This window comes from Corvus moneduloides, chromosome Z (genome assembly GCF_009650955.1).
Source record: "Corvus moneduloides isolate bCorMon1 chromosome Z, bCorMon1.pri, whole genome shotgun sequence".
Classification (NCBI taxonomy): domain Eukaryota; kingdom Metazoa; phylum Chordata; class Aves; order Passeriformes; family Corvidae; genus Corvus; species Corvus moneduloides.
The window spans coordinates 28,467,949-28,586,626 of NC_045511.1; the positions used below are offsets into that span (position 1 = coordinate 28,467,949).

General features: G+C 45.1%; 2 protein-coding genes across 6 annotated transcripts; both read right to left on the reverse strand.

Annotated features, from left to right (window-relative positions):
- Window positions 1-33,200: 33,200 nt before the first annotated feature.
- CORO2A (coronin 2A) lies at window positions 33,201-90,992 on the reverse strand. Its single transcript, XM_032096810.1, has 12 exons — window positions 90,918-90,992; window positions 54,958-55,158; window positions 49,756-49,872; window positions 44,849-44,998; window positions 44,117-44,296; window positions 43,167-43,283; window positions 40,815-40,919; window positions 40,378-40,474; window positions 38,456-38,568; window positions 37,284-37,374; window positions 36,739-37,004; window positions 33,201-35,468 (listed from the first exon to the last, which is right to left on the reverse strand). Exons 1-12 carry the CDS (start codon window positions 90,936-90,938, stop codon window positions 35,337-35,339), a joined length of 1,590 nt encoding a protein of 529 aa, XP_031952701.1. The 5' UTR covers window positions 90,939-90,992; the 3' UTR covers window positions 33,201-35,336.
- A 3,353-nt stretch (window positions 90,993-94,345) lies between these two features.
- On the reverse strand, window positions 94,346-117,779 carry TBC1D2 (TBC1 domain family member 2). Of its 5 annotated transcripts, none has more exons than XM_032096825.1 (15): window positions 117,740-117,779; window positions 117,221-117,390; window positions 115,061-115,548; window positions 114,292-114,424; window positions 113,245-113,386; window positions 111,441-111,577; window positions 110,668-110,852; window positions 109,210-109,596; window positions 108,256-108,366; window positions 105,374-105,561; window positions 103,949-104,419; window positions 102,685-102,805; window positions 100,507-100,692; window positions 99,758-99,879; window positions 94,346-99,070 (listed from the first exon to the last, which is right to left on the reverse strand). In XM_032096825.1, the coding sequence occupies exons 3-15, from the start codon at window positions 115,466-115,468 to the stop codon at window positions 98,869-98,871; spliced, it is 2,793 nt and encodes a 930-aa protein (XP_031952716.1). In that variant the 5' UTR covers window positions 115,469-115,548; window positions 117,221-117,390; window positions 117,740-117,779; the 3' UTR covers window positions 94,346-98,868. The 5 variants fall into 5 exon arrangements, with proteins under 5 accessions (XP_031952716.1, XP_031952715.1, XP_031952717.1 ...); XM_032096824.1 differs by lacking the exon at window positions 117,740-117,779 and adding an exon at window positions 117,470-117,696; XM_032096826.1 differs by lacking the exons at window positions 117,221-117,390; window positions 117,740-117,779 and adding an exon at window positions 117,435-117,696.
- Between the last annotated feature and the right edge of the window lie 899 nt (window positions 117,780-118,678).

Consider the following 118,678-nt stretch of genomic DNA (forward strand, 5'->3'; position numbering starts at 1 on the left):
CTTTGGTACCACTGGATTGGTGCATTTCTTAATCCTTGTGCTGATTGGTCCCTTTCCTGTTTGCTGGTTGGTCTGTACCTCTGTGCATTCCTAACCAATCATTTTCAAATAAGTCCACTTCATTGGTTGGCTCGTTCTCCAATCACAGTCTAGGGTGTCGTCCTCATCCCTTGTACCCTATGAGGCAATGTGCTGGAAGGTTCCGTCTATTAAACCCCTTCGGTCCTTGTTATACCCCATCCAGTGGTTACATTCCAGTATTGCACCCGTACGGTCTCACAATCTCTCTTCAGTTAACATGCCCATTTATTCAACTTTCAACTCCCCTCTTTTATATCCTATCCAAACAGTAACAACCAACATCCTGAAACCGATTCATTTACATCCAAACAGTAACGATCAACACCCCGAAACTGATTCATTTATTACACCTGGTGCTTTGCTGCATTTCTCTGGAGCTTCAGAATATGCTTTCTACTGATATGCTGCTAGTGAATTAATGCTTCTTCAATGGAAAAGAAATAAAGAGGTAAATTAGCTAAACTTTTTCAATACCATTCTGCTTGTGTCTCCAAGAGAGGGCAAATAAGGTGCTGGACAGAAGACGGAAATAAATGTAGTGAGGTTCTACAGCATTAGTAAAGCTCTATGTTTATCACAGCTGAAGGGAAAAGTGCTGGCAATGTCTCTAAACCGGCTAAAGCTGGAGAATGTAATAAGTGCATCAGGATTGTATTTTGCTACTTTATCATTGGTGGAAGACAACGCTCTGTGAAAACAGGGAACAAAAATGGTTTTCTTCTGTTCTTGTGGATTCACTGTGAAGAATTACTCATTAATTGTGAAGGATACAGAACAGAGGCATTTTGTGAAAAAAGTCATCTATTTTGTAATGATGCCTGAGGTGGCCACCTAAAAACAAATACTAGACAAGAATAAGGGAATAAAGATAGGTATTTATTTGAAGGGCCTTCAAAGGTGCACCCAGGGCAGTCAAAAGGCTACACCCAAGATGAACCCCGAGCCATGAGTTCTTCACACTTTTATAAGTTAGGTCCATTTGCATATCAGCATTAATTGTCCAATTATAACTTCAGTTCATTATGTAATTACCCCAAGTTTGCCCCTCTCTCAAAGACTTCTAGTTTACGCATTTTGGAGCCTGGTGTCCTTGAGGTGGAAACCTAGAGAGGTTTGTTATGTCTAACCAGAATGAGAGAACAGCAGGTAACAGGCCACAAGAAACTTCAGAGTTACACACTAGGCAGCGCAGTATCTGAAAAATATAAAAGTTAAAACCTTTAAGGCATAGCTCTCGAAAGATTACAGGTGGGACTACAATCTGATTCACTGGTGTAACAGCCTGTCTATTTTCTGTGATCTCAGCCTTAAGAAATTTAATTAAATTTTGGTCTGCTTGATCATACTTTGGGGTGAACCCTGACAAATCAATCTCTTTCTGTGGAATTATTGTAAGAAACTTTTTTTTTGCAACTCCCTTTGCTGTTTCATCAGCAAAGAGATTTCTCAATTCTGGAGTGGTTCTTCCTCTCTGGTGATCCCTAGAATGCATAATGGCTACTTCTGTGGGTTTTCTGATGCTCTCCAAGAGGGCAAGGATTTGTTCAGCATGCTTGATTTGATTACCTTGGGCGTTCAACAGTTTTCTCTCTTTCCAGATGGTGTGGACAACACTAAATGCATATGTAGAGTCAGTCCATATAGTTACTTTTTTGAGCATGCTTTTGATGAAAGTCTGTTGCATTCAAATGGTGTTACAACATTTTGCACCAGTGGAGGATTTATCCCACCCTTTTTATAATTTTCTCTTTTTTTTTCTTTTTTTATGTATGTTATTCAGCATCTTCCATCTGCGCAGGTATTTCATCCATTCCGTCCATTCCATTCCATTCCATTCACAGGTATTCCATCCTCCTACAGTTATTTTAGTACACCTATATATTTCCACTGTGCTTTGTTGAGGTTTATTCTTCCCTATATATTTGGTCTTGACTTGCAAAATGCCATAGAAAGTTAAAGAGCTGTTTACAGGTACAGTGCCATCAGCCTTGAGTTGGAGTCAACTGCACCACAGTGTGAAGTAGGGACAAGTATTTCCTTTCAATATGTAGAGCAAATCTGGAAGGAAAAGGCTTCTCAGCCAAAGGCAAGTCACAAATTGCATTCAGGATCTTTGCCTTACTAAGCCACCAAAGCCCAACTAGCCCATCTAAAACACCAGGTGCCACATATTAGTCTCTGACTGATATTTGAAGGAAGAGAACTGGCACCGAATTAGGAGAATGAAGCTTTTCTAAGAGTGGCACTAGCAATCCTATGAACTCACCTTCTGCTTGAGTTTGCCTAATAATTTTGTGTTGTCTTTATCTAGACACAGCTGTGTGCAAGGTTTGACTTCTTCATTGACACATAGGGGTGAAAGCTTGTACGTACCTTTGTACATCAGTGCATGTAGAGGTGTCCCCACAGATACTTTGCAACATGAGTGGATGCATACTCTGTATATTTAACAGAAACAATGGGAGGCTGATGTCTAGGCACCAGGGATGGCTCTAATCCAGTAGAAATGTGTGGAGAATCCAGATGGTGAGTTAGGAAGAAGCAACGGGATGTTGACACCAGGCTTGGGAAGAATTACAGGTCATCCCAACAAAGCACGTAAAAAAACTTCTGCACTTAGGCAGAACTGGAACTTCTGCTATTGAGGAACAGTTTTTTGACCCTTGCAACACCAAAAGTTATATACCCATTTCAAAACCAGCAACTGAAAGCACTACACTGACCTGCAGCTACCTCTCAACTCTTTTGTCCAAATAAAACTCAAATTCTTCCTTTTTCCTACCTCTCATAAAAATCTAACCTCTTTTTGTCCCACCTTATATGATAATTTCTTCTCCATGAGCTAACCAGTTTATAACCACAGAATGTACGAATTTCCACAGTTCATGACATACAGAGAAAATTAATATTTTGCAAAGCATAAAACTGAGCTCACAAAACATTTTCTCTTAGTCATGTACTTTAATATGCCACCTCTAAGCCATCTCAGGTATATGAATGCTGGGAAATGGCATATCTGGGAATTGTTAAGGGCCAAATTCTGCAATCAGTCACTACAATGTAAAAAGTATGTGCAGATGACCTCTCCTAGACTAACACAGCCATGATCTCATCAAGACCTTTGTTGTTGCAGTATTTCATTCTCTCCAGAACTGCTCTGCCACACAATGCACAGTTCTTCAGCTGCCTTGAATAATCTATATGCACAATGCCTGCTGCTTATTACTTTCCATAATCTTTTTCTTTTTGGTCATGGGCAATGAAGTCAATGAATCTGCAGTGTCTTTCCTAAGTGTTTTATAAAGATACAACAGTGTCACAGTTACAGTGAGCAAGTAAAAAAATTGTGTGTATGCACATATTATATTGCTTACAACAGCTTGCAGAATCATCAGTTCTCTCTATTTTCTTTCACTACCTCCTCTTTCATCTCTTCATTAAGTCAGTGAGCTTCTTATGACCCTCTTCACCCTTCTGCTATGAATAAATGGTAAACCTCTTCAAAAGCTTGGTACTGACAAATTCTGTTTTCTCAAACACTAATGTTCATGTAACCTGCTGGGCAATGTTTTGTAGAAATAATGATGAAATATTCATGGGAGCATGATGACAACAAATAAATGGAGCAAAGAGAGTCACAAAGCAAGACAAGAGGTCATTTATCACATTATTCTAAGCCAAAAAATGAAATAACAAGCACCCTTCTGAAGCCTGCTGGGTGAAGCATGAGCTCTCAGATAGGCCTATCAGTATCAGACTCCTCTCTGTTGCCACAGCAAATCAATCTGCTGACCTGTGCTTTCTTCTTAGTATGATAGCTACCACTGTAAAATCTCCTGGGTATACCAAAACAGATAGATTTTGCACTGTGGAAAAGCCTCTGTGTAGATAAGGCTGAATAATGAGATATGCAGCAAGACTGATAGCTCAAAACCAAAATATGAATGAGAAAATATTGCCATGGAAATTACTCAGAAATCAGGGCAAAGATGCCCTTGCATCTTTGGCAAAGTCTCAAAAGAGAGGAGTGGCTAGTTTCAGAAAGACATTCAAAAGTTGATTCACCCATACTTCTTTCAGTTTGGGGAAAGCAAAAAAAATGCCAACAGGGTATTCTTTCCTAGAAATTGCTAAAATTTCACAGTTGCCAGAGAAAAAATGTGGGACTCCAGTTTTATGTATTGATTTCCACTCCCCCAATGTAGATTGAAAGGGCTGAGCAATCAGGACGATAACAGTTTTACAGTGGAATTACAGAGGTGTAAATGAGCTTAAGCAAAGACCATGACACCTGACGTGCAGACCGCAGAGAGCAGGTTGCCCTTGTCTTCACTACTGCAAAGTCACAGCATTTTGATCATGGATTTGATTCATCCCATTTACTGCCTAAAATGATAAAATGTTTTAGTAAAGCAAAGACCTAAAATTCCATCTACTGCATAATCAGAGCTATGCTGATGTGAAACCTTCAACTGCACTTTAAAAAACAATGGTCTATTGTTCTCTGCTTCATAAAGACATAGTGCACTTCCCAGAACAGTGGTGGGAAATGTGGGCCCCAGAGGGCCCCTTATTCATCACCTGCACAGAGCAGTAGCTCAGCTCTAGGTTTGCAGCCTCCAAGAGTGGAGACCTCAGGGCACACAGGGCAGCTCCTCCAGGGCTTGGCTGTTATCCTTGGAAAGCAAAAGTAGTCTCTTGATTGCAGCCAAACACTGCTATAAAGAGCTTGTCCCTGTCTCATTGATCAGCACTGAGGTGCTGCTGGGTGCCCTGAGGCTCCAGACAAACTAACCCGACCCACAGCCTTGGTGTTGCTGACCAATCTGACAGAGTGTTCTTGTGACTTCCCCTGTTCACCACTAGAAATGGTAACCAGAAAAGGCCCCAGAGCAGATCCTGAAACACTCCATAGGACATGAGCCCCCAGGCAGATTTGGCCCGGTGACCACCACCTCTCATCTTGACCAGTCAACCAGGTGTTTACACGCCCAGACTCCAATCTCTAGCATGGATTCAAGGACCTTGTAGGATACTGTTGGAAACCTTGTCAAAGCTATATCCAGTGTCCTCCCCTTGTCCACAGACACTTTATCACACCAGGTAACCGGCTGTCTCAGACTTGATTCACCCCCGGTCAATGGTGCTGGCATTCCCAATGACCTTCTCTTTCATGCAGCAACGAATGTGCTCCAAGTGAATGCATGCCATGATTGTCTCAGGAAGCAAAGTGAGACTTGACTGCCCTGAGGTTCCCCAGATCATCTTTTCTCTCTTTTTGTGAAGACAGGTCTGATATTTGCCTTTCTTCAGTTGCTGGGATTCTCCCCAAACTCTCCACAGCCTTTCAAAAATGCTTGAGGATGACCTTACATAGGCATTGGCCAGCTCTCTCAGCAGCCTTAGGTGCAGCCTCTGGGGTTCCACAGCCTTGTAGGTGTTGAGCCTGTGTAAGTAATCCCTGACTCAGCCTTCATCCACTTGCTGGTTGTTGTCACTCTCCTTAAGTCCTGTCTCTGGGAAGTCCACCAGCAAAGAGTGAGGAAAAGACAGCATTGAGCACCTCTGTCTTTATTTATGCCTCTTTTCATAAAAACTGTCTGCCTTATTCAGCCCATATTTTCCTTGTTTAGCATTTCACTGTTGATGCAGAGGCATGACTTACAAGATTGAATTTTGATATTCGTTTTGCCCAAGATGAAACAGAAATGACTGCTGTAAAAATAAAGAACGACAAATTCATAGGTATTATCTGACAATGACAAGTTTTAGATTACACTGAGAGTCCATCATGCACTTATATCACACAACAATTATTACGGAACTGTCCCTTCAAACTGCTCTTTAATGAACAAAGAATCACTTTTCCTATAGAGAAAATATTTCTGCAGATTTACAGTTTATTTAATGGGAAACTGCTTTACCATTTTCATTCTTTTTCCTTATTTTCATTCCATTGGGAAGTTTTATCATATCATACCTTTCTTTCAATTGAGATCCCAGGAGATGCTTTACCAGGAGATTGCCATACTTAGACTTGATGCTCCTAGGAAAGCACATCAATGTAACATTTCTGAAAGGCCAAGTTGTTTCCTGTTGTCCCTTAGGAGACAATATCACTTCATCCTATCGTTGTTTAAATGTACCAAGAGCTTTTTGGCGCTGTGCCTGAACAGAGCTGTCAAGATTGTAAATTCAAGTTATAACCCAAGGAGTGTTCACAATTTTATCTTATCCTGAGCTGTCTAACATCAAAAGAAATATTGAGAACACAACCAGCCTTCTGCATCCCTGAAATACGCAGCTGCAGAAGCCTCTGATTTAAAGGAGTTGAAAGTACAGCAGCTGTTTCAGGGAAAGTTGTAAATGAAACCCTGCTCCTTGCAGTCGTGAGCCAAGCAAAGTCCACACGGTAAGTCAAAAGGTGTCGCTCTAAAAGGCAGAAATGGAGGTGTATGCATAAAAAACATACCCTGACAGAGGACACTGCAGCACTCAGTTCCTTATTGCTGCCATTCCTCCTCTTCAAGCATCAGTGGGCTGAAGCTGTATCATACTATCAATGATGTTTGTAATCCAAACTCATGGAGATGGATCTGGCACAGACATCTAGTAAACTGAGCCCAAACCTCTTGAAAATTTAGCAAGCCCTCTAGAGTCTCAGTTCATGGCTTGACCTATTTAATGGAAAGAAAATTTGAATCATATTTTGAGTAGCCATGCTTAGACACTGTTGCAGACATTTTGTGGTGTATAACTTACTGTCCATCATTTCTCATAAAAATTCACTCTTTTAATTACAATTTTCACATCCCAAGGGCTTGAGCCTACAGTAACTGAAAACCATCCCAAAAGTAAATAAAAGCATAGAGGACAACTGACCTCTGGATAACAATTCCATTCTGTGGCATACACAGTTTTGAAAAGGGATTTTGGTCCCCTGCTGAATAACAACTACTCAGAATCTTCTTATAAACACAGAAATGTGCTAAAATGCATTCTTTTAAATTGGATTTTCAGGTTTTCCAATTCAAGTATGCATGTCTTTGACTGGGACATAGGCCAAGCTTGGAAAAGTCCCAAATGGAGGACTCTGTCTGAATCTTTCATGTCAGATAGCTCTGAATGAGATAGATGAGGGATATAAATACATTTTCTGTATTTCATATTTGCAGTCTTACTGCAAAGCTGTTGAGAGGCAGTATCTCCTGGTCTTTTCTTCTTCCCTGCATTAACATGAAATAGTATCCATCAGAGAAATATCATTTGGCCATAAACTTACTACCTGATTCTACTACTCCCTGTGAATTGTAATGTGTAAAATACATATGTGCAGGAACCAAGTAACTTTATGTGGGTTTTGCAAATGGTGTCATGGCAAAGGCACAGGTGTATAACCTAAAACATTCCTCATGAGGTGCACCTCTTAAAAAGCCACAGAGGGGTGTGTGCCAGTTACTAGAGTGCTGGGGTTATCTACGGTGTCCTCAAAGGTGTGGCGTGAACAAGAGTGTTGACACCCATCTCTCACCCCTCCAGTAGGCGTGAAGGAATGTCCACAGAACATCGTAGAAGTGTCCTGAGAATTCCCTAGAGGTTATATGGTTTCACCAAAAAGTCTTCCAGGCTTCGCCTCCCCCCCCCAGTAAAACCCAGTGCTCACTGTTTCACAGGGAACTGGGAGTTTGTGACTACCCAGTACAGCACTGTGAGTCCTGCTGACCCCACAGCCCAATACAATACTAATATGGTGCATGGGAAAGAATCTGCAAGTTTTGCAGAGCTGGCCCACACCTGCTTTCACCATCTGCTGTCCTGTAGTGCTGGTTGTGCATCTCGCATGGTACATCTCCACCATCTGCATCCAAAGAGCTGGGCCCACTCATGCCCCACACAGCAGGTTTCTAACACCAAAGTTCATCTCTACAAGGGATTTCCTTTTTAAGGATTCTGTCAAAGAGCCTGCATCCATGTATTGTATTGTTAAATCCAGTGCCTTAAGGTTTCATTATGAGGAAATGTGCATGGTCATGATGGGCACTGTTTCCAGAGATGCTGACTATTCTCATACTTCTATGACCCCAAGAAGTTAGGAGCGTTTAGTGGGTCTCTGATTAAAGATAAAAGTACACTTACAAATAATGGATTTAAGTTCCACGAGTCCCCATGCTTCAGATTTCTTTCATCTCTCTAAATTCTATATTCCTGAAACTCTGACTTTTTCAATACAAAACTTTTGGCCTTATCATATACCACTGTCGCATTTACAACTTATATGACTTCATGCATGATGAATAGAAGGTAAGATGTAAGTAGCTATACCAATGATAAGCATGGTTTTGATGTATGCTGTGCTGTTTACTGTGTCATAAGGACATAATAGAAAAAAATAACTGAATGGCTATAAGGCCACAGTTACAAGTAACTCTACAACAAATAATATTGTCCAAGTCTCTATTAATTGCATTGCAAACCTTCATACACTTTGAGATCTTAATTTAAAGGAGAAAAAAGCTAAAAGCTATTTATTTAATGATGTTTAATTTTTGATTTTATTGGAACCAAAAGTAAAAATACTCTAGTTTTTAGGTACTGCCAGACCAGTACTCCTTAAAAATAGTATGCTTTGTCTCTCATTGGTTCACAAATTTCATGTAGAGATGAAAAAGATGTATTTCAGCTCCAGAGTGATTAGCAAAAGGTGTACAGATCCACAGCCCTGTGTCAGATCCCTCTCTTCAATCAGTTTCTTATCATATTTCTGTTGAGTTGACAGTAGGACTGTGATCCCAGCAAATAGGTCTGCATAATGCCAATGCAGAATAATGATAGCAGTGTATATGGAATGTAAAGCATGGTCTTAAGATTTCCCAGCGGGAGAATCTGTCCACCTCCCGGCAGTTCTGTACATTGGAGCAGTCCTGAACATACTTAAAACAAACAACACATTTAAGAAAAGGTCACAGGGCTTCACCACATTGGTGGGTGACCAGATTGGACAAATTATAAACTGGATTAATTTTGCAACTGTTCCTTCCCATTCCTGTTAGCATGATGAAGCCGTAAGCAAACCTTCTGCTTAAATAATGTCTGTGTAAAAGCATATCCCGTGGAAATTAAAATGCCAGATCAAAATAGCATTAATTTTCCTTTTATAAAAACAAAGAGGTAGCAGAAATATACAAATCCAGTGCCACAAAATGGATCAGTTGCTTTAGAATACACAAATTATCAGTAGCTCTGAAAATACCAGGACACAAAGCTGAAAATGGGATTATAGATCAAATAACTAATTTCACAGAACTCTTCAAGTTGGAAACCTGACTATCCTAAATTAGAATATCTCATGCTGAACTTTGTTCCTCTTTATGTCTCATAAGTCAAATTGTAAAAAAACACCAAGAAATACAGATTAATGAAAATACACCCCTGCTGCCAAACTCACTGTCGGAGAAACAAATGTCATTACATCCAGAAAAATGATAAAACCACAAAGAGAACTATACTTCACACATGTTAAAACATGAAAAAGCTTCACATGGTGCGGCATTACAAATATGCCCCACCCTTGGGCACAACTGACCTCTTCTGACAGATAGATCACAATTTGAACTCCAGGTCAGTTCAGTTTAGGGAGTACAAGTGAGTAAAGCCAGCCACTGTAGTTTTTTTCCAAAGCCCTATTAGTTTGACTTACTTCAGATAAGTAACAACTTAAAATCAGACCACAATGAGAGGAGCCCTTCTCTAGTAGCAAAGTTCTGGCTGAGGTCACTAGCTCAGCGGCACAAACCACACAAAAGGTCATGGAACAGCTCTTCTGTACAAGTGCCAGGACAGGGTACACACCACACTGCTCAGGGCTACTTACATCTGAATTACTGCTCTCATTAAATAGCAAAACTAGGCTCCAACCCAAAGATGATGCAGATCTTCACAGACAGGTAAGTCTTTGTATGCTTCAGTTATTTGGGAGAGAGCTAATCAAAGAATTATAGAATGGTTTGAGTTGGAAGGGACCTTTAAAGGTCATCTAATACAAAATCCCTGCAATAAGCAGGGACATTTTCAACAAGATAGGGTACTCAGAGCCCCATCCCATTTGGCCTTGAACTCTTCCAAGAATGTGGCATTGACCATTGACCATCTCTCTGGGCAACCTGTGCCGATGTTTTACCACCCTTATCATAAAAAATTTCTTCCTTAAATCTAGTCTGAATCCATCCTCTTTTACTTTAAAATCATTACCCCTTGTTCTACCACTACAGGCCCCGCTAAAACTTATGTCCCTGTCTTTCCTATAAGCCCCATTTAAGTTTACTGAAAGGCCATAACAAGGTCTCCCCAGAGAGAGAGAACAGAGAGACCTTCTCTTTTCCAGTCTGAACCAGCCCAACTCTCTCAGCCTGTCTACAAAGGAGAGGTGTTCCATCCCACTTGTCATTTTTGTCTCCCTCCTTGAGACCCACTACAACAGATCCACATCTTTCTTGTCCTGAGGGCCCCAGAGCTGGACACACCACTTCAGGTGCGGTCTCACAAGGGCAGAGCAGAGGGGGAGAATCCCCCCTTGACCTCCTGGCCATTCTTTCTTTGTTGCAGCTCACAATGTGGCTGGCTTTCTGGGCTGCGAGTACCCCTTGCTGGGTCATGTCCAGTTTAAATTCTGACATTTACTTCAGCCTGCTTAAACTTCAAAGTATATCAGATATTATGACACTTGAAAATAATTATTCTTTTTAGAATACCCATTTCAAGGAGCTGATTTTCAGTGTGTGATCTGCACACCCTTTAAGGCCCACAGACTAAGCACACATGAAAAAAAAGTAATTAAGGGAAACAAGCCTATATTTGTTGACTTAAATTTCCTGTCTTAAATTCAGTATACAGTTGTCTGCGTCTTCAATCTCCGTATACTTTAGGGATCTGAAAACTGAAGGAGGTTGAAAAACAGTGGTTTTACTGCCCTAATTTTACTTCATGAGGAAGACTCGATTGGCTGAAGAATCCCCATTTTCCATGTCTTATACCACAGGAATCTACACTTCAGTTGGAGGACCTTTCACACTTGTGAATATCTCTTCCGCCAACCACATGCTGAACCACAACTCAAGCCACTCAAGCCTCAAAAAACCTGAAGAAAGCTTCCTCCACAGAGTACCTGGACCTGTTTCAGCTGGACTGCCTTGTAAGAAACCATGGTGAACCTGGTCCTGGGAAGGCTCTCAGCAGGACAATGGCTGTTTGGAGCCTTACTAGCAACTCCTCTGTAACCCCACTTCAGCCACTGGACTGAGATAATAAATTTGGAACCATACACTTCCATATCACAGCTCACTTTGTCTTCCTCTTTGCACTGACTTCAGGGCAAATAAACAAATACTTAAGTCCTAATTTGGATATTTCGACCCCTTTCCCAGTGTCAAGAGTGATGGATCCAAGCAGTGGTCTGATCTGTGCCATCTGTGCAGCTGTGTTGATTGGCCCCTGCTCACGCCATAGGTATGTGTTTTAAGGGAAGGGGATGGTGAAATTATTAACTGACCAAGATCTGTGTCATGTTTTGGCAATGTGCTCACTTAGTGTGCATCTTATAAAGCTAGTGTGCTCAGACAATAGTCCCTGTAGAGAAACATGCGCTTTCACTGTTCATGCTCTGCTGACACTGGATAATCAGCGTTGCTAATTCGTCTCATAGCCACTCAGCTTACACAGAGCCTGAGCAGAAAGCAAACAAAAGCCTTGCCCTTGACTTCAGCAGACTTCCAGCTGGGCTGTCTCATTGCTCTGTTTGTGTTCCTGGACCAAACTGTCGTACAGCACCTTTCAGGCCAGAGTGAATGCTTTCATTGCAGTACTATATTATCTGGAGGAACAAGTTTTATAATGAAAGCACTGACTGTGACCCTTAACTAAAACACAGCTTTAGATGCTGCTACTACTCTGCCTTAACAAGTCTCCTATCAGCTTCATAGCAATAAAGAAGAAAAAGCCAAGTATCATGGTGCTGTCAGGGAGCATTTCACTTATGTCCTGCACATATTACTTTTATTCAACCTATCTTTGCCAAATTTTAAAGTCTATTTCACATCATCTCCGAATACGTCTGCTGTTGTCATGGCACTGTAACTTCACTTGGTCTTTGAGCTACACCAGCCATTAGATTTATGTCATCATTAACTTGCCTATCTGCGTACAGCTCACAGACTGATTTATAGCTTTAAATAATCTCTGGTCATCAGCATCTACATTCAGGCCAATTCTATTCCAAATGCAAATCACAGAAAACTCTGGCTTCTCCCACTGTCCTAAGTAACTGCTCTGCATCTCCGTATTGACTTCAAACAGCTGAGTGGCCAGGTCCTGAAGAGGTCTCGCCTTCCCCACTTCTGCCACAGGTTTTGCTATTGTGCACATCTGAAAATGAGAGAATTGTGCAGATTTAGGAAAATTATCCCTGCACAGGATCTCAAGGCTCAAGCCTATAATTCATCACACTGCCTGTGCTTGTCCATTATGCAGCACGAATAAAGCATGACAGAGAAGGTAGACTTTGAAAGCCCTGGATGTTTCAAGTGCCTCCTGCCAGCCAGCCCTCATTGCTGATCCATCATTTCACAGATGAAGCACTGCAGAGAGCTGTCAGTATTGCTGTCACTATGATGAATGAGGCAACTAGCTACAACTTTCTCAAGCAATATATTGAGCCCATCTATTGTCAGCATTTATAACATCCCTCTCCCCAGACACTCACATGCAGCTACCACTTTACCAGTTGCTTTGTTTATTTGAACTTGCTGGAGGGGTTCTTGGAGTAAACAGTCTATGATTAGAAGTACAGGGAGTGGCTCGCAGATGTGAAAGTAGACATAAGCCTTTTTGACAGTCATTGAGCTACAAAGAAAGATGCTTAGAGATCACGTTCTCAGCCATTTTAGCCATTGCAAACTATATTCCATTTTACCTAGTAATGACACCTTGCATTACAAAACATGTTAACTACAGAATTATATACATGACTGGGTTTTCTATCTCTCTCATCATTGTGGTATCTGTTTCTGTAATTTACTAAAGTATTGTCTTCACAGTAGGACAGGCTTAAGGCTTTTCCACTATCTTATCATCCACTTCTCTCCTATGTCCAGTTGTGGAATATTTAGTAAGCTGGAAGAATAAACTGATCCCAGTTTTAACCAAGGGAGTTTCCAAGCTGAAAATAATTGGACCCTGGAGGACATTTTACATATGTTTTCCCTGGTCCTAATTTCCTCTACATACCTGGTTCTGATTACAACTGAATAAGGAATCCTGCCTTAGATAGATCTTTGGTCTAACTCACCATGACCATTTTTATAGCCCTTGCAGTGAAGAAAGTTATCTGTTTCTCTGCTAACTTACATACTAGCTTTTGGGGTATATGTGTATCCATTTAAAATTTTACGGTGTTATCAAATGACATAATGATGCACTGATAAACTCATCAGCACAGCTGAAATATTGAAGTGTTTCAAGTTTATGTGAAGAGAAATTTTTTTTTTAAGAAGTCTTATAAAATGATTTTCTGCACATGTTTCTCCCTGAAAGTTTGTTGCAAGACACATACAGGAAACCAGGGGATCAAACCCAGCCAGCATGGGCTTAGGAAAGGCAGGTCCTGCCTGACCAACCTGGTCCCCTTTTATGACCAGGTGACCTGCCAAGAGAATGAGGGAAAGGCTGTGGATGTTGTCTACCTGGACTTCGGCAAAGCCTTTGACACAGTCTCCCATAGCATTCTCCTGGAAAAGCTGGCAGCCCATGGCTTGGACAGGTGCATCTTTGCTGGGTTAAAAACTGCCTGCACAGCCAGGCCCAGAGAGTGGAGGTGAATGGTGTCACATCCAGCTGGGGGCTGGTCACCAGTGGTGTCCCTCAGGGCACAGTATTGGTGCCAGTTCTGTTTAGTATCTTTATTGATGGTCTGGAGAAAGGGGTTGAATGCACCTCACGAAGTTCCTAGGTGACACTAAGTTAGATGGGAGTGTTGATCTGCTGGAGGGCAGGAAGGCTCTGCAGAGGGATCTGGACAGGCTGGATCAATGGGCCAAGGCCAAAGGTATGAGGTTCAATAAGGCCAAGTGCCAGGTCCTGCCCTTGGGTCACAACAACCCTGTGCAGTGATACAGGCTGGCGCAGAGTCACTGAAAATTTGCCCCAGGAAAAAAGACTTGGAAGAGTTCGTCAATGCCTGACCATGAGCCAGCAGTGTGCCCAGGTGGCCAAGAAGGCCAATGGCATCCTGGCCTGTATCAGCAATAGAGTGGCCAGCAGGACCATGGTACTGATTGTCCCCCTGTACTCGGCACTGGCAAAGATGCATCTCAAATTCTGGGTCCAGTTCTGGGTCCCTCAACTCGGGAAGGACATTGAGCTGCTGGAACATGTTCAGAGATGGGCAATGGAGCTGGAGAAGGGTCCAGAGAGTAAGAGCTGAGAGAAGCGGCTGAGACAGTGGGATTGGTTCAGCCTGGAGAAAAGGAGACTCAGGAAAGACCTTTTTTTGTCTGCAGCCACCCAAAAGGAGGCTGTAGCCACATGGAAGTTGATCTCTTCTCCCAGCCAGCCAGTGATAGGACAAGAGGACGTGAAAAGGTTCAGGTTAGACCTGAATTTCTTCACAGAAGGGGGTGTCAAGCACTGGAAGAGGCTGCCCAGAGAGGCAGTGGAGTCACCATCCCTTAAAATGTTTGAGAAAGGACTGGATGTGGCACTTAGCACTATGGTTTTTTTGACAGGGTGATTTTTGGTGAAAAGTTAGACTTGACTGTCTTGGAGGTTTTTCCATCCTTAATGAATCTATGATTCTATGATCCTGAAACATTTTGTTCAGGTAAGCACAGTTACATATTTATTACTTCTGTTTATAAATAATAGCTTCAGAAACAAAACTGAAATCATTTAGTGATGTAATTCCAAGTACAGAGTAATATTTTGTTGCATAATCCTAGGAGCTCGATAGCAGATCTCAAGTCCCTTGACTCCACTGTAATGACCTCCCACAGCTGCTCTGAGGTGCAGTCATTATCCACAAGTACAGAATGTGAAGTGATATATTTTGTCTTTGCTGTGGTTATACGGGAGACAGAAAAAGAGGAAACTGATCCACAGAAGGCTTCATTTTCTGGTACTGGAGATTAATGAATTATAACAACAGCAGTAGCTAGCCTTCATTACTCATCAGTTTGTTGGTTTTTTTAAGAGAGGGATGTGTTGAACTTCTGCTCCCCTGTATCACAGTACTGAATATCTTGTTGGAAAAATTCTGTCTCTGGAGATGAGACATGAGGGTGACAGTTACCCCTGCTCAGGCACATCTCTAAGTCACTCCTTCCTGTCCTGCTTCAGACTACATTCATGTCCTTGTCCAAGCAGAATCAAACTTCTGTAGCTGGAAGCAGGAGGATGTATGGGTCCATCCTTCATGAAGAAAGGAAAGTGTAGCTACCTTTTTTTGATCTTCAGAAAGATATGAAAAGCACATAACAGCAAATACAGCCCAGAAACCCAAAACCCTGATCTGCCTCTATATGAGATCAGCTGCGTTCAGGCTGGGATCATTGTCGTTTTGTTTCAATTTGCTGTAATCTACCTGTCCCTGACCCTGGGCAAGCAGGTGGAAAACATACTGGCTATCCTCCTACCTCTGCAACTGCTGCTGGTAGCCAAGGGTTACTACATCTTACACACCTCTTGCAAGAATTGCCAGAGTTTCTCCAAAGGCATCCCTACAACCATAAATAAGGCCTTTTCAAAATGCTGAGAAAAAAACTTATATAGCAGGCAAAGAAGCGCTAATGATGAATATCTGTAGCAATGGGGATGTTGCAACACGCGTATCAATCAACGAGGCTTGTGGAAAAGAAATGTAAGGACCGACTCTTGATAGATGTTTATTTCTCCAGCCGCATGGCCAGGGCTCTGCCAAGGAACTGCTGCAATCACAGGACCTGAGGGTCCTTGCCCGTGCAGGGGAACACAAAACAACCAATGGGGAACGAGGCTGAGCAGGGGCAGGGAAACCCCGTGCCTCCCCCTGGGGCCCCTCTCCCAGGGCTACATGGTGGGGGGAAGGGACCCGACACCTGTTTACTTTTAACAAAAAGAGATTTAAAACTTAACATTGAAAACAACTGGATAAACATAACAAGAACAGTTTCAAGACAAGACAAGCCACCCTCCTGAGTCTTTAAATGTCCAAACAGATTCTCTGGAACATCTTAAGGCTGACAGAAGGGAGACAGGACTCTCCAGGCATGCTTCGTGGGGAAACTGAGGCAGGAGAGGGTTTAATTTCTTCCCTCCCCCTTTTCATTCCCCCCTCAGCATCAGAGAGGAGTTGTAGGGAAAGGGAATTGTATAGGGAAGCCATGGGATGAAAAACAGATTAGGAATAAATTTAGGATGGGATAAACTTAGGAAAGGGTTCATATTGGGTATAGGGTAAAAGGGGAAAGTAGGTTGTGGGTAGGGAAGCTGCTGGGATGGATATTGTTTATAATTTTGTGCATAATGGCTGCCTTTGACTGGAATACTCCCAGGCCCAGTAACATTCGCTGCTTGAAAACCCTTCTTTCCTTGCACTATATCAAATTGCACAACTTCCCCATCTCCTACACTTTGCAGGTAAATTTTAGGGTTATTCCTTTTAATGGCAGTTCTATGGATGTATAAATCTTCCCCTGTATCATCTCGTGTTATAAATCCATAGTTGTTTTTTACACTGTACCATTTCACAATTCCTGTGATTTTCATTGCTATAACTTCTCCTATCACGTGCTTGCGTGTTCATTGTGGCTGCTGGTCCCGCGTGGCCGCCGCCTCGCCGACTCCGACGTCTCGGCCGGGCCCCCGCGTTGCGGCTGCTCCGCGCTCTCCGAGCGGCGCTGCTCCGGCGCGTGTCTGGGCTCTGTGCAGCCCCGCGTTGCCATCGCCGCTGGCCCCGTGCCCTGTGAGTGGTTCCACTCTGCAAACTCCACGCTGCTTTGAGAGCGGCCCCATTCTGGCTCGGCGCTGCGCTGCGCGGCTTCTCGTGTCGCTGTGGAAACCGCTGCTTCTCCCTCTGCAGGGCTCTCCAAGCCAGTCGCTCAGAGTGGGCTTCCACGACGACCCCCTGTCCCTGGCTGCTCGTGGGGGCCGCCTCTCTGCTGCACGTGGCCCACAGCACCCACAGCACCTGCGGCATCGCTCCCTCACTCGCGGCCACGTGGCCGGGGACCCCGAGACAGGGATGGGGTCCGCGATAAGGCGCGCGCTCCCGAGGGGGCCGGGCGCATCCAGCGCAGGCACCTCTGCTGGCACGACTGCAGTCACGCACTCCTGAGATGGCCACCACGTGGTCTCGGCCACGGGATTACGGCCATCCTCTGCTCTAGGGGTAATGGGACCATACAAATGCTCCTGAAGAGCTTCAGTGATTACAAGGCATCCACGGAGAGGTTCTATCACTAGTGCATGTTTTGTTTGAGTCATTATTTCTTCCAAGATCTCATACCAGAAGTTCCAGTTACCAGTTCCAGAAGGATCAATATCAAAAAGCAAGTCTCGAGAAATATAGAAGAAACTTTTGAAAAGCCAGTTAAAAAAATGTTCTAGATCTCCCGGAACAAATACTATCCTGCTTTGTTGTTCAAGGATTCCTTTAACTTCTAGATACATTTCTTTCTGTGACTCAGAGAGCCACATTTCCCGTGATTCTTCCATAGTCCAGAGAAAATATCCAAACCAAGGTGAGAAGAGAGAGATCTAGAGTGGTTTTTACTCACGAATTTTCTGTCCTTAGGGATTGGTGTCTTGCCGGCATTTCTCCACCATATGTAGCAATGAGGATGTTGCAACACCTGTGTCAGACAACGAGGCCCGTGGAAAGAAATATATATGGACCGATTCTTGATAGATGTTTATTTCTCCAGCCACATGGCCGGGGCTCTGCCGAGGAACTGTTCCAGTCACGGGACCAAGGGTCCTTGGCCGCACAGGGAAACACAAAACAACCAATGGGGAACGAGGCTGAGCAGGGGCAGGGAAACCCCGTGTCTGTGCCCTCAGGGCCCCTCTCCCAGGGCTACATGGCAGGGGGGAGGGACCCCGACAAATATCTGCCATGCAGCTGAAATGAGGCCACAGGAATGAATGCCCCAAAAGGTGCTCTAAGAAAATAACAAAAGCCAATTAGTGCTGCACATGTCTTTTCACAAGGTTTTGCAAACCTGAAGTACCTACAGCTCCTTACTGTGTGATAGCTGAGCAGCAACAGTGTCTTTGCCCTCAATAACTTCCTTTGCGATAGAGAAAGAAAACTTCTCCAGTTTTAAGACTAAGACAGATTAAGGCCAAGAATGATCTCTCTAACTGGCCCCTTTGATGAATCCCTTAGGATCACTGGGACATTGTGTTCAGGGTCCCTGCACCATGCACAGATTTCACCATTCTGAAAAACTGACTTTTCCTACCTAAGACAAAATCCTCCTCCCTTAGAAGCCGGCTGCTCCTCCACTAACTTCATAGTTGTGTGTCTGGTCTGGAGCCAAATATAGGCACACCAAGTGCCTACATCTAAACAGGATGAAACCCCATACCAGATGCTGGCCCAAAATCACATATCTATAGGGACAGCAGAGTAGAGAGCAGTGATATGGCAGGATCCTACCTGCTTATTCATTGTCATTTCTCCTCAGCAAACACCGTGCCAATTCTCCAGAACAAAACCTACAAGAGAGGCATGTAAGATCTCTCCCCAGAGGTGGAAGATTAACACTTCTCTAAGAAATGTTTAGCTAATTTTCCAGGTAGTGATATATTAAATGCCCCTGTGCCTTTTTAAATGTTCTGAGCCTGACAGTTACCACGCATACCTCATCCACCTGCTTGCAGTCACAGGCACTGTTTTCTGCTCTGGCACACAGCTTGGGTTTTCCTTTTCAAGTCTATGGTGTCATCACCTCCCTACAGTTTGAAAAGTACCAGCACCACTTCCACTCCTGAATAAGCCCGCGGTTGTTTGGGCACTGGCTCTTTTACAGATGCCAAGGAAAGAATGCTCACAGCCCCTCCCTGAGTCCACTCACTTCTCCCCTGGCTGCGCTGAATGTTGGCATGGCCCTGCCCCAGTGCTCCTTCACAGCAGGAACAACGGCCGACTGTCCGCTCTTCAGCTTCATCCCTTGATGCTTTGTCTGTAGGCCTGTTAGGAATTCTATGCTTTCAAAAGGAATGTGTCTAGCATGTTTTTTGCTTTTCACACTTAAGATTATTTCTTACTTTTTCTTTCATTATTTTATCTGCCTTCCACCTGCAGTTTCCAAGCTCATATTGATAGTTGTGATATATGAGGCCCCTCTTTAAGAGTTAATATGCAATCCACCATTATCTTGTGTGGCAAGATTTAGGTTAATATCTCAACAGGTAACCTCTTCTGCATTTTTCTTATGGGTCTTCAGAAAAAAATGTTGGTATGCTGGTCCATTAGAAGCTCTCTAAAAGTGACCAATTGTTTTCTCTGAGAGCTTCTTGCCTTCACTGACACAGTGGCTATTATATATACAAGACAGAAAAGTAATTACAACCCGTACATATAACATGCAACAATGTTTTCTTCTCTCATTTCTCACCAAAAGGTTAGATGCAAAAAGTTTCTTGGTCTCCTGCTTAAAGCAAAGAGAGCTGACATTCTCTTCTGTGTGCTGTACATGCACTTTCACTGAAATTTAAATCTTGTTGATGTGCTTCTTTTAATCACACCTTTCCTCACTATACATAACCAAATCTGTGGTAGAGGGATCATCAGCAGTTTGTAAAACAGTCCTGCTCCAGGCACAAACCCATTTACCATGAAGAAAAAGCCACCGAAGAGTTGTCTTTCCCCAGCACTGCACTAACTCCATCTGTCTGTGGCTACTTGCCAGTGGCTTACACAAACAGCATGTTTGCATAGGGCAGTGTGCAGTAAGGCAGATTATAGCCAGATCTGCCTCTTTTCACCACCTGTCTTCTCCTATATCCTGTGTGCTTGCACTTGCTCTCTAACTCATCCCTTCATGTCACCAGCATAACATTCATCTCCCGGCCCCTGTGTAATATGACTGGGATATCTTTATATATCCCAGTTTACCACCCATCCCAACCTTACAACTTCACTTATTTGTGAAGCAGAAAGGAGTAACAAATAAATATCTTTGGCTGGTATCTACACTGCATTTGTAAAGGAGTACTCTAAGGTTAACAAGTGAATAGGAATGGATAAATATTGTTGCAAGAGTAGACTGTGCTTCACATTTCAAAGAATAAGTTCACATAACATCTATCTTCTATTCACAAGGAGTCTGCAGCTTAAGACTGTTTATTGTGTCTTACAGCGGAAAAAATGTGGTATGGAGTATTACAGAATCATCTGGACAGAAGGTCCTCATGTCAGCCCTGTCCCCATCAAAATGACTCTTGTCTTGTTGCTACTGCTGTCATTCTTACATAGTACTAGATGTTTATCAGAGGAAATCAGTGAGGGCTGAAGACGTGCAGTTACTGATGCTAATATCAACATGAGAGAGTATAGGTGCTACAAGTTAATTCAGCCAACAATTTGTTTTACTCTAGTGAAAGGTAATGCACACTAACTGCTGCTCAGGTTCAGGATTCAAATTCCACTTAAAGGGGTTAAAAATGGATCTGATCCCAGAAAGTAGAAATCTTTTTTTTTTTTGCTTGTTGGGACAAAGACAAAACCTGCCAGAAGATGTAGGACTTCAAAAGGCTTTCTGAAACTAAAAAAGTATTCACCTTTTCCTCACAAATGTTCTGCATTTCTGCACAAAGCCCTCACTCACCTGGCCGAAAGAAAGGACAGAACTGTAAGGAACCTCCCCCTTGATGTTTTAGACTGCTTTGTTCCTCCTTAAACATAATTAAGCCTTCTTGAAAGATTTTTAATCAAAGTGTCAGCTGTAATTATTTTCTTGAGGTGGGAGATCAGCCAACAGCCAGCAACAGTGTGAGTAGGTAGGCCAACAAATATGGTATTTTATTCTCCCTTTAAGCTCTAGAGAAACAGGCCTGGACAGTGGTCAGAGCAGTGGTTAGAAGTAAAGGCTAGTTGGGATTCACACAACCAGATACCATTCTGCTTTAAAAAAGTAAATTAAAATGCATAGCTTCCAGGCTCTTTTGAAAGAACCAAACAAAACAAAAAATAAAAACAAACAAATAAACAAACAAAAGTACAAAACATCCTGTTGGTGCCTGCTTCAGAAACAACGTAAACATGACCAGCTGCGCACTGAAAGCAGTCTACTACCAAAGTACTTACATACACGTCAGCAGTGGTGTGTGGTAGTGCACGTGCATGTGAGTATCATGAGAGTAAAATATGTCTGTACACCTGTATTTCTATAGATTAGTCACCCCTTGCACAACCTACTGTACTGAAGCAGAATGAGAATAAAGAGAAACTGAGGTGAGATGAGGTGAGATGAGATGATGTAAACTAGCTCATCAGCTGCATTTTTAAGAGGGAGAGATTGTTCAGAAAGGTTCACATGTAGGGTAAAGACAATGGAGGCCTCACACTCCCTACGAGTGTCCAAGTCAGTGTCACATAGAGTGGTACCACAGTCTCAGTGCCTTCCCTGAGGCAGGAGCTGCAAGGAGTTGGGCTGCCAAGGACTATCAGAGTAGCCTAAGGTTGTTGGCAGAGGAGAAGGTCAGCCAGAGCATAGAGAGTTGGAGGGGTAGAAGTGAGAGGGCATATCACTAACCCTCGAAGAAGCATCCTGGCAAACAAGTCCCAGACTGGTGTTAATGGCTCAGCTCCAATGTCCATGAAGGCATAATAATTTCTGAATAAGGAATCCCCTGAAGTAGGTAACCATGATGGCAGCCAAGTGCTGAACTGAAGTGCATGCTTTGTTCACAGGCACAGTGGCTATTTAAGCCTTTCTTCCCTTCTGCCCTACAGCATCATTGCAAATTAGATTCCTCACCCTGAAACTGCAACAATAAAAGCCTCTGCTTTGCAGTGTTATCCCAAAGAAGATGCAGAGAAATGGGTCGTGACACCTTCAGCTGGAGAGCTAATACATCATAATGCACCGTAGCTCCTACAAATTGCTGCCCCTGGCAGATAATGGCAGACGTTTCCAGTTGTTCCCAGATGGCTAATACGTAGCAATGGTTTGTAACCTACCTACACTGGATCACCACAGCTGCTCCACTGAGTACTTTGCAATATTGATGGATGCCCCTTTTGACCCAGAACAGTGGACATGTTATTAGAGGGGTATTGCCACCAAAATCATTCCCTTCCCTTCTTTTTCTCCACATCCCCGGTTTAAAGGTCAGAAGTAAAATCAAGCTCTGTGAAACCTGTCTGTTTTCCTCATTTTGGAAGAGATATTTGTGCTTTCATCTGACAGCCCAGTTGAAATACTCTGTTCAATGCCAATAGAAAGGATGGCTTTGCCTGTTAAGAGGAAGTACACAAGTGAAATGATTCACACACCCTCCCCAGAAGGTGTATAGGTTCTCTTTGTGATGGAGTACACATCTGCTGATTTCTCTGTCCCAAACCTAAGATCTAGCTATTCTCTGAAATATGATGACATAGCATTTATTTTTTTTAAAGATGCTTCTTAATCTAATCTTTGAGAAAGCCACAACTGCACAGAAAATAGCCAGCTATTATTGACACTTGACACTGTGTTAGTCATAGTAGTGTCTTTCTCTCACGGGTGAACACAATGTCATTTTCAAGTTCTGCCAAATAACCCTTCAAAATTATTTCTAGCAAAACAAACACCCGAATTACTAATGTCTGTGTGTGCATACATGCATTGGTGTACATACTTATGCTTACACATGAGTTATGGACAACTTAAGAGCCCAATTTGTGGACGTTTTAAATCTGCATCAATCTTCCATCTGACTCCTGCAGATGAACTTGAACCTCTGCTTTGTTACTCATTCTGCCCTCTTTAGAAGCCATATTGTGTACTAGTACTGAATTTCCCCCATCTTCTATGTTCCTTTTTAGCCTCCCTTCCTTGCCCTTGGGATTGTTAACAGTATTTTCACTGATCTTTTGCTCACTCAATGATATTAAGGCTGGAGGGACTTTTAAATTGTCTGTTCTGATCTTCCATATTACCCAATCCAGAAAAACCTCACCCAGGTACTTTTAGAAACATTTTATAAACAGTGTAAGAGGAGCAAATTAAAGTAAAGGTTGAGCCAGGTAGGCACTCACACAACTTCACGAATGGTTGAGCAAGAATAGCTGGACAACTGTTCATTGATTTCCAGTAATTAAGACAGCTGAATTTCCAGTTGTTTTAATTCAACATAGCACTGTAACCTCCAGAAAAAAAGAATTCGCCTGCGAGCTCTAAATGGCACAATTTTGAAGTCTGACCTCCCTTTCCTCCTCAGGCACATTTTTATTTCAATATGTTCATAAAATACTTCTACAAAGACACACGAAATACTACACATAAACAGAAAACATAATCTGAAAAATATGAGAAGAAAATAATGTAGCAGCTCTACTGAAAGGGAGGTCAGGCTTACAGTGAATATATTGAGGATGATTCCATGCATTTCTGTAGGTAAACAAGAATTATACAGGCATTCAGAAACACAGCTACAGCCAAGATAACCTTTGAATGTACCCTTCCTCTGTGAGCCTGTGTACAGTGTTGCATCACAAGATTTGAACAGAACCACTTAAAAGAACCCCAAAGATCAGTGCGATGAATCCAATGAGGAAGAAGAGAAGGAACTGAGGGTAATTTCACTGAGGGACTTAGTCTCCAGCAAGGCAAAGTGCAATCACAGAATAAAAAGGAACAGTGTGCTCTACAGTTCCATAAAATACAACAAAAAGTAACAACCTTAATTTACAGAAAGGAAAATCCAGACAAGACATTAGTGTAAATCCTGCTGAGGGTGAAGATGGAAAAGGATTACCTGAAGATGACATACATCTCCATCACTGGAGCTTTTAATAGACCAAAAAAACACCTGCCAGAGTGGTGTGAGTGAACTTAATCTTGCCTTGGGCAGAGACATGGACTCATGACCCCTTTAGTCCTTCCAGATCTGCTCCATACATAACTGGAATCAAAACTCAGCTAAGAAGGAAGAAGCACTGGAGCCAACCACACTTACTCTCCCTGGTGAGTTCCAGATCACATTTGCTTGAATACATTTGTATGCTTGTGTAGCAAAACCCTTTTGTATAGAAAATTCATAAAGAATTTCACATGGTGGCAAATTACAGCTGTAAATGCAAATACAAGTAATATGTGGAGAAAGATTATAATACAGCCTCAAGGTATCGTCTGGAGTCCTATCTACTTAGTTTATTGACAAAAGTTGAGCTACTCTAAATTGTCATTGAAATGTTTTGTGACCTTAACTGCAGATTAAGCTGTGATCTTACAATTTGGAATATCATTTTCAATCATTAAGATTCAAGAGCTGAAATTTTAATTGTTTTGGTTTGGTTTGGGTTTTTTTTGATGGTTCATAGGGCACCATAGTTGTCTTGCCACTGTACCACTATTTCCAGGGAAAATTAAAAAATCAGTGGGAAGGTAAAAGGACTGACAAAGAAGGAGATGAACTAAAGACAGAACACGCAAAATAGATCCTGACACTGCACCGTGCCACAAATCTTAAGAGTGAGAACAAACTCACGTAACTGGCAAAACGTATTTCCTCCCAGATTCAGACTAAAAACAGGCTTAGTTCTACTGCAAAGTGCAGTGTTGACACACAACATATGAAACTCTCTCCTGATGTTTTATGTGGATTCACCTAAAAAACGTATTTAGCCTACTAACCACAAGTCATTCTACTGTGTCATATCCCAGACAGCTATACTTAAATATGGTTCGTGGATTTTGCCCTTTGTCAGCACAATGGATCAGTGATGGCTATGTAAGAGAGCAGAGAAAGCCATATGAAAATAGCCGCCAGCATTAGGCAACACATCAGCAGGACTAAGACAAAGCCGCAGGGCTGATTTTATCACTCTGCATACACTCCCTTGTTGTTTAGTAGTAGCAGTGAGAATACTGCTGTGGTTTGACTGACAAACCTTTAACTGGCAAATTATGGTAGCCCTCCAGTTTCTATTCAAACCCAACCACAGATGCTAGCCAGCATCAGTGCTAGCAGTTCTGCAGACTTGCTTCCCTGTGCTAGTAAACTAGTACTAGGGAGACCACACCCAAACATGTTGTCCACACGTTGTCCTGAAAACAGTAAAGGTACGATTCTCTCATATTCTCAGTCCTAAATTATGTACCCAGTCTTAGGTCCAAATAAGTTGATAGTAGTTCAATGACTTTGTGTTTTGCCTTCACTTGTCATCACATCGCAGTCATTTGCATGATTTTATGCACCATAACAGGAACATGTACAATATGCTGGGATAAAAACGCTATATTTAATGTCAAGCATATAGGCTAAAAACAATATAGTTTACAACGGAAACATACCATCTTCACTGAGGAGATGTAAGAAAGAAGCCCTTTCTCCAAAGACAAACACTAGCTACAAGTGCACTGGCTGTTATATTATCTCAGCATGTACTTACAAGAACTGAATAATACAACTATAACTATAGAATTACTCTCAATAAGTGATTCTTAAAGAAACTGAGGCATTTAGAACATCTAAGTTTGAAGAGTGTTCCCTTAAGTAAATTCTTGTGGGAAGGAAAACACCCCTCCTTTCTGATTCCTGGCAATGGCTTATAGCAGAAAACTGCAAATGAAGAGATTCTTTTTTTAATAGAGTATTTATTGTTCCCCAGAAAGGCTCATGCACTTAAAATAAAATCAAATTAAACCCAGGTACATTACTAAAATAACTCAATTAATATAATTTATTTCACATGTCAGAAAACAAGTGGGATCTCAGGTGCTCCTATTCTATGGTAAGCAGTTCAATTATACTTACACATTTTTACATAAATCACCGTTATAAGAATACTCTAAAACCAAAGATAGATGGCATTTGTATGCCCTGATATTTTGTTGTTTTGGTAAAGTATCTAAATATCTCAATTTTCACACCTCATTTTTATTGTAGCTAGAGAAGACCATTTTCATCTTTTCATCTGCACATTAGAATATGCTCTAAACAATTTGCTTGGACTTGGCATACACGAAACAATAGTTCCCTCTTCTGGACTGAGGTAATGCTAGATTTAGGGCAGAGAAATCTCTGCAGAATGGAATTCCAGTTAACGTTTACTGAAGGTGTGGGTTTTCTTCCCTAATTGAACAACCTTACAATAACGCAAAAAGCCTTAAAGTCTATACACAAAGAAGTCAAGCACATAAAGAAAGAGAGGTGTAGAAATCAATTAAATATTGGATTGTGGGGCTTTGCATTCGATTTCAGCTGAAAGCACTGATAGCTGCAACAGATGTAAGTAAGGATCTGTCACCATTTTGATAGTGAAACATAAATTCTCTGGAATGCATTGATTCCCAAACTCTCAGGGTTTTTTAAAAAGTGGTACAAACCACCAATCTGGAACACAAAATTTATTTTAAACAAGTGTCTAATTCAAGGTCTTGTACTTTTGGACTGGAACATCGATTACATAACCAAAGATCAGCTACAGACTAGATTAAAAAAAGTAACCACCCACCGAAAGAAGAGACAATGGATAGAGGAAGTAAGGCAAAAAAATCACAAGGCCCCATGTTCACAGAACAAAACATGCCCTCAAAGACACCAGTTGTCATCCCCACTTTGAACAAAGCATTAGGAAGCAAATCTGTGAGGGGGCACAAGCACCTAAAACTAACTTTTGTTCTCTCACAAGGTTTTTTTTTTTTTTGTGAAAAGCAGCCCAGTACAGCAAAGTACTGGTATGGAAGAGCTGAAACACTCTGGGTTACCTGCAGCTGGAGATAAATGGCAGGTACAGAGTCAATCTTCTGAACAAAGGGTACCAAACTCTCCTCTGGAACAACACTTTCAAGGAAGTTCACACTACAAGCCTTGCTTCACAGACCTCTATGACTCTTGCCTTGTCTGGCAAGAAGAGTCTGGGAAGCCTGATGGTCTGTGGAGGACAGGGCCTGTATTTGAATCACAGCAACTGTTACTCTTGATCAAAATATCCCTGAAAAGAAGTTGCTCAAAGCACCCTCTCTTTGGAACAAGGCCCCACTGAAAGGGGCAAGACTCTGCAGAGGTTCACAGGGCGATGGGGAGAGTGAAAGCTGTAACTCCCAAGTCCAACTCTAGAGGTGTAATACAGATGATCAGTCTGTCTTAAACATCATAAAATTTTATTCAACACTCTGTGAACTTTGAATGGTCCCATTGGATTAGAAAATTTGCCCAGAGCCTGGGCATACTCCAGTAAGACAGGCAGAAAAGACCAATACACTTAATTTCCATTTCTTCAGTGCTCACTTGGTTTAATAACTGACTGCAAAAAACCAAGGTGAACTTTACCAGGGAACTGGGTGGTGGCCTTCCTGCTCTGATGTCTAAAAGATACTGTTCTAGGAGCCACATACTCCCAAAATTAGTAACCCAATGTTTGCTGTTGTGAAAAGTAATAAAAACTCCTCTCCACACATACGAAGGAGCCTGTGGCTAAAATGGTCCTGTGAGAGGAACATCTTCTATAGCAACATGGTCATGTTTATGGTAGCGGAAGGGGTATACTGACCTGCGCCTTTCTGGTATTGAATTCAAATGAATAGCCAAACGAGTCTGCTCCATTTGCCTTCCAATGGGGAGAGAAGCACATGTTTTGAGTCAGATGTTTATTTGTATGTTCTTTCTATGAAAGTATCTCAGACGCCTGTTCCATCACTATAAGATGAACCATATTTTCATGGACCATGAACACAGTGATTTGCTCCCTTCCAGTGGTCAGTTGAACTAAAATTAAGGTTTCTTCTTTCTGTATGATTGACACTTCCACTGACTGCATCTGACTTTCATCATGCCTTTACAATGATGTAAATTTTTTTTTCTTTTTTTTTTAAGCCTTTTTTTTTTTCACTTCCAGAGCCTTGCAAAGCTTCCTATAGAATTGTGACATATGGGTCAGGGACAAAAGCACTGTAAGAACCTGAGTATGAACTGCTATGATTCACTTCTGCAGCCCTAAAAACAAGGTCCCCAGATGGGCCATACACTTAAGAGCTGGACTCAGAGATCCTTGCGGGTCCCTTTCAACTCAAAATACTCTGTAATACAGGAACTATATCCTTTTTCACCACTCTTCTCAGATAAAGGCAGGCATTCTCATCTGCCCCTCACTTTTTCAGCATGCTTCACTTCCCTAAATGTCTATTTAGCTTGACAAGGATTGCACTTTTAACCTTACCAGCACCAAAAGCAATTGTGGGTTTATGAGCAGACAAAATTTATGGGTGTAGAAAACTGTAACACACTTCAGATCAGAGTGTCTAAGCCTTAAGAACACACTGACAGTCCCTCCCCTGAATCTACTTCCAAGCATTTTCAGCAGCAGTAGAAAATAAAATCAGTTCCTTATTTTGCAGCTTGCTGTAAATGCTGCTACTTTCACCACTTTTCCAGCTGGGACAAAGCATCTTGTGTCCTTGTTCATGAAAATAGTGCTTGAGCAGAATTTCACTTAAATCTTCCCAAAGAAGCTGCCTCACAAATCACAGTGGACGTATTAAACATACCTTTTGTAAAAGGCTCAGGTAAACTCATATGAAAAAATTCTGTAGGAACATCTTTGTGAAAATTGAAGAGAAGAATCCATAGTCCCAGGCTCTGGCAAAAAATATACCTAAGTATTTTGCATCACAAGCAGATACACAGTAACTGACCTAGAAATTAAGCTTTCCAGATTGCATTAAGTCAACGAAGCTGATGTGTTCTGTAAAGGCTGTCAGTAGGAAGTAAGGTTTGATTCAAAATACATTACCTTCACATTTAGGTGATTCCACCCTACAGACTACCCCTCAGGTTTACTCACCAGAATTTTTTGTTCCTTACTCAAATTTGCTCTCATCAAGTCCTGCAGAGATATGGAATCACTGCAAAGATTTAACTTTGGCATGTAAAACACATAGACCTGAAGCTGAGGTAAGGTAGTGGTTTTATTTTCCCATAGACCTTGCAAGATCTGATCAAATATACCCATGTGAGTCAAGATGGTGAAAATACAATGTATCGATCCAACACAAAGCAGAAGAGCTTTGTAGTCAGAAGTGTAGTCACTCTAATACAGAGGGAAGAATATGAGGCAACATTTAAAGCAGACGAAGGCCCAAGCTCTCTACTGTTAAAATAAAATTATGTTTTCTCTGTCCACTTCTAATGTCCCTCACATATGCCTCCCATATCTGATGGCTAAGTACTGGGAAAGATGAAGAACACAGATAACTCCTTCTGCTGTTAAGCCCCTTCCTCTGAGAGTCCTCAGGGGTGTTTATGGTTCAATCACAAGTTATTGGATGTGCAAATTTCTACTGAAGAAAAAACATGCAAAAAAACAAGAAGAGAGAAAATCAGAAGAGGAAACAATCTTCATTTATGCATGCATTCACCTTAAGAAGTTGCTTAAAGAGATTATTGTGCATCATTTTTTCACATACAAGGATTTGAAGAGAACTGGGCATAGTGTTTCCCATGTTGTGACACAGAAAATTAAACTCAGAAACTTTTTTTCTCTAGTTCTGCACAAAGATCTTACTCAGGAGAGATTAATTTGCTGACAGAAGCAGCAATTGCCGGTAGCTCAGAGGTGCAGAATTTTAAGCATCATAGCTCTAACCACGTAGCCTGAGTCCCAGCCTTGTCGGGACCAACAGAAAGGGGTTTCCTAGGTGCATGTGAGCCACTTAAAACAACTGAAAGGAAGTGACAAGTGATAGTTAGAGGACACTGCTGTCCACGACTCTGCTGATCAGATTTATCATTTAGGGAGGTTTGCTTCTGCAGTTTTCACTGAGAATGTTGTGCAGAGGCTACCAAGGCTTATCTGGGTTCCTACTATACAGTGCTGTTTTTTCAAGTCTGTACCAAAGACACAGCCAGGGGTGACCTGAGAGTTATCAAGTGTAACTAGCAGGCTTGAGGGGCATTGCTGAAGAGCATGGACCCCCAAGTGGTTTTCTCCATTGCACCCAAAGAGGAATCAGCAGAAACCGTGTGAACCACTGGTTGCACAGCTGCTGTTCACAGCAGACTTCTGACTCCTGTGAGCATGGCAGCCATGGTGAGAATCTGAAAAACATAACCAGGTTTTAAGGGGAGGGAAAGCTGGCAGAGAAAAATTGATAATGTTGAGGTAGATAAGTAGATACCTGCTGCATACCAGATTAGGGAGTATAAAATACAGAGGACTGGGTTAAGGTATACTTCAACACCCTGCATGTACACAGGTTTGTGGGGCCAGATGGGTTTGATCCAAGTGTGCTGAGGAAAGTGAAGGCTGGTGGCATTGCAAGGCCACTCTCAATGTTCTTTGAAAGGTGGAGGTGAGTAGGAAAGGTTGCAAATGACTGACTGTTCCGGTTTGGCCAAATTTAGAAATATATATATACTCTGAGAGAAGGCACAACCACCCCTCCCCCCCACCAGGTTCGGGAAAAAAATAAATTTTCCTCGAAGGAAAGTGAAGAAGATAAAACTATTTATTTAACAAGCACACGGGAAAGGAAAATAATGTTAAATGGTAAAATCTTTCGCTGTAGAGGAAAAACCTGAGAAAGTGTTCGAGTCCTCCCTTTGGTCTCCTCGGAGCTGGGGCTTGGGCCGGGGCCAGGCCCTCCGCGCCCGGTGAAAAGTCCTCCCGATGTGCTCTGATGTTACAGCAATCAGGCAGTCCAGTAGAAAAGGGAGAAAATCCGAAATTCCAGAGAAGGAAAAGTTCAGCTCTCAGCCTCTCTCCAGAGAACAAGGAACTGCAAAAAAACTGGCCAAAAGCTGACTGGAAAAGCTGCCAGCCGGGTGCTTCCTCGCTCCCCCCTGCCCCAGCTGAAAAAAAAAACCTGCTATCTTTATGTGACCTTGAACAAGTTTCAAACTGCTTTGAGAAAGTTTTGCTCAGTTTTTTCTTCCCCCTCTCAGGCTCAGTTCAGAGGCATAGAAAGGCCAATAATTAATTTCTGGGCATAGGCAGCGATATGGGATACACATCATAAGGTCACCCCAAGACACTGACTCTCAGCCCTGCCTTCTAACCATGTAATGAAGAAGATGAATCAACTACAGCCTTATGCAATCCTTTGGAAGATGTTGGAGAAAATGCTCCTGGAGAGCATTTCCAAAGGCATGCAGAATTAGAAGGTGCTCAGGAGTAGTCAGCCTGGATTTCTGAGCAGAAAGCCAAAAACTGTTTACAAAACAAATCCAAAGCTGTTGAACCTCTCCATTAGTGACCTGCAGGATGTGACAGTACAGAGTCAAGCAAGTTTGCAGAGCACATAAAAGTGGGAGGAGAGGAAGGTGCAGCAGACAGTTGTGCTGCACTTTTGTCAAACCTCAACAGAAGAAATGCAGAGCTGGGCAGGGAGAAATGTGATGAAGCACAGCAAGGACAACTGCACAGTCCTGCATTTGAGAAGTAGCTCCGTGCACCAGGTGGGGACTTGTGCAGCTGACAAGCAGCTCTGCAGAGAAGTTCTGTGAGGTCCTGCTGGACAGTAAGGTGAGCTTGAGTCAGCAACACTGGTTTGCTGCCAAAATGACCAACAGTATCCTCAGCTGTATTTAGAAGTACACTGAGAGCAGCTCAGGGGAATTTGTCCTTCCTCTACCCTCAGTGCTACTGACACCATGTGAGGAGTGCCAAGTCCAGTTCTGGGCTCTCCAGCACAGTTAAGTTGTAGACAGACTGCAGTGGCTCCAGCACAAGCTCAGAGATCCCACTCGGAAATGGTGCTGCAGCATGTCCAAGAGGCAATTCCTGATACTGCAACATCACTTCAGTGCCTCCCTGCAGCTTGCAGCCACTCTGTGATAGGGTTGCATGCCATCCAGCCCAAGACCAACAAGGGTGACCTGCTGCTTCCCACTGCAGGGCAAATGAGGGGGCATCATCTCCATGTTCTCTTCTGCTTGCAGCTCCTTGGGCACACCAAGGGTACAGCCTTCCAAGATGAGAAATAAATAGAAAATGACAACTATTGACTAGGTTTTATTCTGCAGTTAGCTGCTGGCCTAGAGTAGAGTGTGAAGATGTCAAGTGTTGTGGCTCTAAATTAGCAGGCAAACTAACTGCAGGGCTGTGTTTTCCTCTCTCTTTGTGATTTAGTAACCATAACACCAGAGTCACAAAGGCACTGCAGGCTCTTCCTCTGCCTCCCACACTAATCTGCCTGCTGCCACCTTTTTCTAGGTTTTGCTCAGAGCAGTGAGACTATGTCAGCCCCCAAGGACGGAAGCAGTCCCTGCTCAGACACTCTCACCAGCACGAGGTTCCTTACAAGACCAGGAGGCAAGGACGGCATAGCACCCTGAGGACATGGCTGGTGCACAAAGTCCCCAGCACAGTCTTCTCCAGCAATTTCCACCATTTTTTCTCCTTACACTGGCCTAAAATATGCTACAAGAAAGATTAAAAATTACATCTTGAATGCAGCCATGAACATTTCCATGCCCAAAGCTGTGACAGATCAACAAACTACTACAGTGAAAGACAGCTCACAGGACACGAGCACAGGCACTGGTTCTTCAGATTTTCATCACAGCTACCGTGCCTATGAGAATCAGAGCAAAACAAAACAAAAACAACAAAATGAGCTTTAAAGAGAGCTACTTGAGACTTGAGCTCACTTCAGCCAACACATTTTTTCCTGGTGATTGGAGATACCCAGCATCATGACAGTAAGCATAATGGGAATTTCGTTTGTATTGTGATCTAGCTGGAGGTTGCAGCTGTTATATTGTGCTTGTATTGTCCATGCTACTTCAGTCTGCTAAATCAAAATCCTGTCTTCAAATAAATAAATTTGGTAATAACACACTAAGCCCTCCTTATGTGGAATCTAAAAGAGCCTGGTCAGAGTGTACTGCACAAGAGAAGAGCCAGGACTGCAAGACAGCAGGAAACACCTCATGACACAGAATGCATCTCCAGCAGGACAGACTTTACTCAAGACAACATACACAGCAATTCAGCACAAAGCAGTGTGAAACTGCCACCCCTTTGTGGCATCAAGGGTAACTGGGAAGGATGTAAAAAAACAGGGCCATCTGCATTAGACTGTGTACAACCTACCTACTAATGTAAGGCCACAGCTTGACGCAAGCAAAAGAGACAGTAGGTGATGCTCCTTTCTGACCTTGATTCAGCTTAAGTTTCAGTAACTTCAGCAATACAATAATAAAACAACAATTTTGCATGTATCAAAAAGTAAACTCTAAATATATTTATTATTCAGTTATATTTGCTTTTCATTGCACAGATTTGGTTTTTATCCCCATGTTCAACAGCTTCTCACAAAGCTTTTAGGAGTCTTAGAAACTGTTAAAATGATCACTCAAGACTATTTAGGCACAGATCATGAATGCATAACTCTATTTCCTCAAGGTTTTTTCCATGTGAAAGATTAGTGGTTGAAGTTAAGCTCCAAATTGAAATACATTTCACAGTCCACACTTTTACAGGCATACTGTCTAAAAAAGAAGTTTTGATTAAATAGTCTCACCAAAGCCTAAATGAAAACACCTTCTTTTCCATAAATGCTGAAATCAACACAACCCTAGGATAAGAACCACAGTGACCAACCATTCTCTATGCTAGTCAGTCACAGAATAACAAAGAAACAGTCCTCAAGAGGATGTAAAAATCCCCAGGAAAAGTTACTTTACCTTGGAAATAATTTAAATAATTTATTTTGTATGGAAAAAACGAGCACAAAAAAATGCAGCCAATAAAACACATCTGGTGACAAGGATGTGTCCTAGACATATCCCCTGGACCTAGCTGATTCTGTGATTGCTGTGTGCCACAATAGAGGTGCAAAGATACAGGTTAAACAGTGTTTGCTCTGCTTGGGTTTAAGACATCTCCATAAGGTCCAGCATTGAGCCAGAGAGCTGGTGCTGAAGGGCACAGATCAGTGTGGCCACAGGGCTCAGGAAGGCTGAGCAGCCTGGGAGGATGCAGGGGGCTGGACAACACAGCTGGCAAGAGGGAACCTGCAGCTGTAGATGGCTGCAGAAATGGGACAAGGTTCTGGCACCTGGGAGCTAAGGAAGCAGCAGCTGCAGGCATTAAGGACAAGTGATACTTCAGCAGCCCCGGAGGGCTGTTCATGACTGGCCACAGCCCTGCGGTCTTACTGTGGTTGACACAACTCTTCTAGCACCATTGCTGAAATGTCTGCAGTGGGTTGGGGGTCCAACTCCCCATTCATCCTTTTAAACCTTCTTGGCAAATTCCCCTGCTGTCAACACTATGCAGCTTTAAATGTTGTCCTCATTTCTCTGAGGACCCCCAACTGACTGCAGCTGGTCTTTGGCAGAAGGAGGGAAAGAAGGCCACTGACTCACAGGACACAGAGACTCTGCAGCTTCTCTGGTGAGAACTAGCCCATACCATCACCCTTTTAAAGTAGGATCCCCCAATGCCGACTCTTCTTTACCTATCACAAAAGTGCCGGCCCTTGGCACCCCCAGTGCAGCCTCCCACTCAGAGTGGGACTATCCCCAGCACCAGGTCAGGACAGCCACAGCCTTCCCAAACCACCTGGGGGCAGAGCCAAGCTGTGAGGTGAGAGGGGTGCATGAGGATCCCTTTGGAGTTAGAGGTGCCTCTGAAGCTCAGCAGAGTGGACTCCCTGGGCAAGAGGACAGGAGCCACATTGCTGGGCCTCAGGGTGAGCAAAGGATCTGGCAGCTGCCCTCAGTCTCCCATCCTCCTGTCACATGGAGGGGCAGCAGAACAGGTTGTTCCTAGAGGTTAACATGTAGCTTCTCCAGGACCAGAAGAGCAAGAATTTCCAAAGTCTCTCACTAGCATTAACACACAAGTTTCTGACATTGGTGAGCAGGCAAGCAAGGAGAGCCTGAAAAAGCACAGCAAATCCATCAAAAACTGTCTGGTGATGATTAGGGAAATGTGATCACCACAAGCCAGGGAAGTCCATGCTGCCTGAAATATCAATTTTACCCCCAGTAAAAAACCTAGGAGGAGTTATCCACAAGAACTGAAGTCTCCCCCATTTTCCACAGATACAAAGAGCTTCAGGCTAGCACCCTCAGTTATCCTGTGTGTCCATTCTGACATTCATGAGCTCCAGCTTCAGCTGTTTAATTTGGACATCTCTCTGGTTTACCAACAGACGTAGTCCACGGATTTCTTCCTGTTGCCGGAAATACATCTGCAAAAGCTGTAAGAAAGCATACATTTTACTTACTTTACACTAAGAAAACACAGGCTTAACCTAACAATGCCACCAGAGCTGTCATCACTTCTGAGAGAAACATCTAAGGAGGAGGCCTTCAACCAACCTATATATGCCTGACAACATCAGCAGTACTCCTGTTGTCCACTAGATTGGGCTGTGACTGCAGGTGTTCCACAGAAAGTATTTGGAGTCTAAATTCCTAGGTATGCCACATCTCCTTCTCTGACCTTGGGCAAGTTCTCTTTTCTTCTTCCAGTTGGGACTAGCATAGTCTTTCATTATGCATGCAGCAGAGCACCCAGGTCTACAAGGGCTGCTTCTGTAACCTTGGGGTGCCAGCTCAGAAGCATGTAGAAAAATACCCTTTTTCATACCACTGGGACATTAAGATGCAGAAATTCCTGCCCTATCAAGGTGCAGATGCTAAAATCTTGCAGAGATGAAAGGGAACCTCAGCACAGGTATGGAAAGAAAATTATTCCAGGGTTCCTAAAAGCAAACACATTGCATGTAGTTGAAAATGTCCCTAAGCTGCCAACAGTGGGAGACTGACAAATCACCAGAGAGATGTACCACTGTGCCAGCTTTGATCACTATACAGAGAGGTGGTCGTCCATGACTAAAGACAAATTATGGAGCTGCCAGGACCTTTTCTAGAGCCTGTCCCAGGTGCATGCTGCAACCTGCAGCCAACCTCAATAGCACTGCACTATCAAGTTGTCCCTCAGTAGTGAGCTGCTGAGCCAGAGGCAGAAATAGACCCTTTCTCATGTCAGGGTTCACAATACAGTCAGGCAGTTAAGACTACATGGATGCACCAGGGTTACACCCACTCCTTTCACAGAAGTCCCTGCTGCCTCACCAGGCTTGCTGACTGCAGCTCTCATCAAAGGGTTGTTCTGCATAAACCCCCCCCTTCTCTTCTCTAGAACCTGGAAGTCAAAAAGACCTCCTTGTACCCAGCCAGCCACCAGGCAGGTCTGTGCCACAAGAATGCCTAGGAAGCGAGAATGCTGACTGCCCCCTCCTTTCCAGACCCCCTCAGCCGGGGTGCTGCTGGGACACATTTCTGCTTCCCATGTGGCAGCCAGGTCAGGCAGAGTTTTTGCCCCCACAAAGAACAAAGAGCTTGCACTGACACAGGCCTGCAAAACAAAGCCTCCCTGAATTGCCACCAGGTGAAAGGCATCCTTTTGTCATCTGGCTTTGGGCTTCCCCCACAGCCCCAACACTTCATCCCAGACATTCGTACCTCATTTTCAGTTTTTGGTGGTGGACACTCAAATATGTCAGAGCCATTGAAGAGGCACATTTTCTTACTGCTTGGCAATTCCTCCTCCGATTTCATCTTTTTTCTGCTATCTCTGATCTCTCCTAGCTTCTGCTTGTCCTCCAGAGACATTCTTCCTCCCTCTTGTTGGCTCAGGTCAGTAACTTTTGTAAATGGCTCTGGGTCAAGAAACTGTGGTAAGGAGCTCACAGCTTCAGAGCCTGGTTTTAGGGATACCAGAAGAGGTCCTAGGGAGGGAGGAGACAAGTTAGCACTCACAAACCACATCCAGAAATCAGCTGTAAGCAATTTATTCCAACAACCTGCAGAGATAAACATGGAGGCACTTGACCGGAGCAGCTTCCAGAATTCACAGCCACCAAGTTATTTTAGATTCCAGCCATATTTACTGTGTCTCTCCTTTTCCTTCTTTCCTCTTTCTCTGGCAGGTAACAGGCCAGAGAGCTGGCAGCATCTTACCCAAGCCCTAGTAAGCTGAAGGGCTGGGGAGCTCTCCATGTGCTGACCTTTGTTAAACCCGTTCAGCCATAGTTGTGCTGACAGTGCCGGTTGGGCTGCTGCAGTCAAGGGGTAGATGTCTTCCTGGTATGATTCCGACTGGAAGCAAACAAAAGTCCAGAGTAATCATGTCAGTGAGATTTTGGCTTAAAGAGGTTATATTGGATTGTGGTGGAGAAATGAGTTTATTCCCCTTCAGCACAGGGAGTGTCATGAGCACTCACTGGCACGGAGATAAAGTCTTTTCACCTGCTCTGAGCCTCTCTGCTCCTCACCCCAACTAGGAGACTTGCATCTGAAGGCCTAATTTAATTCATGCCAGTGAGGTCTTCAGACCGGGGGAAGTTGACATACGCCAACTCAACTCCCATGAAATCATGTTCCTCAGAATGAATATGTGGATACAAAGGATGGACAAGTCACAAAGCATCAGCTGATCATCAACTGACAGAAACTGGCCAAGGAGATTAAGCTGGAGGAACACGCCTGGTTGGGAGTTGCAATGAGCATTAGTTCTTTTGGGTCTCTGAATTCAAGGAACTCATACCTTCTTTTCATATTCTATTTTCTGGAACTAGAGGGCACAGTGCTGCCATTTCCCATGTACCTATGCTCACACAGGAGCTACTTTGGCTAGCTACAGATTCAAGGCCTGTTTCTTTCTCTAATGACACCACCTCTGAGACTTACTTCTACATCACCCTCAGTGCAACGGGTCGTGCCTTACATGCTGCAGAACAACTGTCTGTAACACAACTGTACCCAAGGTGCAGAGACCCATGAATTCATAGTTCCTGTTTTGCCAGGGTGATTCTGCTTCCTTCCACAAGGAGATTTTCATGCCACCCAACATCAACTCCCACCCCTCTCCCTCTTTTGTCATTATGTCAAACAGATTCTATTGGAGAAGTTTACAGACAGCTAGCAGACCTGGTAGCATGTCTTAGAAAGTCAAACATTAAATAGAGACCTAACCACTGAGTAACTCTTGAGTTACCCAGACAGGGTTTATTGGCAGGGCTGCCCCAGAAACTGGCCAGCTATGTCCCTCACGCCAGGAGAGAGAAAATCTCTTGTTCTACCTACTCTCCTGCTCCCAAGAGTCACAGAAAGGAAGCAATGCTCTCATTTTTCCACTGATATTTACCTCAGATATGAACACGACCTGAGGTTGACTTACCCGTCGAGGCACAATCATTGAGATGGGCTCGATCAAGCTTTTAGTTGGGATCAGTTTATAGAAACGGAAAATTTCACAAGCTGCCACATCAAGACCTCTCTTTGGCATCATTCCTGGGGGAAGAGCATTAAAAAATGGAGTATAAATCTCCGTAGGAAAGTTAATGTAATCAACCATGGGAGAAGGGACATCAAACAATGAAAGGAGTCATAGTATCAGCACCATATCAGCATGAAGTCTGCATCCAAAATCGGCTCAGTGGCACAAATTACAAAACTAAATAATTTTTTTTTCTGTCAGACCATGTTGTTACATACAGGGTATGTGGTTTTCATGCTAAGCCTCCTGTTCTTTATTCATTCTAATGAGCTCCAAATAGAGTGACCAGAATGAACAGAACTGGCAGGTGATGCCACAGGATTTGAGTATCAGAATCACCAGGAAGGGATTTCAGGACACCTAAACAACACCACAATAGCTATATATGGCTGAAACACCTTCCAGCCCAGTATCCTCCCCTAATGCTGTCCCAAAACAGAAATGAATATGAGAAGGATGTGAACATCTGTTCTGTCCATTTTTGTTTTAAGGACTGGCTAATCCACACAAGGTCTCTAAGTACCTGATAACCTCAGTGGGTTTCTCTCCCATTAGTTTGTACAGTCCAAAGCTATATCCATGTCAATTCCCTTAACAAAAGATATTCCCTATGCTTCTAGACCTTGTTTCATAGTGCCCAAGCTTAGTTTTCTACTAATACCCAGTGACTTCATTAAGCAGTAGATTTTACATGAAGGCCTGTTGTTCCTTACATTATGCAGTCTAAACTTACAATCTAAACTATTCTAATCTTACAATCTAAACTCCACTGCTCCACTCAGTACTTTATTTTGGTAATATTGAAAAGGAAGTTTTGTGCAATAACCTTAGCAGTACGCTTGATCAGCTGAACAAAGCAGGTTAGGGAAGTAGACGTGATTCACTGAGGCCTTTTAAAAACACTTATACACTTCCTTTTAATGAAATTATTTTTAAAGAGACTATGACAATGAGAAATAATGATGTCATACTGAAGGATTATAAAAACTGAATAATGAGAAGATCCTTACAGTTAAGTTTTAAATAATATATTCCTTTTAATTTTTTTTAAGGCAACCTGCCGGGACAAAATTCAGTGCTGCCAAATATCTGTACTAATTTCCTCTAACAGCAGGAGTGTCCACAGGTAGTGTGGAGGGGTGTTAATGATCCTAGAAACATGTCAGTCTGTAGAGGAATATGACTTACAAAGTAGACCAGAGAAGGTTCAAGAAAGGGCTAACAATATGGTTTGAGGGCTGAAAGCTAAATTCTGTAGCTTGAATTAGTTAAACAGCGGGTAGTACCCAGACAGGTTAATAAGCAAGGGTGTCCAAAGGAGGCGTGGTGACCTAATCACAGTAGATCTATTTCTAAATAGGAAATGTCAGTAAAAAAGGAGGTAGACAACCAATAGACTGAAGGCATTAAGATGTGAAGCATTTGTTACCAGAGATATCACACAGTAGGAACAATGGAAATAGAGTTCAGTGACAAAAATCTTGAAGCAGATTGACAAATGACAAGGACCATTCTCTGCCTTTAAATCCAGACTATCCTCCTTTCCACCTTGACCAGGTATGTGAGAGGAGATGCAGCAGTGAGTGGTAAAACTGCCCAGCCCATGCTCTGCTGGTCCGAAGGGCCCAAGCTCTGACTCTGTAATACCACCTGTGATATATGGGTGACCTGGGCCAAGCTGACTGTAAGCACCTGTAAACCCAGGTGAAGGAATCTGACCCATTCTCTTTTCTAAATGATATTTTGGATAGTCCTAGACTCTGGCAGCCTCTAAAATAAAGAAGCCACAATCCTCTTGAAACATTAGACATGCTGCTACTCACCAATTCCCTTCTGTGGTAAGTGAGAACGATATTCCATCAGGTAGTTCAGGTATGGTTTCTCAGGGCTTATCTCATAGTACCGTATGTTTCCATCACCCTAAAGGCAAAGAAAATCAACATCAGCCAGACTCTGCTGTTCAGCATGAAAGCCTGAAAAGAATTCCTGGCCATGCAGGATCAACAATGAACCAAATGTTTACCCTAAGATTCCTATACGGGAAGGTTAGGACCCAGCTGTGTACCTCTCCACAATAAACATGGAACATCTGTAAACATGGTAAATGTGGCCCAATGCTGAAGCACCCTCTGCCCCCCTCCCATCTGCTCATATCCTTAGGTCAACATGCTTCAGGAGCATCTTTGACTTCAGTCTGTTGCAACGCCAGCTGAGAGCAGAATCAAACAAGCCTGCACTTGCTGATGTGGAAAATACTTACCTTTCCCACCACGTAAAGCATGTGTGTGTCAGAGTCATAGACAGGAAACAGTAGTCCTGAGGAGCCATCCAGATCCTCCTCCAGTAAAGGTACAGAAAGGTCATTCTGGGCAGGACACAGAAAAAAGTCAGCTGCAATCACCTGTCAGTCACCTCAAGTCTGGACACCTCCCCTGAACCCCACCTGGCAGTGGCATGTGAACGCAGCTCTGTGTAATGACCCACAGCCCTGAGGAGGGGGCCATGCACAGACTTCTGCAAAGCTCTGTGGGTGGGAAACGAGTGCTCTGTCCCAGGCCTTGACTGAGGGCAGGACATAAGTTCCTACCACTGTAGCACCTCAGGCATCTGATGGCATTTCAGGGTAGATACGGTAACATTGCCTGCCCCTATGTGGGCCAGACCACAGGAGATGAAGGGGCCTTCAGGGTACACCTGCATTGCTGGTGTAAAATTCACACTAAATTTTACTCATGTTCTCTCAAAACCTCTAGTCAAGGCAATACCTGCACAACAGTGCACCACCCACAAGAGCAGTCTGCATCAGCCAAGCAGCTCAGCACTGCACAGTGGGGAGGTGCCTGTTGCAAGGACAGAATCTCCCACTGGATTTTTGCAGGTAAGCCATGTAGGAGGACACAGCATAACACTCCATATGCAAAGCTGGCATGTCTTGTACAAAGCTATCCCTGCACTGCTGAAGGGAGTGATCTTCGGAGGACCAACAGGGCAGACTATGTTGTCCCATGGCTGTTCATCTGGTGATTCTCACATAAACATGTGTGTAGCAGAGGGTTAACACACATTTTGTCCTGCAGAACTGACCAGCTGCAGGCTGCGGGAAGCCAAAGCTTCTGTTTAGATTTAAAGATGGTATGGGTGGATGTGGACCTGAGAAAGAGGCCTGCTGGGCAGGCCCTGTGCCGATCCCTGTTCCTAAGGAGACTGTACATACCTTGCCTCACAGATCTTCCCACTGAGTTTCTAAACCAAGCATGTGAAACCCTAATGTGACACCCATCATGTGTCACAGCACTGCTCAGCATTGTGGAAAGCCTTCAGACAGCAATACAGTGCTTTGCCTCTCACATGTGAGAAGAAGCCATGTCCAAACATAGCCAAAACATAGCAAATCATAGGCTTGGTCTACCACCTTTGTCTGGTAACAAAGAGTGACAGCACTACAAAGAGACAAAAGATTGTGCTGCATGGCAGTTGATGCAGAGGGACATATTTAGATGCTGACAAAGTAAAAAATCTCACTGCATATGAAACAGTAGATGAGAGCAGGGCTTCACAAGGCTAGCAGCCATCCTGACGGGAGACCATGTCTTGGAAATGACCAATTAAGCACTACCTCAGTACACTACTGTCAGGAATCATCAGAAATCAAAAACACACTACATACTTTTCTTCATTGAGGGCTTCATCTGAGTAGGCTGTGTCTAGAGCTCATTTCTCTTTCCAGCAGCAGGACCAGTTTGCCAGTAAAACCAGTAAGAGCCACGTTAAGTCAGAGCTACAGTAACCACACAGAGGTCCTTTGAACAATTTCTTCTTGTAGTGGGCTGTTGTGGTTTAACCTCAGTCAGCTACTAAGTACCATGCAGCCATTTGTTCACTTCCCCTTGGTGGGATGGGGAAGAGAATCAGAAAAAGGTAAACTCCTAGTTGAGATAAGAACAGTTCAATAATTGAAGAAAAAGCAAAATATAGAACAAAAACAATTGTAATGAAAAGAAAAGGGAGACAGAGGAATGAAACTCAAGAAAAATAAATGATGCACAACACAACCACTCACCACTTGCTGAGCAATGCCCAACCAGTCCCTGAGTAGCAATCCATGGTTCCTGGCCAACTCCCCCCAGTTGAGCATGACGTTCTATGGTATAGAATATCCCTTTGGCCAGTTCAGATCAGCTGTCCTGGATATCCTCCCTCCCGGTTTCTCGTGCACCTGCACACTGGCAGAGCATGAGACACTGAAAAGTCTTTGACTTAGGGTAAGCACTACGTAGCAACACCGCAAATGTCAGTGCGCCTTCAGTATTAAATCCAAACTAAATGGCAGACTTGTGCCAACTACTAAGAAGAAGATTAATTCTGTCCCAGCCAAGACCAGGACATGGGCATAGCATTCTCTTTGCTCTCATAGGCTTCTGTGTTGAAAGCTTCTTCAGAATTCGGTTAGCTCTCACAGCAGTAAGACCTATCACCCCTCAGGAATCTGACAGATCACTTCTGAATTGCTGTTATAAATCAATTCTTATGTATGTGGCAGGTGGAAAAGTTAAAGAGACAGCAAAGAGAGAAAACTGAAGCTGGTATGGTTAAGATTTTTGGTCCAACTCACTTGATCCCATAATGCAATTTGCCTATTATTCCACCAAGATGTTCCAGTAGAGAACAGCTTTTTCATGTTTCCAAGGAATAAGACTTTATTGGCTTTGTGAGACTTGTAGCTTGCTTCCTGTAGAAGAGAAAGAACATTGCATAAGTAAGACAACATCTGTTGCATAGCTACATTTCATGTTACAAGACAACTTTCATTCACTAACATCTGAAAGATCTGCTCAGCCCAGCTGAACTACAGTGAGCAGGATTTCATGGGCATCTGAAAAAAGTGGCCTAAACTCTTCAGGATCATTCCCAAAAGCTGAATGACCAATCACTGATCATCAAATACTCTGAATTGAAGGGGACACACAGGGATCATCAAGTCCAACTCTTGGCCCATACAGGGATTAAACCCACCATCCTGGTGTTATCAGCACCTGCTCTGACCAGCCGAGCCAATCTCTCCTCCCTAACTATTGATTCACATATTTGCAAGACAGCAGTCTCTAGTAGATGCAGGCAGGACTGTCTGTGTACACAAACCTGTGCAAATGGCTACAAAATGCAGCCAGCTTCACCTAGCCAACAAAACCCAGGCAACAAGAACAACCTTGATCATTGGGACAGACGTACACTTGCATCCACCTGTCCACCTAATCTCTACACTCCCTCCCATCATGTCCCTCAGAAGGCTGCAGGAGGTACCTATGAAAATAATGCCATCCAAGTAAGGTTTCAGGGAGCAAGGATCACGGTATCAAGATGCAAAATCCCTGTTTTCAATAATGACAGCCAGCGTTCCACAGAAAATAGAAGGCAGTAGTACCATATAGTGCCTTGGGCAATTCAGGGCACAAGATGCATCGTCCTTTATGGCAATGAAGCTACCCAGCAGAGGAAGCACTCCAAGAGGTGAGATCAGCTGGATCATAAATCATAATAACCATAAATCATAATCCAACCTACCTGTAGGACTGTTCCAGCACGAGGGTCTATCACACGTATCTTCCTGTCCCTGCAAGCAGTGGCAAGGAGACTGCCATCTGTGTTGAATGACATGGAGAGGACCACATCTTTGTGAACATGAATAATCTTCACTGGCTCTGAAAGGACAGCATCCTTGACATCAAGGTTCCAGATCATTATCTGGAGCAAAATTAATAAAAAAAAATCAGTCCTTTGCTGCCTCACACACCAGGGGACTTTGTGCACTCTATTCATTTTGTCATCTTTTCTCTACATGTATAGGTCTTACTATCATAAGTGATTGTTCTCCAGCATTTAAAATAACTAAAATAATTCCTGATACTAACAGCAGTGTATCAGTGTCAGCTCAGAATGTCCAATATTTTAATTTCCTTTGCAACCACATTTTATACATAAAAATAGACAACATCACTGCAGATATTTGCACTAGCACAAACAAAAGTGGATGGCATTGCATACTGTATCCAATTCAGTAAATGCAAAGTGCAGAGTAGACTGAAGTTCATCAGAAGACTGCAAAATTAGACAGTCCTTTTGAACTTGTAGCAATATCCTTGGATTATTGCTACAAGTTCAAAATTTCAATTGAATTCACCATGGAATTTCCCCCTGAAGAAAGCTTCCAAAGTCTTCAGTACCATCTTACAGCTTGAAATTAAAATAAATTTCAAACACCCAGCCAAACAGGGTGCTCCAGGAGCACAGACCCACCTTGTAGTCATAGCCAGAGCTGAAGAGGATGTTACCAGCTGTGGGATGCCATTCAATCAGACCAACTCTTCGATTATGCCCAAGGAGTTCTTTCTTCGGAGTAGTGATGTTTCTTTTTAGCAACTGATTGGGGATGTCCCAGATTTTAACCTGAATGGCACAGGATGGGTCTTTGTGAGTTTCCTGAGCAGAAGCTAATTTGGAATTTACCAATAGCTATTACTGCCTTGGAATTATTATTCCCTTTGTAGTGAATAGGAATGTGCCTGGCTTTTTTGTATGCCAGTCCTTGTCATTTGTGTCTCTACTCTTCTGTGGACCTGAAGACTCTTCTTTACCTTCTATCTTCAGACAGCAGTCCTACCAGGGCTTTTTTTAAATTTGGCAATCCAACCCTTAGACCTGGCCAAGCTGTCAGCACAGTTATGGAAAGTTATTCCCAAGGGGAAGAAGTAAACCACTGATCTTGCAGACCTTGCCTCTTAACAAACTTTGAGCAGGAGCCAGCAAATCTGAGTCCCAAAAGATATTATAATTCTATGAATCTACATTATAGCAGTGATTGATCCAAGCTCAACCCTCTCCTGCTCTCCTGGCCCTCTTCATCCTGGTTCTGAGGATCCATTCAATGCCACCTGGCAAAGGAACTGAGAATTCCTCTGGTCAGACGACAGCTATAGAAAAGTTTGTCTCACAGAAAGCTGCTCCGGTGCTGAACGCTTTGCAAATGACATAGCCATTTGTCAAAGTACACAGAACAGCACACATGTGGCCTCAGAGTAGACACCCTGAGCAGAGAGACTGGGAAGCACTACACTGAAGTCACTCAGCACTGGGAGTGTGCTGTCGTGTAATAGGTCCACCTACAGCTCTGGGTCCTTCTAGAAGGATGCTGCATGACGACAGAAATGCTCTGCCCTCCTGTGGTGGAAGAAAACAGTTGAGGAAACCTGCAAGAAAGGCTGAACCTATGTGGGTATAAAATGAGTCTTTCTCACACTAACCCTACAAACACAAGTATTTAGGATGCTAACAGATGATTAATCCTTTGGCTCAATGAAAATTACTGTGTTTGTCAAAATTTTTCTAGGTCTTAGCTTGAAGCAAAAGTGAAATGCTCTTTGGAACATAGTTTGTGGAAATCAGCCACACCTGCGCAAGTGTTCTGCTGTTTGGTTGATGAGGATGGCTCCTTTTTTAAGCCAAATAAGAAAGGAACCCAAATTCTGTGACCTCCTGGAAAACATCATGAGCACTCTTCTCAGCAGTGTTTCTCCCACTAAGGAATCAAGTCCACCAGAAACATAACAGCTGTAGAGTCCAGCAGTATCCACCTGAACTCCTCCAGCAGTTAGAGAAAAGATTGCACTTTACAGCTTCAACAGCTATCACTAAAGGAATGGGGCTGAGAGAGTAGAAAAGGGAAAAATAGGTTCTGTTCACACTGACAAAAGCTGCCTAGAATGAACCATCCACTCCTCACGCTGTGAAATGGTTGGTGATAAAAGCAGAGAAAAGCACCTGGCTGGAATCTCAGGCTGCATTAAATGGCAGAAATTGCCAGTTCTTTAGTGTGCAGAATAAGCAGGCCTTGGAGTCAGGCCTGCAGGCCAAGCATGAGTAATCCAAGCATGAACAAGCTCTCTACCCTGCTACATCTTGAAGAAAACCTGATAAAATGAAGTAAAAGACACAGAGTTTTCCCTCTAACCAGAGGGGAGAAGATCTTCAACAAGTTGAATTCTTCATGCCTGACGATTTGCCAAGAGAAACAGAAGGGGTAAGATGATAAGCTCAAACTCTCAGCCCCTAGCCATTTGCATTGGCCTCAGTCCTAAGCCTGCCTCAAACAGCAGTGGGAACTGGAACTCAGTGTTCACAGAGAACATACAATCCTTCCCATGCCCAAAAGTACCATTCTACATGCTCCAGCTACGCACCACAAAAGATAGCTGTAGTACTGCCAGATGAAAAATCGTCTGCACCTGGTGGGCTAACACAATGCTTATTCTTCAAAAACCACTGGCCTATGGAACTGCACAATGCCCATTCTGTAAGAAGGAGAACTGGAAAGCAACCAGCCCAGTTGTGCCGACTTTTACCAGTCCACTGGGCAGTCAGGTATGACTTTGGAGGTCACCAGCTACCAGGGACTACCAAAGAGATCCCCAGGACAGAAAAACGCATGTGTAAAGGGAGAGAAAATATGCTACTGATTTGAGGGAAATGATTATCATATGTATGTTTATTCAGGGAAAATCAGTGACTATGTATGTAAAATACAGTATCTAAACAGGAGTTTCTTCTGTTGTCAGCATGCACAATATTTCACAGGAGATATGCCCTTGTGCATCTGGCTGAATAAAGAATGTCTGCTTCTTACTGCTATGTTTTAAGGAATTTTTATTTTTACTGTTTTTTCGTAACAGTGGTACCACCAAGGCAAGCTCCAGAAAGTCTGGTTAATGGTGAAGAAACCTCTGAGAAATGTGAGAGAAGTGAAATTTCCATCATCTACCCAGAAGCTTGTGGCCTCTTCAAAGAGAGGCCCAGCCCAGTAAGCAATTAGATGCATCTTTGCACACAAGCCAGAACAGTGCACAGGATCTGTAGCCTTAGAGATCTTCCCAGCTCATCTGAATGAGGCTTGGAACACCCCAATTCATTCAACTGGCCACCTTTGAGCAGGGCTTGGACAAAGTGACCTCCAAGGTCTAGCTACAAGGTATCAGGAAAGACAGTCACCCCAAGAAACACACTGCTGTCCTCGCTGTCGCTGTTGGGGCAGTAACGACACACATGGATAGTGCCTCAGACAAAGGGCAAAAAGCCATTTATTAAACAAAGCAGCCTCTTTTATACACCTTTTGTATGTTATCATTTGTGTTACAGATTCATTGGCTGCTAAACTACGACAATAGACTCCTTGGCTATTATTAACTTCAATATACTACCATTGGCTACCTATAGCACAAGCATTCAAGCATTCAGTCAAATAACAGGTGCAGATATGTTGCTGTTTTCTCCTTCTACTGTTTAACTTTCATGCTTCTGTTGATAATCCATTCTCATGGGAAAAAACTAATTGTATTTCTTCTCATGAACTTTTCTCACAGTCCTTCTCTAGCCAAAGTAACAGGCCTGAGCCATCATTTTACAAAGGCAACAAGGCCTTCCTTTTGTAAGGTTTTACTTAAATGCCACACCTTGCCACTTAGCAGGTAGAGATGAGATGTCTCTATGCCATGTCACTGTGCAGAGGACCCCTAAGATACCATTTCCTGGTGCTAGGATGAGGATGGGAGAGTAGTAAAAAGAGAGTACAGTCACAAACAGACAAACTTCCTGGAACAACTTTTGTATTGAGACCAGTGACATGCTCCATGTTTCCATTCTTTAGTCTGAGGAGTGATCCAGTGTCAAGTTTCTGTAGAAAACCAGAAAGGAAAGCTGGGGATAGTGCATCCAGCACCCCCCTAGTGCAAGAAAGATGCTGATAAACCTGTGAGTCCAGGAGAGGCCACCAGGATGCTCAGGAGTCTGCAGCACTTGCCCTGTGAGTGGAAGCTGGCAAAGATGGGCTTGCTCAGCCCAGAGAAGAGACAGCTTCCGGGCAAATTGATAAAAGCCTTCAATACTTAAATACTGAGAAAATAGAGCCAATCTCTGTCTAGAAATGCAGGGTAGGAGGACAGGATACAGCAATTAACTATACTGGAAGGAAAAAAATTCCCCATGGGAGCAGTGAAGAACAGGAACAGGTTGCCTGGAGAGATGGTAAAAGAGACCACCCAACCTTGCCTTCAACACAAATGGTTCTGTGATTCTGTAACTGCAGTGGGATGTTTTGAAGCTTGTGTTCGTTTCTCATATGAGGCTCAAAAGAGTGGCCAAGGCGGTGCCCTCCTGCCACAAGTAAGCCATGCCATGCCATGCTTCCTGAGACAGCATGAAAACCTGGCATACAGGTCAGAAGATAAAATAAGATCTTTACCATCAGTTCAGAAACTGAAAGAAGTCTTCAAAAAAAACCCCAGAGGAGTATCCAAACAAGCAAAGACAAGTCACTAAACAGGAAACACAATCCAAAAATCTTACAATCAAGAGTGACTTTTTGGCAGAACTAAAATGGCAAAGCATGTGAACCAAGCCAGGGCCGGAGAAAATGACAGGAGAAACCTCTCTGATGCTGTACGGCAGAGTGAGAATAAACCCAGTAGGAGAAAGCTCATATGGGATCTCTGGAAAAAAGCATGGTAGGTAGTCAGATGTCCTCATTATCACAGAAGTCAACATCACACTTTTTACAAGACCTCTTGAAAATGACCTTCCAGTAGGTAGATATGAGCTAAATTGTCCCTTACAAATATGACTTTAATCTTTCAATTCCTACAGTGGTGGCATCTTAACCACACTAACTTCAGCCAAAGCTCCCACTGCAGAACTGTATGATGCATATTCCACACTGCAACTGATCCAGAATGACTTCACAGAGCAACTGAGTGCAGGAACAAGCTCAGACTTGCTCTGCAGGGAATTAAACTGAAAGAGCTGGTCCAGATTATCTTGTGCTGAAGCTTTTATTCTAAAGTAAAGATGGAGTTTCATAGAGATTAAACTTGAATAGTCATTCCATTTTAAACTCGTATTTTGTTTTTATCATGCAAATACACCACAAAAAGGCACAAGCCCCCACAAAACAGATCTGCCTCATTGCACTGATTTCGTATCACACAGGTCTGAACTCAAGAGAAAGAAAGGAATCTTACCTTACTCTTACCTCACTTCTTAAGTAAGTATGTGCATGTTTTAACATCTCATCTATGGGCCTTTGGTTTCTTTTAATCTCATTCTCCAAAAAGCACATTAGCCAGGTACTAACACAGAGTACAAGGTGGTAAACTTACTGTGGCATCTTCTGAACACGACGCTATTACAAAGTCATTGAATGGGTTCCACTTGATGTCCAGAACATTTCCTTTGTGCCCACATACTTTGGGATAATGTGGATCAAGCTTGCCTGTCTGGAAAAAAAATACAATCAAACCCTAAGGTGAGCCATGGAATTATAGGACATTTTCAAGGCAGCTCCAGAGAGGAACTTCTTTCTGCTTGTTGTCTTCCAAATGCCCTAGGTGCTCTCTGTCTGTTGAGGATGGGTTTTTCCTGTCCCTGCTAGTCAAGTCTTGATGATATCACCATAAAGAAAGGGAGGATTGCCCAGGCCTTCCTAAGTACATGCATGCTGTGCATGCCTACACGCATATTAGAAGACAGTATTAGGTTCAGACACCAAAATAAAACTTGGAGGAGAAACATCTATGAATGAGTTGAATCTTCAACATTTTTTAAAGATCTGGTGATGGGGGGACAAAGAACAGCAAAATCTCCTTCAGAAGACATTTCCTACAAGCAGCAAAAAAAAAAATGGTTTACGTTTTAATTTTAGCCTCACCAGCTAGCATTTATTTAATTTTTAAAGCAAAAAGGTATTTGTGACACAAATTACAAAATTACTAAGTTTTTCTTTCAGCAAGCTATCTATTTCTCTCTGATCGTGTTCAAATCCAGCCATTCACCGAATTCAATCAGCATTCTGGATTTAAAAAAAAAAAAGAAGACGTGTTTAGGTGGCATCTGCAGTGGTAAAAAATCCTGCACAAAGTGCCCTAAGGTGTATTGAGAGCCTTGTGCCACATGGGGGCTGTGTTGCATTGAATAAAGCCACACTGCAGGCATGATCTCTGCTAGAGTCAAGTTCGAATATTTAAACGATAGGAAGGGTGCCGGTGATTTTATTAACATTCAAGCAACACTTGCTTCCCCCTGTAAGAAGCAGAAGAAGTATGGGAAGTCCCCTGACCCACCCCAGGCATCAGTTCAAGAGCAAAAGTCAGTCACCTAAGAAGGGAGACATGATGGCAAGCTGGTGATGCTGACCTGCTTCCCACCTGGAAGGATCTTAGACCAAAATGATGGCAAATGTGTGCTTGCCTAGAAAGCAGACACTTCTGTTGATGTACTCCTACACCTGTCCAGAGGTGGGCCTTAGGAGTGCAGAGCCGAGGGGAATCACTGCTGCCCCTAACCTGGCTGTGGAGAGGGTGTAATTTTCCCAGCTTTTAAATTTTGGGGGGTTTTTGCAATTTTGAATGCAGAACGGGACACTGGTGTGTGGCTTCACTGGAAAGTTTGTTGCATAAACTGGGACTAACCTGCTTTAGACTGAACATCCAAAGGGCTTTGAAATGTAAAAGACTGTGCTTTTTTAGACTACAAAAACAATTCCCTTTCATAACAGCAACAATGCAAAAAGATTTGGGAAGGCAGAAGAGAGATGAAAGACCTTTAATAAGAAGTGCTCCTCCACCCACAGTGTCCTTTTGTAGGCTTCAGAGCTCAGTTTCGAGATGACAACTAAAAGGGGTGGACAGACAAATCCACAGCGATCCCTTGATCCCTAAGGGAACCCTGTCCCCTCCCAGAGCTAGTTGCCAGTCTGCTCCCCACTCTGTTTTGGAGACTCCCAGGCTGACCTAAGTCTGTTTTGCCTGACCCATTCCGCAAGGCTCTCTTACCCTACTCCCACTTCCCCAAGAGGCTCTGGAAAAGGAGCCCTTGTTCTCCCAGCCACCAGTCTCACATGCCCCATTGCAAGCACTGGGGCAGAGCAGGACTCACCATGCATGAACCCCCAAGAACCAACAAACATATATGACATGAAGCTAGAGCTGCTGGTCTCAGATGCACATCTGCATGAGGAAGTGAAGATCTTCATTGCTGGAGGAAATTTAATTTTACACACCAAAAACTATTTGAGTAACTAGATGTGTTGTCATCCCATGAAGTGGTACCTGACTTCCACAGTTACCTACAGAGCTTGAAAATGACCCATTTTTTAACCACTCGCTTTCTAAAATTCCAGCGTTTCTGAAAAGTAGTCAAGCTTGGAGTTCCCTGACAAAAATCACTTGTAGTGGAACATCTGTCACAACTCTCCCAGCAGATTTGTACAGGGTAGATTACTATGAGGTAGGTCACCCCCACCTCTGCCCCTGAAGGGCGCTAGCACAGCGCTCACATATGTGTCAGTTACGTAAGGCCGGAGGGGTCATCATGGTTTCGTTTTACAGTCCATATTCCCAGAGAGAAGGGAGAGGAGTTTGTGTCTAGGAGGTCTGCACAGCCACAGATGTCCTCCCTTTCACACCTGGTGCTGACACACTGAAAGAGTGGAGATTGCAGACCCGGGCACAAATAACCTCCCTGTCTCCTGGGACCTTGTTCTCACTTGGCTTTTTGCTGCAGAGGAAGAGACAGATGTGGTCTCAACCGAGTATCATCATCGGAGATGGAAAAAGGCAGGACTCATCTTTCAAAAGAAAGCCACAAAATTTCCCTCCCAGTCAAGATCCTTCCTTGGCACGCTGTGCATGCACTTCCCCAGCACATCTACACCCAGGCCACACTGTGGGAAAGCAGCTGATCTCTCAGTTACAGTCACTGAGCTCATGTCTCCTTGAACTTGCAAGATTTACAATCAGTCAGCCCGTTCTGGGCACCAGGCAGCCCCGGTAGCCACAGCCCCTTCCCTCCCTGGTGAGATGTGTTGCCCTTCCATCCATCTGGTTTCAGTGGCACATATTCACCAGGACCTCACTGATACACCCTGCAACAGACCATTTCCAAAGTGATGGCAAATATTCAACTAATTTCTTATAAGGCTGAATGCAAAGGCCTGCTGAAAGGATGGTATCTAGGGCAAAGAACTCTTTCTCTACCTAACCTCTGCTGTCCCCAGCCCCACCTCACCCCCAGGCTCTCAGAGAAGAAGACTGGTGCAGAAGGAAAGAAGTGGTATTTATTCAAGGAGAGATGAGAGACCTTGGTGTCTGTGACTCAGCAGGTGAGGAGTACAACAAACAAACAAGGAGGCACAGTTAAACAGAGCAAAGCTGAGCCTTCATTCAAGGATGTCCTTAGACAGGCAGCCCCTCTAGTAGCAGCACATGCAGAATGAACTCAAAAAAGCATTGGAGGGAGAGACAAGAACAGCTACCCGATCAGGTTGTTCATCCTCCCCAGCAAGTGCAGCCCTCCCTGTCCTGGCTACTATCTCCTGCTTTAACTAAATATGTGACATCGTGGCTCTTGGGTTCTTGGGCTCTTCCTCCACACTTTGTCACACTTGGGATGTGTCTGCTTCCCATGAATCCAGTCAAAAGTAACCACAGTCAGCTGTCCATCGTAAGAGGGCAATACTGTCCCAGACACATCTCCAGAACAGGCTGCCTTTGATGCCCTGGCAGCTGAGGGCACAAGCCAAGTGTCCAGTACACTGTCTGCCACGGTTCACCTTCATAGGGGGAGATGGCAGTCACAAAAAAAGCACCATCAGAAGCACAAGTCAAAAGTTTCTGCTTTGCACCAGATGGTACCACTTTGGAAGTGTATCAAACAAAACAAAGTAGCTGGTATTGCAGGTCCTGACTCAGAGAATCCCTTTCTTTGGGTGGCTGAAGCAGCTTTACCACCCAGCATGGGTAAGGAACTGGTGGTATTCAGAGAACAGTTGTGTGAAGCACCTAATTTCCCTGACACACAACCAAAGGTTAACCCTCAAGGGACCAACTCCTCTCCATAGCTCAGTTTTGAAGCCCTTAATTCTTCCAGACTCATCAACATCCAGGACAGTGAACCCCACATCTAAACTGCAGCAGCATTTACATCTGCTGCTAACAGACTGCTCCCTGGTGTCCAGAATCCCCTTCACCAAACAAATCAAGAAGAGTTGCTCCTTAAATTTCTTCTCCTGACAGTTTTATACATCTTGCTCATTTGCCTTTTTTCCCAGACTGATTGAGGCCTGACCTGCAAAGTCTTTCCTCACATGAAAGTTACTTTCACATTTTCACTGACATACTTTAATTATCCTTTTCTGTATCTTTTTAGTTCTACCATGCCTTTGATTTCTACATGCAATATTTCAGAACTGGGTGGAGTATGTGAGCAGGTGTAAGAACGAAGAATTACTACAAAGACTAGCCAAGCTGAGAAAAGGTGAGAAGACAGAAAAATTAATAGTAAGAAATGCGAGCAACTTCAGCTACTTTTGCCAGAACTTTGAGAGCTTGGTCCCACACTACATCCCACGGTCAACAGCTGGCTGCCTACAGATGTAGTTCTGTGATAAAGACAAGTTGTTGAGCCTCAACAGACCATCATTGTGGGGGCAGAAGTGACTCAGTCAAGAAAAGCAGGGTAGTGGTTAATTTTAGGACAGTCTCTAAACAGCACCATCATTGAAGGAATGAATTAACAAAGTCCAGAAGGGCCGGAAACTGTGCTAGGTTCTTCAAGCACAGCCAGTTCACTTTCATCCTTAGCAAATATATATTGAAAAAGTGGCATTGAAATAACACCATCAATTAACTTTTAATTAAAGGCTGAACTTCTGCCTTTCATCTGTTCTGTCCTGATTCCAGAGAGATCATAATCTCATATTGAAGTTAATCCACATAAGTGCATGCCTAATTTTACTGAAGCAATAAACATCAGACAGCCAGCTTTTCCCTCTCATCTGATCCTAAGTCATCAAAACTCATATACATGGCATTTGTTTCTGAAAGGGAAGTCTTCGCAGCATCAATGCTTGAAGTTTGAGAGCTTCATTGCCTGATAACTGTGCTTCCATTCTTTCACAAAGGAGAAGGTAGAACAAAACATACCATATTCTCCTTTGGTCACTGAATCCATGTTGCTAAAGCATCTTTCTGGTTTTGCTCTCTGTATCCACTAAATACTTTTTAATTTGCAGTTACTCCCAGGAGACAAACATCTGAACAGCACATTATGCTGATTATACAAGAAAGACAAATGAGTTATAAAATGAAGCAAGGTGTCAAAAATCTGCAAGCACCAATGCAAGACATATAAATACACACATGCCAGGAATCACCTGCTAGGGCAACTGGGGCCTCTTCCACCATTTTGCAATTTGGGCAACAGCATTAAATGAATATCCTCTGTGATCTAGGTCCCTAGAAAGCCTGTCCTTCCTCCAGCCTCTTGATGTGTTCTGGAAAGGCAGCTCGCCTTGGGGAGCTCACCTGCTTGATGGGAATGACGAGGAAGGCACCGCCGCCCGCGCACTCGGTCACCACCGCAATGAAGCTGGGGTTCACAGCGCAGAAGTGGTTGTCGTGGACGCTGCAGGTGATGGGCACACAGTCGTAGCACTTATCCCTGCTGGCAGCTTTGCCATACACGTGGCGGAACTTGGAGCTGCGGTACTGCGGGTGCCACGACATCTGCAAGGGAAGAAACACAATGTCCCAAGGCATAAGGACAGGCCAGGCTTGCAGAATCCCACTCCCCTCTCCCCACCACAGCCTCACCCTCCCCACTTGGGCTGCTCACACCAAGCCTCAACCAGCAAGCCATAGACACAGTTTTCTCTGGTGTTCACCCCTTTGCCATAATCCTGTTACACATCTCCGATGGATAGAGGAGAGTGCAGGGATGAAATGACAGCTCTCAGCATCACCAGCCAGCTGGGCTGTGCATGTGTCAGCAGTCCCTATCGTTGGGGCAGGGCCGCATGGCAGCAAGTTTAAGAGAACATGAATTCTGGTAGGATAGAGCTCAGGAAGCATGCAAAATACAACATCTTGGATAAGGAAAACCTGAAACATGGTGAGTGAACAAGCCAGTCTGGATGCATGCTTTGTTTAGCCCTCAGGTGGTTTAGGACCAAAAATTATTCTGAATTTTGCTCACATGAATGGAAAAAAGAAGTTTGATAGATCATAGGAATAGTTACAGCCACTTGTTGATGTTTTTTCAACTGACAATTATGTTCTGCATGTCTGGTTTGTAACTGCACTACAGCCCTCTGACAGACAGCATTTTAAATGTTTAAATGACACACATAAAGCATGCTAAACACAAGAATCCCTTCTCACAGAGAGCAGTGAGGCTTAATGGAACGGATGTAACATTTCATAAAATCATAGAGTCACAGAGTCATAGAATGGTTTGGGTTGGAAGGGATCTTGAACACCATCTAGTTTCAATCCCCTGACATGGGCAGGGACACTTACCACTACACCACGTTGCTCAAACCAGCCTCAAACACTGTCAGGGACGGGGCATCCACAGCTTTTCTGGGCAACCCGTTCCAGTGTCTCACCACCCTCACAGTAAAGAATTTCCCCCTAATATCTAATCTACGTTTCCTCTCTTCAGTTTGCATGCATTACTCCTTATCCTATCACTACAGTTCCTGACAAAGAGTCCCTCTCCACCTTCCCTGTAGAACCCTTCAGATACGGTTGCTGTGAGGTCTCCACTCAACCTTCTCTTCTCTAGGCTGAACAGCCCCAACTTTCTCAGCCTGTTTTCATAGGGAAGATGCTCCACTCCTTTCAGCAACTTCATGGCCCTCCTCTGGACTTGCTCCAGCAGTTCCATGTCTTCATTATGTTGGGGGCACCAAAACCATATGCACTGTTCCAGGTGGGGTCTCACGAGAGCAGAGGGGGAGAGTCCTGTCCTGTGACTGGCTATTTTCAAATAGGAAATTACCAATGTTGGTCAGAAAAGGTAATTAAGACTATTAAATCCTGCTCCTCCCACAGGATTTAGAGAGCAAAAGGCATATGGTGAATGTAGTGAGAAGATTCTACTGCCCATAGGAAAAGAAATGCAGATCAGGCAGGGAGGTTATGGGTAGGGAGCACTTCGCACAATAGCTGGGAATACGGGCAAATACTGGCAAAGGGCATGGTGTAGTGGGTTCAGTTTGTAAACTGTAGTGGTTTGGTTCAAAATACCCATTACTTACTTATTTTCCTTGTGTGAGATAAGAATTCGGAGAAAGCAAAGCAGGCACAAAACTTAATAGAATATAAAAAAGTTTAATAACAGACCTAAAACAAAGGGGAAAAAAAGTCAGACTAAACCTTCAGAACACTTCTCTTAGCCGCACCTTTCTCCCTTCTCCCATTGACAATGTAAAAAGACAACCCTTGAGATTTTCAGTCAGTTTACCATCTCTATAATAATCTTTCTTCAGTTCACTTAGGGAGAGGAGTCTCTCTTGCTCATGCTATGGAGACATCTCCACAAGAAACAGTTCTCTCATGGCTTCAATGTCACAGCCAGACAGCCGCCCGGGTTGGTTCTCTGGTCACATGTGAAAGTCCCTTCCCTTGTCTTACAGCTTTCCCCACAACTGCTTTCAAGGGTTCAATCTTGAGCTACTGGGGTACCATTTTAAGGATGAGCTGTCCACAAGCAAAGGTTCTCTTCACCCATCTCTGGGAGCATCTTCATCTCTAGGAACAGAGAGGTCTTCTTTTCCCTGGGAGCAAGGGTCTTCATCACTTTCATCTCTCTCTGTTCAAGCTTCTCATCGAATCACAGCTACTTCAACATTTGCTCATTTCAGCACAGGTACTTTTGCTCACAATTGCAGTTTGAACGCTCCACCCCCCCATGCTTTCATGAAATTACAACAGGTACTCTGATGTATCATAGCCCATCACCATAGCTTTACAACAGAATTTCAGCTTCTAGGTTTGAAGCTTCTTCCTCTTTCTCCTGTCTCAGGATTTCAGCTCTTCCTTCTTCACTGACTTTGGTGTTTTCGTCACGTGCCTTCACCTTTCCTTTTCCTCTGACTTGGGAGAGGATTGATGTCTGCAGGCGTCATCTGTTCTGGAGGGAGCTTACAGCCCTACAAGGGTTAATGTCACCCGGCCCCGCAGCTGGAATTCCCTTATCGCTGTTGGTCACCTGCTCTTTGCCGGGCAGCGGCCTGAGATGAATTTCGGCCGCACTGGGTGAGGGCCGGCCTGGCCGAGCCGCGCTGCTGGCCCACCTGCACGGAGCAGGGCTGCGGGGGCTCTGGGGTGGCTGTCTCTCGGCCAGCCCGGCCTGCACTGATGGGGCTGTGCCGGGTGTCCAGCGAGCAGCAGCGGCTGAGATCTCAGCCAAGCTGCACTGCGGCCGACCCGGCCGGGCTGCACCGAGCAGGGCCCAGCCCCGCCCCTCTGGGCCACACTGCAGGCCCCCCCAGTTACCTGTCCGAGAGCCAGAAGCAAGAGAGCTTTCCCGGGCTTTGTTCGTTCTTAAATGTGGATCACAGAGGTGTGTCAAGCTTCTTAAGCGGCTTTAAAAAGTTGCCAATATTCAAACTGGCCAGCTGATTGGTTCTATTGGGTCTAGAGGAAGCTGTAAGCACCTCTTTGCAAAAGAATCACTTCTGTGGCTGATGGAGCCTTCTTTCACTAAAAACCCAAACTGTCCTAAACCATGGCACATGGTTTTATCCCTTATTGACCTCTTTAATGTGCATTTGGTGAACAGTATTATCAGTGATGTTGGATCAACAATACTCCAATTTGACAAGGGAACCCACCCAAGTAGCTTTTGAGCTGCAGCAAGGCTTAGACAGCTCTCTCACATAGTTGAAGGGTGAAGGGAAGCATGCATGCACTCAATGGCAGGAAGCCAAGTGCATGATCACCTGACAAGCAGAGGTCTGAGCAATTCTAAACCAAAATGTCCATGTTGCTGGCATGGTCATGCATCCTCCTGAGATGACTATTAAAGGCTAAGAAACGGGATGGCTTGAGGCTGGGCAGTCCAACTGGAGCTTTACAAGCACCCATCAATACAAAGACCCACAAAGTTCACATTCTGTGTCACACTGGAAGATTCAGGCTATGAACAGTACTAGGACACAAGTTCTATCCTATTTACTGCCTCCTCTCAATCTACTGACACAGTTTGGAGCCAACCTCACCTTGGACGAATACACATGCCTGTAACAGTCCTGGCAGATCACCAGTGGCTTTCAGAGCCATCTTTGTTGCTCTCTTTTACCTTAGCATGTTTTACCTATGTTAACCCTGCATTTGTCCATATTTTTAGCTGAATGGATCTCTTCTGCAGAAAACATTAGGTGCAAAGGATCTTGGATACAGTGGGAGCTGCCTGTCCCAAACAAAAACAAAGAAATGCAAGTTATCTGGAAAAAAAAGCAGCAATCCTGAAAGCTAATCTTGGAAGAAGGGATGCTCACAGGAAGAAAGCAAGCTGAGGTTATATGCAACTGACTAGCTCCCCAAAGAGCCCCAGAGGTGCAGTGCTCTCAAACAATTTCATGCTCATTACAGCTTTAGTGGTTAGGTTTACTCACACTGGTGGGGGGGAGGAAATCACTGTATTGTCCAGATGCAGCAGTTGCTTGTTACAGCAGTACCATTATCTTTCCAAAAGGAAATTAACTGCCTGGCTGCAAGGAACTTCTAGCTACACTGCTTTTGAGTTGGGAGAGAGTGCATGGTCTGACGTTAAGGCTCTTCTGGAGAAAGGAGTCACTAAGCACATGAGAGCAATTACTGAGAAAGCCAGGACTCTTAACCTAGAGAAGTTCAGAAGGATCTTATCAATGCACACCAGTATCTCAGAAGAGGTAGTAAAGAAGACAGAATCAGAGTCTCCTCAGCAGTACCCAGCAACTGGACAAGAAGCAATGGGTACAAACTGAAACTCAGAAAACTCCACTTACGTGCAATGGAACGCTTTTTCTCTATGAGAGTCATCCAACACTGGCACAGGTTGCCCAAAACATTATGGAGTCTCCATCCTGGGAGGTGTGGTCCTGGGCAACCTTTCAGGTTGACCCTGCTTTGAGAAGAAGGGTTGGACTAGATGAACTCAAGGGATCCCTTCCAACCTCAATTATTCTGTGATCCTGTGATTTTAGGGCCTCTGGATCTCAGCCATGTGTATCTTGTACTGCCCTAAAAATGCCACTGCCAGCATACCAAGATGCACACCCACAGAGGCAGACTTTCAACCCAATAAACCTCACGTGTGCCTTGCAGGCTCAGCTTTCTCACCTGTTCCTCTGACAGGAAGTGATGACAACACATTTCTTCCTCATTCATAAAAAATGCTGTTTGGAGAGGCAACTGCTTTCAAAACAGTGCAAAGAGCAACTGGTGTAAAGAATGGGAGGGGAGAAAGTATTTTCAGTAAGTAAAAAATATTTTGTCAGTAAGACAGGATTGGTTTTACATTACAAAAGCTGACACTATCATCTCCAAATAATTAAAATACAGATTTGTGCATTTTATGATGTCTGAAAATTAAACGTTTTGCATGGTCTCTTAACAATATTACTCTAGGATTACAGATTTGCCTGCACCATTGTACTGGTTTTGCATGGCTTGGGTTTCGGTAGCAGGGAAATTACAGGGGTGGCTTTTGTGAGAAGCTGCTGGAAGCTTCTTCCATGCCCAGCAGAGCCAGTTCCTGGTGGCTCCGAAGATGGACGTGCTTCTGGCCAAGGCTGGGCCAATTAGAAATTATGGTAATGCCCCTGTGATAACAGATTTAAGAATTTGAAACTAAAAGGGGTTGCAGAGTTGTAATTGTGACTAGAGAAGAGTGGAGTGAGAACATGTGAGGAGAAAACTCTGCAGACACCAAGGTCAGTGGAGAAGGAGGGGGAGGAGGTGCTTTGGGCACTGGAGCTGAGATTCCTCTGCAGGCTGTGGTGAGGCAGCTCTGGCCCTGCAGCACATGGGGATCCATGGGGATGCAGAGATCCACCTGCACCCCATGGAGGAGCCCCACATTGGAGCAGGTGGAGAGGAGGCTGTGATCCCATGGGAGACCCATGGAGAGAGGGGCCCTGCTCCCAGGCTGGAACAGCCTGTCCTTGGAGAACTGCAGCCCGTGGAAGAGTGACCCATGCTGCAGCAGTTTGAGGGGGACTGGTGCCCATGAGATGGAGCCACGTTGGAGAAGTTCATGGAGAACTGTCTCTCATAGGAAGAACCCCAGGGTGCAGCAGGAGAACGACTCCTCTCCCTGAGCAGTAGGATGAACTGACCATAGCCCCCATTCCCTGTCTCCTTGCACTGCTGGGGTAGGAGGTAGAGCTGGAAGGAGGGAGGGGTGAGCGGGGAGGTGTTTTTAAAGGGTTATTTTACTTCTCATTATCTTGTTCTGATTTTGTTAGCAATAAATTCACTTCATATCTCTAAGCTGAGCCTGTTTTGCCCATGATGGTATTTGACGAATGATCTCTCCCGGTCCTTAATCTCAGCCCAGGAACCCTTCATTAAATTTTGTTTCCTCTGTCCAGCTGCAGAGAGGAGTGAGTGAGCAGTTTTGGTGGGTGCCTGGCATCTGGCCTGGGTCAACCCACTACAACCATGCATGACATGTGTGAATTCTGGATGAATTTGTCTTGGTCCTGGACAAAATAACCACATGGAAAAAGTGAAATATGTCTGAGGAAACCCAGACGTATGGTAGCCTAATCCAAATCAAACTGAGAGCACCCTCTACTCTGGCGCCACAGCATTTTGTGAAAGACTCACAGCAGCAGTCATCCCCAATAGTGTAAAAACTCAAAACTTTGTCAACGCTTTATTCTACCGTTTCTCATCTTTGATATCCTTAGTGTTTTTGATATCCTTAGTGTTTTTGATATCCTTAGTGTTTTTGATATCCGTGGCAGTGCCAGGAGCAGACCAGGAAATTATTTTCCTTACATCCTGGGAAAGGCCTGAAAGAAGATTGATGGGCACCTTATCTCCTACAAATACCAGTTTTTGGGTGCGGCTCCACACACTGCTAGGAGGTGACCTCTCCAGCACACACTCCTGGACTGCTTGTGGTCTGGCACCTTCAGCCCCATCCACGAGCTGCTTTCTCTTGCTCTGAGCAGAAAATTAATGCGGGGGGAGGATGGGAATTATGAAAACACAAGCAAACAAACAAAAGACCACAACAACAACCAATCACAAAACCCATCCAAAAACTAGAACAAGGCACTTGAGCAGAATCAAATCATAAAGAGTATCTGATGTGGGTTAAAAAGAGCACAAATGATAGGCATCACATCACATCTGGAAGGAGGGGAATTGGAGTGTTTTGGCAGCAGTGGGATCTCTCACTCTGCTCACCCAGGGAACTACAGACAGGCAGTGTGACAGTATCACCTCAGGAAAGAAGTAGCTATGAGGCAGAGCTTGCTTGCCTCATTCCCTTAAGAATAGACATGCACCAGAACATTGGGAGCCAGGACCTCGATGCATCCTGCTGCTGATTGCCAGGAAGGTGACTAATTTTCTACTTCCCAGGTGCACAGAGCAGGACTATGAAGTACCAGGCCCCCGTCTGCCAAACAAATGCCAAGGGTTCACCATTGTGACTCTTCCAGAGCCAAGAGTGTCCACTGCCACCCATCCCAATTCAACAACGAGCTTAGCGTTGGTGACAATTTTTCACTGACTTTATACAAGGCGAAAGGCTGAACGACCTCACCACTTACCAACCCAGATGTTCTCTTGGGTATTTTCTTTCCTTCCAGGCATATTCCCTATTCTGAAAACACCAGCAAGAAATAAGGTAGGTTGGCTTTGTGCTGAAGTACCAAGTTGAGTTGTCTGTATTTCCAGGACAGAAACAATATGTAACAAGTGTGCAGACAAGAGGATGCTGTATACTGCATGCTCTCACTCCACTCCACTGGCCTGCACTGGGATTTCTGTTCAGCTTGTGCTTCAATCACCAGCAACATGAAGACTAGACAAAAGACCTTCAGCTTTGGGCACTGCTCTTGAGGATGTGTCAGAGAGTTAGAAGAGAATTCAGGGTAGAACTCTGTGGATCAATGATCAAAGGTGTGAGATCTGCTAAGAAATCCTAAAAACTTTGAGGTAGAGATGAAGGAGGGAAGCCATGACAGTAGGCTTCAAACAGAACAAGTTGGTACAAGGAGGATATAAATCATCTGCTTTCAAAATCTAGGGGAGACAAGAAAGTCGAAATACATGTGTTTTAACTGCATCAAAGAAGTTTCCAATTAGGCAGCAGCAAAACTTTTATCAGTCATAGGAGTGGGAGAGAGAATGGCATTAATCTCTCCTGGCATTTCCCAGGCAGATTCAATAAAAGCCTAGCAATGACAACAGAGCTACAGCTGCTCATGATTTGGACAGAAAACAGACTCACAGAGACGGAATAGAAATCAGATAATAATTTTAATTTCATGCGCAATAAGTCTGCTATGTCCAGAGTGTGGCAGGGCTATACACCCACTCATTCTGGCTGCACTAACCCGCTCAGAAGTGCATCCAGTACCTCCACTTCAAGCGATTTTTGGTTGCAGTACTTAATGCAAAAATTTCAGTTTTTAACATCCAGGGATAAAGCAGCTGAATCAGATATAGCTACTTGAGAACAATCTGCTTCATTATGGTACCAAGAGTTGCACTGCAATTCAAGCTCTTTAGCAATGGCCATCATTCCAACCATTAACTGGCCAGAGTAGCTCCTTCCAAATATATCACTCTTCAGGGTTAATATTAAGAGTAGTATAATGGTAGATGAAAGCCAAAAGTTTAATATCAGTTTGTTTGTTTGATGCAGAGTTTGAGCTGAAACCTTTTCCACTGCATTGTAAACAGAAGTAGGCCCTATTTCCTTGAGCTTAACCTCAGCAACTCTGTGAGACTGCAAAAAGGACTTGTAGAGGGACGAGACCACCCTGTCCAGATACGGACCTGAAGATAATGGTGGGGAAAAGGGGTGGCACCTTCAAAAGCACAGATCACATGAACATCATGGTAAAGGAAAGAAATGGATACATAAAAGCATTCAAAGCAGCACAAAACACTACCTGGAGAACTCACAGGAGCTGAACAAGTCCAACAGGCATAAGAAATTTCTCCTCTTGGCTAGGCCACATGGAGCTGCTTCAGGAAGGTGTCTGAGGTCTCTGGCACCAAAACGTTTTTTAAGCTAACCAGGCTGGAAATCACCTTCCTGTTTGCAGACAGCTGATTTGGGTGCCCATAGCTGCCTATGGCCCATCCCAACACCCATCTCCATGGGACCAGGCTCCAGACGTGAACTACACCCTCTCTCCACCTCTTACACAGCAGGGGCCTGGCAGCACCCAGCATGCATCCACCCAACACTCATCCATCAAGACACAAGTCCTTGACCCCTTCTGTCCCCCATGCCAACACTTGTCAATGTTTGACTTACTCAAGGCTGCACAGGAAGGAGGCTCACAGCTGACTCTGGTAACACAAACAGGCATTCTTTGCCATCAGCTGTAAGATATTCAAAGCCTTTTTTACAAGGTTCATACAAACGAAGCCTGTGCAAGCACAAGATCACTTCTTGTAGAGCATCACATTAGATGAGTCTTGTGAGTCTCTCACAAGAGTGTATTACAGTTTTGGCATGGAAGCAGGGTACATAAAGTCTGTGTGGATTGCAGAAGCAGCACTCAATTAAACCAATGCAGTACTTTTAGTCCAAATAACAGTTTGTAAATTCTAACAGAAAGCTCTCCAGCTCTGTCTGCCTCCAGGTAAGCAACAGAGGGACAGCCTGCCTGTCTCTGTTCCTGTTCTCTGGATCATATGGGCCATTCAATGAAGAGTTGCATTTGATGATCCTTGTGGGTGCCTTCCAACTCAGAATATTCTGTGAAATCTGAGAAACACTACTGCAGCAATCAAAGAACAGACAGAGCTCTTCAGGAGACCAGAATCTGGCACAGCATCTCCTGAAAGGACTTGAAACTTGTACCTTTTCCCCATCCAAACCCACAATGAGATACTCACACTCCTCAGAACACCTGGGCTCAGAGCCTTCCAGTTCATAGTGCACAATGGTTCCATTGCACAGATCCATCATGTGTATGGTACATGCCCCATGCCAGCAATTGTTTTCTGTTCTCTTGTGCTGCACACCTCTGAGCAGGGTAGAAACTTGTGCCAACAAATTAGGAAGGGTTATGTTTGTTTCACGCTCCCCCAGCTTCATGCAAGAAGTCTCCCTTCTCCTCGAGACCTGTTCTCCACATGGTCTATGTTGCATTCCTGCATGAAAGCTGCCCTGGCATTGGGAGACACAGGCTGAAATCCAGCCAGACCTCTGGAGACCTAGTCCTAGTGCACTCCTAGGGAAAGCACATAACATGACAGTCTACCAAAAAAACATTTAAGTACTGTTTTCTATTGTTCTTAGGCAGGTTTCCAAACTCTGCCTATACCTCTTGTGACTCTGAAAAGCACTCCAGATGTTCAGGTGATCTAGCCTGACAAGTTGGACTCTTTCTCCTGTTTCCTTACTGACAGGGAATCAAGAGAATTTACAGTTCTGAAAGACTTTTCAGAGGTCTCAATCTCTCAAAAGTTAGAGGTAAGTTGAAAAGCAGAGAGACCAGCAGAAAAAATACACTCTACCCTCATTCCTTCTCTTGTATGCAGGGTCAAAAGACATAAAAATGGGAGAAAAGAAGGAATGCCAATGTTAGTAAGGGGCATTTTGAAAGTAATAATGAGCATTTCAATTTCATATGCCATTAAAACTTCATTTCCCTTTTCACCTTCTCTTTTGGAATGCTAAACTTGTATTGCATAGGTAATGGCTTTTCCTTTTCAGCCTTCTCATTTTTAAGTGATGTTTCTACGGCCAAAAAACCCATAGGGGCAGCCTTGCAAGTCTTGTGAGACAACTGTTTGCAAGCATCCAAGGAGAATGCCACAAGAGATTCAAGCTTTCAACCTCATGCAAAAAAAGCAGATGGAAAGTGGCACAAGGATATATAGCTAGAAAACTCTTGAGAAGATACACATCCTCTTCTCAGTCCTCTACCACCAGTCCATGAAATAAAATCTTTACCTGCACTCAGCTCCAAGTAATAAAATCAAACAGAAGTAAGAATCACTGTCATTCCCAGAATCTGCCTAGATCCATTAGTTTCTCTGGTCCCTTCTCTCCTTTTTTCTTGAAATCATCCATTAGTTTCATCCTTCTCCTGTCCTGCTAAAATCTCTCTCCTCCCCTCCACTTTTCTTCCACACCACTTATTCCCTCAAAATTCATTCCTTCCCATCCAAAAATGAATAATATAACTTGATGCCAAAAGGTAAGAAGAGTCACTCTGGGAGACTCAAAAAGCCCTTTCAGCTATCTTGTCTCTGCCAATGACAATTAGACAACGCTTACATCCAGATGACAAGAACAAGATATATATGAAGTCAGCTTCAGTACTGCCTCACACTGAATACCAAGCTACGTATTGGAAATGGGGGATACATTCCCATTTACAGTACCCCAGGACTTGTAGAAAGGAAACAGTTAAACACATCATTTTAAATAAGGCAATTAATATATAATGAAGTACTGCTGGTTTTCTGCCTGAGAGCCAGCTACACGCATTGCAAATTTCATGACATGGCTCCATATGGAGCAAACTGTACAAGAGAACTCCATAAAAACTACCTCCCCTCTCCTCACTCTGCTGCCCCCACAATAGATTTTTGCTGAAACAGGAAGACATGTGCTACTTGCTTCCAAACCAGGCTTCTGCATTCTTCACACAGGCACAGGGTCCTGGTTTCCATGTCTCTACTTTAAACACACAGTTGTCCCCTCTCCTGATCAGAGAGGTGTGATTCTTGCTGCATCTTGGTTCCTGATGAATGTTGGCAGAGGAGTATCTGTCTGCTAAGCAGGCTGCTCCAAAGCCTTCTGCTCTTGCCTAGCCAGCATCAGGGCACAGCTGGGAAGCAGTGCAATATGTACCTCACACCAGCAAGGTTCATGTGTCTCACACATCCTGCAGGAGACATCTGTCACCTGCATGGGACACACTAGCAAGACTCACATAAAAGCACCTTCACTGGTTTTAGCAGCTGACTAATCAACTAAGACAACTAAGTCCCAGGTCCACACAGCTGGACTGGGACAGTTTTGGCAAACAAAAATACATCACGTAATTGTATTTCCTCTGAATAATGCTACTAATGCTTCTTTCACAGGGCAAAGATCTCTCTCCCCAGGACCTGGTACTGCAACCCTGCCCCCGTGGTTAAGCAAGAGCATTCAAAGAGACAGGCACTGAAAAAAATTGTGTGCAGAGGAACTTCTCACTTCCAGACAGCTTTAAAACCTTCAATTTCACATTGCTCCAAATGCATTCCTCACCCCTTACTCTTGCCTTATGCAGAGAAAAGGCTTCTGGCTGCAACCCTGACAGGAGCACAGTGATCACAAAGCAAGCAAGCAATGAGAAAGGTGTCTGTTTGTTGTGTTAGTCTGCAGGGGCCACTGTTTAAGTACAAGCAATAAGTGCAATTTCCTATCCCATGTGTCCCCATTTGCCACCAGCTTTCATGGCAATGAAAAGGGCTTCATTAGAAACAGTAGAATGGGAAAGACATCCCTCTTGCTAAATCAAGTATTGTAGTAAGGTGTAGTTTTCTTCAAGTAGCATGCATTCATCCCAAAAAGGTTTTGGAGGACAGGACAGACTCGTGCAAACACGGACCAGGCTCAGGCATGAGCAGTCAGCCCACTGGAGCACAGTCCAGTCATCATTTGTTCTTCCCCACACCAATATTATTCCCAGGTGATTTAACCAGACCTCATCCTGCTCCCACTCTCCTCTTTTCCCTTTCATCCGAAGCAGCAGTAAGGGACAGCTTTATCACAGATACAAATTAACTTTCTGGCTAACGGAAAGGCCATCCTCAGTGACATCAGTGTAGCTGCAGCTTTCTCCAGCTGCATCTTGCAAACTCCCAGAAGGCAGACTCCCTCACTTTCCGGGTGCCCTGCACTGTTGCTGTGACCCAGCCCACTGCAGGGCTGGGGCAGCGTGATGCCAATCAATCCCAGCCCCTCCCCTGGATCAAGTTTCCCGAAGAGGCAGACTCAGAGGGCGGGTCGAGGGGCGGCTCAGAAGCCTAAGCCGTGCCAGGGTCCAAGCTGCCTCCCCAGGTTCGGGAAAATTCTCGGTTCCTCGGTTGTTCATTGTTCTCTGTTATAACTCCCGCCTCTCGGTTTCCCCCAGTGGTTCCTGTTACATTGTATCCTCCCCCTGGCTTGTAACTCATTGGTTGTTTTCCCCTTTCACTGGGGTTTTCAAATTCCCTATAAAACTGAGGGCAAGCCTCGGGAGCATCCCATCGCGTTCCATCCCTTCCGAGCTTGTTCGGGTCGCGAAACTTCTGACAATAAACCTGTTAGGAGCCAGACCCGAACAGCCTCTCTCTTCCTTTGTCTCCGAGCTAACGTGAGCCGATCCCATCGGCTCCTGCCGTGTTCCCTCTGCCAAGAAGCCAGCAAGCTAGCCCAGCCAGCAGCTCTTTTCCTGATGCCGAAGTCGCTTCAGCACAGAAGAACGCAGCTGGACTCTCTCTGATCGAGGGCTCGCCAGAGCTCGTGCTTCGAGCACGAGAACTGCGCTACTGCACCACCTTCTTTAGGCTGACCTACCCTCACAGGCTTCTGCCCACACTCTCCATGCATGACCTGGAGAACCAGCAGAGCACGGGGAGGAACACCTGCCTCTTGCTTCCAGAGAGGACTCAGGAGCAGCCAGAGGAAAGCCAGTGGGGCTGGCCTTGTGACTCTCAATCACAGAGCTACAAATTATATGTGTGTACTCCCAAATAACAAGTTGTATGCAGGGGGGGAGGCAGTCCCTGGTTTGCAGCCTGCAAAGAAACTAGAGGAGACCCTTCAAAACACCAAGGTAATTACTGTGCTGCCAGGTTGGTAGAAGAGTGGGTGGAGACTTTGACAAGACATCGTTTTGCTTTATTGGTCTGGGACAACCTTCGTCTCAACCTTCTAGCAGATCTTGCTTCCCCATAAGGAAGGTCTGTATCATAGAGGCAAATGATCCTCTCATCTGTCCTCTCCTGCTTGGTGACACCTCGTTTATAACAAGATCTTCCCATGAGAATGTACATCAATAAATCAAGGCCAAGCCCTCAATACAGCCATCCAAACTTTGTGTTGAAAGAGTCATGCTGTCCCTTCTCATTTTAAGCATTCCTTTTCTCGGGTTGTGAAAGCTTTTGGGTAAAGCTGTGTGAAATACACTGCTGTCCCTATGGAGAAAATATTGCTAAGAGCTGATCTTGGAGACAAGCTTTTAACAAATTATCTCTTCCAACACCTGGTAGTGGTACTCCATGGGCCACCTTCCAGTCTTCTGGTACTGAGGAGGCTGCTCACTGGTGCACCAGGAAGATGCATGTGTCACAACAGATCTCCTGCTTTTCAGCTCCTTTCTTAAAGGAAATGTGAGACTTTTATTTTGCCAAGAGAAGGCAGAAAGCATAAATACTAACTGTAACTCTGTTGTGTCTCTGGAAGTAGTTCCAAGCACAACTGAAGAAGTTTGTTGCAAAGGAGCAACAGAAAAAGCAGCAGGGACACTGGGAAGATTGAGGCACTGAATGCCTTCTTCACCTCAGTCTGATGCCTTGAGAGGCCACCTAAAAGCAGAGACTAGACAGGAGTAAGGGAATAAAGGTAGGTATTTATTTGAAAGGCCTTCAAAGGTACACCCTGGGGAGCCAGAGGCTACTGCCAAGATGGACCCCAAGATGGACAACAGGTCACGAGTTCTTCACACTTTTATAGGTTTGGTTCATTTGCATATCAGGGTTAATTCTCCAATTAAAGCTTCAGTTAATGATGTAATTTTCCCAAGCTTCCCCCCCTTTTTGAGGCTTTTGGTTTATACTTTTTGGGACTAGGATGGTCTGGGTGTCCTTGGAGAGCAGGCTTGGAGAGGCTTTGTTATGTCTACCTAGTACGAGAGAGCAGAAGTTAACAGGCTACAAGAAACTTCAGAGTTACACACTAGGCAGTACAGGACTGGAAAAATAAGAAAGTAAAAACCTAAGGCATCATTTCTCCCCTTTAGAGGCTTGACAAGGCCTCTACCTTGTCAAGACTCTATTCTATTCTTTACTGCTATGATCAGCTGTCAGGTACCGTGGAGCCCTGAGAGATGCAGAAAATCCAAAGCAAGGAAGACAGACCCTTGTTGGAGGAAGATCAGGTCAGGGAACATTTAAACAGAGTGGATATGGACATTCCTGATGGAATGAACCCACAGGAGCTGAGGAAGCTGGCCTGTGTTGTTGCAAGGTCATTCTTGGTCGTCTTTGAAAGCTCACGGGGATGGGGTATCTATTGTCCCCGAGGACTGGAAGAAATTCTTTAAAAGGGCAAGACAGAGGATCTGGGGAACCACAGGCTGTTCAGCCTGAGCTTGATCAGAGAGTTAAATGTTGAAGGGAACTTTCAGACTCTGAGGGTGATTACACACTGTGCCTGTCTCAGACACAGGTTGCTGAGAGAGGCTGTGGAGTCCCCATCCTTAGATACTCAAAACCCACCTAGACAACACCCTGAATCTGCTCTGAGCTGGCAGTGGACTAGGTGATCTCCAGAGGTTCCTCCACCCTCAGCCATGCTATGACTCTGTGAAATCTGCACTGATCTCAAGGGAGAGGGGTCCTGAGAAGATACAGTGAAAGTAGATCAGAACTTTCTGTGTGCATTCAGTGTGAAGACAGGAGATATCCCTGTTACTTAACACTGCCTGCGAGGGACTCAGCAGATGGGCCATGCTCAGGGGAAGGAAAACAAGCAGCAACTCAAAAAGATGACGTAAAGCAACAAAAATAACTTGACCACAGTGTAAACTCTCTCATTCGAGTCCAACTAGATGAGGAACAGGCAGGTTAGAAGGTTTTCTGGGGAGGCTGGTAAAAGGAGAATGACATCAAAGTATTAAAAAGTGGAAATTGGTAGATTTGCAGAGAAAAGTGAGAAAGATGGAGAGTCAACCCAGCTTTTGTAAACCCTTGCCAGGCTTCACAAGCCAAACTGCTCTAACAAAACCCAAAGTCACCATGACACAGTATATTCAAATTCCAGTACTATGATGGTCCTTCGCCACAGTGATAAGGCAGCATGAGGTTAGCAAGAAGGTCCTCAGATGGGTAAGTGGTTTGTGAAAAATAGGAAACACCTACATTTGAGTGCTGCAGGCTTAAGTTCAAAATAGACTTTCACCATCATGTTTACACACCTACATGTCTTCCAGGAAGCATAAATTTGTGGAACAGAAGCAGATCGTCACGGGTTTTGTGAGTCCATCTTTTGTCCTGTCCTTCTCATTCATTTTTCTACATTTTCTCCTAAGGACTTTTTTCCCAAAATTCTCAAGTACTGGAGAGACCATCATCATCCTGCTAAACTTAACCCAGCAGACGGCTGCCTTTACAATTATGCACCTTTTCTCTGCTGTCAAAATTAAATCTCCTTTTGTGCAATCAGTGTCCCTTGCTTCTTATTCTACTTAGCCAGATCCCAGGCAAAAGACTGTACCCTTCTTACTGCAGCAAGCTTTCCTCCACAGCTAACACACCGCTTCCCAGTCTTCCCTGGTTTTTACCTCATTCTCTGTCAGCCATGTTTCCTGAACAGCTGACAAATTTGTCCTCCTTGCTTCCACTCTTCTTTGGCTCATATGCATTTTACCAGAGCAACTGCACCTAAAACTGGCATACATCCATTCCACTAACATGGACGGACAGAACCATCCAACGCTTCCTTTAAAATTTACCAGATATTCTCCAGTTCATATTTATCATTTTCTTTCTACAGCATGTCACTGGGTCATGTTGGAATGAAATGCAGCCTTTGGACACTTTTGTGCAGAACTGCACTGGGTCTGATGGTACTGCATCATCTGAAGACTCAAACTTCTCTCTGCTGAACCTCATCCTAATTTTCCCATGCCATTACTTCAGCTCATCAAGGCAGTTTCAAACCAGAGCCCTGTCATTCTGCAAGCTTCCTGCTCTGCCTGGTTTCCTGTTTATTATTTATTCCTTTGTCCTGATTACTAGTAAAAATACAAAAAGCATCAGATGTCAGGCCTGCAAAATTCTTCTCAATAAATCCTCACATTCTGATACCAAACTGTCATGTAAGCTCTCCTGTATAATTCTCTCACCAGACTTACATATACCTGACCACAGACAGATGTATATAGTGCATATTCTTTTATCTTAATTGTGTGGGATAACATTTTTCTAAAGTCAAGATAAATGATTCCACATCCACTGGGCTCACCACCCTCTGGAAGATGAAATCAGGGTGTTGACATGATTGGTTTCACCATGCTCATGCTGCCTTTTTCATCTCATTATTTCTCCCATGTGTTCCACTTTTTCTTATTGTTCTGATATACTCCTTATAGAGGGGCTCAAGCTTCCCTGTGCCTAGAGTTCAGGAATCTCCTCCATCCTCTGAAGAGTCTAAAAAGACAACCTGTTGATTGCACTGAGTTAATTTGCAGCTCACACTGACTGGGGTCCCCACACATCTTCCATGAGCACTGTCCAACATCACCTGCCCCACTGTAGTCCAAAGTACCACTCATCCCTTCTTGCTGTTACAGGGGAATTTAGCCAGGCTTAGGGAGGGCTCTGCGTTTGTCCCTAGAAGAACCTAATGTGGCTGGAAGTTGAGACCCCTACCAGACTGGACTGCAGTGCTGAGCTGATCACAGGACATGCCAAGCCCCTTAGGCAGCAACTCACCAGCTAAGTAACTGGTATCCCAAGTACCCACTGGGATCACCAGACTGGGCTGCATGCAGGACATTAAACTGCTTGTTGTTCATAGCCTACAAGGGGTGCAAGTTCCTCAGGATCTCCAAGCTTTTGTTCTCCTGGGGCTCTGGGAGGAGTTTGTGTGTTTTTCCAACACACAAGACTAAGCTCCATGTCCAGCACAGCAAATACCATTAGCAGATCACTCACAGAAAGCCTTATCTGCAGCAGGAGGAGACCTCCTGTCTCACCTGTGACTGGCTATCTGGTGCAACACCCAGGAGCCCAGATTCAGAATCAGTGAACCAGAGAGCACCTCCTGTCACAGCCTACCTTCTCGGGCTGCACAAAGTCTTGCTGCTCCTCCTATGGAAAGTCAGGCCCGCAGAACTGTGCAACCTGGCAGCTCTCTGCAGGACAGGCTGTCTCACACTCCTACCCACCCTGGGTTTTGCTCTGCATACCAACAAATGTCCCTGTGCAGACACGGTTCTCTAAAGGCAAAGCGGTGATGAAAGCATCTTCTCCTTTTCCCCTGTGAGAAGCACCTCTTTTGGATTAGTTTCTTCATGCCAAGGAGGACCAGCAATACTGGTGTGATTGTATTAATATAATTACAGGCTTTAACTACTACTGAAAATATATTCCCACATAAACAGGCCTGGAAAGCCCAGTGGTAGGAACAGGATAAGCAAAGGTGTCTGTGCTTTGTAGTACATGAAAAGAAACAGCTCTAGAAATCCAGAGAGCAGCTCCAGCTCACACCTTATAGCTTAGCAGATAACACTGTTGCTGTTTTTCTTCCTTTTATTCCAGCCACAGCTCTCTAATTTCAAAATAGAAATTGTCATTTTCTGCCCAGGAAAGGGGCAGGGAATTGCTCCCAGAGAGCACTCTTCAGAACATTTATACATTACGTTTGCAAATAATCTGTCATGCACCTCTTAAGTCCAGCATGTCTGACTATTGTCCTTTGCCATCACTTCCCTGCTCCCAGCAGCACAGTCAGAGCACAGGCATGAGCACACAGAAGCTGTGCCATACACTGGGCTACGCTGAGTAACCTGCTTGCCCCAGTGTCTGTTTGCCACACTCATGTTACAGACTGGTTTGCTGGTTCCGACCCTCATCAGGGCAACATATTTCACTGATTTAATGCTCTCGGGTTTACATTTTTGAGTTTGCATTTTTTTCAAAAATCCACCCACACATGCTTCTACCTTCAAAGTTTCAAAATATAATACAAGTACACCCTTAAAAAGGCAACCCTGAAGGCAAACAGGAATGTCAGTGTTATCTACAATTTGTAAGACACACACATGAGAAACAGTTTCCTGCCTTTTACAGATGTTTCATCACAGCTTGTGTTGAGTTGAGTTGCTGCTTCAAAACAAAATCAGAGCCTTCAGAATTTCATCACCAGACACCAGCCTTCTGGGTCAGATGCCAAATAAGAACAGACCATTTCTGTCATTTCTGGTCTTGCTTCCCTCAAATCTACCACACCAAATGGTTTGTGAGCCTCTCTGCTTAAGCTGGGTTCCCCTCAAAGCCATAGACACTGTCCTAGGCATATCTGCAAGACACACCCCTAGACGCACCCTGCCATCCAAATTCCACTTCTGTGCTATAACACTATCAAAGAGAAATTACCAGTAATAAAGTCCTTTGGAACCAAAGTCAACCAGACCATATGATTATACAGCAACCCACAGCTTTAAATACCTTCTGCACGTGTCATCTCAAACAATACCACAAGCTCAGAGGCTACGGGTTTATTGTTACGAGAGTAATAAACAATACCGATATGGTGGCTTTCACCCCTTGGTTCATTGCTTGGTTACACCTAATGCAGGGCACGTGGAGCCTCCACTGAGGCCATGTATCTTCCAAAACTGTGGTCTGAGAAGCAACATCCTGCCCACAAAGATGTTACCTTGGAGGTTTATCAGTTCAGAGTCCCCATATCAAGAACCTAACCACCAAACCATGGTCTTGACCATGTCACTTGACAGCCAGCTGCTAACAGTCAGCAGAGAGTTACAGAAAAAGACATGTTCCCAGGCTGTCTTCTATATATTCAGTCTCCAGAGCAGGATTGCAGCCAGTCCAGTCACAAGCACATACACTGCAGTTCTGCCTCCTCACACAAAAACAGGGCCCGTACCAAAGCATGGCACGCTGAAGCCTGCGTGAGGTCCTCCCACTGCAGCCAGTGTGCAGAAACACAAGAACTGTGTCCCGCAGCCCTGCTGCTGCTGGTGGGTGCCCCAGCATCTGTGTACAAGAGTGGGAATTTCATGGGTAAGGCTATTGAATATACATTAACAGAGAATCCAAAGTGGGACACTTATTGCAGACACCTGAGCCTCAATAGGGAAGAATTTTAAGCTGGTGCCACAAGAAAACTGAGTTACTGATGAAGTCTTGCAAACAGGGCCAGCCTAGCAAGCAGTTTTGTATGAATAATGCATTCAAAAAAAAAAAAAGAAGAAAGGTGTGAATAGTTTTTGTAAACAAGAAAGGAGGTGGAGAGCCATTAACTAAGTGATCTCACATTCCTCGATTTGCTTTATCAATCTCAGTATTCAGAAAAAAAAGCTTAAGAGCAGTCCAGGCTCTCTAGTGAATCAACAAAGCCACACAAAGGACTGTACCACTCCTCACAGCCTTCAGGCCGTACATTAGCTTTTAGCAACGGTATCTACCACATGAATAATGCAGCACGTCTTCCAGAGCATCTGTACTCCAATCAATCCACAGTAGCAAATAAAAACCTTTCAGCACGCCTTTCTATCAGGCAGCAGGACCTTTTTACAGCTGCTCAGAGGCATATCCTTGGAAAAACAACCCTATCTGCGACCAGAGCTGGAAGCTTTTAAATCGGCCAGCTGGGAACCAGCCTTTTAAATCAGCCATCCTGTGATGGGCCTCGATTTTATCAATTGCTTCTCTTTGTCTTTTGTTCCATAAGGATCCACACCCACCGTTCCGGAGCTCAGATTAAGGGAGCTCAGACTAAGGTTTCAGAAGGCTTTCAGAAACAGACACGTGTCTCTTCCCAAAAGCAGCTCACAGCCTGCAGCCGGCCCTTCCCAAGAGGGACATGGTGGCCTCACCAGACACACAGCATACACACCACATCCTTCTGCTGCACTATAAAGCAGCCTCATAATGAAGCATGGGCAAAGAGCCTTCACCAAACCAAGCATCAGTCAGATGCTCCAGATGCTTCTGTATTTTCAGAAGCAGAACAGGCGATGGAAAGAGGCGCTTTGTCCATGTCCATCACCAATGCTGGTTTGAGCATTGGTTCTCTGCAGGAGCACAAAGGTCCCTTCTCCTGGGCAGCCCACCAGGAGTTGTGGGAATTGCTTCTGTTACCACAGGCAGCAGCACATCATGCAGGCTACTGGCTGCCTGAGGAAGGGCATGCCACTGGTGCAGATGGACCAGCATCTGCAGAAGTCGTGGGGGACAAAATGACAGCAGCAAGCAAGATCTCAAAGAACAACATATTCTAGAGATGTTGTCTTTCATCAGAAAATCCAGCTCTAAATAACACTCCAAAATATTTGCAGCTTTCCAGCATGGCACAGATACTTAAATACGGTGCCCTGGTAAGCTGGTTGTGAATAAAAACTCTGCATGTAGAATAAACATTGCACAGGTAGAGAGGACATGAAGTAGGAAGGTGAAGGAGTCACTCAAAACTAAAGTAATGAGTTGATTTCCTCATCCACAAAACAGGAAGGTCAATAGCTTTCTCTGAGAGCACACAGCAGCCCCCCCTTGCCCCTTATTTTCGGTGCACACTGACTGGGGCAGGACATGAGGTCTCACATGAGTCCCTGCAAGGAGACATGTCAGACCTTCCCCCATGCTGGCAGTAGGTCAAAGCTTATGCAGAGGGTACTGGGTGGTCACAGACTCAGGAGAGGTGAGACAGTGGTTCCTCCACTAACACAGGCGTCTTCTGCTCAGACCATAAGCAGAAAGATAATTCAGTACTGTTACATCTCCCAGTTATTGGCTTAGGTCAGGGAAGGCAAACATTGCATAGAGACCCAGCCTGTACTGAAAAGAAAGACTCCAGAAACCCACTGCAGCCATCAGCAGCTGGTACCACATTGTTTGTCTCAGAGCAGCTTTCTAACGACGGAACCCAAGGCTGCCCAACAAGGGTCAAATTCATACCAAGGTCCCAAGCTTGGCTAAATGCACATCATGCAGTCTTTTTCTGCTTTAAAAGATACACCAAATGTTGTGAACCTCAAAATAATTTTAAGCACATATGTTCAGGGGCAGGCAAGGGCTGCCAGGAGTGAGTGAAACAAGACCACTCTTCACAAAACAAGGTTGAGACAGCAAAAATCCCATGGCCTTCCTGGATGAGTTTTCCAGCTGCACTTGTTTTCAGTCACAGGTTTAAATCACAATGCCAAATGACACCCAGCATAATAACGCCCTAACGCTAACACCTGTCCATGCTATTGCCACATCCCCACTGCCTGGTATTTCTCCGTGGATGTGCTCTTCAGCCATGCTGGGAAAGCAGGGAGACAGACAAGGGAGCACATGTGCCACATAAAAATAGCTCAGCCAGATTATTTTTAACTGGGTCATCCCAGCACAGCCAGCAGCAATGGTGAGGAGCAGAGAAGAGAGCAAAGAGAAAAACTGGCAGAGATCACAGCCGCAGGCAGCTCCCAAGAGGCTCAGACTCTCCTGTCACCCGATCCGGGGAGGAATCCAAGATGCTATTTTGGGTAGAATCCGCCGGAACATTTTGAAGTGCACATAATGAAGTACTGGCTGAATTGTCACCTGCTCTTTATTTTATTGCTGTGGTCACTTCCAAACCTGACACCAAATGTGCGCTTGAGCCTCCCTGCGACAACTGAGAGAAGCAAAGAGAAATCACAACAGTAATGCACACAGAACTACATAAAAACATGAGGCCAGATAGCACTTCTGGAGATCCTAAGTCCTGTCCTCAGCCCACAACAAAGCTCACTACAAAGGCAGGTCAGGTTACTTAGACTGTCCAGCTGACTTTGAAAGACTGATGTGGATGGAGATCCCATTGGCCTCCTTGGGAAATGTGCTCCTTGGGAAATGAGCTTCTAGTGGAGAAGCTCAGGCTGCAGCTGCCTTGCAGAGTTACCCAGATGACTCTGGTAAAATTTGCTGCCCACCAGGACCCTCACAGCCTTCACAACAGCTGCTCCTTTCACTGCAGGGAGAGACTGCACATCAGGGGCAGAAGTTGACGTTTATCTTTATTAAATTTCATAGGGGGCTGGTTTTCCCCTCATTATAGGCATAAAGCAGTCTGGGAGCCTCCAGGTTCCTTAGGAAGCCCAGGGGCTGGGAAGTGCCCATGGAGGGTCTGTTGCCAGACCTTGGACTTCCCTGCAGTGGCCTGACAAGCATCGCTCTTCCAATGAGCAACCAAAGTGGTTCACCCTGGAGCGAGGGAGCCTGAGGCATCATCAGTGTCACTCCACTGCCAACAGCACCTGGAGCTCCGCTTCTTGAAGGTTCACACACCTCTCACTCAGGCACAGGGAGTGAAACATCATGAATTGCCCCTGGTCACAGGAGAAGTTTCTTCATTAATATTTTTAAGCCAACATCAGCTAGAAATCAAGCTGAAGCACATGGACCACCCTTCAGTGTCTGTGAAGACATGTGTGCTCAGTCAATGCAAAGTGAGTTTGTGCATCCCAGGAGGCACAGGGGAATACTCCAGGGATGATCCCACACTCAGTGGTAACACCTTTTTTCTGGCAGCTCAACCTGTCCCTTCACCACTCCCTTTTCTGCTTCATGTGGTGCCACACTCTGCAAGCTCTGACAGAAAGAAACATGGTGAGTTGAGGACATAAATGTCTTCAGTCAACATGGCCTTTACAAGATACCATAGTGGAGCAGGGGAGTGTGAAGGCTAGCAAAACCCAAAGTAAGCCCAAAACTCAGCTTAGTTTCATGAGGCTTATCAGAGCTCTCAGGAAGGGCAGGAGGCAGTATTACCAAAGCAGAGGGTGGGGCAATGCCAGCCTCCCTAGAGAGTAAGCCCCTCCTTCCTCTGATTCATCTCCAGCTTTCCAAAATAGCCTGTGTACAGAAAGATAAAGCTATCTTGCCTGCATTCTCCAGAGACAATACCCTCTTTCACTCTGTTGGTTACCTGGGCAGCAAAGAAAATATTATTGCTTATTAACTTCCTTGTGAGTACTAATGTGCTTCTGAATTCAACAAGAGGGCAAATTCCATCTTACAGACCTTTTATATGCTGGCAAGATCCTCCTTCATTACAAAAGAAAAGCAAATAAAACAGTCCTGGTTCAAAGAACAATAAAAACTGGAAGCCCCTTCTGCCCTCCCACACCTGCAAAAACTCAGTTTAAAAAGGAAGTTATGAACTTTCAGACACGTTGCCACATTTCTTGTCAGAAAGGCAGCCTTGAAAAACTCATTATCAGACACTCTGCAAGCTCAGCAGTTTCTCCTGAAACAAGAATGCCACACTTTCACTCTCCTGTTTCACAGAAAGAAGTTTCTGCTATTCAAGGCCAAGCTGGCTTCCTAGTTTCAGAAACCAAGGTTCAGCTCCCCATCAAAATGATGCAGCTGGGTCTCAGTAACCTGCCATGTTCTTTGGGAAGACAAGGACACTTGGTCCCATGTGTGTTTATTGTGAGGTCTAACCACACCTGCAGACATCTGGCAGAGTGGGTATCTCCTGTAAAGGCTACTGTACAGAAGGCTTTCCTTGCAGCAAAGGCTTTCCTTGAGCATCACTGATTCAAGGGTTCAAGACTGTTCACCTTCACAGAATCCTAAGATCTTGGTTACTTGCCGCCGGGATTCCAAGTGGGATCCATTGGGCTAGCCAGTTTTCTTCCCAAACCTCTTCTGCCTACCCGAGGAGTTGTGGCCGCCACCAGAACACAGATACATGAAAAAACCTGAAGTGCCCAGCAGGATGGTGAGGCAATGGAAATACACCAAGTGCCGATGTTTCTCCTGAGTTCTGTCAAAGTTTGGAGGTTACACACTTCACTTGAATGTCCCAATATACAGCCCTTACATCCAATGTGATGTAATGTCACTGCACTGCCCCACGGCTGAAGCTCTGTACATAGGCCTGAATACTGGTAGGACGTGATGAGATCCTGGCCAGTGACATCAAGTCTGTATCTCATCTCTGATTTGTCTGGGAAGGAAAGCACAACCACATATGCAGGGGCACGGTGTAGGAGACTCCGTCTCGGTGGTCTCCAGTAAAGCCTCAGAGTCAGCCCACCCGTAGCTCTAAATCAGGACAGATGAGGAACCTTCAAAATCCCTAAGGATGATGGCCTCCACCTGCCTTTTCCCAGCACCCTCCTGGGGATGCAGTTTTCTCTAACATCTGACCTACTTCTCTCCAGCTGCAGCTTGCATTCTTGTCTCCTTATGACACTGTCAGTGCTAAGGAGAGTCTGACTCTGTAACTGCCCTTCTGGAACTTGTATCCTGTTAGCAAGTGGGTTTGGCAGCAGAGGACACAGGTACCTACTACCATAGACCAGAGAAGAACCAGCTGAGAGTTTCCCAGTCATAAGCCAAAATTAGAGGGAAATGGTCCCTGTCCTTTTGGGGACAATGACAGCAGGGCTTTGTTTCTTGAAAGGCAGCAGGCAGCATCAGAGGTATTCTCTGAGGCCCGTAAGCTACAGAGTTCTTCCACCTCCCTTGCTGCATCAACTGCATGCAAAAAACAATGAGGGGCCCACACGAAAGAGAAGTGTGGGAAACTCTCCCACACTCATGCAGTGCTTGTGGAATTATGATTCCAGTTGAGGCTTTTCTCTTTCAGTGGCTGATTAAGTCAGAATTGACATCTCTCTGTTCTCCAGAAAACTCCTAACACACTTCTGAGCTCTGTAACAGCAGGTGCCACTTACCTGAAGCATGACAAGCCAGCAAGAGAGTGTGGCAAAGGCAGGTGTCACAGACACAACAGCCAATGCTTTCTTCTACCACATCATAGAATCACAGAATATGCTGGGTCGGAAGGGACCCATCAGAATCATTGAAATACAACTTCTGTCCCTGCGCAGGATATCCCCAAGAGTCACTCCATGTGCCTGAGAGCATTGTCCAAACACTTCTTGAACTCTGTCAGGCTTGGTGCTGTGACCACTTCCCTAGGGATCCTGTTCCAGTGCCCAAACACCCTCTGGGTGAAAAACCTTTTCCTAATACCCAACCTAAACCTTCCTTGACTCAGCTACAGGTCATTTCCTCAAGTCTTGTCACTGTCACCACAGAGCAGAGATCAGTGCCTGCCCCTCCTCTTCCCCTCATGAAGAAGTTGTAACTGCAATCAGGTCTGCCCTCAGTCTTCTCCAGAACAAGTGACCTCAGCTGTTCCTCATATGGCTTCCCCTCAAGGCCCTTCACCATCTTCATTGCCCTCCTCTGGACACTCTCTAAGAGCTCAATATCTTTTTTATATTGTGGCACCCAGAACTGCCCCCAGCACTCGAGGTGAGGCCACCCCAGTGCAGAGCAGGACAATGCCCTCCCTTGCCTGGCTGGTGATGCTGTGCCTGATGCACCCCAGGACATGGGTGGCCCTCCTGGCTGCCAGGGCACTGCTGACTCACATTCAACTTGCCATCAGCCCCCAGGTCATTTTCCATGGAGCTGCTCTCCAATCTCTTGTTCCCCAGTCTATACACACATTCAGGGTTGCCCCATCCCAGGTGCAGAATCCAGCATTTTCCCTTGTTAAAATTCATACTGTTGGTGGCTGCCCAGCCCTCTAATTGATCAAAGTCTCTCCACAGGGCCTCTCTGTCCTCCCAATTTAGTGTCATTGGCAAACTTGCTTAGTATCCCTTTCAGTCTTGAGTCCAAGTTGTTAATGAAGATGTTGGAGAGCACAGGGCCAAAGATGGAGCCCTGTGGAAGCCCACTAGGGACAGGTCTCCAGTTTGATGTCACCCCATTGTGAGTATGGTACCATGTACATCATAAATTTTAAAATTCATCATTTAGACCAGCAGTAGTAGGTTGACTTTTGCTCTTTTTGGTTTTTAGTCTTACTTTGATTGATGCTGACTAAGTGGGAAGACTACCACTTTCCTGCCAGGGAAATGAGATTCTGTGCCAATTCATTCACCTGCTGGGCTTGGCAAATATACAGTTTCTGGAAACCACTGCCATCACTCTGAAATTATTCCATCAGTGCAAGTACATAAGTATTGTTTAGTTCTGACTGGGAGCATGGGTTTGGAGCAAATCTCCTTATTGCTGCCATTCACTGCACTGCCAGTTTGGATTGCAAAGCCATCTTGGAGCATGCAGACAGGATTCCCTCTAGACAAACTTAAAATCATTCCAGGATCAGGACCCAGTGTGCTCTATCTGCTAATGGAACCAGCTGAGTCAAATTAAAACATCCAAAATGCCTGTGGATATAAAAAGTCCTGGTACCGCCTCTTTCACTCTACAGGTCTACTTTTCTTGAACTATAGGTGTTGTTATAGTTAGCAGAGAGGTGAGTCTCTGCACAGAGACATCCCTCTCTGTTTGACTTTCAGCCTTACCTGTCTTCATGTAGACTATTTTCTTTACCTCTTCTCCTCCAAGTATGGCACTCTTACACTGCTTTTAGGTGTTCCTCAGTCTCTGATCATTTGATTCAGCCCCACTGCTCTCCTCTGTGACCAGTCTCACTCTTCACGCCTCTCCATCTTCACACCTCCCAGTAATGAAGATCAGCCTCTCCTCCCATACAGTAGTAGTTTAATTACTACATACTTAATTCCTGCCAGCCTCTTCACATATCTCCTCCAGTATGAGTTTTGATCATCTTCCAGCTTTGTCCCACTGCACCAGCCTTCTCTTCAACCCTTCCAGCCAGAGAGCACCCCTGGCAGTGCCTCCACATCCCAGCAGACCTCCCTGCTACAGTCTCACTCTCCTTCTACCACTGCTACTTTCCATGCCAGTGTATTTCTCCAGCATAGCTGATATCCATGCCGACAAACTGATCTTTTCTATGCCTTTGAGTCAGCTCTGGGCCTCTGTGCCTCACCGACTTTTTGAGCCAAAGGCTTATCTGTCTGTTTAGCCAGCCCTAATGGATTTTCCGCCTGCAGATTAATCTAATGGCTTTTCTTGAACCACATCCCCAACATCCTGTGTCAATGAGTTCCACTGTTTATCTGTATCCTGTAGTTCCTGGGCAATGATAAACAGAAGAACAATCACTCCATATCTGAACTCTCCATCCCATCATACTACCATATGTCAAAGGCCGTATGTCATATCCCTTTTCAGACATACCTTTTCCAAGCTAAACAGTTGTCCTTCTCTGCATTCCCTTCTGCACTACCAGGTCTTCAATGAGCTGCAGAAAGCTTGTTTTGCATGAGGCATTCAAGACACAGTTGCACTATAGATGTATCCCGATAGTATTTTTATTTTTCTATCAGTGCAGTAGAAAGGAGGACCCAAAAAAAAAAAAAAAAAAAAAGAAAGGTAAGGTAAGGTAACACAGCCCTTAAAGTCTGGCTGTGAATTAAAGCAGAACTTTGAATTCCTGACATAATGCAGGCCAGGCAGTTTGGGCTGCTATTTCCATGCCTTAGGCAGCAAAAACAAAGACTGTGTGAAGAAGAGTGAGAAGTAAAGCACTGGGTGGACACACTGGGCCTCACTGCAGCTATCTGCATGTGCAGTTTTCTCTGGATATCTTATATGTGTTCATGAAATTACATCTGTATCTAGGGCTTTCCAGTACCAGAGAGCCTTCAGGCTCCAGGAAACTTCAGAAGACTGCTCAGAGCCAGAGGAGGGTCACCACTGTGCTCCTAGCTCAGCCAGAGATGACAGCATTTGGGAAGAGTCCCAGAGGGTTCCCTGAGCATGCTTGAGGACTGCGGGTGAGTGCTACCACTGCCCTGCATGACACCGTCATGCCAGGGAACTCCAGGCACAGGAAGGACAGCAGGTAATGACACAGGATATGGAAGTAAAGAAAGGGTTGGTTTAGAAATAGCTCAAAATAAAAATCTGAATTTCCTGGGGAAGTCTTGCTTTTCTGCAGGAGTTGAAGACACTTGCAGATTTCCAGACCTATAGACTAAGACACGGTGTGGTCATCTGCCTTTACTGGCAGTGGCCAGTGGCACCAGTGGAAGCAGAACCCTGCAACAGCAAAAGGTGTGTGAAACACTTCTAGTGCCATGTATGGTGTCTGTGCCTTTAATCTTCCAAACTCTCACAACTGAGCTTGACTGCAAGACAGGCAGAAATTAGAGTACAAATGCTGCTATTTTTTGTAATATATAAGATAAGCTGTCATGAAGTCACAGACAAGTTCATGTTGCAAGTCATGTCAGGGAAGGAAGTATAGGTAAGACATTGTAAAACTTTTCTGAAATACACAAAACCATACATAAAATAATGACTGGTTTCTCAAAATCGAAAAAAGCGAAGGTAGAGAAATTGTCGCTTCAGTTCCCTCTTTACACATTAAATGCATTTTCTCAATTGGGCTTAAGAAGTCCTGTTCTACTAACAGCCCACAGATGGTTGGGCACCAAATCAAAGCTCTCATCACAAGAAGATTCCCCAAGCTAAGAGCAAGATGAGCTTTACTGAAATGGTTTTTCTGAAACCTCAAGGATGACCAAGAAATACTCAAGGGTATCCTTTCATATTTTATCTTAATTCAGTGGATCAACCCATAAAGCAGATATGTGTGCTGCAGCAGAAAGTTAGGAATCCTTACCACTCATCCAAGTTTAACATGCACCATGAACATTGGGAAAGAAACATGGAACACAGGGACCAAGGCAGACCTCCTAGGTGGATTTTAGCTGTGGGTTTCCTTGCTTTAACTTCTGGAAACTTTCACCCCTAATATCATTACCAGGTTTTTGCTTCTAATACCACAACAGAATCGCAGGCAAATTTAGGCTGGAAGTGACCTCTGATGGTTCACAGCACAAACTTCCAGTCAAAACAGGGTCAGCCTTTAAGTCAGGCCAGGTTTTTTATGGCCTTGTTCATGTGAATTCTGAAAATCTCCAAAGGTTGAGGTATTACAGGCAAGAAAACCATCCTACTAAGCCCCTGACTGGATAATTGTGAACTCAGTCAGTCAATACACACCGATCACAAAAGCAGGTACTGGTCCTACACAGTGCTCTGCCTCCACAACGATGAGTCACCTACCACTCCCTCTCCACATCACAAGTCAACACAGCCCTTCTCCACTTACAGTCAATGCCAAATTAGCTCAGAGGACTCCTGCCTTCAAACTGTCATCCCTCCAGTGACTGTAAAACATAACGCAGGAGAGAAAATTAGCTGTCGTGTTAGGCAACAAGAATACCACCTTGGGACCCTAAAGGCAAAGCCCAGCAGAACATACTGAGAGCTTGGAGAGGAAATGTATGCTCTCCTCTATGAGATGGGATGCTCTAGGGGTGACAAGCTGGGGAAAGAAATTTCTGCAGGAGGCCAGGTAGCTGCTGTTCAGCTAATGGCTATGTCACCTATTTCCAGAGAACACTGCTCTCTGCATTGGGTGACACTATTTAGAAGATCATCCTGTTCCAGTTTCAAGCAATGCATCATCCTGAGAAGCTCTTCCCACGATTCCTCCTCTTTGCTGCTAAAAACACAGCTGCCTTATTAATTTGCCAAGTAATAACTTCTGCTTCCAGCTACTGGCTCTCATTGTGGTTCATCAGCCCAACTGAAGAATCCATTATCTACAAAGACAGAAGAGATTTCTCATCTTTTCAATTCCACAGAAACCAAGAGTTCACGAAAATACAGCCTGGAGACTAAGAAAGACAAAATCATCAACTTTCCACTTGAGCTTCTACCTATAAAATCTCATAGAGGGGTTGGGGTTTTTTTCTGCTCCAAGACTTGGTTTGCCTGGCAGGATGCATCACACCCAAAACTACTGCACAGGACATTAATGTATGGCAGAGGCATGAGCCTCAAATAGGTGCAAGGGGCTGTAAAGTCAAACCCTTCAATGCCTATTAAGCCTTTAAACAAATGCCATGGTTTTTAAAACTGTGAAACACTGAATTCCAATTGATTTCTATGGAAGATGTCAGATGCCAGGCTATCATTAGCAAAATCAATCTTTTCAATTAAGACTCGGGCATCAGTTACTGACATAAAGACCTTTTGCAAATTCAAAGCGAAACATGAACCACAGTCATGACCACAGGCAGAAGGGGTCAGAAGACAGACTCTGATCCTCCCTGACTGTAAGGAAAAGAGCCTCTGTATGTAGAAGCTGAACATTACAAGAGCAGGAACTTGGAGCAATGCTATTCTGATTTTGTTTTTGTTCCTCTATGTGTGTGTTTTGGTATTCAAATTAAATTAGAGAAAATGGCAGAGAAAAATAATGTGAACTAATTACATTTAAGTAGATGTTAGCAAGACAATCTTTGACTTCTTCTGCTTGTCTCGCAATTAAAGAGCTGTCTGGATTCTCTGTGCCTATTACCCTACAATTTTGTTGCCAGCACAGGCTCCTTTTAGGGGGCAGATAGAATGGAAGAAACCAGAGGATGACATAGAAGATCAGTCCTTCCCGGCATCATTCATGCTACAGTGTTCCTAAAAACATCAATGTGAGGCTTCCTAGAAACGAGCACTGCAACTGTGCCAGCAATTCAGGCAAAATGGTAGCTATGCTTTTCTAAGGCAATATGTTTTATATTTTTCAGGTTTTGTGTATTCTTGCTTAGGGAAAACACTGTGAAACTGATTTAAATAACTGGTTTGAAATAACCTCAGTGTAACCATGTGAAAGGTGGTTGAGAACTGAACAGTACTGTCAGAGTCAAATTTGCTACAGCCCAGAAAGCAAAACTCCACAGATACCCAACAGGGTAGCTGTGGTGCTACAGGATTCACAGATCAATACTGTGACAATGACACTGGGTGGCATTCAGGGGCACCCCTTCAGGGATCCTTTTGGCAGATTGGAAAACATCCTACATGCTAAGACTCTCCAGCTAAACAAGACCCAAGTGAGGCTGGGGTAGGACAGAGAGTATCGGGAGAGATCCACTGCTCCCAGACCTGTGCTTGCACATGCTCTTGTTCACCTGCTACATCAGTCCATATCCTGGCCCACAGAGAAAACCACATCTGAGGAAAGGGCACTTGTCCACCAAGCCCGTCTCATGCACCCTACCATCGGTTCCCAGAAAGCCTGGGATGGGATCCAGAGATTTCAGATTCTCACAAGGAGGATTTCAGCCCTTTTCACAGGCACTCTGCAAGGGAAGTTTAAATCATGTTATTTGTAGAGCAAGGACAGATTAATTTCTGCTCTTGGGAGTAAGCCCAGTATTTGCCTCGGCCCCTCCCTGCACCTTTTTTTCTGACTGTTTCTGCTCTACTTGAGCTTGATGTACAAGCTCAAGCCACGAAGCTCATATTTCCTTTATTAATGCAACCCTGACATGGACAGCCTTGCCCAGTCACCTTTTTCTGGGAGGAGCTCTCCCCCAGCATTGCCTCCTCTCCTGTTTAAGCATATCTCCCAGAACTGTAGGAGGAAGAACAAGATGGAGTTTGCCCTCTCCTCCATTCCTGTAAGCTATCTTATCAGCTTTCATGAACTTTGTCTTAATCTCAGCAATAAAAATACCACGACTGCTGGTATTTTCTAGTGCTTTGTCTTCCTTATCATTTTCCTAGGTGACCTTGTCCCATGGAGGGAGAGAGGCAGTGCAGAGTCATCGGTTGCAACTTCCTCTCTGCAGGTAGGTCCATGTTTCTTGGCACAGAAATAAAGAGCAAGCGACTCACCAGACTGGAAGGAAACCCTTCAACAAACCAGAGCCCTGAAGAATACTTGGAAGAAAGAGGGAAAGAGAGGCCAAACTTTGGGCACTGCTCTGGAAAATTTGAAACTGTGTGAAGCAGAGCACCGAACAGGTCAACAAGGGAAGAGAGAACAGGGCTTGGAGCTGCACACTGTCATTGGTCCTACCCTTGGCAGAGGCATGTCTCCAAGCTTTAGAAAGGGTTTTGCTTGGCTGAGGGTCAGAAAGTCCTATTTGTGAATTTCAAAGTGCTTTAGAAATACTAAGCATCAGCATTAGACTAATAGAGCCCTGCAGGGTGTATTTTCAAAATGGGGAATTGCTGGCAAGCCTGTAATACCACAGAGGGGAAATCCCTGGAAATACTAGGGCAGTCTGGCTTCTACTTACAAGCCAGTATAACCCTGTGAGTATCAAAATCCCTCAGCCAATACAGCCTCCTAGATGATGTAAAGGTCTTTCCTGTTTCTCCTGAGGAGAGGCAGGAGGCGCGTCAGTGTAATTGCAGTGTGCTGCAGGCTGCTCGCCTCAGTCAGCTCTGCAGCCAGAGCAGCTTAACGTGCACTTACGGGAAGCCACCTAATGACTGCATGTGAAACACCTCACCACACCACCGCTCCGGTGTCTTCTTGCCACGGGAGCAAGAGACCAGACCAGCTGTGTTCTTGTTGTGCATCAAGAGGTGGCCAGACACAACATGTTTCAAAGCACAGCTGCTGTCCAGCCTCACCAGGGATGCCCTTGGCTCTGAGCAGCAGTTTAGCAGCAAGGTCCAATAGCCACCCAGACAGCCCACTGGCCAACTGTAAGACTGCTGGTGTTTATAGATGGAAGTTAGGAATATTCAGATAAGGTGCTGGGGCTTTGGGGGGGGGCGTTTCTTGAAGCAAACACTTCAAGCAAACTTTCCTGTGAGAGTGGAGAACAGGGTGTGGCCGCTAAGGACCTGCTGCGTCCCCTTCAACCAGCCAAGAGTGGATGGTGGGGGAACGATCTGGCACAGTCTCCCTCCACACTGTTTCTTCACAGAGTCTCTGTCATACCCTGCCACAGCCCACTCCCCAACAGTTTTCCTGTCAAAATCCCTGCCGGGGAAATCAGGACCTAACAAGGTGGCATGGAGACTTCATGCTATACAGCCACTGTGGGTCAAGGAATACAAAAAAGTCAGAGGCAGCAAACCGACCACAATTTATGAGGAGCCTTCAAGGTCATGCACAAAATACACCTTAGCTTGCCTCCACAGCAACTGTCTCTCACTCAAAGCATCACCTTTTTTTTTTTCTGGGATATGCCAAAGCCTTCAGTTCTCTCCCCTAAGCCTCTGTAACAGTGAGTGCCTGGGCACCTGAAGCTTACAACACAGGGACCTGCTCTGTACTCAACGATTCATCCCCAAAACACAGCCCACACAACACTTAGGCATCTGGCAGTCCAGACAGCCCACAGGCAAGAGAGAACTGCCCTTGCAGAGGCACCATAAACCTGTTCCAGAGACAGCAGCCTGCCCAGTCCCAACCCACCTGGAAAGAGACTCATAGAAACCTGCCACAGACTCAGGCAACTGAAAATCCACTCCTTATCCAGCTACTAACAAATGTAGCAGACACAGAAACGGGAAAATATTATCCACTACTGGCATTTGCAGAGTGAGAAATTTGCTGAGAGGGGACAAACCAGCATACTTGAAAGACAGGCAGAAATTACGCAGGCAGAAAAGGAGAATGAGAAACACACCACATCTGGAGATACTGACCTGCTACCAGGAAATCCACCTGCAGAGACACAGCCAGCAGCCAGGCAGATCAGTGGTATGGAGGTGATCAGTGCTGCTGGTCAGGCAGGTGCAGCTGCCACACAGAGGACAGTAGTCTCCCTCACCCCCGGACTTGCAAAACAGGCACACTCATGCCACACTCAAGCTTAGGTGCTTTGCCTCAGAGGAAGAGGGGTCAGGAGGAGCTTAGGGCAGAGTTGGGGTGCAGGCAGCAGAATCGTCTGGCTCTTTGTCCAAACATCACCAGTACCTGGGTCTCACGTTCTCACGTTTCCTAGGTCCATGGCAGCTCTACAGAACTAAGGGGCTTTGATTTGTTGCTACAGAGTAACGGACTGAATGAATTTGAAATACTTCTCGTCAAAGCTATAATAATACATGTCATAATGGTAATTCACCAAACAACATCAGCACATATGAAAACATCTCCTTTTTCCGGGTCTCTAAGAAGCAACCAGCACTCCCCCATCCTCCCTCCCAAAGCTCTAGAGTTTCCTGAAATGCTCACAACCAAAACATGAACTCCCTGGTGTCTCCATCAGTCACTCCCTGTCTCTGATCAAACCAGGAAAGATCAGAGCTCTCCAAAGAGGGCACAGCCAGAGGAAGAACAAAGGGAACAGCAGGGCTACACAGCCTGCTCCTTTGTTAACCCACTGGGGAGCCTGCACTGGGAAGCTTAAAGGCAACCATCACTCAACCTTCTCCCAAATATTCCCTGAATGCTCTGAGGAAATCACTTCACTTGAGCACCCAAGGGGCCAAAAGAGGCTAAGCCTGTCCAGGCAAATTCCCTTTACAAGGGCTGCAGCACAGTGTCTTCTTAGAAAGTGTAAGTGAAAAGGGCTGGGGCAGGGTGGGGTGGGGTGGGAATCAGGAACAGACAGGATGCTCCAGAGCACGACAAGGAGGGCACCACTCCCTGCAAAGTGAACAATGTGTTCAGACACTGCACACAGCTGGCCTCACCAGGCCATCGGTCTGCAAAGTGCTGTCTGTTACACATCCATTTGCAACAGCCTGTCTTGGCCCCTGACAGAGCTGCAGCATCAAAGACAGACCCACGGAAGAAGCAGTCTTCAAAGCTGTGCTGCCTGAAAATAAGACTCCTTCAAAGTACCAGTTCCGCCTTCAGGGGGAAGTGGCACCAGGAGATCCCGCTGCCGAAGAGTCATTTATGTGGCTGTCATCATGCCCTGTGCAAGATGTGACCTGCCCTGACATCAAGCACCCAAATTCTTCACGACTCCAGCAAAAAAAGGCCAAATTCAATCCATCACACACACAGCTATAGATGAGGCTTCTCTATAAATAATAAGCGAAGTTATACAGATGCCAAACCGTGCCACCGGCGGCACCGGCCAGCAGGGCTGGCAGGAGGCGCAGCCTTCCCGACCAGGCAGCAGGATGACTCGGGTCGCCAGGAAGCCCTGTTGCTCCGTGCACCGCCGCCTGCAGACCCCAGGGTCGGAGGGCTCCCGCCGCGGGCAGGCTGGCGGTCCGCCACACCCCGCGCAGAAAATCCCGCCGGCAGCTCCCTGCAAGAACAGCCCCGGCGCTACCGGGGAGCAAGAATCCTGCCCGCCGAGGGCGCAACCAGCCCCGGCTGTCCCGACCGCGGCTAGCGGGAACGCCCCGCTCCCGCCGCACGGACCGGGGGATGCCCGAGGCCCGCGGGACCGGGCGGCCAAGGCATCCCCCAGCCGTCGGTGCCCCCGCGGCTGCGGGCGGCGGCCCCAGCTCCGCACAAAGCGGGGTGGGGCCGGAGGGAGCTGCGGCACCCCCGGCGCAAAGCGGGCACAGCAGGCGTCCCACCCCGCTCCCCGGCAGCGCCGGACTCCGCAGGCCCCGGGCTGCGGCAGGTGCCCGTGCCGGCCCTGCCCGCGCGTGTCCCGGCCCCACGCCCCGCACCACCATCCTCGCTCCCGTACCTTGCCGCTGACGGCGTGCATCTGGACGTGCGCACGGGAGCCGCGCCGCGCCAGCCCGGCCCGGCCCGCCCGCGGTCCCCGCCCCGGCCCGCCCCCGCGCCGCGCCCCGCCCCCGCGCCGCGCCCCGCAGGGAGGTGCCGGCGGGCACCGGGGGCTGCCCCTGGCCCCGCAGAGCTCCGAAGAACCTTCCCGGGGCGGTCCAGTCTGCGGCCGTGCCCGGCCCCTGGGCTCAACCTTCCGTGGCTAGCGAGGGTTTGCCCTGGTGCTGTGGCGGGGAGAGCCCCTCCGCAACCACAACAAGGTGCTCAAGTGCCCGCCCGGGCCATTCACCGTCACCATCCCCGCTGCCGCTGAGTCCCTGAGTCTGCTGGAGGCGCATGTTGAAGGGTGGGTGCGTGATCCCCCTACGACATCGACCTGACAGCATCAGGACTTGGCCATCACTTGCAGAGAGAGTACCACAAGCCTTGCATTGGCTCAGAGAGCTTCTGAGGAGACAGGCGCATCGTGCCATACCCTCAGTGTGAGCACCAGGTGCCGCTCATCCTGAACACGGCACACACCCCCGCAACCCCTGTTTTAACGTGCCAGCCTTAGCCGGCAGCCTCTGGCTGTCTCAGCAGTCCCGGGCAGATGGAGCGACACTGGCCCAAAGCTGCAGGCTCTTTACTGATGGCATATGGCTTTACAAAGCTTCTCACAGAGCTCACACTCAGACTTTGGGGTCAGCTGGTACCTTGGCAGCACTACAAACCTCCTCGGTGCCCTGAATGGGGAACTTGGTAAGTAGACAGCAGTGCCCAAGATCAAATAGCAGAGGAGGTTTCTTTGGCCAGGTCGCCCCCTCAGCTAACACCAGTCTGGTCCTGTCTGATTAATCAGAGTCTGAGACAACTAGCTCATCTACATACTTTAGTCCCATCCCCTCAGTGGGTAGCAGAGCCAGCAGCTGTGACAAGACTCTGAGACTCAATGTTCTTCACAAGTGAGATGCCACAGATCAGTGTAAGGGACCAAACAGAAAAGCAAACATGCCCAAATGATAGCTTGGATGCTGTTACCAATTAATTCCTCACAAAGTACTATTTATCAAGAAGCTGTGTATCAACCTTAGCAGACTTAGGCAAAGACAGAAGGGGTAGAGGCCCCATGAACCCTTCCAAAAATGTCTCAAACACTGTCAACCAATCAAGTGAGGAAACAACAGGCAAATTAGCAGGGATTTAAATCACTGTAGCAATAAGAAAAGCTGACAATGCCAAGAGAGTGAGGCAGGAACTGTGTCCTTAGCTGAAAGGTAATTCCATCAAGGGGAGATCACAACCACCAACCCAGTGACCACATCATCACTACAGACCCCAACTTTAGTAAAAGAGGAGACTGCACATGTGATATCATTAGCATGCCTGTTAGGACACCTCAAGTCCTTTTGGAGAAGAAAAATGATGCTTGTGAAAAGAGCAGATCCACTGAATTCTTCAAGTGTGTTGAGCAGAATTTCAGAACCAACCAGCAACCCCTAAGAGTGATCTTCATCCTTTGCTACCAGGTGCCAGCCCAGGACATCCCAGGAGACTAAGGCACTTGACCAGATACACCACCAGACAACTGTTGAGAAGCAATGTCCATGGATGGAGCACAGGAAGAAATTCCTGTGGACACGAATTATGGACACTAGTGCAGCAGTTGTCCTGGGCCTGCCCTGCCTACAGGAATTGAGATGATTTCTGGTACCCCTCAGGATACTCGCAGTGTGTGCCCACATGTTCAGTATGGAGAAGTACAAGACAGTCAGGTATTGATGCACAGATGATTTCCAGTGCTTCCTTTCATACATGTTGTGCTCCAGCCCTGATTAAGCTGTAGAAGATTGCATGCAGGACTGACAGGGAGAAAAAATGTCTCTGTTTAGGGTTATTGGGGGAAAAGATTTTTTCTGCCTACAGCCCTGTCTGCTGTAGGCATCTGGCTCTGCTACTCATGTGCAAATGCCATTCCTGAGAGCTGTTTCAGGTGCTGACAAAGTGAATGGTTTTGCTCCCCAGTCCCCTTTGCAGTCTAAAACTGGGTGGCTGGGACTGGGGTGTCCTTCGTGATTGGGATGAAAGCTACTCTCTTTTCTTCCCTGAGACATTTCAACAGGTCATCCAGCAGCAAGAACCTGGCTGAGCAACCACTGCTGACAGCCTGTGAAGTGGCTTGTGGCAAAGAGCACTCCCACACAACATTTCTGCTGTGTGAAGGGCCTCCAGCAGCCAAGATGTTAGTGCTTTCTGTTGAGAAGTTGGAGCAGCATGTTCTGTAACTCTCTTCCATCCCACACCATTAGGTGCCAGAAATCATGCCAAGAGGCAGGCTGGTGTCCCACCTGGACATCTCTTTCCTGGCCCATGCAAAATAATGAGAAGTGGAAAGTTCCCACTCCAGCAGAGTTGGTTATGAAGGGGAGCCTGAGACCAGTGCAACAGAACAACACCACTGTTAGCCAGAAACCATGTGCAGCATCTCAACCTGTGGCAAGCCACTGGAAGAGCAGAGCCAGCACCTGTTGTGGCTGGTCTGCATTGCAGGAGCTACATCAGCATGGCCACATTCACAGGGTCTGTGCAGCAATGATGAAGCACTTCACCTACCTGGGCACAGCTCCCTGGGAGCAGGGTCCTGACTGGCATGGAGCATTTGCAGAAGTGGATGAGGCGAGACAGAAGGAAACCTGCTTTCTGTACTGTGATAAGCTTTGCAACCCTAGGAAAGGCATGACCAGTCTGCAGACACATATCCTCAGGTATATTTAATTCAAGGCTAAGTTATACCAGCATATAGCCCAGTACTTCTGCACTGAAGGGGAGGCGCTGCAGCAAGCACTGAACTCTGCTTTATCCCTGCCTGCAGAGGTCAAGGGGCCTGACATGTCTCTGGTAGTTCTGGATGGAGACACGTGGAGGAAGCTGCTAATTAGTTATGACCACCAATTAGCTTCACCTTTAACAAAAACTTCACTGGTTCCCACTTTTCCTACTGTAATTATTTCCAGCCCCTTGCAGTTCACTATCACTAACTGTGCCCTATGTACAGGGGTGGGTGGCATGGAGGGCACAACACCCACCAGCTTTGGGACTGATTTAAAGCACCATTGCAATGGTAGTGTCAAAACCAGAAGCCTTTTCAGAGTTTGTGGCACTGGTGTTTCCCATCAATTTGCAAGAGCTTTTATGATGTTGAAAAATGTTATTGGAAGATGCAGCAAAAAATATCAATTGGTTTTAATTTTGTTTTGGAACTTTTCCTCCCTGCAAAATGCTGCCAATAGACAATACTTTTCTACTAACAAAATGATTTTGTAAAAGAAAAAATATAGGCATTATTTTCAGCAGGGAATTGTGATGTTGGGCTGAGTTCTATTTTTTCCCAAATGATAAGGACAGTAGAACAGAACAATATTTTACTCTTATCGAATAAAGGGAACAATATAGCATTGGAGAAGTGGACAAAACAAGTCATGCAAAATGCAAGCAGGATGCCAGCTCAGCTTGCAAGGCTGACAAAGCAGAAGTTATGCAAAGCAACAATATTGCACTTACTCAAAATGGGGGTTGAGGAACAGCCACCTAAAAAGGACACAGGACATTGAAGACAAACCCCAAAGAAACACATAAGGACTACCAATAAGGAGTGTGACTATGTAAAATAAAGTAATACACATACATTAAGTAAGCAGGGATAGCCAATGAATGTGTCATCAGTGTATGACAAAACCTCAAGTTTTGAGCATTTACCCAATGCTCAGGGCACTCAATTAGAGGGAGGATTCTCCCAGTGACCAGCGCACTGCAATAAAGAATGCTGCTTTCTAATACTCAAAACCGTGTTAGAGAGTTTTTATCTGGCCAATTTGGTATTACAAGGGGGCTTGAAATTTAATTCTGCTTACCCTGGATATTGCTCCAAGTCTCCAAGCTTCCAACAGCCTGACACCAGAATGTGCCAGATGCTCTGTATCATGAAAATTAAGCTCAAAACCAGAGCAGATACTGAATCAATGGCTGGAGTCTCAAAGGCAGAGTTTGCACTTCACAGGAAGCTGTCATTTAATAACAAGGAGAAATAGGAACTTTGTCTCAAAGGTAGTGGACCATGTGCCCAAAGCAAACATCTGGCTGCAGCAGGACAGGGGACCTCTCGCCCCAATTGTGTCACGGTTAGGGATACCTTCTCTTCCACTGACTAAGCTGGTGTGCCATTTTCCCCTCTGGAGACTCCTGAGGTTGAGCAGAAAGCACACAGATAATCTCATGATTTAGCATCTCAGTGCAGACCACAGCCTCTCACTGAACTCTAGGAAAGGGGTTAAATTATCTCAGGTGGCATTATATTGTATCAGCTCCAGCACTGTGGCTCTGTCATGGGAAAGTGGTTTGTCTTCTTGCAGGTGCCATGTCCCTAGATGAAACAGACCTAATGTTTTGTAAAGGAGCTCTTAGCACTGGGAGACACCTGGAGAAGTCTCAGCATTGTCTCAGGCCACAAGTGAGCTCCTGAATGGGAAGAGAGCAAGCCCCAGGCCTTGTGTCTGTGATGGTGGCAGGAGGTTGCCCAGCCTGCAAAAACTGGAGGAGAAACCCAGCACTGTGTTACAGCTTCTGCTACAGGCTGTTGTTGCTTCCCACCCACGGAAAATGCCTTGTCCCTTAGCTCTCACCTTCACCCTGGATGAGAAGCTCAAGCTTAGACTAAACATTAACCCACAAACAACCTCCCCAGTAGTGCCTCTTACCATGGCAGCATGCTAGAATACAGGGCTTAGCCACAGCATATAAAGGTATAGATCCTGCCAGCCCAACACCACCCAGGCCAAAAAGGAGTGAAGAAGGGAAGCTTCATGGTCTCTTCTTGTTGACAGCTTGGGGACTTACTGAGCCAGCAGTGGCTTTATGTGTGTTTGGCACCCCTCCACCAATTTATCCTCTCAAACCCTGTAAACTTTTAGTGGCCCCAAGATCCTGCAACAAAGTGAACGACAAATTAATTGCACGTCATATGGAGGAGGGTGGGTGTGGAAATCAAAACTATTCTTGTTAGGGTTGGAGCTGGTATCCCAAGCTTTAGATAAATGCAGAAACAGAAAGCTTAATTTCACAAGTAATGTTATGCATGCAGCAAAGCTCAGCAAAGACCGGCTCTGGGTAGAAAGACACCTGTTTTATCCACAGGCACCAGCACAGGCAGGAGGAGCTTGCTGGGCTGCATAACCAGGTCAAACTGTTTCCCAGCCACATCAGCTGGCAGCGGCAGCACAAATCATTCTTGAACACTTCATGCAGAGGTAACCAAGAGGTTCAAAACACCTGTGGCACTGACTGACAGTCACTCCGTGTCTTGCAGGGGCCTAAGAGATTTGCATTGGGCAAAGCTAACCTCTGTCCCAACTGGAATTCTGTGACCTGAGTTCAGCGCTTTTCAGTACCGCTGAAGTTTGTGAAGCAGAAGGAAAGTAGATGAGGGCCCATGAGGACATGCGAGCTTGGCTGCAAGGTGCAGGTCTGCATAGGTCTTGCAGATATTCCTTCATCCATCACAATTTAATAAAGAATGAACACAAGTGATTGGTTATGACTAGAGGAAATGGCCCTCAACAAATACACATGGACCAAAGAACTGATGAAGACACAAAAGAAAAGAAACTTATAGCAACCCTCAGATGTCCTTCCCTTCTGATTTCAATTAAAAATTATTTTCAGAATTCCCCATCAGGGTCAATACCTTGATCCTTATGTCTGCTTCAGAAGAGTTTATGTATCACATAGACCAATGTTTATTATACACTGTAGACATATGTCAGGCTGTGGTTTAGTCTAATAATACATGTTTCAAATGCCTTTTTTAATAAACATAAGGGCAAGTCAGGAGTGAAGATTTTTAAGCTGTTGCAGAAAGCTCTAGGAAATAAAATTGTAAGTAAACTTTCAATTTTCATGGTCTTGATTTAAAAGATAATGTCTATAACAATAGCAAAAGTCTGTGTGCACCCATGAATGTAAGAGTATAAATAAATCAGATTAGCAATATCATCTGTGAAGAAAGACCTGCCTTTCAGACTTCCCTAGCTAGGTGGCATAGTTTTAAAATAAGTTCATTTTTCTGAGATACTGTAGTAGGGTTGTAGTAACATTTTCTTCTCATCCCACACTTTCAATCTGTGCAGCTCTCAGTGACATTCAGGGGATCTATCCACTCTTCCCAAAACTTCACTTCGATTACTTCTATACTGTGTGGTTGCCCTCCACAGGTCTCTCCCATCTCAGTCTTCTATAACTCATTGAAACTGGCTGACTTGTCCAGTGAGGGAGACCATGTGTCTCAGGTGAACAGGCACTATCTCCCCTAGAGTCTGTCATCTTGGCTGAGAACACTGGGGGCTATGAATGCCACCTTTTCCTTCCTCTGCAAACACTGACAACTTGAAGGGTTGGGTTATCAACCACAACATGTTTAACAAAGGCATAATCCACTTGGGTTCAAGGTCAGTCTAAAAACATTAAGCAGACCCCTTGTTATAGCAGGCACACCTGGAATAATGCACTGCTCAGCCAGAAAGTGGGGCAGCAGGATCTGGCATCATGTTAGGGAGAAGAAGTTGTATTTATCTAAATACTTGGCTCATCCGGGGTCTGCGGAGGCTGAGCTGCACAGGCAGGGTATCTAGCCCAGGGGATGGGCAAGCCTGGGAGGCAGGGGAGAAGGCTATCAAACGCCATTCCCAGAGGCAGATAGGGCATCTCTGAGTGCTAGATCCATGAAGGCTAGCTCCTTGGTTCAGGGGATATTAATGGTTTTTTCTAAAGAATATCAAGTAATATTTTGTGACCTTGTTCCCAGGATTTGCAGGTTCACTACCAGCCATATGCCATGGGTAAAATACCTTCAATATCATAAACTCCTACAGAAAAGGCCTCATCCCTTCCATACTGAATGGGAGTCAGAGACAGGGATTATCAATGTAAAAACCCAGCACAGGAGGACCGTAACTGTGGGGCAGAGAGATGGCCAGGAGTAAGGCTATCAGAAAACCCAGTCATCCCCAGTAAAGGTCCACATAACACTAGGCTCTGCCTGCAGGCAGGCTGTAGTTGGTTGCATGCAGAGATGAGAGTTCCTCTATGAAACAAACTCACCAGCACAGAGTGCTGCCAGGGTCTCAAAGCTAAACAAAGAGGAGGGAGAGCTCCCAACACTTCCCAGCCAAGCAGGAAACACACCTTGTGCTCCCACGAACTTCCACAGGAATCAGACCCTCCCACTGGGGAAGCAACTCTACTCTCCCACAACCTATTTTCTTGTCCCAGCCTGAGTCCCACTGGATGATGTCCTCCAGCTTTCAGAACCCCACAGACCTAACACTCACCTGGAGACAGTGTCTTGACTCAGTAACAATGTTAAACACACACTCTCCTGGCAAGCTAGATACTGAAGGCACCAATACCCTCAAAGAGCAGGCTTTTTTCCTGACCCATTCAGAAGCCCTAGGTACCAATGAAGGAGTGTTCTCGGTTCATTATTTCTGGAGATTTTACGTGTACATAAAGATCTCGTTCAAGCCTCCATCAGAAAATGTATAAAAGCCCTGCTTGGTTGGGTCTTTTGCACCATGTCAGTTCCTGTCGTTATACCACAGCTGGTATTTCCTCTGCACCCTCAGCTGCAATCCTGAACTGCACAGGACAGGATGGGCTGAATGGAGAGAAGTACAGAAGAGGATAAAACTCCTCTGACACCTTCCAAACCATTACAAAGTCTGACTTGGTCTCCAAATGGTCCCATAACTACAGCCTTGCTTACTGGGGCAGATGAACTCCTGTAACCACACTTCCCCCTCTGGTCCATTTCTTACTGACAGTTGCTGCTGCTGACCTTCTGCAAGATGAGAGGGAAGTGATGATGAAGTCTCTTTTTGTTAGATCTCTTCCTCCTCTTCGCTAACGACGTCCTTCAGGTCCTGAGGTCCCTGCTCTGCTCGCTCTTTGACGTAGGCCGCCTTGATCTGTTCAAGTTCACACAGCTCTGCCTCCAGCTCTTCCCTGTGCATTGACCGACGGCTCCTCAGCAGTTTCATGGGGAAGGGGTTTAAGTCATTGAAAGCAATGTTCATCAGCTTCCTACAACAGAAAGGACAGCTCTGGTCAACCTATTTATTGACTGGTAACACATGGTAATAGATACACTAAGAGCATTCTGGAGTGTGCAAAAAGTAGTGCCTCAGACTTCAGCCCTCTGAGCTTAGAAGTCACCAACTGGCAGAGTCTTAAAGGAATTCTTTCCCACACAAGCATCCACCCAAGCAGTACTTCACATACACTTATACCATCCCACCTTTTAAAGTACCAGTGTGAAGCCATCATTTAGGAGACAATGGATCAGATGCCAATTTTGATGGCTTCTCAGGGAGGAATATTCCTGATGTTGAGCTCGTCTGATCACAGAAATCTTCATCTCAGACACATGTTGCCATTAGAGGTCACGGGTTGTGCAATGTTCCCAAACATCCCAACTACAGCTGAGAGAAATCCAGCAATCAGTAGCACAAGTACCAGCTGCTACAAGAAAGAGGCGGACCCAGACTTTGTGTCTTGCTCTGCTGTAGCATGCCTTTGCCCAAGCCAAAAAGATTTTAAGTAACACCATAAAGAGAAAGTCAAAAAAAGACAAATAGATCCATGTCCCACAGATCTGTCAATGCATATGCATCTCTCTTTATAAATTAGTCACAATTCTTGTTTAGCTGACCTAACAGGCAGTCAAATACAAATACATGGGGGAAGCTTGTCTACAACTCAGAGTCCTACCTGCCATCCATGATCATTCTTGTGAAAAAGCGTAGGTACTGGTAGATCTCCACACTGTCATGAATCCTTAGGATTTCCTCCTCGTTGTATTTAAAAATCGCAAGAGCATAGCGGAAAATGACCTGGAGAATCGAAAGGTATTTGAGTAGATAAGGCTTTAAGGAGCTGAAGGTCCAGGCCATCCTGGCATAGAAGATGGTGTCAGGCACACAGCACTGCAGTACAGCCTAGATCCCGTCTTACTGCTGCTCTCAACAGTCTGTACTACGGCATGCCTAAAGGAGTACAGAGCTATCTCACGGGAATGACCATCTGTTAACTAATTTGCAACCCCAGAGAATACCAGGCTCTACAAAAGGACCCCACAGCGATTTCACAAGGGTTCTCCCTATGCACAGGGACAATGCAGGACGCATGTTTTCAGATACTGCCTATCTTATGCTCCCTTTGTCTGTAATACTCTCAGTTGTGTCACAGAGCAGGAGATGCCATGGCCTATCAGACAGCTGTTTTGTTCAACTACCTGCTGAAAAGCACCAAGTGCACAGAATCAGGGATTAGGTCTGCCTACTAGCAGCAAGTACATAAAAAACACAGAGGCTTGGAGACATCAATGCATGACACTGAACAGGCAGGATAGGAGAGCGGTTCAACCTCACATTTCTTTGATAGATGTGTATGCCCATCACCCTCTCACCACATCACAGAGGTGGTGCAGATGGGAGGAAGGCCTAGACTGAGTGTCGCACCTTAGTTCCCTCATACAAGAAAGCATCCCACACTCGCAAGAGGATGTCGCTGACCAGGCTGTCCACAAAGGCCACCAGAAACCAGTTGAAGGTGATGAGTGAGACATCGATGCGATACTGTTCAAAATGAGCCATGAGGCGAGGCAGCTTCTCAGACAGGAAGTCTTTGAAGACTCTCTGATCTACCTAAAATTGACAAAAAAGAAAACAATGAAGTCCTAGTCAAGAGCAGTGCTGGAAGAGAAGAGTGGCGCAAGAGGACAATGGCCCTTGCATGTCAGGGTCATCACTGGTGCTGCCTCCTAGTGAACCACACCCCAGGAAGAGCAGAGCATCCTTTGTCTCCCGACCCTTCAAACTCACTGAGCAGTGTACTTGTATGCAGCATCCAGTGCAAGGCATGGAGCTGAAACAGGGCCAAGATACAAGCAGAGAAACATCCATTCTTCTCACTCAAAGAAGCATATTCCTTCCCTTCAAAGTCAAAGGGAAAATCTGACACATCTTCCTGCACTGGTCTTACCGGGATTTTCTGTGATACCACGAGCGTCCAGTTGAATCACAAGAATTAAAACTTGCCCAGGTCTGAATGACTGTACATGGTCCAACAGACTGAACACCTAGAGTACCTCTGACTTTGCAAGCAGGACCTGACCTTCTCACTTAAGCTTCTCTTTGTGGTCTGAGTGTTGTCTGTGCATTGCTTCTGACTGCATGAGCCAAAACACAGAAATGCAGTCAAGTAAGATCCTTGATCCAGGTTTATAAAGGTTTCATCTCAGCAGAGCTGTGCTTTCTGGAGGGTAACTGCTAAAGAGCAGGATAATGTTTAGGGCTTCCCTATGCCATATCATATTAATGCCCAGCTGTGTCAGCCCACTCAGCTGTGGCACAGTGGTACAAACCATATAGGTGATATGCTTTGTCTTTAAAACTTGCACTTTTAAGTTTTCCAGCCAACTCACTTTATCAAGCCAACCCACAAAGCATCACCTTAGATGTTCCTTTTTACATGGGTCTTGGCTAGACTTGCAGATACCAACCACGAGGTCAGAAATTCTTTCTAAAGAAGACTCTCAGCTGACAGTGTCTTCTCACCAAATGTAGGGGGGCCTCTTCAGTCTGTTATATTTTCTCTGTCAGCCTCTACTTGCTGAGTATTGAATGCTGTCTATTAAATCCCACAGCTAACACAACCTGCTCTGGATAGACATTTTGCTATCTTCACAGTGATTTGACTGTTTTCCCCGTCTGTGGGTTGGCCTCTCCACCAGCACACCACTGTTCCAGTAAACATTAGTCAACAAATTCAGTGGCACAATCTCTCAGCTACTAACCCTTGAAGACTCCTCTATTGTGGACCCACAGATAAAACCAACCCTCTTCTCTCTGAAAGGACCACACACAATAGAGACACAAAAGTGATAGCCAGGCTTACCAGACTGGGCACTGAAGGGTGTGGGTGGTATGGGCACACCATTACAATTCCATTGAACAACATGGGAGTTAGCTTATCTCTTTGTCTGCCTGGGAGGACATAGCAGATCTGACACAAGACATGCTGAAAACCTTGAAATCCAGTGATTTTGAATCAGCTGGGTAAGTTACTTGCAGCACATTTGACATCAAAAGGCCAGAATTTTTTCTGATCTGCAGAGAGCCCCATGGTGACAACACCACGTTTTATCATGAACTGAGGCAAATACAGTGAATATAAAAATCTCAGTATTTTCATCTATATGTGCATGGCACTCCAAAGATGGAGTGCAGCTCCAAAAAAATCATCTGAAGGGCTGCAAAATGGTGCCCTCCTCATACTCAGGCTACACATATCACGAGTTTGCAGCTTCACCTCTACTAAGACTTCTTTAAAATAAGTAACTGTGCAATTAATGGGTACTTTCCTTCTCACTAACCTGACTTTCATGTTACTACTTAGGAGTGGTACCCGATTTCCTAGAGTTGGTGACCAACTTTGCTGCTCTGTGTGTGCTGCTCCTGTGAGTGTAACAATTTTGTACTCTCAAGTCTCCAACACCTCTGCAACGGAAGGGATTGCAAGGTGGTATCACTGTCCTGTGAGAAATCAAACACACAGCAGGTTGACTACTCACTTTTTAATCTTTACTGAAAATCACTGTATGAGAATCCAAGCAGATGTGAGGGTGCTCAGCTCACCTGTGATGTTATTAGTGTGTCACTGTAGTAGTCCGCTGGCATTAGGTTCTCCACAATATAGACTAGACACCAGAAAGCACTCTCCTCATCTTCCAGGACCAGGAGAGCAACAGCTGCCAATCTGTGATCGACAAGACATGGTGAGGCAATTCAATACTTCAGGGGGAATCATCAGCACAGGAACTGAAGAATACAAGACTTCTTTTTGCATGTCTCCAGCTCCATCAGCATCTAACGAATCACGTGTGACAGGACAGCCAGACAGAGGCAAGTGATCTGTTTCTGAAGGAACCACAGGGATGTGATTTTCTTTCCCATGTGGCTCTCTCAGAACATACGGAACTGGTGTGACAAAGTCAGGTTTCCCAGCTAATGTAATGTTCTGTAGATGTGCTGAAGTTAGTAGTGTGCTGATTTGGGCTATTTCAATGCAGGAAAGAGGTCACTCAGAGGTACTCCATATTATGTGATATAGTTCACCTCTCCATACATTCTTTTACAGCCCTGACCTTCTTCAGCTCTGATTTACTCCCTTTTAGACAGACTAGAAAGATGATACCTTACATTAAGGGCTCTCAGGAGAAAAGTTTCTATCATCTTTTTGAAGACCATCCAAACATCATTAGGAATAAATAGCTTACACAGACCTTCCTCATGTGAAAAGGTCCAACTAGAAATTCCCTTCTTACAGCTAATGCCTGGTGCCTTTTCTACTTGGCAGCACAATTCTAAGAAATTTAGGTTCATCTTTCCTATAGCCTTCTTTGGGAAGTGAAAGAAGCTTTTATATTCTCTGAATCTTCTCTTTTCCAGACAGAACAACCCAGTTTCCTCAGTCTCTCCTTGTGTCATTTGCTGCAACTCCCTCATGTGTTAACACTTCCCAACACTTCCTCCAATCTGTTCTCAGCAAAAAAGGGAATCACCAGGGTGTTCTTCTGCTTTACTACTTTACATTACTACTTAAAAATTCAGCCTTGTGCTGTTATTCTGCAACTGCTTCTCTCTTCCTCCTATAGCTGTTCCTTCCTATTCCATAACTATAGAGATGCCACACAAGTGCATCCTGCTGCTTACTGGATCCCAGCAACAACGCTGGATGAAAGAAAAGACACCAAATGCAGAATTCTGCAAGTAAATACCTAGATCTAGGACAGAACTTTAGAGAGGCAAGAGCCTGGGCCTGCTTGAATCACAGCCTAGAGTATGTGTCTACACCTTTTCAGTGCTCTCTCATGAAGAAGCACCATACCTGGCTCCTCACCTGTTCAATCCCTGGCAGTATCCAATGGCAGGATTGTGCCAGGAGAATGCCAATAACACCCTCCGGAGCTTGGGGATGAGCTGGGAAGTGGGAGAGGAAAAATGCTTGTTGTTGGTGAGTGTGCGGGGCAGGTCAAGCTCAATCTGCCGGCAGGCAGGGTGCTCGGTGCTCCTGCTCTGCTCCAACAGTCGCTGATAGTGGCCACACACAGGGCTGCAGTGCCGGCTGACCATCCACCTCCACACCCGCTGCCGATGCTCCACTGGAATGCCACTTCGGATCAGACTCTTCAGCTCTGCAGAGGGGTTCAGCTCTCCAATGCTGTTCCATCTGTCACGGAGGGGCTTCTCCACTATTTCGTGGCTTCGCAGTTTGTTGGACTTTATCTCAAGGGCTTGGATTTTGGCCAGGAGTTTCCAGTCCTCAATTTCATAGTCAGGTACAGTCATAAACCCATACTCATCATACTCGCTGGAGGGACACAAGGCAGTGTTTAGCTCAAATGACAGTGCTGGTACCTGTGTCAAGGACACTTACTGCCTGGGGTCATGCCAGCTACAGCCTGTTGCCAGGATCCCGTCACCCATGCCAGAGCACAAGTACTTGTGGGTGTGCATTCCTCCCCACCCTTTTCTAGGCTGCACTGCGATCTGAGAAATGCTCGTTAGGCCTCAACTTCACTTTGTCGCGCTGTCGCTTAATACTAAATCTGGGGTTTGCTGATACCCTTGCTAGTGATATTTTTAAGCGATCTCAAACACTCATTTGTAACAGTACTCCTCCTTCACTTTTCTGTAGACAGCCTGCCTCAGAGCCTTGAAGATAAATGAGAGCCTGCAGCACTGGCATACACACACAAATTCAAGCACAACTTTTCTCTGAGCTGCAGACCAACCTCATCACACCCCTCTCATCAGTCCCTAAGGGAATATCAAGCTCACCCTGTGTACCTTCTCCCTACCATGTCCTAGTGCAGAGACAGTTCTGTAGGAGAGGACTGCAAAGGCTTTGGGGCATCAAATCCGAGAACAGAGATCCACAGTCCCTTCTGATGTCTCCCTGTACACAATACAAATCTCTTACTCATCAGAACAGCCCAGGAGTACTGATAGCACAGCTTGTACAGGGTTTGTGCACCATCTGTCCACAGGGTGGGATACTTTTAAGATATCATCATATTCTTGACAAAGAGACCAAGCCTGGCCTACAGGGTCTCATCTCCAAAGCTACCTGGAGAACCTGCGAGGCTGACCAAACAGATAAAATTGTAATTGCTGCATAACAGGGGCACTGACTGTGCAGGAAGGCATAAACACAAATGTAGGCCTCTGCTATAAAATGGCCTTAGATGTCCTTGCCTGCACACTTCTCTTTGCAGACAGGCTTCTACAAAGCTGTGAATATCCTCATGCTCTCAACTCTTACCTTACAGGGTTCAAGTTAAAACCTTCATCTGCTTCTTCCTTCACATCCCACTGGAGAGCTTCCTGGATGAGGTTCTTCACCAATTCAGCATGCGAGCTGGGCAAGCCAGGCACAGCCTCCTGCAGCTTTCTCAAGACTGTCAGGTATTTGCTCTCCATCTGGCAGTTTCTTGCTTGCAGGCAGGCACACTGATGGGGAAACAAGAAGGAAAGAGCTCCCTCAGTGGTAGTTCTTTCTGCATTGCCACTGCTCTCTACTGGCCTGGTCTGCACATAAAGTAAACACTTCTGAAGAGCAAAGCCCAAGGAAACACATTCAGTAGTTTTCCACAGTCAGTGGAACTGCAGCCATGAATCACCACAATCTATGAACAAGCATGAGCTGCAGTAGCTAGCATGCAACAGAAGTTGCTTATTGACTGGGAGACCTTCTACATCATCACCTATTTTAACTACTGCATTGTATCAACAGATGGCCACATCCCACCAGCTCAGCTGAGGACACAAAGAGCCAGCACTGCATCTGAGTCCTCTGCAGTCTTTTTCCCTCACCCTCAGACAAGTTCTCTACACCACATTGAGCTGTATCCTGATAAAACATACTACTCCCATGACTGAGCTATAAGCATACCAATTTCAGGATACACAGTAGCACCACAGACTAGGTGACCACATGCCCCTTAGCATCCCCAGTCCCATGGCACTGTACACATCATTTCTCATGCACAGGAAGCCCAACTGAGACCAAATAGCAGGACAATACCTGCCACCACCATAGTCCTGGGCATAGAAAGCAGAAAAAATGAATGAGGATTATTAGACCACTCCACAAGTGGGGAACTGAGGCCACAGAGGTGATAAGACTCACCCAGTGTCTCACAGGAACTCAGTGAAGACTCCTATTTGGTGGGAAGCAGAAGTTGAAAACAAGAACAAAACAGAAGCCACAGAAAGAGTTAGGTTGCATATAGAGGGGACAGAAAGGAGCATGGTTTCTTTCATACTACCACTTTAATTAGCATTTTGCCTTACACTGAGCATGCTGGGCTCATGTGATTACCTCCTTTTTGAAGGTTATGGCAGTCTCAGGATGAGAGGGCAGCAAGTTAGGAGGAAGGCAGGGTTTCAAAGAACTATAAAGCAAACACATGTAAGAATGGCAATAACACCCCAGAAGCAGCTTTTTGCCCTGTTCCAGAAGCCATGACCATGAAGACATACCTGTGGTGGTGCATTCCCCACGTAAGGCCACACTATGATCTCAGAAATGCTTGTTAGGCCTCAGTCTTGATGAGGCTCAGTCTTAGCACCTGGGCTAAGCTCTTGTGCTTATCAGAGACACTGTCTGCTCCCAGGAAATGGTGCTGCCTAACAAGCTTCTGTTTTTAACAAACACCATTGGAAACTTATTTTTCTCACAAACCCAAATGGAACAACATTTTTGTCATCACATTTTCAAAGAAAGTTACCAATTGCAGACAGGATGGCAAACTACTATGACTAAAGGCAATTGTCTTGTGAACCTATGAACAGTGGTCCTAAGTGAGACCCTTTGAGCTCTCCTGGATCACAGTGGGCTGTGACCAGCAACCTTCCTTTGAGTGAGGCCTCTCAGAGCCAGAGAACTCTCATATTTGCTGCACTTGCATGACCACTGTTGAACAATGATGACAGAGCCCGGGCTGATACCCCCACTCCTTGAGGCTCAACCCTTTGCCTGTTGAGAAGATGCAAAGACATCTGACAGGAGCACTTCACCGAAGGAGAATTTTCACATGCTGTACATACTCTAGGTCTGTGTGAATATGCCACAAAAAATGTACCTGGAATCTTAGATTCTTAAGTACTTTAGCCTGGTAAATAAGTTAGGCCTGTAAGTGAGTTACTGTCGTGATTACAGTAAATTCCAAGGAATCTTTTGTAAATTGTTTAAATTCAGCCATTGCTTAAGTGCTATTAAAATCTTTAGGCCCAAACTACTGTTCAAGTCCAGAGGTAAGTTTTGCACAGGAGTCCACACAGAACCTTGTGGATCGATTGGAGGGCCTTCCTTATTCCTTTCATGCTAAAGCTTTCCCATCCTTACTCTTTTCCATCCCCAGCTTCCATGTAGATTTTTGATTGATTTTAGTTTTAGATTGACTAAAGGTTTTTTAGTATTTTACATCTGCTTTAACCATCTAGTAAGTAGTAGAGTGAACCTTGCCAATGAGCTTTGCTATGCTTTCACTTCAATTTTAAATACTATTAAACCTGCTTTGCCTAACTTTTGCCAGTGATTCTTTAAGCAACCTAGGACACTCATTCACAACAATACCTTAAAACCCAAGGAAGTAAATCCTAGGCAAAACCCACAGAACCAATTCCAGCACACACCACCAGTCTTGGAATTGGTTCAGGACCAGAAAATAGGATTAGACAAGTCTGAGGGTAACCAGGTTATGCACACTTACACAGCTACAAATAATAATACAACTTAGGAAAACACAAGAACTCTGATAGAACTGCAGGACTTGAAGAGTGCTGCCACATGGCAGTGCCAAGTCCATCAGAGAAACCATGACTAGATGGAGCCAGGACTCAGTCTGTCAGCTCTAAGGAAACTTTTCTGATTGCCTGCACAGTGTCGCTCTTTTATTTGCATAGCTGAAATGCAGAAATCTGGGTCAAGTTTCAGCACCTTTAAGACTAATCTTCACAGGTATTTTACTTCTGTTGAAGAATTAAAATGGTCATGTCTAATTTGGAAACAACACAAAGCAGTAAAGAGGTCACACTAAAAAAACACGAGAAAGCTTATTCCTTGTGGAACAAAATCTATTCCAGTGCCAGCTTCGAAAATAAATTAGTTCACACCAAGGAAAAAAGGTCATTTGGCCTTACCTTCATCAGAAGGGCTTTTTCATTCTCAGCAACGCTTGTCCAGAGTCGAGTAACCTGGTGGATCTCTGAATTGAGAAACTGGTTCTGGGTTTTGTATGCATCAATATCATCCTACCAAGCAAAACAGTCACATAATGAGAGTTCTTGAGGGGCTTGAAATCCCTCCCATTTCAGGGACGTCAGATTATATTAAAGACAATAAAATATCTCAAAAATTCTGTGTTCTGAGGAGCAGACAGGACTCCCCAGTAAAAATATTGCCTACAAAGGAAATCAAGGCACAATATTGTCATGCATCAACAAGACACTTGAAAATGCTAAATGTATATATGTACTTTAAAAACAGGGAGATCATGGTCATATAAAGCCAGAGACGCACTTAAATAAGATGAAGAATGTATATGTTTTGTTTGGGTTTTGTTTGGTTGATTGGTTTGATTTTGATTTGTTTCTTTTTTTTTTTAGTGAAACAAATCTCAGCCCCACAGCTGGCAGCAAAAACAAACACTCTCCATAGCAAGTGGATCTTTTGGCAATTCTCCACCTCACATTAACCCATAACTACAGCTGTGCACATAGAGACATACAACGGGCTGCATCTGAAAGATCCAGCATGTTTTGGGAAACTGTTTGCAAGACAGAAACAGAGCAACAAAGTAAGTGAAGGCAGCAAGTCATATTGCATCTGTGAAACAGAAGAAAGAAAAGAAACTGGCAGGCACTGAATGATGACAGGAAGTCAAACAAAACAGGCTCTAAGCTGAAGCCGAAACTGACCCAGATGCTTTTCAGCACCCTATTGGCATCAGGTGAGTCCCTTCCAGCCTTCCTCTCGTTTGGAGACAGATGGAGCAACCAGCAGAAGTATATTCTGTGCTTACCACAAAGAATACCCTCCCACTGAATCTGAGGGCATAAAAATGGGCCTGAAAGACCTGTGCCACTCTCACACACCTTCAGATGTTCAATCTCCTCCTGCTGCTTATACAACGTCTCTACAGTGATAGTGTTGGCTTCTTGCAGGGGGTCAGAGAACTCTCGGGCCATTTGCTCTGTCAAGGCCATGATGACTTCCTGTTTGGCATGGTTCTTCTCCATCAAAAGCTGCACATGTTCCTTGAGCTCCTGGATATGGCTGTCTCTTAAAGTCAGTATCTGCTCCAGTTCCTTCTTTTCTTGTTCAAGAGCTTCCAATCGACTTGTCAGATCTGCAATTTGTCTCACTTTGTGGCGCACCAGCTCCAGCCTGTCCTTATCTTCTGCTGCAGTGAGATACATGCTAGATACTCGTTTCTCCTGCTGGGCTGCCTCCAGAGCTTTGTGGAGAAGTTTAACCAGTTCCTGGAAAGGGAATGCAAAGCCATCATTGTGCTGTCCAGGGCAATGGCAGTATAGACAGCACAGACCCAACAATGAAATATCTTGAAATTTACTCCTTCCAGAAGGAAAACAATGCAGAAATCTTGAAACCACAATGATACCACAGTGAGACATTCTGCTCTCAGAGCTGGGGCTGAAAGATCTCTGCAGCAGGTCACAGATGACCTGATGTGGATTGCTAGCAGAAAAGCTGCTGACCACACTGTCTGCATTCTGGCTTTCCTACAATTATTCTTGGGAGGCCCAGCAGAGAACATGGAGATGTGGTCAGCAGTGTGGTAAAATGGGAGAGAGGGAAATAATGCAGTCTGTAACTAGCTGTGCTACCAGAAGGAAACTGCACTGTCCATTTTAACTTTCATTCTGCCAGAGTCCTCCTTCACTCTATCCTGCATGAAGGCATGGAACCTTGCCCCAGCAACACAGTGCTGATTCAGGCTCTGCCATCTCAGACACTTTAAGAAGCAAATCAAGACTGACCGCCCAATATGGGACCTGGCTCTCCTGACTCTTCTGCTGGAAGAGCTACCAGCATCATTAGCAGAGAACCTGGAATTGCTCCATGCTTTGAAGAACAGTATCATTCATGATTGACAGCCCTTGCAGTGACCCATGTCCTGACTTCTACAGGCAAATCACACCTTAATGGTGGGTCACTGTTCAAAAAGAATGATCTGTTGTTAACAGCATGACTCCACCTGGTAGTTCTCACCAGTGTCACAGTAACTATTCAGGTGTACTTAGTGAGCAATAGAGATGCAGGAGCAAGACAACAGCAGAGCACTCTCGGATTTATCTCCCTCTTACACCTAGCTGCACTTCCTAGAAATGGCTGAAGGTCCTCCTTTGTGCTGGGCACACTCAGGCACACACAGGTGTTAACAGGTGCTAACACCAGGAGCTTCAACTGGTCTCCAGGTAGTGCCTGCTGAGCACTTCTCAGCGCTTCTACACACCTGTGTGTAAGGGAGTCCCTGGGACCAGCCTCAAGGCCCTGACCCTTAGAAATAGCAGTCTCTTCACCACACTCACCTTCTGTGATTTGACTTCCTCTGTGAGTGTCAGAATCTGTTGCTGTAGGACACTCACTTTATCCACTGAGTTCTTCTCCCTGGACAATTCTTCAGAGCCTGGGAAGCCACTGTTCATCCACCTGGCTTTCCTAATCCAGTTCAGTCTGGGCTCCATCCTCCCATCTTCCAGGGTCCCCTCCTTATCTGAGGGGAGATAGATTTAATTTACACAGGATTGCTTTGCTACTATGGACTCCCAAGTCTTGCTGTGGGGGAACTCACAACAGCTCCACAGAGGAGGCTAACATACAGGACAAGGAAAATTGACTCACAGGATTGAAGCCAAAATAGTAGGGACCAGACACTGATATGCCCACAATAAACAAAGCTGTGATGGTTTATGGTACCTGTTAACCCACCTTGCACCCTGCTCATGTATCTGGCCCACAGCAAATGCAAGTTACCATCATGGAAAGGTACACATGCAGTGAAGCTGCCACACTTAGCCTATGACTGTGCAGCAATTACACTTTTACCTCAAAGAAATAAATCTGGCACCATGGATTTTAATTCTTTTTTTGCCTCTGCAGAATGTTCCAGAGGTAGAAGACAGAGACAGATGGAACCTGAAGCAGAGCCAAAAGAGTCAGTCTTGTGGCAACAACATAGGAAGAGACTTGAGACAATGTAACAGAGGTTTCATATCCCTTGACAAGTTGCCATCATCTCCTTTCCGTTCCTGCAAAGTCTGAATCCCTCCTAGAAGGCATCACACAGCTCGGAAACAATCACCTGCATGACCTGCCTCCACTTCTGCCTCTTGCTTCTCATCCACATTCTCAGGATGCTCTTGGAATTCATCAAAGCTAAAGACATTCCCATTGTTCCCCCAGAGCTGCTTGGAGCCACAAATATTGTAGACAGTGTTTCTGAAACAAGAAGAGATCAAGACAGCCTACTGAACAGAAGCCATGATCACTGCAGCCAGCCAGTGCATATTCAAACTATTCAATGCCTTACCCCCCCTTACTTCCCACCCCTCCTCCCAAAACCTATCTCCTTCATGTGCCAAAAAAATGAACTCTTTATAGTGTTGGCAGATTTGAGGAGAGCAAGGTTGTAACTGGTGTAAACCAGGAAGATGCCACAAAATCAGTACAGCACAGCAACGTAAAACCAGGGAATTTCCCCATGTGCTTAAGCCCTATGCATAAACACATCAGACCAAAGAGAAGGATCAAAGGTAACAGTAGACTAACCACATCCTTCCCTGTCCCTCTCGCCTTCCCTTCCTTCATCCATCCCTATCTTTAGTTCACTGCAGAAATCACCAGGTGCCAAGAACAGCTGCCAAGAGAAGCTCAGTTACCTACAACACAGCCAAAACTGGGACAATGATCACATTTGAAGCAGTCAGAGGTCCTGTGCTCTGAAACATTTAATAAACAACCTTGCCACTACAAAGTCAATAAACTAAAATGCAGTAAAGAGTTTCAGGAAGAAAACTGCAGTCAGACCCAGAAACAGTTTGTTACGGCTGTTGCTATCAGATATTGCCAGAGGCACTAAGAGATGACTTTACAGAATCATGAGGAACTACAAATGTATGAGCAGTTTGTGTAAAACCTACACCAGAAAGTACGCATACAGGTCTTTTCCCTTCTCCTCCTGTGTTGTCCTTCAGCTAAAACAAAGCAAGTCCCTTGTTTTAATGTCTATAAAAGACTCAGTGTCTGCTGCTTTCCTAACTGTAAATGAAACTGCTAACATGTAAATGAAACTCTGATCTCATAGGGGATCTTTCTGCACATAAGCATCAGATTGTAGCTGCAGTACTGGTGGTAGAAAAACTACAGGCAACTTCCACACCAACAGTATTTGGCAGGTGCCTAGCTGCCTACCACACTTCTGGTCACTTACTCATTTTTGGTTATATGTAAATAAGTGATTACAAAACACAATTAGGAGATAAACAAAAAACAATTAGGAGATACTGATGGCATTGTCTTTGTGAAACTGTAACTGCACAAGGCTTGTAACTTTTAACGTGATGGGGCTACTGCAACAGTAGATAGAAGCAGGCAATAGGAATATTAACATCCTTGAAACTCAGCAAGCAGGAGCAAGCTGTGCAGTCAGGCCTCATTACAGGCCTAAGCAACTTTTCCCTGGAGTTCCTGTTTTAGAGAATGCACTACAATCAAGGTCCTTTGAAACCACTGGAAAGTGCTAATGGGCTTCTATCATTACTTACTGAGTACAGCTGAACCTGACCATGTGCCCTTCCAAGACTGCTGTACAGATGCATCACACTAGGCATGCAAAGAACTGACTACACTGAAGAGAGCTTAACCAAGTCCTAGGTCTGCTACCACAATCTTTGCTAGGAGAGCTACATCACATGAAATGCATCAGAACAGGGGGATGTGGAAGACCCACTGGCAGGAAGTTTACTTTGACCTGGACTAGCCTCCAAAAAGGTGCTTCAGAGTTCTCCCACCCAGGCAAGAGTCCCCTTTCATACATGACAGGCAAGGAAGGCACACAGTGGTAGGCCAGCATGTCAACCACACTGCAGTTCTCTTCATGCACTTACTGTATCTCTGTCCAAGGGTGCTTAAGGGAGATGTTCTGCAAAGCAGTAGATGTTTGAGGTGCAGGCAACGATGCTGCCTTTAAACCCACTGCTTCTGTTGGTGTTTTCACCAGAGGCAGAAAGTCTTCATTGTCAACTACATCTACGTAAAAACAAAACAGGACACAAAAGCAAACGACCAAGACAGAACTCCATTGGACTTTGGGTCCTTCATGTAACCTGACAGCCACAACAATTTACTACAAGTATACATTGCATGTTCAAGTGGTCAGGTAGAACAAGGACAGCAGAGTAGGCTTCCTTAGTTTTAGGTCAAATAGCAGAAGTTTCCATGTACAAAGAGAATCATCTATTCAAGGCCAGTCAAGTGATTTCAACCATATATATGAGAATGACTAACCTTAAACAATCAAACTTTAACTGCCTAAAGATATAAGGAAGGAAAATTTTGCTATTCTCTTCCCACATTCCAAACCACATTTGATAGCTTTAATGCGCAGATAACATTCTGCAAGCAGTTTGTTACCAAATTTTTGCCTGCTGCAGCAAGATGCTACCCGGAACTCTTGAGAGCAGACACTTATCAGGGAGGGGATTATTTGTTTCAAACAAAATGCGCATATAGTCATAACTTAACAGGTGGATACCCTGGTTGTGCCTCCCCTTATCTGCTGACCTGTCTACTACCACTTCTAGGAATGGACATCTTAATCCCACTGCTGAAAAAAAACCTTGCTTGCTCTGTATTTCACAGGCCTTAAAATAATGACCTATCAAATGTGCACATTTCACATGTGTGAGGAAAATCAAGATGGAATTCATGATCACAAGACACCTGAACATTCCCAAACATGCGCTGTAGATTACGAGGCAGCTTACTCACTTTCGTACATAATAAGGCAGAAGTGTCAAACATTGGCGAAGTACTGATAGTTGGCACCTGCATTTAAAAATCTGGCCAAAACTTCTACCCACTTCCAGATGAGGAACACCATTCATCACCAGGGGGCTGAAAGCAAAAGAAAGGCTGACACGTGCAACACCTACTTGTTCTTCCAGCCAGAGGTTCATTCACAAGCTGGGAGCTGCCCACAGGAAATCTGCTCTGAGTGTTGCAAAATTCCCAACGTCTCATTTGCAGCTGTTGCAGCCAGTACATCATTGCCTGTTTGCTGATTGCCTAACATAACAGAAAACAGGAAAGGGAGGGGAATAATCTCATCAACATGAGACATCCTGAGATGACCACCACTCTGCTGCACAAGTCAGCAAAAAATAAGGCCCACTGTATCAAGCCTATGCTGTATCTGTATCCTCTGGTCCTAACACTGATTTGGGAAGACAGAGGAAATCTTTAGTATGGCCCTAAGTGGTAGAATCTCAGTGGACCACCGACCTAATTTTAAATTTGTTTTGGTTTATTATGGTCCAAGGCTAAGCAGAAATGTCACAATTGTTTTAGACAGGAATCATCCCCAGAGCTTTTTAACAATGATTTACACAGAAATAAAAGCCTAGCAAAGAATCCTCCTAGAGCAACCATTTTAGACAGGGGAGTTCATTTCTGTTCAGTAAATTACATGTGGACTGCAGGCCTCCTCAATTACTTTAATTTGGCACATAGTTCAGGTTTTATTCCCACTCTGTTAAACAACAGCCATCTCACAGGAAAGGAGTCCCAGACTTGCCAAAACAATACAAGTAATTTAGGTGCAAGTGGTAGCAATCAAAGCTAGGAGGACTTCAGTGAAACTCAAGCTAAGAGATACCTTAGTACAGATGTGTGTGAATGTCCTGACTGGGAATTTTTCATTACCTTCAAAGTAAAAACTCTGCTTGGTGTTCTGATCTCAAAAACTCCTTCCCCATTTTCCATTTTACAGTCAAAGCTGGCGCTGGAGAGATCAATAGACCCCAAAGGATTAATGTCCTGGGCAGTTCTGTAGTATAGTAAGCGACATTTGTTTTCGTCATAAAAGAACCAACGAGACTTCCAGGTCTTGATTGGCCCCTTGATGCCCAGCTTATTTAAATAGCCACACAGTTTTTTTCTGGATGTTTCTGTACTGGGTTTCAGCGGTACGTTTTCCAGTTCTCCAGGAGAGAGAAGTGTGTCTTTCGCTCTTGCTGAGGCTCCATTGCTGCTCTTAGTGTCTGGATCTGACTCCACTAAATTGCCTGGAGCAGCAAGGGTGCATGCTCCGCTTTCTGGTCCTTTCTTCATTTCTTTAAGGAAATAGATTGAAGCAGGAAGTTCTCTAGGTAAATAAGCCGATCTCGATTATATCATCAGTGTTACAGAACCTGCAGCCAACAAAAAAGGAAGAAACAAGCTCAGGTCTGCCACACAACAAAAAACCACTTCCTAGCTTTCAAACTACCCAGCCAAGGTCTCCAACTCTACTTTTGGTCATTGCTCCCTGCTCTCCTCTGCTCAGACGACCTCTATACATCTGTTTTCTCCCCTTTTAATTCCTAGATTAGCCTGGACTAGCAGCCATAATCTCTTGTGCAAAAAATAAGCACAGCCTGTGGGCATACCAAATCAATAGCAATAACCAGGGCATTTGGTACTTAATGTTAAGAAACAGCCGCAGAAAACACGGCAAGATAACAAGGGGGTAGGCACATAGTCAGGTCAAGGGATTGCAGGGAAGTGTGTCCTGGTATTTCCACTGAATGTTCAACTAATATTTTAAACCATGGCTCTGGAGAAAAATCCAGCCTTATGCAGCATTCTTACGAATAATTTTTGTCAGCTCACTATAATTGTTAAAATGCCCAAATACTATGTGTTAGTTCCTCATCCAGTAGGATGGATTCATATGATGGATTATGCACCAGAGAAAGTAATTCTGTGGTCCTTGCAAAAGCGACTTGGTTGCTTCTGTGACCAAAGTGACCACCTGTGTCCCAGAAGTATAAAAGAAAAAGATAAAACTCAGGCTGGAAGGGATCTGTGTAAATCTCGAGTTCAGCTGCTCTCTCAGACTTAAATCTGTAGCCAGGTCCGCATTCAGATAAATTTTTATCATACACAAGGACGGCAATTTTGCCATGCTTCAAGTGCTTAACCACAGGACAGGTGTGATTTTTTGCTCAGCACTGCAGATACCCACAGCTCCAGTATAAAGAAAGCTAACAACACTCCAGAAAAGTATCTATAAATAACTTCTTGCATTTTTTGAAACTTTGGTTTCAGACACTAACATAGCTAAGCAAACATGTAAGGAAATAAATGGCTGCGGTGATAAGTTAGTGGGAATCGAACTGCAGACACAAAACTGGGAAAGCTGATTCAACACAACATCCAGCTGTTTGACAACATGTCAATGAAATAGTACAATGGAGCACACTGAGATGTTCCCAAGCTGATCTTGTTCCTCTGCTTCTAGGAACAAGTTACCCTCGTGACTGAGAGAAGGTTTGTCCATCCTAGCGCTGGCTAAGCCCCATCCTGTTTATTGCTGCCCCCTCCTGTTCCTGCATCAGCTTTACAGACAACCATCAGGAATGTTCACTCTTAGTGGAAAGCTACTTAAATTCTTTTCGTTCACTCGCATGACACTGTGGATCCTGGTGCTGAACACATTCACAAATGCCAACAACAAGCACCCCTTGAGAAGGTGTTGCCTCAACTAAATTTCTGAAACACCAAAAACACCTCATTTGCAAGCTAATTTTGCCTGGCACAAGGCAAATATCATCAGGAGGAAGAAACACCCTCAACTTTCCCAAAAAGACTCTCGGGGTTTTATGTCAGTACCAGTACAAGTATCTTCTGTACCGCCTGAAGACTCCATCACACTTCTACCTCTTGCCAGCATGATGGTCCATGGGTCCACACCACGAACAGGATCAAGTAAGCATTTTAGGTAATTTAATTTAGGTTGTTTAGTAAGCATTAGGTTCAAGAACCCATTTATAAGGAGCCATGTCAGATCTGCCTTGCAAAGACCTCTAGATAAGACCTCACCTCCTTAAGGGAAGTAGAGAGAAGCTCCTGGAAGTCACCGTCTCCTGGCACAGAGCTACTGCTGCAAACACCACCAAGCAGGTAACCACAGCCTCCAACAAATCCAACAGCAAAAGAAAAGCAGCGCCTGCCTGAGGTTTTCTTCGGTCCAGTCGCTGCCGGGTAGCTGTCTGAAAGATATATTTAGCCGAAAGCTGCCCCAACACTGACTCACCAATGAAAACGGATCGGGGTGGACCCTGCACAAACCTTTCCGGAGCTGCTGGTGGAATCAGCACAAGACAGCCCCCACCGCCCCTCCCCGTGCCTCCCGCAGCGCCGCAGAAGCGCCTCCCAGCCCAGCTGCACCGCGGGGGTACCAGTGACGGCCGCCGGAGCCTGGCACGGCCTGAGCCTGGCACCGCTTGTACCAGCGCCGGCTGGGGCGGGGGGGGGCATCCGCGCCGCTGGCCGGTCGGGGATTTTGGGATGGGGGGGCGGAGCGGCGGCACGGGAACCCGCAGCCCCCGCCGGGAATACCTGCGGCGGCCGCGCTTCCTGCCGGGCCGGTCTGCGGCCGTGCCGGCGGGGCGGGGCCCCGGCGGCCCCGGGACAGCGGCGGGGACGGGGCGGCGGAGCGGGAGGGCAGCGGGGCGGGGGACGTCAGCTGCAGCCGCGGGAAAAATGACAACAGCAGTAATATAGGGCATTTCAGACGGGTGTCGGGAAGAAAGTGATTCATCAGGGTGATGCGACCCACGGCTAGCAAGCAAGCAGAAGGGGACATTTCGTGGGTTAGAGGGGACCAGCCACCTGCTATGGGGGGACTTCTCTCCAGAGCTGCAAAACCACCGGGTGACAGATGCAGACGTGCTGCGAGAGCTGGGGCAACTCAGCTCAGTCAAGCACATTTCACAGGGTAAGAACAGTGGTAACTTGGTGACTTGGGACACTGGAGGCTGATAGGATCAAGCTGGGCCAAAGGGAAAAGCCTCTGGAAAAGATACTGCAAGGAATAGGGGTGACAACTCTAAAGAAGCAGTGCAGGTCCTGGGGTGTCAGAGGGGACAGGGTGTACAGGACGGCCAGGTTCACGTGCTCTCTGACAGCTGCCTTTCCTCCTGCCAGTGCAGCCAGGCCCTGCTGGCCTTGGCAGGCGCTCTACTGGCCTGGGAAGGCACTTCTTATGCCTTTATCCCAAGAATAAGGAGTCTGGATGGCTTTAATTTTCCCTCTGTGCAGTGATAACTGTGCCTTTTCCACTGGTCTCAAAAAAGCCCTGAATTTAGCAAATTTTACTGAGTTTTATCACTGACTTTAGCCAAGTTTAGTACCAGAACAGCAAAACCTGTCCAGGTGTCTAATGGCCCATCTTTCCACTAGCCTAACTGCCAAACTGTAGAGCACATTAAGCTGATTACAGCATGCAAAATCTACAGATTGCCGTAGACAAAAACAATTTGTCTCAAATTTGTCTTG

Coding starts and splice junctions, on each gene's coding strand:
- CORO2A (XM_032096810.1), bottom strand. CDS start 90,938: ATGCACGCCGTCAGCGGCAAG. Junction 40,475..40,814: donor TGCTTTACGTGGTGGGAAAG/GTAAGTATTTTC, acceptor CTTTGCCTTTAG/GGTGATGGAAACATACGGTA. Junction 35,469..36,738: donor CACCAAAAACTGAAAATGAG/GTACGAATGTCT, acceptor GCTTTCTTACAG/CTTTTGCAGATGTATTTCCG.
- TBC1D2 (XM_032096825.1), bottom strand. CDS start 115,468: ATGAAGAAAGGACCAGAAAGCGGAGCATGCACCCTTGCTGCTCCAGGC. Junction 105,562..108,255: donor AAAAAGCCCTTCTGATGAAG/GTAAGGCCAAAT, acceptor TTTCCCCATCAG/TGTGCCTGCCTGCAAGCAAG. Junction 104,420..105,373: donor TTTAACTTGAACCCTGTAAG/GTAAGAGTTGAG, acceptor GTGTCCCTCCAG/CGAGTATGATGAGTATGGGT.